The 143,764-nt window shown below is 44.4% G+C and overlaps 2 protein-coding genes across 4 annotated transcripts; both read right to left on the bottom strand.

The window, feature by feature from the left end:
* Positions 1 to 40,929: 40,929 nt before the first annotated feature.
* Positions 40,930 to 51,853, bottom strand: KLHL38 (kelch like family member 38). 2 transcript variants are annotated; one of them, XM_082363084.1, is made up of 4 exons: positions 50,916 to 51,853; positions 48,861 to 50,453; positions 43,405 to 43,510; positions 40,930 to 42,064 (listed from the first exon to the last, which is right to left on the bottom strand). In XM_082363084.1, exons 2-4 carry the CDS (start codon positions 50,211 to 50,213, stop codon positions 41,775 to 41,777), a joined length of 1,749 nt encoding a protein of 582 aa, XP_082219210.1. In that variant the 5' UTR covers positions 50,214 to 50,453; positions 50,916 to 51,853; the 3' UTR covers positions 40,930 to 41,774. The 2 variants fall into 2 exon arrangements, with proteins under 2 accessions (XP_082219210.1, XP_082219211.1); XM_082363085.1 differs by lacking the exon at positions 50,916 to 51,853 and having other exon boundaries at positions 48,861 to 50,897.
* Positions 51,854 to 81,242: 29,389 nt separating this feature from the next.
* ANXA13 (annexin A13) lies at positions 81,243 to 142,799 on the bottom strand. Of its 2 annotated transcripts, XM_082363100.1 has the most exons (12): positions 135,575 to 142,799; positions 134,105 to 134,227; positions 113,343 to 113,418; positions 101,331 to 101,425; positions 98,068 to 98,238; positions 95,314 to 95,347; positions 95,136 to 95,215; positions 93,441 to 93,509; positions 92,941 to 93,042; positions 88,456 to 88,531; positions 84,641 to 84,753; positions 81,243 to 81,692 (listed from the first exon to the last, which is right to left on the bottom strand). In XM_082363100.1, the coding sequence occupies exons 1-12, from the start codon at positions 135,623 to 135,625 to the stop codon at positions 81,573 to 81,575; spliced, it is 1,110 nt and encodes a 369-aa protein (XP_082219226.1). In that variant the 5' UTR covers positions 135,626 to 142,799; the 3' UTR covers positions 81,243 to 81,572. The 2 variants fall into 2 exon arrangements, with proteins under 2 accessions (XP_082219226.1, XP_082219227.1); XM_082363101.1 differs by lacking the exon at positions 134,105 to 134,227 and having other exon boundaries at positions 135,575 to 142,796.
* Between the last annotated feature and the right edge of the window lie 965 nt (positions 142,800 to 143,764).

Below are 143,764 nucleotides of genomic sequence, written 5' to 3'. Positions count from 1 at the left end.
CAGTCTCCTTCTCTCCTCTGCAGCAGACGCTCTGCTCTATAGCAAAACCTCATCAATCACAGTAAAAAACCTGCTTCCTGCCTCTGGGATAACAGCGTCATAATGCGGCAAGTATCTGGGGAGGTCCTGACAGAAGATGGCAAAACCGGTGGGCTGTGAAGCTGCCTTCGTAACCTCCTATGTTGGATTCCTTTTGGCTGCATTCATATCAATTTATCTCTCTCCATAGCCCCACAGTACGTGGTGTCCCAGTTCTGGAACTACTGGTATTTATTGCTGTGCCAAGGAGGCTCATTGCATAAGTCCTCCTGAAAGAGGACATTGTCCTGATCATTTTGACATCCCTGCCCTGGGGAGCTGCAGCCTGAGAAATGGGCCCCAACTTTCTCCTCTGCTACTTGTCAGACTCCCAGCATCTTAAAACTGGAAAAGAGTTTGGGGGGTGTATTAGTCAGGGTTCTGTAGAGAAACAGAACCAACAGGATGTATACACATACACACATATACATATATATAATATATACACACACATATATACATGTATACTTTTTTTTAAAAAAAGGAATTGGCTCTTACAATTATGGAGGCTTGGAAAGAATCTAAAATAAATCTGCAGGGTAAGCTGGGAGGCTGGAGACCCGGGGAAGAGACGAGTTCGAGTCCTAAGGCCATTTGCTGGCAGAATTCCCTCTTGTTCAGGGGAAGTCAATCTTCGTTTCATTCAGGCCTTCAAATGATTGGATGAGCCCCACCCTCCCAACTACATTACAGAGGGCAATCTGCTTTACTCAAAGTCCACAGATTCAATGTCAATCTCCTCCCAAAACACCCTCACAGAAACATCCAGAATAATGTTTGACCACATACCTGGGCACCATGGCCCAGCCAAGTTGACACATGAAATTAACCATCACAGGAGTCATTGAGTTCAGCCCCTTCACTTGGCAAGTGGGAAGATGGGGGTCCAGGGAGGCTTGGTGATCCGCCTGTAGTTGTGCAGCGATTTAGTGGTGGGGGGGAGGGTGGTTTGCAGGTGGAGATACAGGTGTCCTGGCTGCAGTCCTGCTCCCTTTGCACTAACACCACTCACTGGGGTATTTCCCCACTGGGGCTGGGTGGCGACACAGGGCACGAGGAGATTGCTTATTGCTTTGGCACCAAATAAAGGGGAGTCCCACCACATCATCATTTAGTTGCCTTGGATTGGCTTGTTTATAGAGCTGCAGTGTACATTTCAGAGGAGAGCTCTTTGGGAAGCTTGGTGTGTATCTTTGGGGATCTTCCAGCTTGGTACCTCAGTTAGAATTCTGGGAAAGTGGGACTTCCCTGGTGGTGCAGTGGTTAAGAATCCGCCTGCCAATGCAGGGGACACGGGTTCGAGCCCTGGTCCGGGAAGATCCCACATGCCACGTAGCAACAAAGCCCATGTGCCACAACTACTGAGCCTGCGCTCTAGAACCCACGAGCCACAACTACTGAGCCCGCGTGCCACAGCTACTGAAGCCCACACGCCTAGAGCCTGTGCTCCACAACAAGAGAAGCCACCGTAATGAGAAGCCCACGCACCACAACAAAGAGTAGCCCCTGCTCGCTGCAACTAGAGAGAGCCCACGCCAGCCAAAAATAAATTTTAAAAAACCCAAAAAAAACAAAAAAAAGAATTCCAGGAAAGTGAATGGCTGAAACCTGAGGATGTTTTACCGGAATGAATGCCTTTAATCAAGCCATAAATCCCCTCTGCAGTATATATCTTACTGTCTCCCTTGTTTTCCAGGGGAATTTTATAGTACAATTTTGAGCACTTGCCATGTACCTCAATAAATACTTGTTGGGTATTTATGAATAATATAAAATTCATCCTGACTTTCAGTCCAGGTTGGGAAGATAGGGTGTGATTCTTTACCATGGCCCTGACTCATCTCCTGAATGGTCAGTCTAAGTCCTGCCTCTTTCTTCATGTAACCTATCAGGCAGCTGCACACTTACCAGCACCTGGTATTCCCCCCAGCACTAGGAACATACCGTGTCAGAAGGAATCCTGATCTCTAAGTCACAGAGGGTGGGTGGACTCAGAAGTATAGGGCTTGTCTATCCCTTTGTGGAAGAGCTGAATTTAGAAGGGACAGCAACCGTGCTATATAGTGATAATGGTCATGATCATGGTAATAACAGTGGCCTTTCATTGAGAGACGACTAGGTACCAGCCACTGTGCTAAGTAAGTACTGTGTTAAGTTTCTGTGCATTTGATCACATGTTCAGATCTGTCTGCCCTTATGGGCAATTGTGAAACCTGGTTCTCAGAATTTTTTCCGTTGGAGCAGAGTGGAATGCCCAGGACATGACCCAGAATAGTGTTACTATAACATGTGAGACACATGAAGCATGGGATTGGTCAAGGCGGGGGGGTGTGCAAATATGGTGTCATATGGGAGGAATCTCTGAGAAGCATTTTTGAGCCATATGGGGCTAAGGGCTGCTCATTTGCTGATTGTGCTGGGATCCTGTGTAGACGAGGACTTTATGCAAAATAATAGAGGGGCTCAACTTTACTGTGGATGACCTGGTCCAAAGTACTGCCTCTCATAGCCAAAGTACTTGGCTCCCTGCTCCAAGTCAAAGAAGGAACAATGATGGGAGCTTGGAGTAAATGATAATAGACAATATCATTGAATCAATTAGGGATGCTTTAGGCTGTGAGTGACAACTGATTAGTAGTGGCTTAAATACTCAAGCATTTATTATCTCACTTAAGAACTCTGGAGGAAGGCATTCAGAGGTTGGTTCATCAGCTCTAGGGTCTAGGGTCATTCTTCATTTCAGTTTCTCTGTCCTTAGATTTTTAACTATTGCCTTCATGTTTACCGCTTCATGGTCACAAAATAGCTACCACAGCTCCAAGCTTTGCATCTGAATTCAAGGAAGAAAGATGAAAGAAAATTGTGTGTGTGTGTGTGTGCGTGTGCACATGTGCATGCATGTGCATGCAGGTTGGGGACACTTATGTGTATTATCTCATGCCTGCCTCCTTTATAGGAAAGCAAAAAAATTTCCAGAAGCCTCTCAGATGACTTCTCTTAACTTTCATAGGCCAGAACAAGGTCAAATAGACATTCCCAGGCACAACGGAAACTGGGAAAGTCAGTATCTAACAGAGAAATAGGATTATTATGACCATATCATATCAATTTTAATTCAGAGTCTGGGGCAGGCACAGTGCTTTCTTGAACAAAATTGGGGTTCTGAAAACAAGGAAGAAGGGTGTCTGTGTGTGAGTATCTTCCATAATAACAGCTAGCATCATGTCACTAAATTCTCACAATAACTCTTGCATTGGGAGTTATTACTATCCCTGTTTCACACTGAGGAAACTGAAGGTTACAATGGTGAAGTGATTTGTCTGAGGTCACGTAAGCTATTGGGTGTCTTTAATCGTGTGTCCTTAGGTCCTTAAGGTCCAGACCTCATATTTCCTTTGCACTCCCCTTAGTGCCTATGTAGCTTGGCAAGCATGCCCTTAAAGCTGGCTGGTTGAATGATGGAATGATGGCACATGCACGTAAGGCAGAGGGTCATGTATGGGGATCTTATACTGGGAATATGGGATGAGCAGCCTCTTGTTTCACTGGATGGAGAAGTTGCTTCCCCTGAGGAAGATTCTCTGGACTTCATGGAAACGACTTTAGATGAGAGACCTCCCTTGGGAAGAGGTTTCCAGCAGTAAGTAGAGGCTCTGAGAGGGACTCAGTGGATCCGGAGGCTGAGTTCCCCAACAGCCTCCCGGTGTGATCAACAGCTCTGCAGAATTTGGAGCTCAATTTGGAGGTAACTGTCACATAGAAGAGAAGTTGACTTCCTCGGGGTCCTTCCTGCTAGCAGAATTAGAACAAATCAGAATCAGAACATATTAGAGTTAGAACAGACTATCAGAAAGAAGTGTTTCATTGGGCCAAAAGTATAGCTTTTGTCAGCAGAAAGATCTGGTTTTGAATCCTGTTGTTGTGCCAGTTAAGTGAAATAATATATATAAGCTGAGAGAACGTAAATGCTTCCTGTCTTGAATCAAATTAAGGTTGTCCAATTATAGACTAGGATGCCAGTGAGACTGAGACTTCCTTGTCACCCAGGTATTCAAGCATTTAACCCATTATTCGGGGTTAAATAAGTTAACAGCAATAGCACCACCACCAACAGCCCCAAACAGTCAACGTTTATTGAGAAGTTACTTTAAGAGACTATAATTACCTGTTACTGAATGTTTAGTATGTGCCAGGCACCTTGCTGAGCACTTTACATGGATTTTCTCACTTAATCCTCATGCAATTCTAGGAGGTAGATGCTACTGTTATCCCTATTATATGACTGAGAAGACTAGAGTGAAAAAAGGAAAAGAAACCTGGCCAGAGTCAGCTGGTGATGGAGAGGGGGTTGGAGGCCAGATCCACCTCTTGCTGTGGCCCGAGTTGTTAATCAGCAGAGCACGTGGTTCCTGTGAAATGGACCCTTACTTGGGTGAAGATTGCAGGAGATAGTGGTTCCCAGGCTTTCCTATGTCTTATCAGGATTCTGTCAAAAAACCGGAGCCTGTCATGACAGATTCAAAAAGCCCAGTTTTCCCAAGGACTTTCATATCTTTATAGATATTAAAAAATAAGTTTTAAAAGCAGATAACTCTGTCTTGTAGTAAATTCTATTGCTATAGCTTTAAAACACAAATGAAAGTAACAACTGCTCTGGCAGTTGAAGATGGTGGTGATAGTGAACGTGAAGCGTGCTACCGTCTGCATGTCCTTCCTTGCCCAGCCTAGAGCCCCTGGTTGCCGTGTCAACCAGGCCCTTGCCCTCTCTCCCTCTGTTAGATTCAGCTGACAAAATTCCACCTCTCCTCCTATTCTTGATCTGTACCAAGTAGCTGCATAAGGCTGGAGAAAATCACTCAGTGATGTTGACTAACCTCACTTTAAGTTGAGGACCATCGTTTTTAAGAAGGCTCTCAGGCACACACAGGCTTTCTACTGCATTTTTCTGGTCAATTTCTCTGGTCCCATTCTCCCAGAGGGCTATTTCACTACCTTTCTCCTCCAGTCTCTCACATCTCCTCTCTCATCCTCACTCTCATGGAGAAAATAGAAATAATTGGAAGAGAACTTCCTCTTCCTTCCACTACCAGATCTACAGACCTCCCAGCAATCATCCCCTACTGCTCCTCCCCCTGTGGTCCTTGCTCCTTGTCAAGGCCCAGCCTTGTACTCACACTCTGAATCCAGCTCCCATCACCTTCTCTAGCACGTAGCCTGTCTAATTATTCTCTCTTCCTTCTGCATCATCACGTTTCCCGCTTCCTTCTGGATGATTCCCTTCATTGCACAGATCCATCGTCATATACATTGATACGTACCATCTTAAAAAAAGAAGAGGAAAAGGATCTCCCTTGGCTCCTTGTCCATCTCCTGCTACATTTCTATTCTCCTCGGAAAAAAAAATTATGGAAGTAGTTGTTTATCTTCTCTGTATCCACTTCTTCAGTTCCCATTCCCCTTTTTTCCTCCATGGAGGAGATAGACTATTACCAAGTAAGACGTGAATCATCACGATGCTTTTGTGTGGTGAGAAGTGCTATGAAGAAATGAAAGTGTTGAGGTTGGGCTAGTGTAGTCTGAGTGGTCCCGAAGGCCTTGTAAGGAAGTGACTTCTGAGCGGGGTCCATCCAGGGATGGCACAGGATGTGGCCAACCATAATCATGCTTAAGAGAAGTTTTTGTTGAATAGCTCTTTCTCATTCTTTTTTTTAAAATGGTAAGATATAGCACATAAGTCCTTAAAAACAAATACATCCTTTGAACAGTATAGCTTAGCTTTTCCTGTTTCTAAATTTTATATGAGTTGAATAATAGTGTATGCATTCTTTTGTGTCTTATTTCTTTTAAAAGCTCAGCATTATGTTTGTGGTATTTATCCGTGTTGTTGTCTCTGAGAGTTTACTTCCATTGATGCCATATTATTCCATTACATCAGTATACCCAATTCATGATCTATTCTATTATTGATAGACATTGGGTTGTTTCAATGTCACTAGGAGCACTTTTTTTTTCTTTAAAGTACAAAGATAATTTTCTTTGAAGTATAATTGATTTACAATGATGTGTTAGTTTCTGGTGTACTGCAAAGTTATTCAGTGATACATATACATATATTCTTTTTCAGATTATTTTCCATTATAGGTTATTATAAGATATTGAATACAGTTCCCATTTTTTTTCTTTTTTCCTTTAACATCTTTATTGGAGTATAATTGCTTTACAATATTGTGTTAGTTTCTGCTGTGTAACAAAGTGAACCAGCTATATGCATACGTATATCCCCATATCCCCTCCCTCTTGCGTCTCCCTCCCACCCTCCTTACCCCACCCCTCTAGGTGGTCACAAAGCACCGAGCTGATCTCCCTGTGCTATGCAGCTGCTTCCCACTAGCTATCTATTTTACATTTGGTAGTGTATATATGTCAATGTTACTCTCACTTCGTCCCAGCTTACTCTTCCCCCTCCCTGTGTCCTCAAGTCCATTCTCTACATCTGTGTCTTTATTCCTGTCCCACCCCTAGGTTTGTCAGAACCATTTTTTTTTAGATTCCATATATATGTTTTAGCATACGTTATTTGTTTTTCTCTTTCTGACTTACTTCACTCTGTATGACTGACTCTAGGTCCATCCACCTCACTACAAATAACTCAATTTCGTTTCTCTTTATGGCTGAGTAATATTCCATTGTATATATGTGCCACATCTTCTTTATCCATTCATCTGTCGATGGACACTTAGGTTGCTTCCATGTCCTGGCTACTGTAAATAGAGCTGCAATGAACATTGTGGTACATGACTCCTTTGGAATTATGGTTTTCTCAGGGTATATGCCCAGTAGTGGGATTGTTGGGTCGTATGGTAGTTCTATTTTTAGTTTTTTAAGGAACCTCCATACTGTTCTCCATAGTGGCTCTATCAATTTGCATTCCCACCAACAGTGCAAGATGGTTCCCTTTTCTCCACACCCTCTCCAGCATTTATTGTTTGTAGATATTTTGATGATGGTCATTCTGACCGGAGTGAGGTGATACCTCATTGTAGTTTTGATTTGCATTTCTCTAGTAATTAGTGATGTTGAGCATCTTTTCATGTGTTTGTTGGCAATCTGTATATCTTCTCTGGAGAAATATCTATTTAGGTTGTCTGCCCATTTTTGAATTGGGTTGTTTGTTTCTTTGATATTGAGCTGCATGAGCTGCTTGTATATTTTGGAGATTAATCCTTTGTCAGTTGCTTCGTTTGCAAATATTTTCTCCCATTCTGAGGGTTGTCTTTTCGTCTTGTTTATGGTTTCCTTTGCTGTGCAAAAGCTTTTAAGTTTCATTAGGTCCCATTTGTTTATTTTTGTTTTTATTTCCATGTCTCTAGGAGGTGGGCCAGAAAGGATCTTGCTGTGATTTATGTCAATGAGTGTTCTGCCTTTGTTTTCCTCTAAGAGTTTTATAGTGTCTGGCCTTACATTTAGGTCTTTAATCCATTTTCAGTTTATTTTTGTGTATGGTGTTAGGAAGTGTTCTAATTTCATTCTTTTACATGTAGCTGTCCAGTTTTCCCAGCACCACTTATTGAAGAGGAAGTCTTTCCTCCATTATATACTCTTGCCTCCTTTATCAAAGATAAGGTGACCATATGTGCGTGGGTATATCTCTGGGCTTTCTATCCTGTTCCATTGATCTATATTTCTGTTTTTGTGCCAGTACCATACTGACTTGATTACTGTAGCTTTGTAGTATAGTCTGAAGTCTGGAAGTCTGATTCCTCCAGCTCTGTTTTTCTCTCTCAAGATTGCTTTGGCTATTCAGGGTCTTTTGTGTTTCCATATAAATTGTGCAATTTTTTGTTCTAGTTCTGTAAAAAATGCCATTGGTAGTTTGATAGGGATTGCACTGAATCTGTAGATTGCTTTGGGTAGTAGAGTCATTTTCACAATGTTGATTCTTCCAATCCAGGAACATGGTATATCTCTCCATCTGTTGGTATCATCTTTAATTTCTTTCATCAGTGTCTTATAGTTTTCTGCATACAGGTCTTTTGTCTCCTTAGGTAGGTTTATTCCTAGTTATTTTATTCTTTTTGTTACAGTGGTAAATGGGAGTGTTTCCTTAATTTCTCTTTCAGATTTTTCATCATTAGTGTATAGGAATGCAAGAGATTTCTGTGCGTTAATTTTGTATCTTGCTACTCTACCAGATTCATTGATGAGCTCTAGTAGTTTTCTGGTAGCATCTTTAGGATTATCTATGTGTAGTATCATGTCATCTGCAAACAGTGACAGTTTTACTATTTCTTTTCCAGTTTGGATTCCTTTTATTTCTTTTTCTTCTCTGACTGCTGTGGCTAAAACTTCCAAAATTATGTTGAATAATAGTGGTGAGAATGGGCAACCTTGTCTTATTCCTGATCTTAGAGGAAATAGCTTCAGTTTCTCACCATTGAGAACGATGTTGGCTGTGGGTTTGTCATATATGGCCTTTATTATGTTGAGGTAGGTTCCCTCTGTGCCTACTTTCTGGAGAGTTTTTATCATAAATGGGTGTTGAATTTTGTCAGAAGCTTTTTCTGCATCTATTGAGATCATCATATGGTTTTTATCCTTCATTTTGTTAATATGGTGTATCACATTGATTTGCGTATATTGAAGAATCCTTGCATTCCTGGGATAAACCCCACTTGATCATGGTATATGATCCTTTTAATGTGCTGTTGGATTCTGTTTGCTAGTATTTTGTTGAGGATTTTTGCATCTATGTTCATCAGTGATATTGGCCTGTAGTTTTCTTTTTTTGTGATATCGTTGTCTGGTTTTGGTATCAGGATGATGGTGGCCTTATAGAATGAGTTTGGGAGTGTTCCTCACTGTGCTATATTTTGGAAGAGCTTGAGAAGGATAGATGTTAGCTCTTCTCTAAATGTTTGATACAATTTGCCTGTGAAGCCATCTGGTCCTGGGCTTTTGTTTGTTGGAAGATTTTTAATCACAGTTTCAATTACAGTGCTTGTGATTGGTCTGTTTATATTTTCTATTTCTTCCTGGTTAAGTCTCGGAAGGTTGTGCTTTTCTAAGAATTTTTCCATTTCTTCCTGGTTGTCCATTTTATTGGCATATAGTTGGTTGTAGTAATCTCTCATGATCCTTTGTATTTCTGCAGTGTCAGTTGTTAGTTCTCCTTTTTCATTTCTAATTCTATTGATTTGAGTCTTCTCTCTTTTTTTCTTGATGAGTGTGGCTAATGGTTTATCAATTTGTTTATCTTCTCAAAGAACCAGCTTTTAGTTTTATTTATCTTTGCTATTGTTTCCTTCATTTCTTTTTCATTTATTCCTTTTTTTAAAAAATAATAAATTTATTTACTTATTTATTTATTATTTTTGGCTGTGTTGGGTCTTTGTTGCTGCATGTGGGCTTTCTCTAGTTGTGGTGAGCAGGGGCTACTCTTCGTTGTGGTGCGTGGGCTTCTCATTGCGGTGGCTTCTCTTGTTGCGGAGCACAGGCTCTAGGCGCTCAGGCTTCAGTAGTTGTGGCACTTGGGCTCAGTAGTTGTGGCTCACAGGCTCTAGAGTGCAGGCTCAGTAGTTGTGGCACATGGGTTTAGTTGCTCCGTGGCATGTGGGATCTTCCCGGACCAGGGATCTAACCCATGTCCCCTGCATTGGCAGGCAGATTCTTAACCACTGCACCACCAGGGAAGTCCCTTTTCATTTATTTCTGATCTGATCTTTATGATTTCTTTCCTTCTGCTAACTTTGGAGTTTTTTTGTTCTTCTTTCTCTAATTGCTTTAGGTGTAAGGTTAGGTTGTTTATTTGAGATTTTTCTTGTTTCTTGAGGTAGGATTGTATTGCTATAAAGTTCCCTCTTAGAACTGCTTTTGCTGCATCCCATAGGTTTTGGGTTGTTGTGTTTTCATTGTCATTTGTTTCTAGGTATTTTTTGATTTCCTCCTTGATTTCTTCAGTGATCTCTTTGTTATATAGTAGTGTATTGTTTAGCCTCCATTTGTTTGTATTTTTTACAGTTTTTTTCCTGTAATTGATATCTAGTCTCATAGCGTTGTGGTCGGAAAAGATACTTGATACGATTTCAATTTTCTTATATTTTCCAAGGCTTGATTTGTGACCCAAAATATGGTCTATCCTGGAGAATGTTGTATGAGCACTTGAGAAGAAAGTGTATTCTGTTGTGTTTGGATAGAATGTCTTATAAATATCAATTAAGTCTATCTTGTTTAATATGTCATTTAAAGCTTGTGTTTCCTTATTTATTTTCATTTTGGATGATCTGTCCATTGGTGAAAGTGGGGTGTTAAAGTCCCCTAATATTATTGTGTTACTGTCGATTTCCCCTTTTATGGCTGGTAGCATTTGCCTTATGTGTTGTGGTGCTCCTGTGTTGGGTGCATAAATATTTACAATTGTTATATCTTCTTCTTGGATTGATCCCTTGATCATTATGTAGTGTCCTTCTTTGTCTCTTGTAACAGTCTTTGTTTTAAAGTCTATTTTGTCTGATATGAGGATTGCTACTCCAGCTTTCTTTTGATTTCTATTTTCATGGAATATCTTTTTCCATCCCCTCACTTCCAGTCTGTATGTGTCCCTAGGTCTGAAATGGGTCTCTTGTAGACAGCATATGTATGAGTCTTGTTTTCGTATCCATTCAGCCAGTCTATGTCTTTTGGTTGGAGCATTTAATCCATTTACATTTAAGGTAATTATCGATATGTATATTCCTATTACCATTTTCTTAATTGTTTTGGGTTTGTTTTTGTAGGTCTTTTCCTTCTCTTGCATTCCCTGCCTAGAGAAGTTCCTTTAGCATTTGTTGTAAAGCCGGTTTGGTGGTGCTGAATTCTCTTAACTTTTGCTTATCTGTAAAGGTTTTAATTTCTCCATCGAATCTGAATGAGATCCTTGCTGGGTAGAGTAACCTTGGTTGTAGGTTTTTCCCTTTGATCACTTTAAATATGTCCTGCTACTCCCTTCTGGCTTGCAGAGTTTCTGCTGAAAAATCAGCTGTTAACCTTATGGGGGGGACTTCCCTGGCAGACCAGTGGTTAAGACTCTGCACTTCCAATGCAGAGGGCGCCGGTTCTATCCCTGGTGGGGGGAACTGAGATCCCACATGCCATGGGTGCGGCCAAAAAACTTAAAAAAAACAAAAACATAAACCTTATGGGGATTCCCTTGTATGTTATTTGTTGCTTTTCTCTTGTTGCTTTTAATATTTTTTCGTTGTTTTTAATCTTTGATCATTTTATTAATATGTGTCTTGGCATGTTTCTCTTTGGGTTTATCCTGTATGGGACTCTCTGTGCTTCCTGGACTTGATTGACTATTTCCTTTCCCATGTTAGGGAAGTTTTTGGCTATAATCTCTTCATATATTTTCTCAGTCCTTTTCTTTTTCTCTTCTTCTTCTGGGACCCCTATAATTCGAATGTTGGTGTGTTTAATGTTGTCCCAGAGGTCTCTGAGACTGTCCTCAATTCTTTCCATTCTTTTTTCTTTATTCTGCTCTCTGGCAGTTATTTCCACCATTTTACCTTCCAGCTCACTTATCCGTTCTTCTGCCTCAGTTATTCTGCTATTGATTCCTTGTAGAGTATTTTTAATTTCAGTAATTGTGTTGTTCATCACTGTTTGTTTGCTCTTTAGTTCTTCTAGCTCCTTGATAAATGTTTCTTGTATTTCCTCCATTCTGTTTCCGAGATTTTGGATCATCTTTACTATCATTACTCTGAATTCTTTTTCAGGTAGCTTGCCTATTTCATCTTCATTTATTTGGTTTTAGGTTTTTACCTTGCTCCTTCGTCTGTAATGTAATTTTTTGTTGTTTCATTTTTTTTTCCCTCTCTTTTTGATGTGTGGTGCTGTATTTCTGTCTTACTGGTTGTTTGGCCTGAGACGTCCAGCACTGGAGTTTGCAGGCAGTTGGATAGAGCTGGGTCTTGGTGCTTAGATGAGGACCTCTGGGAGGCCTCACTCCAATTAATATTCCCTGGGGTCTGAGGTTCTCTGTTAGTCCAGCGGTTTGGACTCAGAGTTCCCACTACAGGAGCTCGGGCCCGATCTCCAGCCTGGGAACCAAGATCTCGCAAGCTTTGTGGCATGTTAAAAAAAAAAAAAAAAAAAAAAGGAAAAAAGTTACAATATCAAAGAATAAAAAACAAAATAAAAATAGATAGATAAAAAATATATTAGGAAAAATAAAATTATAATTGAAACAACTGCAACAAGGTAAAATAAAACCACAACAGAAAAAAAGAAAAAAAAAAAGGGGGGGGGGTGGGGAACAAGCCAAAAGGAGAGAACAATAACAAAGTATAAAGAATAAAATAAAATTAGAAAAATAAATGATTTATTAGGAAAAATAAAAATATAAAAGCATCAACAACAATGAATCAACAAGGTAAAACAGAACCCAAATCTGAAAGAGGGAAAAAAAAAGGAAAAAAAAAAAGTCAGCTATGGGGGCGGGGTTTAGGCGGGGGTGGAACTTAGGCAGGGGCGGGACCTAGATGGCTGGGGGCATGACGTTCAAACGTGGGGCGGGGCCTCTGCCTAGGACCTGCGCAGAAGGGGAGCGGCACTACGTGGAAAGGAGGGCCTGGAGTGTGGAGTTCTGGAGTTTGGAGGTAGGGCCCTGAGTGAGGGTGTGTGGGCGGGGCTTAGGCCCAGTGCGTTGGAGGGGGTCTCGGAGGGCATCTCCGAGTGCAGAGGTAGGGCCCTGGGTGGGGGTGTAGGGGCGCGGCTTGGGTTCTGCACGGCAGGAGGGAGGCTCTGAGGGCAGGGGATTAGGCCCGTGAGCCCAACAGGCTCCCCGGTGCCTCAGTAGACAGGGAAAGCGCTAGTCCGTTCCCTTCCATTCCTTCGCGCCCCTCCCCCACCGTCTCCCCCGTCTCCGCTGGACCCCTAACCGTGGGTGGATCCCGCTGGGTGTAGGAACTCCTCCCCTCCCCCAGCTGCCCCTCAGGGGTGCCGTCGCGGAGGTCCGGCCTTTACCTTTGCTCTTCCTTCCCTCCCTCCCACTCCCTCAGGACCCATGCGGCTGGAGGGGGCCTCGGTGGGCAGAGGATCAGGCTGGGGATCTTAGCAGGCTCCCGGGGGCCCATGTGGGCAGGGGAGACCTGGCCACGCTCCCTTTTGATCCTCTGCCCTCCCAGCGGTTCCCCAATTTCCCCCTTCCGGCGTGGGATCCCGTGCCCTCCCCCAGCCGCCCCTCAGGGGCGTGGTAGGTGCCTTAGTTGTGAGGAGACGCGAGTTCCGCGTCCTCCTCGTACCTAGGAGCGTTCTTGTGTGTTTTATGGTGCGAGTGTGCTGGAGTTCCTGCATGGTAGGTACACGAAATAGAATTGCTGGGTTGTGGGTTATGTGAGTCTACAATTTGCTAGTAATGCAGATTTTTTCCACTTTTTCTGACTTGAAACTGCTCCAGTATTTTAAGAGTATATTTGATCTTAAAACACTCTCTTCAAGGTCACCAGCTGCCTCCATGTTGCCAAATCCCGTGGTCTTCATCTTGACCTATTAGCAGCTTTTGACACAACTGTTCCCTCTCTCCTTCACCTGGATTCTGGCTGATATTTTTGTCTGTTTCCTGGACTGGCTTCCTCTTCCCATCCTATAAATTCCCATGTGGGAATGCCAGGCATTTGACCCTCATAATAATCCTGTGAGATGGGTATTATTACTCTTATTTTACAAATGAGGAAACTAAGACTCACAGATTAGGTAACTGATTCAAACTTATAATGAATATGTCTGACGTCAGAAGCCACATTCCTTCCCGACCCCCTTAGTGTTTTCTGTCTTGATTACCGTACAAGATCAACGTTTCTTCAGGAATGGTCTGAACTACCTGCCCCAGAATCACCTGGACTGTTGTTTGGAAGTCTCACAGAGTCCATACCTGTGGAATCAGAGTTTCTGGCAGTGGAGCCCACCCCTTGTCTATGCAGCAAGTTCTGCATGTGATTCTGACGTCATTCGTGCTTAAGACCCTCTCCCCCAGCCCCGCTCCCCATGGCTGATGGGCATCTCTGAGACTGGTCCGATTTCCAGGATTGATCTCAACATTTCTGCCACATGCTCTGTACTCCGTTATAGGGGAAGAATGAAACAGACGAGCCATGGATTGACACTTTCTGGGTGGCTCTTTTAAACTGAGTATAGTCTGAACAGGAGCTGCACGGTCACCCAGACAGGACATTGGCACATCAGTAAGGTGATGGGTCCTGTACCATCTGGAGACCACTTTTGCTAACCATTGTCACTGCTTAGAGAAGATATTACATAGTTCAGGTTGGACTTTGAGGATCATTTCAGAGCAAACTTTGGTCCGTAGATGTGGCTATTGAAATCATTCACTGAAACATTCACTGAGTGTTTTCTATTTGCCAGACACTATGTAGTTGCAAAGTGCTTTGCGTGTAGTATTATCTAACAGCGCTATGAGGTGGATAGTAATATTATCATCATTTGGTTGCTACAGAAGCTGAGGCTTGGAGAAAAGGGTGAGTCGGTTGCTCAAGGTCACAGAGTTCCTAAGTGTTGGAGCCAAAACTCAAATCCAGGCCATGGTATGGAATATTCAGTAGCTGTCTGACTGAGCTTCAAGATGCCAAGTCTTGGGCTCAGTGAGGTGAATTGTCTTCTGATAGTTCTCGCTGAATGGATCAACTGACCCTTCAGCCATTCAGCACTTATACGTTATTGAGACCCATCTAGCGGAACCCCAGGGTGAGAAGAGATACTTGCTTCCAGAAACTCACAGCATAATTAAGGAAACAACTCACATGCAAGAAACTGTAATAACACACAGAATTGCTGGGAATTTCACTCTGTGGGTTCGTGTGTGAGAGTATGTGTTAGTGTGAGTGTTTATGGGTGTGTGTGTGTGTGTGTGTGTGTAACAGGAGCAGGGGTGTGGGAAGAGAAGGCAGTGCTTAAGGGGGTGGGGGTAAGAGAAGTGATATGGCTCCAGAACCTGGTTCAGGGTGCCTGGGGACTCAGGGTCCTCCCTGACTGGTGAGACAAGAGGATTCTACGTGGAGGTGACACTCGAAGTCAAGTGACAGCACCTTAGAGTATCTGGGGAGACTTTAAAAATACCAGTGCCTGGGCCCTACCCACAAAAATTCATTTCATTGGGCCAAGCAGGGGATAGGAGAGAGAGACAAGTTATTTTTAGAAGCCCCCTTCATAAGTCTGAAGATCTGGACTGAAAACTGCACAAGGGCATGCCTTCCCAGCCTGTTCCAGGCCCCCCTGTTTGGAATCCAAGCCACAGACCTTTCAACAGACTTCTTGGTGCAGGACCTTCTTGTTCTCTCTTTCCTGTGACTGAGAGGTTGGATGACCATGTACACGCCTGCTAGGAGAGGCCACCACCTGTTGCTGTAAATCTGGTGCAGTTTCATCATCGCTTTGCCCGACGTATTCTCGGTATCTTATATCTACATCTGGATGGATGGTCTGTTGTTTTCTGCCTTGTAGAGCTTGTGCAGTCACAAGGGGATGTGTGCTGTGTGCTGTGATGCAGCTGGGGTTTTTGCCCTGTAAATATAGGCTGGGTGAGTTTATTTATAGGAAATGAGGATGGTTACCTTTGATTGTTATTACCTGGAGCAGGTTTTCACGTGTCTCATCTTTCTTTAATTCATTGATGGGGGAAGATTTTCAAATAAGTCACTCTTGTGAAGTGAATTCTAAGCACTTCAGGGAAATTCCCCCTATGTGGGAGCTTCGTTGAGGTTTGAGCAAATGATCGGAAATCTCCCCAGAGTAATTAGAAAGATGGGAAACCTGGGGGAGAAGAGCTTTGTAGATGTACTTGACAATGCCTTAGACAGTGGTTCTCAATTTTGGCTGCAACGTTAGAATCTTCCAGGGAACTTAAAAATCAAAACAAACACAACAAAACTCCCTAATCCCAGGCTGCACCTTGGAACAATTGAATAAGAGTCTCTGGGACACGGGACCCGGCATCAGTACTTTTTAAAGCTCCTTAGATGATTCCATCATGTAGCCAAGGTTAGGAGCCATTGGGTGAAGGGATAAGAGAGGCTTAATAAAGAAGAGGGAGCCCCAGTAATTTGCAAGAAAGAAAAGGAGGAAGGCAAGATTAGGGAAGAGTCATATACAGCAGCTTTGGAATGTAATAGTTAAGTCCTGCCAGTTCCAAGAATTCAGCTTAGCCTTAAGAAACTGATGGCCAATCTCCAAACATCCTTGCAATCTTCAGTTCACGAGCCATTTGCATCACGAGGCCCAGGGTACATGTGAGGGCTGATAATGAGAGGAGCATCCTGCTTCTTCTGTGCCCCTTGGCCCAGGGAAGAAGGGAGAAGGGACTTCGAGATCACTCTGATTCTCTACGCAGCCAGCGATCCAAAAAGATCACTGCCAAAGAGGGTTAGGAAAGTGTGAGTGTGGGGAATGTGTGATCGCTCTTCAGGGGTCGGATCGAGAGAGCCCTGGCTTCTGCCTTTGTGGTTCTGCAAGGGGAGCAGGTGGATAAAGTGACACAGACAAGACACGAGTCCATCATCTGAGATCTTAGCTGAACAGGTGTGGTCTGTCTGGTCAGGATGTAAGCAGTCAGCTGGGGACACTTTATTTTTTTATTTTATTTTTTGGGGGGGACACTTTAAAAAAACGTTTTATTTGGAGATAATTTCAAACTTACAAAAGAGTTGCAAGATGAGTACAAAGAACTTTCTCACCATTCGCCCAGATTCACTAATGGTTACTTGTAACTTGTAACCACATTTGCTTTATCACTCCCTCTCTCTCTCTCTAGATGTATATATATTTTTCTGAACCACTAATGTTCAGAAAACCCTTTACTCCTAAACACTTCAGCGCATATTTCCCGTGAACAAGGACATTCTCTCACATAACCGCAGAACTGTGGAAATAAACAAAGAGCCACCAAATGAAAAAAGCAAAGGTTATTTATTCTGAGCTTGCTATAGCAAGGGAGTCGGTCACCATCACTTGAATTTTGAAAGAGATGCAAAGAAAGGCAGAGGAGTTGGGAAAGCTTTATAGTGGAGAAAAGGGAAGGCTTTAGGTATGCACTGGTTGGAGGCTGTTGGCATGGGGATGCTGGAGGCGGGCTAACTAGAAGCGGGGGATCCACGTGATTGGTTAGGGGTGCATGATTGACTTTCTCTGGTTGGTCCTAAGTTGGAAACAGGAACAAAATTTAGGGAAGATGTCAGTTATTAATCAAGTCCTGGCCATTTGGGGCCAGTTGTCACAGAACTATTGTTTAGCTTCTCACATTGTCACTAGAGAGAGCAATCTGACTTCCTGCAAATCTGACTTATAGCAGGCTGGGTACCTGAGCTGTTTATTGTAGATAAGGGGTTGGTTTCCTGGGCAGGTGGCTACAGGTTGTGGGTCAAAGTTTTTTTAAGATATGGTCTGGCCATTGTCCATTTGCATTTCGCCAGCATAACCATCAAGTTCAGATTTAACTTTAGGGTAAAACACTGTTAGCTAACTCCATATTCAAATTTTGCCAGTTGTCCCAATTATATCCTTTGTGGCAATATTCCCCCCCAGTCCAAAATGCAGTGGAGGATCATTCATTGCATTTAGTCATCATGCCTCTTTAATCTCCTCTAATCTGGAACAGTTCCTCAGCTTTTTTTTTTTTTTTTTGTCTTTCATGACACCGACTTTTCTGAAGCATACAGACTAGTTGTTTGTGGTGGGAAAACTCTTGAAGACACACGTATCTCAGCTGACAGTGAACGTGTGTCAACAGCCAGTGCCCCTCCAGGCCTTGCTCCTTGACTCCTCTCCTAGAGACTCCGGGAATTGTTTGGGTTTACGCAGCTCAGGTAAGGAGATAATTTGCCCTTCAGCGAGGACACGGAAAGTCACGTCTCCATGCAGCATGGAGGAGAAGCTTGTAAACAGAGAGTGGTACCCATGGTCATGTCCTTTAGCAGCTAATCCTTTGTAAGGCCGAGAGAGTTTGTGAGACATATTTGGTTCCATTTGTGGAAATATGTTCTTTCATTAGCTCAGCTTCCCTCTGCATTTTACGTATGTGGACACTGGTTTTTGTTTTGCTTTTTCCACACTTTACCTCTCCTCCCTTTCTCCTCCTCACTCCGGTTTCCCACCTTTGCAAAGATGCCAGAACCATTTTCCAGGAGAGGGTCAGGGTGCTGTTCCGCAGGCTGTGGTACGGTGGCAGCCATTTGTCCGGGACTGTTGAAATTGGCCTGTGTTCTTTAAGAACATCAGGGACACAGAGAAGGTTTTGTTTGGGGCCTGAATAGCTTTGGGGGCAGGGCTGTCACTCTGAAAACATTCACCCCTCAGTCACTCCAAGCTGCTGTCAAAGAGCGATTTCTGGATCTGTCAACAGCTTGGATCCTAGTTCAAATCCCCTCTATCTTCATCCTTCTTAATACACTGAGCAGTAACACGTTTTTATTTATGGGGGGGTTGGACTGAGATAAGTTTGCTCTGTGCAGTGGTTAAGATTACGGTCTTTGGTGTCCAGTTGTCTGGCTTCAATCTTTGCTATCTAACCATGTGTCCTTGGGCAAATTGCTTCACCTCGGGTTCCACAGCAGTGAAATGGGCAAATATTAGCCATTTTATCGGGTCAGAGTGAGGATTAAATGTCATGATAAATGATGGCATTTAGCACAGTGGTTGGCAAATAATGGGCCCTCACTGGATGTTAATCATTAGTACTACTTTGCTTATCACTTAAGTGGAAAGTTAAAACTCACTTGCTAAAACTCATTGTCCGTGGTCATTGTAGAAAGAGTAGAGGTTTTGGTGTCACCCAGGTGTGGGTTTAAATCCTGGCTGTGCCCATCACAGCTGGGTGATGTTGGGCAAGGGGACCTCTTCTGAGCCTCAGTGGCCCCTGTGTGTAGAATGGGAATGATAAATCTCGTCTCGACAGATTTGTCACGTCCAGCGAGAGACCCTAGCACGGCGCCTAGTGCAGAGCGGATGCTTGATAAAGGCAACTGCTGGTTATTTTCTTCTTTTCTCCCCCTCCTAACCCCTGCTGACCGCACATCAGCTGAGTCTCATTTCTCGAAAAGGAGAGAAAGCACTTATTTTGACTTGGGTCAGGGCAGTGATGGGACTAGCATTCCTGAGGATCATTATTTCTGGAGTTATTTGCCATTTAATAAGCATCCACAAGGGTCTAAAACACTTTCACTATGATGGACTTTTTGCAGTTTTTCTTTAGCCCCAAACAAGGGAAAAAATGTGAAATGGACAAAATTCGTTCTGTTGTGCCTTGTCCACGGCCTCCCTTTCCTTCCTCCACAATGGGGGTCCAGAGCCTTATGCTTTCCCCTGCTCCAGCAGGGTCTCCCACCACATTCCTCTCCTCCCTTGAGAAGCCTCCATATTCTAGAACTTTCCCGTCTCATCATCCTATTTAAATTACTCATCTTCTGTGGCTTCCTTTAGGACCTGTGAGAAGATGAATAAGCTAAGCTGGGAAGCTCTTTTGAGCTAAGGGGCAGTGGGTAGTAGATGATTAATGTGTCACTCTTTTCAGGGAGTTAATGTGTATTTTAAACAAAGACCTTCAATCTTGGAATCCTAGATTTTTTTAGGGTGAAGAGAATTTCCCAGGTTGTACTCTTCATTTTTCTCTTAAGTTCAAGACCCCATGTTTAGCAGCAGAACCTGGGTTACAAGTCAGGTCTTCTGATTTCTAGTCTGGATTTTTTTTCATGTGAAAATAGAGTTATAATGGATATCTTGGGATCCAAGGTAGACAAGCTGGGAAATTAGCTTTGGTCAGACAGACTGATCAGTGCCCCCTTCTCCATGCTGAGCCAGGGCCGAGGGCTGTGACATGCCTTGAATGTAAACTGCCCACAAAAATGTGCCACAGAGTCAGCCAGTAGAACCTTGGGAGGGTGAGTTTCAGATTTCCATTTTTTTTTAATTTAATTTTTGAGTTGGTTTTATTTTCCAGATTTTAAAAATAAGCTTTGTTAATTTGCACAGGGAAGAATAAATAGATTCTAAGTTACAGGAGAGGTCATTTTTATTCCAAAAATCCAAACGTATTCAATTAAACCCTCATTTAAGAATGAACTCTTTTTTCCTCAGTACCCAGGACCCTGCAACTCCCCTGAGCCTCTGAGTTTGCCTGGTACAAAGAAGGAGCCATGCACTGCTTTTTTTTTCTCCTTCAGTGCTTTTTTAAAGAAATTGACTTATACGCTGCTCATTATGTCTGAGATTCACCTACATTGTAGCCTGGAGCAGTTGTTTGTTTCTTCCTTAATGTGGCTAGAACTTAATGATATATGTATATTGTCCTTTATCCATTCTGTTGATGAACATTTGGGTTATTTCTAGTTTTAGGCAACTATGAATAAAGCTGCTATAAACATTTTAAAAAGTGATAATATAGTTGCTGTAAAATATTATGTAAGTATTTATATACTAGATATAATATAATGATTTACAGTTTTAAAAGTTATACCCCATTTATAGTTTTATAAAATATTGGTCCTCTTCCCAGTGTTGTACAATGTATCCTTGTAACTTATTTTATACCTAGTAGTTTGTACCTTTTATTCCCCTACCCCTATCTTGCCCCTTCCCCCTCTCCTTTACCCACTTGTAACTACTGGTCTGTTCTCTGTATCTGTGAGTCTGCTTCCTTTTTGTTATATTCACTAGTTACATTTTTTAGATTCCACAGATAAGTGATATCATGCAGTATTTGTCTTTCTCTGTTTGATTTATTTCACTTAGCATAAGGCCCTCCAAGTCTATCCATGTTGCTGCAAATGGCAAAATTTCGTTATTTTTAATGACTGAGTAGTATTCCAGTGTGTGTGTGTGTGTGTGTGTGTGTGTGTGTGTGCGCGCACGCACACGCATATCATATCTTCTTTAGCCATGCATTGCTTTAAACCCTATCATTCTCACTGCTATGAGCCTGAAGCTTTAACTACTAGTTACCCCAAGGGATTGCTTCTTCCAGTTTCCTATAAATTGCAAAACTGAAACGTGAAGGATAATAATAAAAATTCTCCCCTACTTAGTGCTGCCAGAAGGATGACTCATCAGGTTGATGAGGTGTGAGGAGGGTCCAGAGGGCATGGATATTGGGAAAGGTGTGTTTTGATGGAGGGGTGGGCAGATTGAAGAAAGAGGAGGAAAACACTTCTGGAGCTTAAGTTACTTCCTAAAGAAGCTACTTTTAGTTGGGGAACCTTAGTGTGGGGAAGACTGAGGAACAGAAGGGCAATATGAAGACAGAGGGTAAAGCAAGGAGAGGTATTATGAAACACAGAGTTGGGAGAAGTTTGCTGAAGTAAATGTCACCTGCTTTCCAAGTTTGCTAGCATTGACCCCATATTTGAAAACTCCAGGCTTGTCTCCAGGCTTGTCACTCTGAGTCTTATCAAATACTCATTTACATAGTATTTGCCTCTTTGGACAGGCTATGGGAAAAAGTGAATAGTCCACCAACTTAAACAAAGATTTTTTTTTCTCTCTTTTTCTTGTTCCCAAATAAACCTTCAAGCAGCAAAGAACGCACAGACCTTGACCCGATTCATGTCTAACTAGAGCAGGACTGTGGGAGTCCAGTGCCTGTAAATCAGCTTTCCTATCTGAGCTCCTCAAAGGAAATCTTCCCCCAAAGCAATCGCCTCACCAGAGTTCACACATACTGACCAGCCCTTTGAAATTCTGTCTGCAGATATTGGCAGTCACAGCCAGCTTGTCTTACTGAGAGAATCCTGTTGTCTGTGATATAATCCAGAAGAATCCCCAAGGTGGCTGATGAGATTTGCCTTTTGGAGAAAAAAATATAGCAAGGACCAGAACACATTTCACATTGCAGTTTAAAGAGGTCTTTAATCTCGCAATCCTAGATGTTTCAGGATTCTAAAATTAGGAAGATGATTAAGTCTTCAAGTTCAATTTAGAGAGAACTGTGGGTTCATGAGGATTCAAGCACCACCTTTCCTCTACTGAGTTTTTTTATTGATGTGGGCTTTTCTTAACCTTGAGATCCAACCAGTTTTTAGGCTACAAATAGCTAACACTGGATTGCCAGGGGCTCAAGTCAAGGCCAGTTTGGCAACACAGGGGGAGGGAAAATCTAAGTGGATGTGTGTGTGTTGTTCCTCTAAGTTGTGTGTCCAAATCATGGTTTCAGTCCATGACGTCAGAAGCACCTGGGATGCTTATGTACAATGTTTGCTGAAAATATCCCTAAGCTCTACCCAGTCTGACTGGATCAGAACTTTAGGGGAAGGGTTGTAGCCCAGAACTTTACATTTGACACAGTTTCTCCATGTGATTCTAATGCACACCAAGGGTTGCTTTTAATGAGACTCAGCTCCTAAAATTTCCGATATTTTGTTTATCTCCAACCGAAATTTCAAATTGTTGGGAGAGAAAGACTGTGGTTGGCTCATGTTCCAATGATCTGTTGCTGAGTAACAAAGTACCTCAAAACTTAGTGACTTCAAACAATGATTTTATTTCATCTCATGATTTACGAGTCAGGAATTTGGGCAGGGCTCAGCGACGTAGCTCATGCAGCATCAGCTGGTGCTGCTGAAAGATCCACTTCCAAGATGGCATATTCACATGATTATTAGGTGGTTCCTGGTTGTCAGCTGGAATCTCAGCCAGACCATCAATGGGGAGACCTCAGTTTCTCGCCATATGAGCCTCTTCATGGGGCTGCTTGACTTCCTCACGGCATAGCAGCTGAGTTCCAAGGGCAAATGTTACAAAGGACTAAGGACTAGGTCTTCTGACCTAGCCTTTGATGTCAGACAACATCACTTCTGCTATTACCTTTGGTCAAAAAATTCACTAAGATCAACCCAGATTCAAGCATAGGTGAAATAGACTTCCCTTCTGGGTGTGAGGAGTAGCATGTGCACAGAAGGAGGAAAGGAATCAATGGTGGCCAGCTTTGGAGACTTTCTACTGTACCCTGCTTGGGTCAGTTGTCAACCCCTGGATCAGTCAGTCATGAACGCAGGCATCAGAACATAGTATAGATTCAGCCACTGGGAGCTCAACATGACGTATTGAGGAGGACACCCACTGAAGGGGGAATTGTTATAAATCTTGCGGGCACTCCAAGGGATATCTGGTGATTATAGAATCTTACAGAGCTATACAGTCTGAGATTTACCCCACATTAGGAATTGGCCTTGGGCATTGGTTATCCCGAAAAGCTGGAGTTCTTCTGACCTGTCCATGAGGCACCCTGTTCCATTTTCAGTCAGTTACAGCTCTTCAAACCTGATTCCAGTTCTCTGTAACACCCATCCATTATCCACTAGAGTAACACTCAACAACTATGGATTATTTTTCTAGACTGTAATTTCTCCACCAGGCTTAAACTCTTTAAGGCCTGGGCCTGTGTATTTTGTGTATCTAGCCTCAGTCCCTGGCACATAATAGGTGCTCAGTAAATGCATGTTGAATGTTCTTGAACGAATAAACACATCTGCTTGTCCCCATGTACATGGATAGCGAAGTTGATTTTGAGGTGGATATTGAGTCCCTACCAAACAGTTCATTATTGCTCTCATGTTTTCTCCAAGCCAAAATCACCTGAAGTAATTTATAGTTAAAATGCGGGTGATAAATCAAGTGAACACTGTCCTAAATATTGGCATCTGAAGGTAAATTCTTTAAAACCACAGGAGAAATGTTACTGTTTTGGAGCCAGCATTAAAATAACCACAAACAGAAGCATTTATGCATTTTGTTGTTGTTTGGTTTAAAGACAAAGTCAGGAAAGTATCCCCCCTCCCCAAGACTAAATCCTGCTTGCCACCTGTTTTTGTCAGTAAAGTTTTGTTGGAATACAACCAGGTCCATTTGTTTCCTTATTGTCTCTGAGTACGTTTGTGCTACAACAGCAGAGTTGGGTAGTTGTGGTAGAGAATGTTATCCCCTCTAACCTTAAAATATTTACTGTCTGGTTCTTTACAGAAAATGTTTGCCAACCCCTGGTAAAGGGCTTATCTCAATTTAACAAAATACCATAAACTGGGTGACTAATAAACAATTGAAATTTACTTCTCACAGCTCTGGAGGCTGGAAGTCCAAGATTAGGGTGCCAGCATGGTCAGGTGACGGCCCTCTTCTAGATTGCAAACTTCTCGTCACATCAATTTTCATGTGATGGAAATTGGGCTGGGAAGCAATCTGGGGTCTCTTTTATAAAACCATTAATCCCATTCATGAGGGCTCCACTCTCAGTATTTAATCACCTCCCAAAGGCCCCACTTTCTAATACCATCACATAGGGCATTGAGATTTCAACATATGAATTTGGGCGGGGTGGGGGGGGCACAAACATTCAGACCAGAGCAGGTCTAATCCCTTTGTTCTTGGTTATTTTACTTGGCAAAGTTGAAGGCGTCGTATCTCCACATTTCTACGTTTTTAGACTTTTCTCCCAACCAAAGAGAACTCTTCCCTGGCTTGTCCATGGTGGGGACTCCAATGATGCTCAACTTCTTAGGTTAAAAACAAAGTAAAGTTATTTTACTTGACCAATGAATAAAAATAGACAGTGAACCAGCATAAGGAGCAGAGAATTTTTAACTTAACAGCATGGATTTGGGAGCCATCAAGTTGAACCCTGTAGTAGACATTTATTGCTCTTTAGCTGTAAAGGATCCATTCCTTCTTTGGGTAATAGCAATTTACCTACTTCTGGGTAATTACCTCTCCCCCACTAAGTGCTTGAATCTCTAAGTCTTGGTTGAATCAAGGCACCTTGCCTTGCCCTACCCAAGGTGAGATACATGATTCAGGCTTGAGCTCTTTGACCCAAGGATGGATAGAATGTTGAAATTGACTCATTCCAGTGATTGTGGCCTTTAAGGCCATCCATCCCTTCCTGTTGCCTAGAGCCCTCGGCATGCTCTGGTCTCCTTTTCTTTACAAGCCATATTTTCCAACCTTCCTTTTAATTCCATGAGCTACCTGTATTCTTTCGATACAAAAAACTTTAAATTAGTCAAATTCTATTGCTTACAACCAAAACTCCTAAATGTGCAGATAAATAGTAATAATAACTATATGAAGAAATGCAAATCAGTGTAAGTATTTATAGCCTATAAAATTAACAGATTTAAACAATGATGATATTCAGTTGTATCAAGGATGTAGTGAGACAGGCATTCACAGGAACTTTCACTGAGTTTGTTAATTGGTGTTTCCTTTCTGGAGATTATTTTTTGTAGTATATGTCAAGAGGATTAAAAAAGTTCATACCTTTTGACTTGGCAATTTTGCCTCTAGGCATTTGTCCTAACAAAAGAACAGGAGCTGGAGATATGGATTTATGTGGAAAGTGTTCAGTATGATTTATAGTAACAAGAAATCGGAATTTACTTATATGTCCAATATATTAGAGGACAGTCAAGTAAATTGAAGGAGGTATTATCATGTCACAGTTAAAAGTATGGACTCTGGAACTGGTCAGCCTGGCTTCAAGTCCTATTCTGCATCTGATGAGCTATGCAACCTTGGACCAGTTGCTTAGACTTTATCTGTAAAACATAAACAAAATATTATATAATTGTGGTGGCATTTATGTCCTTATGTAGTTCTTCCTCATATTTGAAAGGCTGACCTTTGTAACCAGTTGAATATTATGAAAATGATGGAATGTGACTTCTGAGTCTAGGTCATAAGAGACATTGTGGCTTTCATCCTGCTCTGTTTTGGGTTACTTGCTCTGGGGGAATCCGGTTGCCATATTGGGAGGGTACTGAAGCAGACTTAGGGAAAGATTCATGTTACAAGAAACCAAAGCCTCCTGCCAACAGCCATATGAGTGAGCCGTCTTGGAAGTGGATCCTTCAGCCTCAGTCAAACCTTCAGATAAAACACGCTGGATAACTGGTCAACATCTTGACTACAATTTCATGAGAGGCCCGTAACCAGAACCACTCAACTAAGCCACTCTCAAATACCTGATCCACGGAAACTGTGTGAAGCAATAAATGTTTATTTTTGTTTTAAACCACTAAGTGTTGGAGTAATTTGTTATTCAGTGATAGATAACAGGTCATATAACTTCTCTGAGCGTCCGTTTATTCATTTGTTAAATGAGGACAATACTGTCTGCCTAGTTTTTTGTGCAGAACAAATAAGTGAAGAATTACAGGTCTGCCATGCTTACCTGAAATCTTAGGAGCAAGATGTGTTTTGGTATTAAGAATTTTTCAGTTTTCATTAAAGTAATAAGATGTACAATATACTGTATATTCTGATCACTCCATTGGGGTCTGACTCAGCACCTCAAAATCAAACGGTAATATTTCTACATCAAAATGTATGAGTATGCACCCAAAGTAGGATAAATAAAGGCTAAAAATAGTCTCATGTCAGTTTTCGCTCTCAGGATTTGCTGCCAGATGAATTTGCTGCAAATATACAAAACAAAACAATCAAGCAAAAAACCCAGTTTTCAGGGACTTCCCTGGTGGTGCAGTGGTTAAGAATCCACCTGCCAAGGCAGGGGACACAGGTTCGAGGCCTGGTCCGGGAAGATCCCACATCCCGCGGAGCAACTAAGCCCGTGCGCCACAACTACTGAGCGTGTGTGCCACAACTACTGAAACCTGTGCGCCTAGAGCCTGTGCTCTGCAACAAGAGAAGCCACCGCAATGAGAAGCCAGCGCACCGCAACAAAGAGTAGCCACAACTAGAGAAAGCCCGCGTGCCGCAACGAAGACCCAATGCAGCCAAAAATAAATAAATAAATTTATTAAAAAAAGAAAAAAAACCCAGTTTTCAGAGGTTTTTGGATTTTGGAATTGTGATAGGAGGTTGTGGTTTTGTATTTGTTTTTTAAATCATTCCAGGTTGATTTCTTCCCAAACGGTAGCTCCCTATCTTATCTAGTTGGTCTCTGGTTATCTTCCATTTATTTGGATTGATGAGGAAGAGACCAACATGGCCTCCGTCACTGCTTGGAAACCCAAGGAGCAGTAGGTTGAAGCACTGGAAAAACCAGAGTTCCAACTAGTGGATCTTTCCCTTTATGAATTTAGTTCTCATTCCTGGGTCAGCACCTGATAGTCATGACCCCAGAGGAGACCAGTGAATCATCCAGTCATGGGGTTTGGAGTTGATTCAGCAAGATTGAAGTGGTGTCAGGAGTGTTTTTGGCTGAAGTTCTTGAAGGTACTGATTACATATCCAATTATGCAACTGGCCCTGAGGCTCGCGTTGTGGTACAACCTGATTCTCACCCAAACTAAGCATGTGAGACAGGGCCCTCACCCGGTAGGCCATGATCTCCTGGTAGGGCATGATCTCCTGGTAGATCGCAGGCCCTTGGAGCCCAGGGAAATTATTCCTGCCAAGATGGTTCACTCTCCTTTCTTGAGAGAATGGGAGGTAGACTCAGAGCCACCCTCGTCCATATTTACCCTCTCAGTGTCATCCTCTTCCTCTGAACCAAGGTCAGAGATGATTTGGGGGAAAACCAGAAGTGATTCCTGTGTCATATTCTCTTGATGTGTTGTCTACCTTCATGGTATGAGACGGGACTTCTCCAGGTTGAATCAGTTCCTAATGTCCAGTATTCAATAATTAGAGACTCATTCAAATGGGATTAGACTTTGTCCCCTGTTCCTGTAGGCAGAATAGTATACTAGAACTAGAAATCATGAGCTTGGATTCAAACTCCATTTCTGCTGCTGACTTGACCAATCCACTTTATCTTTCTGAGCTTCATTTTTATCAGTCAAGTGGGATGGGGGCGGGGAGGGAGTAAGATAGAAAAACATAGAAGGGGCTCCATTAGCTTTAATATTCTATGGTTATCTTTGAGAAGGCTATGTGAATTCCTTCCCTTTCATTCTCTGTTCATCCCATAAATATTTATTGTATAGTTACTGTGTGCACTGTTCTAGTTGAAGATACACTGACTGTCTCTGCTCTTAGTTTATATCCTAGTGTGATAAGGCAGAAATCTTAAAAGAGGAAATGGGAGGTAGTGATAAGTACTAAACGGAAAATAAAGCAAGATAAGGGGCTAGAGAGTGAACGTGGGGTGGTGGTAGTGGTGGTGGAGTAATCTTGACTACATTTGATGGTAATGAGGGAAGGATCCTTGGAGGGAGGTGATATTTGAGAAGGAACCTGATAATCACTCAGTAGTATTTGTTGAATGTGTGAGTGAGCCAGAAGTAGTCATTCATGGGATGATCTGGAGGAAAACTTCCTAGACAGAAGAAACAGCAAATATAAAGAACCTGAGTTGGGAATGACCTTGGCATATCTGAAGATTGGAAAGGTAGTGGAGTGGAGGAATAGTGAGTAGAGTGAGTGGTCAGAGAGAAGGTCAGAGGTAACCAAGGCCTTATAGGTCAGGTTGAAGAGTTGGGTTTTATTCTGCTTGCAGAAAGAAACCATTGGCAGAGAAACATAATCTGGTTTACACTTTAAAAATATCATTCTGCAATGTGATGCCACTTCCAACCCACCAGAATAGCTAAAATGAAAAAGACAGACAGTATCAAGTATTGTTGAGATGTGGAGCAACTGGAACTCTCATACACTGCTGGTGGGAGTAGAGGTTGGTACAACAGGTTTGGGGAACTGATTGGCTGTATCAATTTTTTATAAAGCTGAACTTATGCACACCCCGTGACCCAGCGATTTCATTAGTAGATATACAGTTAACAGATAGGCACACAAATGTTCACCAAAAGACATGCACATGGGTGTTCATAATAGCCCCAAATGGGAAACTACACAAATGTTCATCAAGAGTAAAACAGATACATGAATTGTGATATTGTCATGTAGTTAAATACTATAGGCAACAAGTATGAACAAGTTATAATTACACATAACAAGGTGAATGAATTTCACAAACTTAATGTTGAGCAGAAGTCATGTAGACGAGTTCAACCTATCTAGTTCCATTTACATGAAATTCATAAATAGGTACAACTAATATGAGGTTTTGGAAGTCAGGATAGTGGTTCCCCCTGGAAAGTATAATGATGGAACAAAGTGTGAAGGGGCCTTCTGGGGTGCTATAATATCCTTTTTCTTAATCCAGATGCTGGTTACACGTGTGTGTTCCATGGCTTTCTCTAATTATCCCTTTACTCTTGCTTCCCCAGGCCAAATGGGCCTTGAGTCCAGAGAGGTAGAGTGAAGAGTGTGGGAGAATATTTATCCCTGGTCACTATAGAGCACTGTCAGCTTTTCCATTTACTATCACGATTTTCTCAAGCATGCTGGGCAGATGAGATTCATCCGTTTTACAGGCCAAGACTTGGTTGTTTAGTGACCTGCCCAAGGTCCTGTGCCTAGTGCAGGGAGAACTGAACCTCAAATCCAGGTCCTTGGATGCTTCTCATGGGACCCGCCATTGTTTCCATTTCTCCATGTTGCCTCCCTGGATTGGACCAGCTGGTCTGTCAGGTCTACTTCTGGGTCCATGACTCGGAAATGTTACATTTGCATTTGAGAATTTGAATCTTGAAACTAATCTAAGAAAATACAGTGCTTTGATCATTGTCTTTATTTATAGAGCCTTGTATCTAATGATTTTTTTAAAGCAATGTTTTTAAGGGAATAAAATATTATAAGAAAAAAAAAAAAAAGAGGCTGGAGGCCCTTAAACTCTAGGGGAAGAAACGGTGGTTTTCACTGTCAGATTTTCTCAGCCCCACTGCATGGACATATGGAATCATGTGTGACGTTTTTGCTCTAACCACAAAATTTCATGAATTTTCAGTCACTGAATAACAAAATAAATCATCATTCTAGATAAAAAGAAGGAGGCAATTTTGAGGGCAAAAATATTTCCTTGAAAACTTCTTGAGAATCTAAGGCTTTGACCACATTCACTGGGACTGAGCCCTTGTAGGAAGCATGTCCTGTGCCTTTGGCATAAAAGAGCAGGTCACTGTGTCCCTATAGGATGGGGAGCCAGTGGCCAAGAATCTGAGATCTATTTAGTCTCTGTTTCTATGTATCTGCAGCTACAGCTAATAGCTAAGCATTGTTTGTTAATAGGAAATAAGAGAGTTCTCTTTCTGGCCAGTTGAAGAGAGCAGGGAGTGTGGAGGCAGCAAGGAAATTAGCATTCACTGAGTACCTTTTGGGTGGGACCTCCGCTACCATGTTACTTGTTACCTAATCAAGCGGAGGCTGTTTATTTTTCTTTTTTTTTAATTAACTTATTTTATTTTATTTATTTTTGGCTGTGTTGGGTCTTCGTTGCTGCGCGCGGACTTTCTCTAGTTGCGGCGAGCAGGGGCTACTCTTCGTTGCGGTGCACTGGCTTCTCACTGCAGTGGCTTCTCTTGTTGCGGAGCACGGGCTCTAGGCGCGCGGGCTTCAGGAGCTGTGGCTCGCGGGCTCTAGAGCATAGGCTCAGTAGTTGTGGTGCACAGGCTTAGTTGCTCCACGGCATGTGGGATCTTCCCGGACCAGGGCTCGAACCTGTGTCCCCTGCCTTGGCAGGCGGATTCTTAACCACTGCACCACCAGGGAAGCCCTGAGGCTGTTTATTCTTACACATACAAAGGACCTCATGGGTATGGAAGTGGAGTTTGAATTCCTCGAAGGGACTTAAGAAAGGGAGGGATCTGGCCAGATTTATTTTTTAGAAAGATAAATGGATCTATTGCTCCTGCACTTCGGCTAGGAGTGTCCTTCCAATCCTGACTTTGAGTGGCAGGGCAAGAGTGAGAAGAGGAGAGAATGGAGCCAGGGAGAGTAGTTAAGGGGCCTCTTTGCATAGTCTGGTGAGAGGTCCCCATCCAGTACACCCATGAAGCATCGCCATCTCCTTCTTTCCATCCTTTCTGCTATCGTTGTCATTTACAATGTCATTGTAAATTTAAATTTTAAACATCACTGACATTCTTAATGTCATTGCACATTTTACTTTTATGTCTGTTAGCACTCCCACCATTCGTGGTTACTATTTTTGCTTTAGACATTGATATGGTCATCTTAAGTGCTTCCTCCTCATCAAGCCCTGAGAAGGAGGAGAATATTATAATTCCTAAAATATACTCTGGGCAGTCATGTCCTAGTGGGGTTGAGTGACTTGCCCAGGATCTTCTTTCATGTTGGAAGATTTGGAGGGTGACTGCTCAGGATTCTGTGGTCTCATCATCACGTCCAGTTTGAAGATGAGGATAAGTGCCCACCATCCTCCGTGATGGACACAGAGATGTAAAGACCTGTCATTTGGGGACATTGTCTGTCATGGATCCCTGGAATGAGAGACAGAAGGGAGAAGAAGGGAGACGAGAAATTAACATGGTCCCAACCTCCCTTGTGAGGGAGTTGAGGGGTGAAGGAGGCGGCACAAGGTAGCAAAAAGTTGGACATTTTTATCCCATCTAAATTCTGATTTTACAGGTGGGGAGATGAAGGTCCAGAGAAAGGAGGTAAATTATAGCAATAATTGTTGTGAATTGTTGATTGCCAGCTACGTTATGGATGTTACCTCTTTTAATTCTTGCAGCAATCCTATGAGGGAGTGTATTAGTTTCCTCTGGTTGCTGAAACAACTTGATGGCCTAAAACAACAGAAGTGTATTCTCTCAAGTTCTGGAGGCCAGAAGTCCAAAATCAAGTTGTTGCCAGGGCTGCCCTCCCTCCGGAGGCTCTGGTGAGGACTCTTCCTTGTCTCCTCCAGTTTCTGATGGCTTCAGGCATCCTTGGCTTGTGGGCTGTGCAGCTCCAGTCTCTGCCTTCGTCTTCATGCAGCCTTCTCCTCTGTGTCTAAAATCTCCCTCAGCCTTTCTCGTATAAGGACATTTGCCATTGGATTTACAATTCACCCAGTTAATCCAGGATTATCTCATCCTGAGATGCTTTATGTAACTACATTTGCAAAGACCCTTTTTCCAAATAAGGTTTTATCTTTTGGGGCCATGATTCAACCCACTACAGAGCGATAGCATCATCATCTCCATTTTGCCAAAGGGGATACAGATGCTCAGAGAGGTTAAGAGACGTCCCCAAGGCCACATAGCTACAGATGGCTCTTTGCAGTGCATTATATTTAAGGACAGAAATGGTAATAATGGCTAACCTACAGACAGCACTTATGTATATTAATTCAGTTAATCCTCTCAAAAACTCTTATGAGGAGGCAGGTGTATTATCATAATACCCAATTTAGAGATGAGGAAACTGAGAAACAGAGAGGTTGGTTAATTTTCTCAGGGCCACGCAGCCAGGCACGTTGGCTCCATCTGTGCTCTCGTCCACTCAGAAACTGCCTTATAGGCTCCTCTGCAGATGTGAAAGGTCACCACACAAGCCATTGTCAGAGGTGTTTTCAGTGGTGACTGGGTAGTTTCAAAAGGGGTTCTGAAAGATAGGCCCCTAAGATCTAGTGGGGGAGACAGACTATAGGCAAGATTACAGATCCATGGAGCTTGTGCAAACCCCTGGGCAGGGGACACTGCTCTGGACATGGGATGCCTCTGTACCTGTCTCGGGGCTTTCACCTCCTGGCTGGCAGCCCCATGGCATACTTCCCCTTGCTTTTGTCCTGCACTTCTCTGCTGATGGCACAGGCATCCTGTGGGTCAGCCAGGCTAGCAACTGTGCACTCTCTCCTCCTTGCTTCCCACCTCTTCCCCTTTCTGCATCCAGTTAGTGTCCAGTTCCCCGTGGATTCTGCCATCTTGTTTCACATGTCCTCCCCTCCCTTTATTCCTCACTGTCATGTTAGTGACCAGAATTCATCATCCCTCCCAGGGACTGGGAATAGCAGCCCATCTAAACTCTCTGGGGACTTCCCTGGTGGTGCAGTGGTTGAGAATCCACCTGCCAGTGCAGGGGACACGGGTTCGAGCCCTGGTCCGGGAAGATCCCACATGCCGCGGAGCAACTAAGCCCGTGCGCCACAACTATTGAGCCTGCACTCTAGAGCCCACGAGCCACAGCTACTGAGCCTGCGTGCCACAACTACTGAAGCCCGCGTGCCTAGAGCCAGTGCCCCACAACAAGAGAAGCCACCGCAATGAGAAGCCTGCGCACCGCAAGGAAGTGTAGCCCCTGCTCGCTGCAGCTAGAGAAAGCCCACGTGCAGCAACAAAGACCCAACACAGCCAAAAATAAATATATAAAATAAATAAATAAACTCTCTGGATTTCTCCATCCTTCCACTGGCTGCCTGCAGAGTGATCTTCCTATAGCCCTCACCTGGACAAAGAACATGCCTTCCCCAGGGCCAGTTAACTCCTTCCTCATATTGGGTTCCCCCCCACCATGCTCTTCTAAAAATTTACCTTCTCTCTCCTTTGTGCTGCATCCTAATGCCCAGCTGCCATTCGTTCATTCATTCATTCGTTCAGCAAACCTGTTTGGATTGCTCTGTGTCAGGAACCAGGGAAACAGATGTGACCAAGGCAGCCCTGTTCTCCGTCCTCATGGAACTTCCATTTGGGTGAGGGCGTCAACTAAGTAAACTCAGGAAAGCAAATAAAACAAATAATTATGATAAAAGGTATGAAGGGAAGATACAAGGTGTGAGCAAGAATAATGCAGTGGGTGGGGTGGAGGCTGTTTTGGATAGGGTTGCAGGAAGGGTGCTGAGGGGATGCTGGAAGATTCTTGTGATACCTGAGCCAGGTAATGTGGGTACGGTGCTTAGCAACTGGGCAATAAACATTAGTCATCATCACTCATGGATTCCTTCACTCGGCAAAAATGTTCTGAGGGCTAATCGTTGCACCCATGGGCACAAACCCCAGTGGTCTCAGTCTCAAGTGGAGAATTATCTGGGCTCTTTCAAATCCATTAGCATTCTTAGTTTTGCCCTTCAGATAAGTTAAGTCAAATAAATCTATAGCCAAAGTGGGGATTAATTCTGTTTTCTTCTCCAATACTCCACAAAAGAGAAGTGTCTCAGAGGCTCTGCTAATGAAAAATTCTACCATTTTTCTCCTCGGCCTTATCTTGAGTATAGATGTCTCCACATTGCCTCCCTTCCAGCCCCTTTCAGAGGGTTTTGATTTTGCAGTTGCCGTGAGGTGGCCTCTTGTCTCTGAATGTGAGTAGAGCCAGTGGGTCCTTTGGGGAAACTGCAGAGATAGCCTCTGATTTCAAATAGGACCTACCTCTGTGCTTGTGTCTTTCAGACCCCTGGAATTCTTGAATCTCTGTCCTCAAAGCACCATTTTCTGGACCATCAGCTTCTCCTGGGAGTGTTACTGGAGATTTCTGGACCGCAGGGCCTGAAATCTTAATTAAACAAGTGAAATGAAGAGGAAAAGAGACTTGTGCCTATCTTTAGGGAAAACAAAACCCCAATTCCCCACATGAAGAGAATGACGTGGTGTTTGAATGGGAGCCTAGAATTCCTGTAAGACTGCATGAGAGCTGACATTTCAGAAACCAGACCCCTCCCTCCAGCACCCTCAGCATTGGCTTCTGCTTTAAGGTGCAGCCTCTCACGACGTCACCCCAAAGGCTTATGTTGGCAAGACCGAGAATAAGACATTGTGGTAACATTATGCTAACAGATTAGTTCTCTTAGATCATTTCTCATGCCTGACCCCGGACTTCTCCTTATGGACCCTAGCTCCTTCTTGATTGGCATTTGGCAAACGTTGCTCACCTTGGACTTCTGGGAAGCTACTCGGAAGCTGTTTCTCATATACGTTGACCTTGGAATCCATTAAAGAGTTGCTAGTTCCTGTGATATGGTTTAGTTCAGCTCGGTACACATTTACTGAGTATCTTCTCATCCCTGCCACGAGATGCCCCTGATGAAATGGGGAGATGAGGAGGAGTCGGCGTCATGGTGGCCCAGCCTGGGACAGAGGGCGATGAGGGCTCATCAGGATGCCTTCTTGGGGGAGATGTTATCTATAGTGGGCTGGATAGTGCCTCCTCCCCAAATTCATGTCAACTCAGAACCTCAGAATGGGACCTTATTAGGAAACAGGGTCTTTGCAGATGTGATAAGGTAAGGATCAAGATGAGATCATACTAGATTAGGGTGGGCCCAAAGTCCAATAAGAGACAAGAAGGACACACAGAGAAGAAGGTCCTGTGATGACAGAGGCAGAGATTGGAGCGATGCAGCCACCAGCCAAGGAATGGCAACGTTTTCCAGGAGCCAGCAGAAGCTGTAAGAGATGAGGAAAGATACTTCCTTAGAGCCTTCAGAGGGAGCCCAGCCCTGCCGATACCTTGATTTTGAATTTCTAGCCTCCAGAACTGTGGGAGAACAAATTTCTGTTGTTTGAAGCCACCAGGTTTGTGGTAGTTTGTTATGGCAGCCTTGGGAACCAACACAGTGTCTGAGCTGAGTCCTAAAGGAAGTGTCAGAGTGTTGCCCTCATTCTCCCATCCTTTCCCTGTTTGAGCACATCTGGTTGGGAAAACTCCATCAGTCTGTGATGTTGGTGACAGCAGGAGCCTCATTCACCCCCTTGTTCACTCCATGACCCCCATATTTACCACCGTGCCTGGCATGTAGGGGTCTCTGGTCAGTATTTGTTGCATGCATAACAGTCTATGAGTGAATGAATGAAGAAGACAAGAGTGCTCTCAGAGGAGGACCAGTTAGCAAGATGCAGGAATCAGATCCTCAGGTGTGAGAAGCCGTGGCAGCCAGAGGGGAGAGGCTGTTCAGGGTTGTCTGAGTTATTTGCTCTTCCTTGGTCAAAGTGGGCTCTCAGGGAAGTTTTTCATCGGGGACGTGCAGACTAGCCAGTAATGAGGACAGGGAGAAGGACCAAATAGGGAAGAAGAGAAAGGAACTTGGCCGTGTTCACTGCCCACTCAATGTCAGACACTGTACTGTTAACTGTCATCATCTTTCTTGTCATTCTCCAAATAATCCCTCAGGTAGATAAAAATGCACCCATTTTCCAGATGTGGAAACTGAAGCTCAGAGAGGTGAAGTAACCTGTCAAAAGTTGCACTGCCAGTGAGTGGCAGAACCCGAATCCAAGCCCAGGTCTCATTTGCTCCCACGTTTGTGTTCTCTGCAGCACAACATGCTGCTTCCACTAATAAACAATTGTTGGCAAGGGAAGGTCATCGGGGGTCCCTGAAGCTGGGAAAGGATTTAATGCCTTCCAAGTCCAGATGACTGGAGAGGGGGGATTCTCTGAAAAATGATCCAGGAGGACAGAAGGCATGCAGAGAGTTCTGGGGACCTGGATCATCGGAAGGCCGTCAGCTGTGCTCTTTTGAATAGTGTTCTTGGGGTAAAAATCAGTGTAATTTTCTTCCCCACCATATTACATACTACTCTAGTCTATGCTTTTCATTCTGCAATAATAATTTTTAAAGCTTACACACCATCGGGGGTCCTCCGTGACTTAAAGCCCAGTGCGTCTGATAATTAAGCCCTTGTTCTCACCCAGAGCAGCATGGACACCCCAGTGGTGTTTAGGACCCGTTCGTTTGTGCAGCCGCTCATTCATTCCACAAATATGTCAGCGTTGTCTGTGTGCCAAGTGCTGATTGAATTTGGCCCGGGGTTTCTAGGGCACTGAGAGTCTGTCTTTGCCTCCATGAAGAGCTCCCCTTTCATTTCCATTTGCCAGGTCTCTGTGGTGCTGCAATGTGAAAGGAGCTGGAATAAAGTGGGGAAGGGAGGTGGGTAGAAAAGTTGGAAAGGGCTCCATGGAGGAGATGAAGGCCAAGTAAGAGTTCAGTAGGTGGCGCTGGGGGAGGCCTCATAGCAGGAGAAGTAGCATGTGCAAAGGCACGGGGGCATGTTGGAGCTGGGTGGGGAGGGTGGTGTCAGACATCCTGAGAACGTGTTTGAATAAAGCTAGTTACAGCCCTTGCCTCTGGGACGTTACAGATTTTTGTTGTAGGTGGCAAAGGTAAATTCAGTCTACCTCGGGACTTTGGTTTTAAGATGTGGATACTTGGGACTTGCTCTTGTTCGCCAGACAGCATGGATGCAGAAGAGGATGAAGCAGGATCATAAGGAGACCACCTGGAGGGGAGACTGGAGGCTCCAGGTCGGCTTTCACCTTCGAAGCCACCACTGCTCATGGGGCGAGAGTCAGGGAGGGTTTGCATGGGGCCAGGATGCCAGCAACTCTCTCCCGCTGGGGCCATGTAGCTCTGCCAGGGGACAGCCAGTGCAGCGTCTGCTGGCCCTGTCCTGGTCAGTGCATGGCCTGATGCACTGTGGCCTCAGCACAGCAGACCTTCTTCCAAGATGCCTGCTGGGAGTTGGGGCTGGGAGGGGCATGTTTCAATGCTGAAGCTAGCAGCCCCTCCAGCGCCCCCACTTACCACTCCCCTGCTGCAGTTCCTTTCCTCTGATGCTGTTTTCTCTGCTGGCCCCCCTCCTGCTCACTGGTATGTGTTGGGACAGGGTGTTTGATATTTTTGTTAATGTTTTCTTGCTTAGCACTCACTCTGCTTCATTTTCCCCCCTTCCCTTGTTGCCTGTTGAGATGATTAGTCAGGCTAGTTGACATTTTTCTACTTAAAATGTTTCAGTTTAACTGCTGCTGGCTAAATATATTTTGACCTCAGCTCTGGACTGTGGCTCTCCCCTCAGCCAGCGAGACCGAGGAAGCTTTGTGCCAAAACCTTCTCTGTCTTTCGTTGGACTGAGGTTATCCTCAGCAGATTGGAAAGGATCCCTTGTGTCCTGAGGGTCGTTTTGCAGCCCAGTTCAGATACGGGGTTTGGCCCTCAGGATGCCCAGGTGTGTGAATGCATCTGTCACAGATGCATCTGATTCGATGCACGAGCTGGCCTGCGATGTGTGTCCGAACGTGTTTGGCTCTGGTGCCATCTTTCTTTCTAAATCCCAGCAGACAATTTACATAGTTCTTCTGTGCCCCAGGGAGACTTGGACAAGTTCTGAGTAGCCACAAACTCTGGCAGCTTATTAAATATTGGACTGAGACGAAGGGAAAAGAAAGTCAGGGCATTAGCAAGTCTCTGACAGAAGGACTGTTGGAGGCCACAGAAGGAGTTTATAGATGGCAAGACTCCCAGGCAAATAGTGCCCTCTGGACAAAGCCCTTTACCCTGCAGGCTTGACCGAGGTAGGCCGTGCCAACCAGACTCGCCAGACTCAGTTCAAGAGGGGAAAAGGGAGGGAAAGAGGGAAGGACAGACTGTCCCCCTTAGCAGAGGGCCTGACGGGGCATAAACTAGTGCCTACACAGACTTACCTCTGAGTTTGAGATGGAGATCCCAGAGCCAGTGTTGATTCAGCTTCCATGTTCATATACTAATTCTTTCATCCACTTATCATATGTTTATTGAGGATCTGCGATCCATGTGTCTGACACTGAGCCCAGCTCCGACTCTGGGAATGCAGAGGAAAACAGGACAGATGTAAGACTCTAGAGGGGAAAACGATGATCAAGTCATCACAAATAGGGTGAGGGTCTCAAAGGGGACATATAGGAGAGCTGACCCAGGCTGGGGCGGCAGGGGGCATGGAGGGCCTCCTTGATGCAGTGACTTTTTAAATCTGGAGTGTCAGGTATAAATTGAAATTACATTAGGTGAAGAGGTGAGAGAGGTGTGTATCAGGCAGGGGCAAGAGCAAGTGCAAAGGCCCTGTGGCAAGAGAGAGGAGGGGGGCTAATAAAGGATGACTGAAGCAGAGATGACTGCGGGGGTGGGGGGTGGGGAAGAGGAGTAGCAACAGATGAGGGTAGAGAGATAGGCAGGTGCTGGGTCATGGAAGGCCCTAGAGGCTAGTTGGAGGATTGGGGGCTTTGGGCAAATGTCTCTGGAAGACTCAACATCATTTTAAGCAGGAAAGTAACACGATCAGGTCCGTGTTTTAAAAAGAATACCTGTTATTTGAGGAAGGATCAGAGGGACAGGGGTGGAAGCAGCGAGTCTGTTAGGAGGCTGGTAACAGGTGAGGACGGCTGCACTCAGAGAAGCCGCACTGAAGACAGAGGGGCTGGAGGTATTTGTGGTCTATTTCAGGGGTGTCGTGGACAGGACCTGTTGATGGATCAGATGAGGGCCGTCAGGGAAGCCATCTCTGAGCGGGACGTTAGGGAGCGAACCACGTGGTTATGAACTGGGGCCAGCGTTTTCAGGTGGAGGGCACAGCAAGGGTGGAAACAGAAAGTGGAGACTTGCTGGGAATGTGTGAGCTGGAGGCTAACGCTGAGGGAGAGGGGTACATGGTGGGAGATGAGGCCAGGAGCCGAGAACAGAGAGGTGGCAGGGCCGGTGGGTGAGCAAGCTTGCAGTTCCCAGCAGGTGGTCTGAGACAGCTGGGAAGGCTTTGGAGGGAACAGGGGAATGACCTATTCTGACTTACTTTTTATATGTGTGAAAGATCACACAGGCTGCCGTGTTGAGAAGAGGTTCAGGGGCAAAGGTGGCAGCGGAGAGACCAGTGAAGAAATGATGGTGATGGTCCAGCTGAGTCAAGGTGGCAGCTGGGACCAGAGACAGAGCTATGGGTGGTGAGACGCGGTCAGTCTCTGCATATTCTTGGAACAAACGGAGTGAAGTGTGAGAGAAAGAGCCAAGAGTAGTGTCCGAGGCTTTGGGCCTGAGAAACTGGGAGAAGGTATTGTTCTGTCCCAGAGTGGAGGAGCCTATGGGAGGAGTTGTCTTGGAGAGGAAAGAGTGACCTTGAACATGTTTAGTTTGAGGTGTCTACTTAACACTGATGTGGAGACGTAGGGCAAGCAGTGGAGTCCGGAGTCAGAGAAAGCTGGAAAGTCAGCAGCGTTGGGACAGTGTGGAAAGCCATGCGCTGGGAGAGCTCATGCACCCCGGGAGTGAGAGTAGATACAAAAACGTTCTCAGGGCTGAGCACGGGGGTGAGTCAGCCACCACGTATTTGCCAGGGAAACAAGGAGACGAGAGTGAACTGCAGGGAGAAGAAAGAGAAGCAGGAGCAAGGTGGTGTCCCAGAGGCTGAGAGGAAGGTATTTCAGGATGGAGAGAGGGTCAGTGGGTCATATGCTGCCGACTGGTCAAGTCCGACAAGAAGTGAAAATGGGCTGCCGTGTAGGCACTGTCGGAGTCACTGGTCACTTTCACAAGTACAGTTTCAGGGAGAGGGGGGATCGAGAGCCTGAACAAAGAGGTTCAAAGAGAAGAGGCTGAAATCAGGCCAGCCAACAGCTCAGGCGACAGCGTCCAGGGTGATCATCTGGGGAGGGTGTCTGGACCACAACCAAGTGGTCTGGGGAGCAGGGCAGAGCTTCAGACCCCAGCAGGAGAAAGAGCGCAAAAAATACAAACTAGGAAGAAAGGAAAAGTCCAGAACGTGGACGTGGAGAGCTGGACGGGGAGGAAGGCGTCAGCTTGGGGGCACCGTGGTGCCAGGCTCAGGGCGGCAACACTCATCCCAGGTGGGGAGAGGACTTCGCCTCCCTTGCTGGGCTGCGGGTGGTGGGGGGCCAGGCCAGGATGGGGTTGGGACCAGCAGGTGAAGGTCTTCTGTGCCCGCAGCTGGGCGGGGGGCGGTTCTCGACCTCACTGCACGTACATTGCAATGATCTGGGATGCTTTTCAAAAACACATAGCTCTGGTCCCACCTCTGAGAATCCCTGTCTGTGCATCCTGAATGGGGCGTGGCCCCATTTTCAAACATCTTCCTAGGTGATTGTAATGTGCTAGCAGCTTCAGTTAATTCCCGAGTTTGGGACTGAGCCAGTGTGGGAGGCTCTTTGAGACAAAGAGGGCCGTAGGGAAAGTCAGCCCAGGCATTGGAAGGGCCGTAATTGCTGTAATCTCTGAAGGAATTTGTTGACTTTCCTCAGAACAGCAATTCTCATAACATTTACCAAATTGAAAATCTTGCTTAATTCTGTAGGTTTACAGCTCCACAGAGGCTAGAGGAAAACATCATTTGGCACCAGAAACACACTTTATTCTGCTGGTGCAGATAATTTTGCAAACACTGGATACTGAGTTTCACATACTCTTCTGGAATTCCAATGCACTACATCCTAGAATGCAGAGAAACACAGTCATGGCAATTGCTCTTGCTGCCACCTGGACCAAGTGCTTCCAGAAACCCTCTTGGGTGTCTTTGCCCTCTCATTCTGAATTTCTGTGATGTTCTGGGAAGATGTGGTTTTTAATCAGCTCAGCATTTATTTCTTGCTTTGGGGAACCATTTCTATCCCATTATACGCAGTTCAGATAGGTTGTCAATGACAACCATTAACCCCACCTCTGCCCGTAGAGACATGACCCAGGACAAGCCAACTCTAGTAGCACAATCTGGAAACAGTGATTGGCTCAAGAGGGAGGCATGGAGTTCAAAAAGGGCCAATCAGCATCGTTTTGGGAGGCAGTTATTATATGGATAATGGTAAAGTTCTTTCCCGAAGATGCCAAGCTAGAGAGTGTGGGTCTGGATTTATCAGTTGCCATTGTTCTCACACTGTGTGGATAAAGAAGCTTATTTGTAGAGTAGAGCCTAACAGAGATGAGGTAGAGAAGGAGGGAGGGAGAAAGGGAAAGGGAGAGAGAAAAGATAAAGAGTCAGAGACAGAGATAGAGACAGAGACAGAGAGACAGTGTTCTGTCAACAGTGTGCTTGGTCCCAGGCCTCCAGGCTCTGGAACTTTCCGTTCTGTGAGCTCTCCCTGCACCCTTCCAGGGTTAAGCTTTTTGGAGTTGGGTTCTGTCTCTTGCAACAAGAGCATCTTGACTAGGACAGATGACTTCTCAGTTTCTCATGGGCCTCAGGGGATGGTGGAGGGGTGAGGGATGCACCGGAGGGTGAGGCAGGCATGGTCAAAGAGCTTATGAGGCAGCTGCCCCTGGGTCGTCCAGGTGTCGGTCTCAGGGTCGTAGCAGTCGAAGGAGGCCGAGTCCTCGATGCTACAGTCTGTGGTCAGATGCCGCCCACCAGTCACGTAGAGCTTGTTCCCCATCACCGTGGCCCCGTGGTGCATCCTCCGGTCTTTCATGTCTGCGCATTTGACAAATTTGTTGGACTGAGGGTCATAAGAAAGGATCCTCCTTGTGTAACCTGAAAACCAAATGGCATATCGACAAGGTCAGTGATGCTTATTTGGGACTGGAGGTCAGCAGTCCGGGGACCTGTCTGATCTCTGTCATCGCCTAACCCTGAGGCTGGCCTCTGAGCTAAAGCGTGGAATGTTTCCGTAACCTGCCCAATGTCTTGTGTGTGGCAGAGCTGGGATTTGGACCCAGATCCATCTGACTTCAGTCTCTGCATCTTAACTCGAAGTGAGGGCAACACTTATGTCGTTCGTTCTTAGATTGAGAGCAGAGATTCCAGTGGCCTTCTCAGCCTCGTTAGCTTTTTCATCTTTCTCATATGCTCATCCAAGAGCTTTAACAATCCCAAGACGGAGCCTTTGGGAACTCAGAAGTGGGTCCCCATGACAGCCCTATCTGGTGGGTACTCTTCTGATCCCCATTTTACAGATCAGCACACTGAGGCACAAAGAGATGAATAACTTGCCTAAGAGTGTACAGCCAGTTAGTGACAGAGTCAGGATTTGAACCCAGGTCTATCTGACCCCCAAACCAGCCCTCTTAACCATAGTATTATACTACAATTACAGAGAAATTATCCCTTAGCAGCTAATCTTATTTACAACAGTAAATGTTTTTTTGAGTATTTGCCCCGGGTCTGGGATAGCGCTAAGTGGTTTAGATAGATGAGCACATTTTATGATCACAACTCTGTGAAATAGGTTCATTATTTCATTCCTTGTTTGACAGGGAGAAACTTCTGGATGAGAAAAGAGCTTTGTCAAGTCATCCACACTCCCCTAGTTGGATGGGTGTACTTTTATTATTTTTTTTAAATTTATTTTTTGTTTTATATTGGGGAATTGTTGATTTACAATGTGTTAGTTTCAGGTGTAGAGCAAAGTGGTTCAGTTATGCGCTTTTAAAAAGACTGTCTTGGGACATCCCTGGTGGTGCAGTGGTTAAGAATCCACCTGCCAATGCAGGGGACATGGGTTCGATCCCCGGTCCAAGAAGATCCCACATGCCACGGAGCAGCTAAGCCCGTGCGCCACAACTATTGAGCCTGCGCTTCAGAGCCCGTGAGCCACAACTAGTGAAGCCCGTGTGCCTAGAGACCGTGCTCCGCAACAAGAGAAGCCACCGCAATGAGAAGCCCGTGCACCGCAACGAAGAGCAGCCCCCGCTCGCCACAACTAGAGAAAACCCACGTGCAGCAACGAAGACCCAACGCAGCCAAAAATAAATAAATAAATAAATAAATAAATTTATAAAAAAAGACTGTCTCGTAGAAAAACATCAGTGACCGTTTTCCCACGGGAGTTGCCAAGTTCATGTCCAGCCTCTCGATCTTCTGTTAAAACTCACCTCCCACGATGACAATCCGCTCCCCAAGTACCACGGCAGGCGCACATACATTCTTGATCATTCTCGTCTCCATTTTGAACCACGTGTTTCTGGAAATGTGATAAACCTGACAGAGAAGTATAATCACGGCACTGCATTTTAAAGTGATAACGTTTTTAAAAGATAGAAATAGTAATTAAGAGGGTGAAAGAGCGGTGATTTCTCTTTCTTTTCACTTTTTTTCCCAGTTCTTAAAATGTAGTTATCTTACTGTCAGTAAACAAAATGTAATTAAATAACAGAAAGAAGAATGTTCCCAGAAATTGGTCTTTATGTGGCCCTGTGAGCTCAGTGGCTGTGTGTCTATGGAATGGACCGAGAGTTAAGTGTTTGTAGTATGTGTTTGCTTACCTTGCTTGGGACATTTCTTTCCTTTCAATGAGAAATGGAGCAACTTGGACATGCGTAAAACCAGTGATTTTTCAATCATTTTTATTTCTGGCTCATGTTTAAATTTCTAAATGTTCCAGTGTATCCGAGAGGCTCTTAGGGCCAAGAATAAATTTGGGGTTAAAGGAGGAAGGCTTTTGAACAGCAGGTCATGCCTTAAAGTCATTAGAATCCTAGAAAAAAGTAAGCATGAGAAAAGGAAGAAAGAGCAAAGAGGTGGAGGCAGGATTCCTTGGCCTTGGTCTGAAATAGAGTAGCAAATCATGATTCCCAGAACACGTGCTCCTGTTAGATCCCTCAGTTTAAAGTTTAAATGTCAAATGCCAATTAGTTCATTACTGGCAGAATTTAGCACAAGAGATATAGGATGGACTTCATATAAGAAACGAAGGAACAAAATATTCCAATATTCTTGACTGGAAATTCTTTCTGTACAAAATATTTTTGCCACCATATTAAAGGCCTTATATTTTATCATTTTACCAAATTGGATCTTCACAACCATCCTATGATGTAGATACCATTACTTCCCTCTATTTTCCAGATTAGACCATTGAGGCTGAGAGAGGTGAAATGACATGCTCAAGGTCACACAGCTAGAGTAGTAGAAGAGCTGGTCTGATTGAACCCAGAATCCATGCCTTTATCCACCACACTCATGGCTCTGCTTGAGGCCATGGAGATGTGGCTTTTCTTTATTTTATTTTTTAATAGATTAAAAAAAAGCATTTACTATTTTAATTTGCTTTTATTTCAGTATTAGTAGTGTTTAAAGATATTTGGTGATGGTTTGTATTTTTGGCTGTGCCCCGCAGCATGTGGGATCTTAATTCCCTGACCAGGGATCAAAACCGTGTCCCCTGCAGTGGAAGCGAGGAGTCTTAACCACTGGACCGCCAGGGAAGTCCCTTTTATAGATTTTTAAAATCAAAGTATAGTTGATTTACAATGTGTTAGTTTCAGGTGAACAGCACAGTGATACAGTTCTATATATATATATATATATGTATATATATAACTGAATTCAGATTCTTTTCCCTTATAGATTATTACAAAATATTGAGTATAGTTCCCTGTGCTATACAGTAGGTCCTGGTTAGTTACCTATTTTATATATGTGTGTATATGTTAATCCCAATCTCCTAATTTATCCCCCTGCCACCCCAGCTTTCCCCTTTGATAACTATAAGTTTGTTTTCTATATCTGTGGGTCTGTTTTTGTTTTGTAAGTCAGTTCATTTGTATCTTTTTTTTTGGTTTTTTTTTTTTAGATTCCACAGATAAGCAATGTCATATGATATTTGTCTTTTTCTCTGTCTGGCTTACTTCACTTAGTATGATAATCTCTATGTCCATCCATGTTGTGTGAATGACATTAGTTTATTCTTTTTTATGGCTGAATAATATTCCATTGTATATATATACCACATCTTCTTTATTCATTCATCTATTGATGGACATTTAGGTTGCTTCCATGTCTTGGCTAGTGTTAAGTAGTGCTGCAATGAGCGCTGGGGTCATGTATCTTTCTGAATTATGGTTTTCTCCAGATATATGCCCAGGAGTGGGATTGCTGGATCATTTGGTAACTCTATTTTAAATTTTTTAAGGAACCTCCATACTGTTCTCCATAATGGCTGTACCAGTTTACATTCCCACCAACAGTGTAGGACGGTTCCTTTTTCTTCAGTGTGGCTTTCTTGATGGACACTTTCAAGACTGAAGCCCTCTTGAAGTCTCTGTCAGTCCTTAAAGTTGGTGAAGCATAGAGGAGGCCACAGCTAGAGACAGGGGCAACCACAATGGCTGTCAAGCCTCATGGTTTCATCTGCAAATATGTAGTGAACACTCTTGGGAAACATGAGATCCTTGGAGGAAAAGCAAATACCATAACTTCCCTCTATTTTCCAGATTAGACCATTGAGGCTGAGAGAGGTGAAATGACATGCTCAAGGTCACACAGCTAGAGTAGTAGAAGAGCTGGTCTGATTGAACCCAGAATCCATGCCTTTATCCACCACACACTGAGTAATTGGCTCCTGGCTTTCTGTTCTCTATTAGCTTTGGGGATGGTTTCAAAAATAGATTAAACATTTGTTTACAATCCTCACCATACCGCCAGAGAGGATGAGGCAAGGACAACAAAGGATGGTCTTTGACCCATGGAGGAAGTGATACTTTGTTATGGTAAAGGATTTGCTTAACGCCATCCAGCAATAGGGGTAGAAAGAAGGCCAGGGAGAAAGGTACAGTACACACACAATTTGCACAGTAACGCCATGGCAGTCTAGTCCTTAAAAAGAATGCTTGCGTGCAGATAAACCATCCGATGGGGCTTCCCTGGTGGCGCAGTGGTTGAGAATCTGCCTGCCAATGCAGGGGACACGGGTTCGAGCCCTGGTCTGGGAGGATCCCACATGCCACGGAGCAACTGGGCCCGTGAGCCACAATTACTGAGCCTGCGCGTCTGGAGCCTGTGCTCCGCAACAGGAGAGGCCGTGATGGTGAGAGGCCCGCGCACCACGATGAAGAGTGGTCCCCACTTGCCACAACTAGAGAAAGCCCGCGTGCAGAAGCGAAGACCCAACACAGTCATAAATAAATAAATAAATAAATAAATAAAAAAGAACGTGAATTTCTAAAAAAAAAAAAGTGCATTTGTGCAATAACAGACTAACTAGAGATTTTGTTAAAAAAAAAAAAAAAAAAAAAAAAACATCCGATGAAGAAATCTTTGAACCTATACTTGAAAATCCAACCTACCCCATCAGGTAACCCCAAGCATTCATCTTAAACGATATCTGAATGAGTATAATTTCCGTTACAAAGCTAATGCTAAGTAGATAAGAAGAGCTTCCAAATTAATACTTTCCCCATTTTCCCCTTCTCATGACTGCAGTGTAAAAGAATCACTCACATGTTAGTGTTTTGGTTTTTGGTTTTTGGCTATTTAAGCTTGTTTAATTGTCCTAAGCACTTCTTGATGAGGTAGCTTAAAAGCTTTTGTGAGCTTTGTATTTATTCTTAGGAATAGGTAACAATTTTGTAATGTGAAATCATCAACATAGTTGTTGACTTTATTTTGAAAAATAGTTTTAAAAAATGTAGGAGGGGCTCTAGCTTTACACAGAAGCTCTTTATTATACCTGTGTTGTGTGGCCAGAGCTTGGAGGGGGAACAGAACATGTCTCCCTTGGCTCAAGTAAATGAGTGGGATTTGGAACAGACTTAGAATCTGCCTAGATGGTCAGGGAAGAGTTGACAATATGGGCTGGAGAAGTGAAGGAAAGAGAAAAACAAGAAAAGGATTGCATTGAAATTATCACTTTTCTCTGTTTCCACTGGCACCAACTTAGTCTGAGCCACCATCATCCCTTGCCTGGACTTCTAGAAGAATCTCCCAACTCTCCTTCCTTTGTCCACTCAGGCCTCTTCCAGTGCCTTCTCCACACAGCGTCCAGAAGGAAATTCTAAAAATGCAAATTTGACTACTTCACCTACCCTGCTACTCTTAGGCTTGAACCCCAATTCCTTGACAAGGCCTGGAAAGCCCTGCCAGATCAGCCTCATCTCCACACTCATCCCCCCAGGAATGTTCTGGAATTTCTGTACGAGGGTCTCAGGGGCAGCAGTCTGGTGGAGGGGGTTGCTTACGTGGCTTGGGAAGGGGGCTGAGAGAGATTATGGGGGGACTGACCATCCCCAGCTCCGCCTTGGTGCACAGACTTGCTGCGACCTGGTCATGCTTTCGGCTCCTCCAGGTGAAGGGCCGCGCACCTTTCTGCTTCAGGGCCTTCGTGCCAGCTGTTCCCTTACCAGGGAACGCCACCCCTCCCTCAGCAGATGAGTGTGACTCCTGCTCCAGACGCAGGCTCACCTGCTCAGGGAAGCTGCCCGCCCACCTCTGTCCACGTCAGAGCCCTCTGTCCGCCCTGTACATCCTCCTCCTCTTTCACTCTTCATCCTCACCTGCCTTCTCTCTTCCTCTGCCTCTCTGCTCAAGTCAGCTTAAACCAACCTCACAGAGTTCCCTCCTAAGTTCCCTGAACCCTCACACCCTCCCCGATTCCCTCGAGACTGGTTTAGGGCACCCCTTATGCTCTTAGAGCACCCCTCTATTCAGCATCTGAATTGCAGTTGTCTCGTAAGCTCCTGGAGGGTAAGTGGGATTTACTGCTCATGTCCATGTCCCCAGGGCCTTCTCTGTGGTTAGCACCCAATATAACTCCTCTAAATGAACAGAGCAGATCTCAGGGGCCTCCATGATTATCTTTATATATCACGTAGAGGCTTGAAGTTTTTCATATCTAGGTGAACTGCAGAGATTAGAACTTGTGTCAAGGTGGAAAACACCCAATATTCTGACATTTTGATCTTTATTAATCACACTTCTCAGAGAGCTTGTCAGTGACATTAGCATCCACCTGTCATTTAAGGCAGGGGTTCCACAACCTGACTGTGCCTTAGAATCCCCTGTAAACGCTTGTAAACAGTAAATGTCAAAACCCCATACATAGAGGTTTTGATTCAGCAGATCTGAGGTCAGGTTCCAGGGGATTTGGTTAACAGACTATGGACCAGTGCTTGGGAGTCTTCTTTTAAAGCCTTACTGATTTTGGTTAGAAGCATCTGCGATATTCCTATAGGACTTCACTATCTGGCATTCGATGTGTTCTAGGTAGAACCTTTAGATGTATTTGATGTACCTCTGTATGTATTAACCTTACACAAAAAGAATTCATAAATGGATAAAATCTGGCTGAAATTAAACTAACTTCCTTCCTTCCTTCTCTCCCTCTCTCCTTTTTCCTTCCCCTGCAACTGACAAGCATATATGTATGTATTATATGTATGTGTGTGTATGTGTATGTATGTATGTATATATATGTATGTGCTTGTGTATGCAGTGTACATGTACATATGTGTATATGTATGTGTGTATGTGTATATGCATGTATTTGTGTATGTATATATGTGTGTGTGTGCGTGTGTGTGTATGTGTAGCCATGGTGGGAGGGACCATTTACCTGGATAAGGCGCACAGGGTTCTGCATGATGTCCTCTCCCCCAAAAAGGTAGAGTCTTTGGTCTTTCACAGCGACTGCAGGGTGGAGGACCCCCAGTGGCATGCTGGCCATCCTCTCCCAGACGTTGCAGATGCTGTCATATCTCTCCATGGAGCCCATGACCTCGTGTCCTTCTCCAATCCCCCCGATGGAGAAGATGAAGTTCTTGTGGGCGGTGCTTCTGTGGGAGTAGCGGGCTGCCAGCATGGGCTGCCCCAGCCTCCACTGATTGAACTTCAGGGAGAAGATGTAGACCTTGGGACTGGGCACACTGTTCCCCGTGCCCACCGCCATGCCTCCCAGCAGGTAGATGCTGCGGTGCAAGGTGACAGCCGAGGCCTTATACAGCCGGGCTGGGAGTTTGGCAAGGCTCTGCCATTGGCCAGTCTGTCCGTCGTACAGCAGGACGTCCCTGGTGGTCTGCTGGTTGTCCTTCCTTCCACCCAAGAGGATGAGGAAGTCTTGGTAAGAGTTTCTTGGGGGGACATGCCACAGAGGCTGGAGGTCCGGGGCACTGGTGGTGCTGTACAAAGAAAACATCTGCCTCTTGGCTGTCTCCAAGATGGTCTGGCAGGGGGGCGAGGACTGCAGGAGGGCGTCGTTGGCGATGAAGTGGTAGAAGAAGGCTGGGTGGACGTACTGCAGCCTGACCTGCTTGAACAGTTCCTGCATGTATTGCTTCCGGGTCTGGAGGTCATGCTTGATCCAAACCATGAGGGCCTCGAACACCTTCTCCTCCTCCGCACAGAGCCCGTCATCTCCCAGGTAGTCTCTCAGTTCCAAGGCACGGAGCTCCTTCAGATCAGCTGATGCGGCCACCTCTGGGAAGTACGTCAGGGCCACCTCCCTGGCTTTCTTCCTGAGGGTCTCACAGCTGAAGATTTCAGAGAGTCTGATCACGCCCAGGCAGTTGCTGGGGGCCAGCTGGCTCTGTAGGAAGGAGGAGCAGGCCTCAAGCAGCCTGGGGTACTGCAGCATGGAGGCGGCCTCCATCAAGGGCAGGACGGTTTCCGCTGTGATGTGCGCCTCGCCCGTGTACACATACAGGATGATCCGCTCCAGAGTTGCAGAGTCGAGGCCTTTCAGCTGGACTTTGGGCTCGCTGCTCTCCCGGAAGTTGCTGCAGAACATGGCCCTGAAGTAGGGGCTGCTGGAGGCCAGCACGTTGCGGTGGCAGGGGACCTCCCAGGCCCCAGCGCAGATGCTCACATCAGTCAGGATCCTGCTTTGCCTCAAGCCATTGAGCTGCCTCAACAAGTCAGAGGAGAAGTCATGGTCTTTGAAGAGCAGCCCATCTGGCGATTCCTCGTCCATCCTACAAAGATGGGGAGAAGTCCCAAGAGGGAGCACGTGCTGGAGGGTTTAGCTGTGGCGGCTCCAAGACTTAGAGCACCTATGTCCATTCACCAAGACGCCTGTGGGTATTGCCAAGAATATGGCTCAGGGAAGATCAGAAAGGGAGACCACCTGTGGCGTGGGCCTCACAGCTGACACCTCTTTTTTTTGGTTACGATTACTCTAAAAGGTAACAGGCAAATAGCATCTGCGGACAATCTGAGAAAAACAAAACAAAACAAAAGAAAAACAAAAAAAAAGAGAAGGTGGTTGGATAAGTTGGGCAAGTTGAAGGCGGCAAATGGTCACATGGTCTGAAATGTTAACCTGAAGCAAGATGACAGTCTGTGCATTTGACCAGCAGAAGTCTGTGAACCTTTCTCCAGATTCTCAGCATGTCTGTTATTTAGTAAACTCATCTAAACATCTTTCTGGGTGTTAGTCATTCCCCATGTCATTCTGGGGGTGTGGCCTCTGTAACAAGATAGAAATGAGGGATGAAAGTGGACGTTTGAGATTTTTTTTTCTTTTTTAAAGCATGACTTCACAGAGTCTTGTGGGTTTTGTTTTTAAAATGAGATAAATAGAAAGCAGAGACCAAACAATACCCTGGACAGGTTTATTGGATGACATCTGGCTGTCCGTCTACCTGCAGAAGAATTAAACATTCGAGCTATTTACCTTGTTTTGCTGCAGTGACATCCACCGATACCTGCTCCGGCTGGTCCCTCCGGAGAGTTTCCACCTCTCGCTCCAAATGAAACCATAAACCCAGGCCTTTCCTTCAGTTGGCAAATAATTTGTCCTGGGAGAATTCTGGACTTGTTTATGCTGAAGGTACTTTCACAGTTTTCTAGACCTTTGTGAAAGAACTGCTGGGCAGGGAGACAGTGTATACATTCCAGGGCTAAGAATAGTTGCATATGTACTTTCCACTGTTATGACATGTGACTTTCCAGTTGCCTTTTGCAGCAACCCGAGGGCCTGCGGTGCCGGCGCATGCCCACATGCCTTGTTTCTTTGGCAAGTGTTTACATCGGCAGAAATAGATCTGGAGGAACGGCTTCTCTTAGAGAAGACTTTGCTGCCCACTTGGACACATCCCGAGTCCCTTGTCCTAAAAGTGCCTGGGAATTCTAGATGTCTGTAAACAGGTTGCCGTGACCTGGGGAAAGTCACTGAAGATAGTCCTGGGCAAGTTGAAGGTGGCAGATGGTCACAGGGAAGCCAGAACATGGGCCCAAGGGTGTTGTTTAGTGGGTCTCTATTTCCTACTGTCTGCTGGCAGGATCGTTGCAGAGGGCTGAGAGTTCCTCCTCCAGGCTCCAAGGTGATGGTGTCTGTGATGAAAGTTGTTTTAAATATTTGTGGAGCATCCCAGAGTTTCTAGACTTGGGAAAGACCAAACCTTTATTGATCCTCCTTATCACAGGGGCTTCTGTTTTAAAGTGGCAAGGGCAGTAGTCTTGTGGGTCATACCTGCTTCTCACAAGACCCCTGCTGACTATTCTTCAGTTAGTTTTTTATAGTTCAGATTTGCTTTTCTGTTTTATTTTTCCATTTTCTCCCTTCAGGGAGGCTTGTGCTAGAGAAAGGAGGCAAAATATGTTGCTCCAGGAGAGGGGGGTGGGTGGGAGAGAGAGAGAGAGAATGAAAGGAAGAAGAAGGAGAAGGAAGAGGAGGAGGGGGAGTGGAGGAGGAGGAGGGGGAGAAGAGGGGGAGGAAGAAGAGGAGGGAGAGGAGGGGGAGGAGGAGGGGGAGAGGGAGGAGGAAGAGGAGGAGGAGGGGGAGGAGGGAGAGGAAGAGGAGGGGAGGAAGAGGAGGGGAAGGAGGGGGAGGAGGAGGCAGAGGGAGAGGAGGAGGAGGGGGAGGAGGGAGAGGAAGAGGAGGGGGGAGGAAGAGGAGGGGAAGGAGGAGGGGGAGGAGGAGGGGAGAGGGAGGAGGAAGGGGAGGGGAAGGAGGAGGGGGAGGAGGAGGGGAGAGGGAGGAGGAGGAGGGGGAGGAGGGAGAGGAAGAGGAGGGGAGAGGAGGAGGAGGAGGGGGAGGAGGAGGAGGAGGGGAAGAAGGAGAGGAGAACAATGATGGTGATGGAGTAGGATGCAGCCTTCAAATGTAAGAGTTAGAACCATGATGGAGGGTTATAGAACAACCAGGATGAGTTAAAGGGACCCCAGGTCTGTCCTGCCCTTGCCTCCGGGGAGGTCCCGATTGAGGGTACCAGCAGTGAATGGCAGGGAAGCCCAGCTTTCTCTCCTGCTCAAGTCTTGCTTGGACTATTGCAACAGCCTCCTGCGCTGATTTTCCCCTTGCTCCTGTCTCTCCCTCCAGTACATCCACCCCGTCACCACCAGAGTCACCCTGAAGAAGACAAATCAGAATCTGCCAGTCTCCACGCTCCCCCCACCACTGCATCATGCCCTTCAGTGGCTCCCCCGTCTGTAGGATCAAGTCCATACTCTTTAGCAGGAACCATATTGGTCTCCTGCCACTTCCTTGTCCCACTTATATTTTTCACTCTAGCTCCTTCAGACAACTTGCAGATCCTTGTATGTGTCTGGTCCCTGTTGGGAAGGCTGGGCTGGGCTGGCCTTTAGGGCACCACAGAGCATGGTGGGAGGGGGAGTGTCTCTCATAGTGGCAGATCACAGAGTAGATCACGCCCAGAAGAAAATCAAGGTCAGGAAAACATAGCCATCCCATGTCACTGGGGCCAGGCGCCTGGAGGCCAGAATTAGGAGCAAAAGATCTGAGCCAAGTGGGTCAGAGACCCTTGGAGGTGCAAGCAAGGAGCTGGAGAGAGCAGCTGTTTGTACAGCTCTCAGAGCTGGTGGCTGTTCTTGCGCTCCTGAGCCGCGCTGGGGATGTACGAGCATGCAGCCAAATTCCTGAAAGGGCCTGAGGTTCCTCTGTTGGCGTTTCTGGGCCTTTGTATGTGCCCTTCCCTTTGCTGTCCTTTCCATTTTCACGTCTGAACTACTATTCATCCTTCCAAATGTTGTTTGTATATCAGCATCTCTGAAAGTCTTCCTCGACCCTCTCAGTACTCAGTACTCCTCTGTACTGTTTCCACACCCTCTGCACACTTCCAATCGTACATGCCTCATACCCTCATTGCAATTATGTTTGCCTGTTTGTGTCCCTCTTGTTAGAATGGAAGTGTCTGGACAGCAAAAACTGTCTTAATTGTCTCTCTATCCCCAGCACCTAGCACAGTGCCTGACACATAGAGGGTGAATTATATATAGTTCCTGAACTGAGCATAACAGAATGGAGACTAGGGAAAGAGAGGGAGCTCTGCTGGGTGGCCTTCATGCCCCACCTGCTGTATAAGTTTAGCAGGGCCGCCATGTACAGCTTGGTGCATGTCCATTCGACTGCAATGCAAACTGCGCTCTGGAGCAGCCCTGGATGTCCCTCATTTTGATCCAATAACATGATGAAGTGAAAAGTAAAATAATTGCTTTATACCACAGAGCAAGAGTTAAGTTCAAGGTTGGGAACTGAACTGAGGTCTTCTCAACTCCAAAGCTAGTGCTTTAGTCCTTGGCCTCGGAGTCAGCACAAGGAAAAAATAACTTCCTTATTGTTCTGAAATGACTATATTATTTCTCTTCCAGCCAGTGGGCAAGCCAGGAGTTTGTTGTGAGGGCAGCTAACATGGCGCCACCCATTGGCAGGAATCTTGAAGTTTCCCCTACGTTTTCTAACTAATTAGACCTTCTGGAATCCAGCCCTGTCAAGTCTTCAGACGAGCCCTGGTGTGCAGCCTCGATGTCTGACCAACTTTAATAAATCCTTTGGATTCTAAAGTTTAAAGAAGACAGGCCCCATTCCATTGGCCTGGCCTACTAGGAGAATTCTGGCTCTACATTAAACATCAGGAAAAGACACAAATAATCTTGGTGTTTACCTCCTAGCAAACACACAAGTGTAACACTAAGCCCAATCCAAAAAACGTATCTATCACCCATAGCATGTAACCCCAGCCGGCTACTTTCAATTCATGAATCTATTTGTCTCCCAAAGTTTTATGTTCTTTGTCTTAACTTTATGTCCTGACCTTCTCTGGGAGATGTCTTAGTTTAGGGTCTGAACATATGGGAACTTAAGATAAATGAGGACATTCAGCTCCTTGCCTCTCCTTGTGATGAAAGTTGGTGTCATAAGGAGTCAAGAGTCAGGCTTCGAGGGCATGAAGACTCGGGAGAATCTTGACACTTCCTCTCAGCATCTATGTGGTCTTGGGCAGGTAGCTTACTTTTTTTATTGAAGTATAATTGGTTTACAATGTCATATTAGTTTACCGCATAGTGATTCAGTGTTTTTACAGATTATACTCCGTTTAAAGTTATTACAAGATAATGGCTATAATTCCTTGTTCCGTACAATATATCCTTGTTGCTGATCTATTTTATAATATTAGTTTGTATCTCTTAATCCCATACGCCAAATCTGTCCCTCTCCCCTTCCCCTTTGGTAACCACTTTTGCAGCCTCAGTTTCTCCATCTATTAAATGGGGATAACCTTGTCACAGAGAAATAATGTATGAGAAACATCTAGTAAAGTGCTGGCACAGTGTAGGTTCACAGGAAACTGTGGTTAGTATTATACCATTACTCTGAAAATAACCTCATGAGATTCCAGTAGGTCCTGGTGCCCAGTTGTCAGCATCTAATTTAGTCTCCTACTCACTCTACCTGTTTCCTTTGCCCTGAGCAATTGCTATGTTCCTCATTATCTATTCAGCTTTCAGGAGTCCTGGATTCCAGTCCAGACTCTGTCATGGACAGGCTGTGTGTCTTTAGACCAGTCCCCTAACGTTTCTGTACTTTCTCACCTGGCCACGAAGGTATGGGCAGGTGACTTCTGAGCCGTGCCTCTCTCAGCTCACCCTGTGGTTTGTGCCCTGAAAAGGCCAGAGAAGGGAATGCTAGGGGCTGAGCCTCAGCAAAGGGGCCTCATCAGAGCTTCTGCACATCTCTGGCCCGAAGCCAGAGGCTCTGGTCTGAACACCAGTCAAGCTGCCAGCTGGTACTCTTTATTATTTTGCCCTTTTAAGTAAATTCAGAAAGCCTTCAGTTTCCCCATAGAGTTTTGCATTGATATTACAGGCCGCTTGGACTCGGGAGGCCTCGGTTTCTTTCCTGTCTGGGTGAGCTAGGCCTGGATTCCCATGGAAGGCCAGTGCTGCTGGCTCAGGTCAGCCTCACGTCTGACAACTACAGACAAGGAAGCCACAAAATGTGCTATATCACACATGTCCAGTCCTCCTAAGACCCTTCGAGGCAAGGTGTTACTTTCACACTAACCATTGAACCATGGCTGGGACAGTTCCCAGGACCTGTGTTTCAAGAAGGGACATATGTACACTTAAAGGCTTTGGGACAGCTCCTTGAGACCTGGAAGACTGTTCTCTGATGACATCAGAGTATCTCCACTTCCCACAGTCTGCAGGTGCAGGAGAAAGCTGAGGAGCAGACAAATACCGTTTCAGTGATCTGGATCATCAAAAGCTGTAGGAAGGAACTTGCCCCTTGCTATGTGATTTTAAAACTTTTCTGTGTCTGTGAGTGCCTGTCTATCGGCGTCTGTACCTATCTGTCTGAGTATGTTTTTTTTAACCAGCTTGTGGAAAGCTGAATAAGGACTTTGTGCTCCAGACAATGGCCAAAAGGCGTCCTGCTCCTTGATTCTGGGGTTGCCATGACGACTGTCCTCTGAGAGCTAAAAGCCTAGCTAATTTTACTAGGCCAGTAGTGCAAATGACTGCATTCCCAACTCTTCCTCCATCCTGTCCCACTGCCAGAAAATATCTTCATATTTTCTTTCCCCCAGGGAGGGCAAGGGGAAAAAAGGCCGACAGAGATGATGTCAGGACTGCTAGGAGATGGTTGGTACATAACCCGGCTGTCTGGTCCCACTTCTCCCCACAAACTAAAGTCTGACTTCATACATCATTTATGCCACAAATCAGCTTTCTGGGCTCTAAATCAAATCAGGAATAAAGAAATAATATGATCAAGGATACATTCTTATTCTCCTGTTTTAGCACTGTGAGTCACAAAGAATAATACACTGCCTTGGCGTCTCTGCTCCCCCGGGCAGGCACTCCCTGATGGGGAGATAGGAATTTAAACAGGAACATGACTCTCTCTAGGCCACTGAGGCATAGTTTGGCAATCTGCTGCTGTGGTATAGAAAGTGGATGACCTACAGAGGAAGGTCTGTTGGGAGGATGAACTTTAATCCTTTAGAAGTAGGATTAATTAGAATCCCTAGGGGAAATGTGAATTGAGCAAGACCAATTGAATTGGTCTGATTAACTAAGGGTCCATCCATCTGTCTGTCCAAACATCCATCTTCCATTTATCCATTCATCCATTCATCATCCATCCATCTATCCATTCATCCATTGAGTAGGACAAGGTCCCTGCTCTTGCGGTGCTCACAATCTGGTAGACAGACAAGTTAATAATTTAAGTGTTCTGAAGAGAAGCCTTCCTCAACCTTTCTCCTTCCCACCTCACTCCCCTCCCACCATGAATTCTGGGTCACCCCCAAAGGGGAATTTTATACACACATCTTTGAAAAGCTCTCACATCAGGCTGAATTTTAATAACGTGTTTTCACCTCTCTTCTGTATTGTAGCTCCTTGAGGGCAGGGATAAGTCTTATTCCCCTGCCCTTATCAGGAAAAGCAGAGAAGAAGAATAATGGAATTTCCTGACAGAGACTGACACTGGAGACTGTTTGCCTTTTCCAGACTGTTTATTTCATTTTATTTTTTTTAACTGGGAGAAAAGAATGTTATCTTTTTTTTTTTATACAGCAGGTTCTTATTAGTCATCAATTTTATACACATCAGTGTATACATGTCAATCCCAATCGCCCAATTCATCCCACCACCACCACCCCCCCCACCACTTTCCCCCCTTGGTGTCCATACGTTTGTTCTCTACATCTGTGCCTCAATTTCTGCCCTGAAAACCGGTTCATCTGTACCATTTTTCTAGGTTCCACATATATGCGTTAATATACGATATTTGTTTTTATCTTTCTGACTTACTTCACTCTGTATGACAGTCTCTAGATCCATCCACGGCTCAACAAATGACCCAGTTTCGTTCCTTTTTATGGCTGAGTAATATTCCATTGTATATATGTACCACATCTTCTTTATCCATTCATCTGTCGATAGGCATTTAGGTTGCTTCCATGACCTGGCTATTGTAAATAGTGCTGCAATGAACATTGGGGTGCATGTGTCTTTTTGAATTGTGGTTTTCTCTGGTTATATGCCCAGTAGTGGGATTGCTGGATCATATGGCAATTCTATTTTTAATTTTTTAAGGAACCTCCATACTGTTCTCCATAGTGACTGTATCAGTTTACATTCCCACCAACAGTGCAAGAGGGTTCCCTTTTCTCCACACCCTCTCCAGCATTTGTTGTTTGTAGATTTTCTGATGAAGCCCGTTCTAACTGGTGTGAGGTGATACCTCATTGTAGTTTTGATGTGCATTTCTCTAATAATTAGTGATGTTGAGCACCTTTTCATGTGCTTCTTGGCCATCTGTATGTCTTCTTTGGAGAAATGTCTATTTAGGTCTTCTGCCCATTTTTGGATTGGGTTGTTTGTTTTTTTTAATATCGAGCTGCATGAGCTGTTTATATATTTTGGAGATTAATCCTTTGTCCATTGATTCATTTGCAAATATTTTCTCCCATTCTGAGGGTTGTCTTTTCGTCTTGTTTATGGTTTCCTTTGCTGTGCAAAAGCTTTGAAGTTTCATTAGGTCCCATTTGTTTATTTTTGTTTTTATTTCCATTACTCTAAGAGGTGGATCAAAAAGATCTTGCTGTGATTTATGTCAAAGAGTGTTCTTCCTATGTTTTCCTCTATGAGTTTTATAGTGTCCAGTCTTACATTTAGGTCTCTAATCCATTTTGAGTTTATTTTTGTGTATAGTGTTAGGGAGTGTTCTAATTTCATTCTTTTACATGTAGCTGTCCAGTTTTCCCAGCACCACTTATTGAAGAGACTGTCTTTTCTCCATTGGATATCCTTGCCTCCTTTGTCATAGATTAGTTGACCATAGGTGCGTGGGTTTATCTCTGGGCTTTCTATCTTGTTCCATTGATCTATGTTTCTGTTTTTGTGCCAGTACCATATTGTCTTGATTACTGTAGCTTTGTAGTATAGTCTGAAGTCAGGGAGTCTGATTCCTCCAGCTCCATTTTTTTCCCTCAAGACTGCTTTGGCTATTCGGGGTCTTTTGTGTCTCCATACAAATTTTAAGATTTTTTTGTTCTAGTTCCGTAAAAAATGCCATTGGTAATTTGATAGGGATTGCAATGAATCTGTAGATTGCTTTGGGTAGTATAGTCATTTTCACAATATTGATTCTTCCAATCCAAGAACATGGTATATCTCTCCGTCTGTTGGTATCATCTTTAATTTCTTTCATCAGTGTCTTATAGTTTTCAGCATACAGGTCTTTTGTCTTCTTAGGTAGGTTTATTCCTAGGTATTTTATTCTTTTTGTTGCAATGGTAAATGGGAGTGTTTCTCTAATTTCTCTTTCAGATATTTCATCATTAGTGTATAGGAATGCAAGAGATTTCTGTGCATTAATTTTGTATCCTGCAGCTTTACCAAATTCATTGATCAGCTCTAGTAGTTTTCTGGTGGCATCTTTAGGATTCTCTATGTATAGTATCATGTCATCTGCAAACAGTGACAGTTTTACTTCTTCTCTTCCAATTTGTATTCCTTTTATTTCTTTTTCTTCTCTAATTGCCGAGGCTAGGACTTCCAAAACTATGTCGAATAATAGCAGTGAGAGTGGACATCCTTGTCTTGTTCCTGATCTTAGAGGAAATGCTTTCAGTTTTTCACCATTGAGAATGATGTTTGCTGTGGGTTTGTCATATATGGCCTTTATTATGTTGAGGTAGGTTCCCTCTATGCCCACTTTCTGGAGAGTTTTTATCATAAATCGGTATTGAATTTTGTCAGAAGCTTTTTCTGCATCTATTGAGATGATCATATGGTTTTTATTCTTCAATTTGTTAATATGGTGTATCACATTGATTGACTTGCATATATTGAAGAATCCTTGCATCCCTGGGATAAATCCCACTTGATCATGGTGTATGATCCTTTTAATGTGTTGTTGGATTCTGTTTGCTAGTATTTTGTTGAGGATTTTTGCATCTATATTCATCAGTGATATTGGTCTGTAATTTTCTTTTTTTGTAGTATCTTTGTCTGGTTTTGGTATCAGGGTGATGGTGACCTCCTAGAATGAGTTTGGGAATGTTCCTTCCTCCGCAGTTTTTTGGAAGAGTTTGGGAAGGATGGGTGTTAGCTCTTCTTTAAATGTTTGATAGAATTCGCCTGTGAAGCCATCTGGTCCTGGACTTTTGTTTGTTGGAAGATTTTTAATCACAGTTTCAATTTCATTACTTGTGATTGGTCTGTTCATGTTTTCTATTTCTTCCTGGTTCAGTCTTGGAAGGTTATACCTTTCTAAGAATTTGTCCATTTCTTCCAGCTTGTCCATTTTATTGGCATAGAGTTGCTTGTAGTAGTCTCTTAGGATGCTTTGTATTTCTGCGGTGTCAGTTGTTACTTCTCCTTTTTCATTTCTAATTTTATTGATTTGAGTCCTCTCCCTCTTTTTCTTGATGAGTCTGGCTAATGGTTTATCAATTTTGTTTATCTTCTCAAAGAACCAGCTTTTAGTTTTATTGATCTTTGCTATTGTTTTCTTTGTTTCTATTTCATTTATTTCTGCTCTGATCTTTATGATTTCTTTCCTTCTGCTAACTTTGGGTTTCGTTTGTTCTTCTTTCTCTAGTTTTTTTAGGTGTAAAGTTAGATTATTTATTTGAGATTTTTCTTGTTTCTTGAGGTAGGCTTGTATAGCTATAAACTTCCCTCTTAGAACTGCTTTTGCTGCATCCCATAGGTTTTGGGTCGTCGTGTTTTCATTGTCATTTGTCTCTAGGTATTTCTTGATTTCCTCTTTGATTTCTTCAGTGATCTCTTGGTTATTTAGTAATGTAGTGTTTAGCCTCCATGTGTTTGTGTTTTTTACGTTTTTTCCCCTATAATTCATTTCTAATGTCATAGCGTTGTGGTCAGAAAAGATGCTTGATATGATTTCAATTTTCTTAAATTTACTGAGGCTTGGTTTGTGACCCAAGATGTGATTGTGCTGGAGAATGTTCTGTGCGCACTTGAGAAGAAAGTGCAATCTGCTGTTTTTGGATGGAATGTCCTATAAATATCAATTAAATATATTTGGTCTATTGTGTCATTTAAAGCTTCTGTTTCCTTATTTATTTTCATTTTGGATGATCTGTCCATTGGTGTAAGTGAGGTGTTAAAGTCCCCCACTATTATTGTGTTACTGTCAATTTCCTCTTTTACAGCTGTTGACAGTTGCCTTATGTATTGAGGTGCTCCTATGTTGGGTGCATATATATTTATAATTGTTATATCTTCTTCTTGGATTGATCTCTTGATCATTATGTAGTGTCTTTCCTTGTCTCTTGTAACATTCTTTATTTTAAAGTCTATTTTATCTGATATGAGTATTGCTACTCCAGCTTTCTTTTGATTTCCATTTGCATGGAATATCTTTTTCCATCCCCTCACTTTCAGTCTGTATGTGTACCTAGGTCTGAAGTGGGTCTCTTGTAGACAGCATATATATGGGTCTTGTTTTTGTATCCATTCAGCAAGCCCGTGTCTTTTGGTTGGAGCATTTAATCCATTCATGTTTAAGGTAATTATCGATATGTATGTTCCTATGACCATTTTCTTAATTGTTTTGGGTTTGTTTTTGTAGTTCCTTTTCTTCTCTTCTGTTTCCCACTTAGAGAAGTTCCTTTAGCATTTGTTGCAGAGCTGGTTTGGTGGTGGTGAATTCTCTTAGCTTTTGCTTGTCTGTAAAGCTTTTGATTTCTCCATCAAATCTGAATGAGATCCTTGCTGGGTAGAGTAATCTTGGTTGTAGGTTCTTCCCTTTCATCACTTAAAGTATATCATGCCACTCCCTTGTGGCTTGTAGAGTTTCTGCTGAGAAATCAGTTGTTAACCTTATGGGAGTTCCCTTGTATGTTATTTGTCGTTTTTCCCTTGCTGCTTTCAATAATTTTTCTTTGTCTTTAATTTTTGCCAATTTGATTACTATGTGTCTCGATGTGTTTCTCCTTGTGTTTATCCTGTATGGGACTCGCTGCACTTCCTGGACTTGGGTGGCTATTTCCTTTCCCATGTTAGGGAAGTTTTCGACTATAATCTCTACAAATATTTTCTCGGTTCCTTTCTCTCTCTCTCTTCTCCTTCTGGGACCTCTATAACGTGAATGTTGTTGTGTTTAATGTTGTCCCAGAGGTCTCTTAGGCTGTCTTATCTCTTTTCATTCTTTTTTCTTTATTCTGTTCTGCAGCAGTGAATTCCACCATTCTGTCTTCCAGGTCACTTATCCGTTCTTCTGCCTCAGTTATTCTGCTATTGATTCCTTCTAGTGTAGTTTTCATTTCAGTTATTATATTGTTCATCTCTGTTTGTTTGTTCTTTAATTCTTTAGGTCTTTGTTAAACATTTCTTGCATCTTCTCGATCTTTGCCTCCATTGTTTTTCCAAGGTCCTGGATCATCTTCACTATCATTATTCTGAATTCTTTTTCTGGAAGGTTGCCTATCTCCACTTCATTTAGTTGTTTTTCTGGGATTTTATCTTGTTCCTTCATCTGGTACATAGCCCTCTGCCTTCTCATCTTGTCTGTCTTTCTGTGAATGTGGTTTTTGTTCCACAGGCTGCAGGATTGTAGTTCTTCTTGCTTCTGCTGTCTGTCCTCTGGTGGATGAGGCTATCTAAGAGGCTTGTGCAGGTTTCCTGATGGGAGGGACTGGTGGTGGGTAGAGCTGGGTGTTGCTCTGGTGGGCAGAGCTCAGTAAAACTTTAATCTGCTTGACTGCTGGTGGGTGGGGCTGGGTTCCCTCCCTGTTGGTTGTTTGGCCTGAGGCAACCCAACACTGGAGCCTACCTGGGCTCTTTGGTGGGGCTAATGGCAGACTCTGGGAAGGCTGACTCCAAGGAGTACTTCCCAGAGCTTCTGCTGCCAGTGTCCCCATCCCCACAGTGAGCCACAGCCACAGCCACCCCCCGCCTCTGCAGGAGACCCTCCAACACTAGCAGGTAGGTCTGGTTCAGTCTCCCCTGGGTTCACTGCTCCTTCCCCTGGGTCCCAATGCACACACTACTTTGTGTGTGCCCTCCAAGAGTGGAGTCTCTGTTTCCCCCAATCCTGTCAAAGTCCTGCCATCAAATACCACTAGGCTTCAAAGTCTGATTCTCTAGGAATTCCTCCTCCCAGGTTGGGAAGCCTGACGTGGGGCTCAGAACCTTCACTCCAGTGGGTGGACTTCTGTGGTATAAGTGTTCTCCAGTCTGTGAGTCACCCACCCAGCAGTTATGGGATTTGATTTTGCTGTGATTGCACCCCTCCAACTGTCTCATTGTGGCTTCTCCTTTGTCTTTGGATGTGGGGTATCTTATTTGGTGAGTTCCAGTGTCTTCCTGTCGATGATTGTTGTGAATCACCTAGTTGTGATTCTGGTGTTCTCACAAGAGGGAGTGAAAGCATGTCCTTCTACTCCGCCATCTTGGTTCAGCAAAGCCCAGACTGTTTATATTTTTACTGGTGGCTTTCTTTTAAGTTTTCCAAAACATTTTTTAATCTGTGTTTTTCTAATGATCAAAAATAAAAGAATATTTTTGACTCCCTGCTAGATAAGAAAAAGAATTGGAAACATTTTACTTATATCTCCCTGGTTTTTGTAAAGGTAACCTGGAATTTAAGGCCCAGATTATTGTCATCAAATTATTTCATATACTATAGCTTGTCTTTTAAGAATGGCTTTATTATTTGCTTTTAAATCATATTTACAACAATTATTTAGACTTAGCTCCATACTTAGCTGATTTACATTTTCACCGCCAGTTCTTTTATGGCACAACTTCCCCATTCTCAAATGCTTAATTCTGACTTATCCTTCTATTAACTGGGGTTCATTGATATGAATTTTTTTAGGGAGAATATGGGAGAGGTGCATTTTTCTGAATCCTTCCTTATCTAAGATTCTCTTTTTGTTTCCTACCATCTACGGACAACATTCTGGCTAGGTATAATAGTTTAGGTCAAGAATTTTTTTCTTCATAACAAACTTCCAGTTATAAAATAAATGTCATGGGGATGTAATGTACAGCATGATGACTATAGTTAGTAATACTGTAATGCATATTTGAAAGTTGCTAAAAGAATAGATCTTAAAAGTTCTCATCACAAGAAAAAAATTTGTGACTATGTATGGTGACGGATGTTAACTGGACTTATTGTGGTTATCATTTCACAATACATACAAATATCAGATCATTATTTTGTACACCTGAAACTAATATAAAGTTATATGTCAATTATATATTAACTAAAAATAAATAAATAAAAAATTATTTTCATCAAAACTTTCTGAAAACCACCCATTTTATCCTGGAAAAAGTGCAGTGCTGCAGAGTAGAAGTTTGAGAATTGACTGATTTATATCCTTTTTTGTTTGTTAAAATTTTTTCTCTATTCTTTTAATTAAAAGCATTGCCAGGATATGTCCAAGTGTATGTTCTTTTTATAAATTTTGCCTATAAAACATGGCTGTTGATTTGTATATTCCAGACTTTATTCAGCCCAGGAAATTTTTCTTCAATTATATCTTTATTACTTTTATTGCAGTTTTGTTCCTTCATGAACAACACAGATATATTCTTTTAACTTGGCCTCCTTATTTAAATTATTATCTCTTTTAAAATATTTACTTGCTTGTCCCTGCATTCTATGATATTCACCCAAATTTACCCTTTATACCACTGGTGTACTTTTCCATATGGTTAGTTTTCCTCTTTGCTGCTTCTAATGCAGAATTGAAATATGTTATTGCATTTTTATCCCTCCAAAATAATCCCATAGCTCTTCTAGCTCTCTTTCTGTCTCAGTATGATCATAATGGATTTCTGCCAGTTTTACAGAAGGAATGTCATTTTTCTTTCTATTGACGCTGAAGTTTTTGAAAAAATTTCTTCTGGACATACTCTTGAGTCTTCAGAATGGTGTTCTCTTTTCATGTCCTGCAGTATACTTTCAGTCTGTCTCTTTTCTTTATGTATTCATCTTTGAATGAGAAGATTAATCCAGACCCAGGGATGGGCAAATAACAGACTATACAGCTTGCCTTTGGAATGGTTAACTATCCCCTTGGGTGCTACTTGAATATCCTTCTTACATCTATAGTTGGAGGGATGGCTGATTATTCTTCCCACTTCCTAGCTCCATTCCCAGGGTTAGTGACATACACAAAGTTTGGCCCTGTTGGGTTGAGGTGTGATTTTCTTCTATCTGCAATGCAAAAAAACCTATAACCCCCAACTGTCCAAAAAATGCCCCAACAGGCTCTTCTTGTCTTCCCCACATCTTTCAAAACTTGATTTATAGCAACTCTATTCCACCTTCAGGATGCAAAGGGTCCCTGGCAGGGACTCTCCCCACCGTCTTCCACATCTTGTACTATTGGTTGCTTGAAAGTTGTAGTCTCTAAAAGGATACAGAAAGATTTTGGGGGGGTGCATGTGTGTGTGTATAAAGCTGTACTCTGGCTGCCTCAAAAGATGTCACTTGTGTAATAGAGGACAGCTGGTCAGTTTTAAGATTAGTCTAGTCTCTGAGTCAAGGAGCAGGAGTGTAGAAGAAAAGAACTCTCTCTTTATTGACTTTCAAAGAATTGAATCTCCTCTCTTTCATGAGATAAAGCATGAATAGATGACTCACTGTTCCTGACAAGCCAATCGTGTCTGCTTCTGATATTGAGTTGATTCTGATATTGGGTTGTAATCAGTCCTATCTTTCTGAGATTGTGGTGAGTGTTCACCATTCCTTGTAAATCATTTTTGATGGGAAATAGATGCTACCAGAGAGACACTGTTTTGTATTAGCTTCACACATAGTTCTTGAGGTTCAGTCCTCAGAACCTACCAGGGATTCCAGGAGCCCTTTGGATAAAGGCTTCCCTTGTCAGCACTTTACTTTCTCCTACACCTAAATAATCAAAAGATAGAAAAAAAGAGTGAGCAAAGACAGCACAGTTGATCTGGTAACCCCCATTGCTAGGAAAGCTTGCCCAACTCCCCAGGGCTTTGGGTAAGGAAGTAGGAAGTATCTTCTTGTGTTTCCCATTCCAATGGGCAGGCCAGAACAGGCCATGGAGTTTCAGACCTGACCTGGAGGTCGGGGAGTCTGCTATTTAAACTTTTCATAACACCTAGTGCATTGTCGGTCGCCCAAAGGCATTGCAAAATATTGGTGGTAATAATAGCAATCAGAAACCTGCCATTCTACCTGGAAGATGTGCACATCATTCCCACTGTCATCTCCAGAACTTTCTTCAACACAAGTGCCTGAAGGGAAACTTTCTGTGTTCCAAAGTAGAACATTATAGAGATGGGGGATGGGCAACTGATGACACGACTGAGATTCCCAATTGTTAGTGGATCTCCCTCCAGAAATGATTGCATAAGAACAGTAATGAGGATGATCTTTTCTGAAATTAGGAGAGTCACCAGCGCACACTAATTGATTAAATCATCCCAACACAAAATTATTGAACACCTACTGCACACCTACTGTCTTCCCTGCTCATGGAATGTATTTGGAGAGACACACAAAGATCTCATTTTTACCAGGCTGCACGGTAACCCTCTCTTCTCCCTAAAAAGCACTCCTTCCGCCAATTAGAGCAGGTAATGAATTAGACAACAATGAGGAGGAAAGTGCAGGGGAGAAGGGAAAAAGATCATTCTAGAAGATGTTACCAAATGTGAATTATCCCTAGAAAGAATGTTCCAGCCCTGTGGTTAGTTTGTCACATAAGGGTTGGGGTCTGAGAAGGAGCACTTCGGACAAGTAAACAGAACAGCGCCGAACCTGGGAGGGCGTGGGGGATGAAGGTGGTGCTTTTCTTAGAACAGTGTTTCTGAGATGTGAGGGGATCACTGGGCAGAGGGGTGGCCAGACCTGGAGTTACTGCTGAAAGGGCGGAGGAAAGGGTGTTGAAGACAAACTCGTTTGCCTCGCAGCTGTGCCTGAGGTTGTCTGAGGACCTTTGAGAAACGTTCCCATCCTCCCCATGCCTCATACAAGGTGCCCAGATGTTCTGATTTAGGCGCAACAGGCCTTTCCCACTTGACATTCTCCCACAAATTTTCTTCATGTGTTCTCCCCAGGCCCTGTTCCCCACCTACACCCCTCCCCCTTCCATCTCCCCACCTCATTTTCTCCTCTTGCTTAGCTATTTCTGTTTGCAAAACTGCTAACCCTTTATCTCTTCTATTATTGTTTCTCATGAGGAACTTTTCTGGACTTACCAGGTTTGGCCACTGGATTCTACCCTTTCACCCTGTTTTCCCTGGGAGCAAAGACAGAGCAAGAAAGCCTCACCTACTGAAAGGAGCAGTGTCTTCTCCAGGTGAATTTGCTTATTAAACTGTGAGTCGATAATCCATGGTGGCCATTTTTCTGTTTTACATGAGGGTCCAGGGCAGGGTGTGTTGCCAGCTGTTATATAAAGGACAAAAAGCAGTCTTTGAACAGACCTAGTGCTGCCCCTTCGCCATAGTCAGGTACCTATGAGCGCTTTATGTCCTGTGTGTTCTTTAATCCTCACCATAATCCTGGGAGGCAGGTTTCGTTAAGTAGGGTTTTCAGTGTAAGTATGTCCCAAATGTTGAGCAAGACATACTTATGCTAAAATATGTTCTCACTGCCTGAAATGCAAATTTAAGTGTGTATCCTGTCTTTTCATTTGCTAACTCTGGCAACCGTTCATTAAGCCCAAACTGCAGATGAGGTCATGTGACTTGCTCGGGGTGCTGGATAATGTTAGCTTCTTACTCCTGTCCTTCCCCATCTCCACCATTCCAGCAGTCCAAACAGAGGAAAAAAAGAAAGAAAATATTATTTAAAGTGAATGAATATTCTCTGGCCCTCTGCCCACGGACCATTTCATTATTTCATCTATTGTCAGCAGCAACCTGACAGCACTGAAATTCAGTAGAGGGCACAGTGATGATCTGATACTTCGGCTGAATCCCAACCAGAATTTTGACTTTTCTGAAGGGATGTGGCAAAGCAGAAGCCCAGAGGCCTTGGCATCCACAGCCATGAATAACTGCCCTGGCTTTGGCACCAACTCAATCTATGAACCAGGCTACCTCTATTAATTCTTTTATGAGTTTTAGTTTCTTTGTTGAAAAGTTGAGACTGGGACTACTGACCTGCGTTCTTCTCAGGACCATGTCATGCAGTGTGGTCCAGCATCTGGTACCAGATAGACCTGGGTTTGAATCCCAGCTCTGCCACTTACCAACTGTGTGACCTGGGGCAAGTTACTAATCTCTCTGTGCCTTGGCTTTCTCACCTATAAAATGGAGATAATGCTACTACAAAAGAGAATGAAGGTTGTGGTTTGGAGGCAAGGCTTACTAATTAATACTTTTACTCAAACAAGCACTGAATTGCCAACCTAGTCAAATCCTCCTACAAAGAGCTCTGGGCAGGGGCTATGAGTGAATGCCTAGCTCTGTTTGGGGAGCAACTAGGAATACCAAAGGAGCAGAAAACCTGACTTATGCCCAGAAGGACCAACGATCCCATGGAAGGAGACCAGTTGTACCCAGGTGAAACAACAAGACCACAAAATCAAGGGTGTGATGATTCAACACAAATCAGGCAGGAGGCTAAGGAGGTATGAATAGTAATAATCAAGTCTTATGCTTTTATACCCATTGTGATTTATCAAAGGCATCTCCAGGCATTTCAGGTGAGGTAATGAGCGGTCAGAATGAGGAAGGGACTGGATCTGGGAAGCTTCTAGAGGGGAGGGGATTCTTTGAGCAGTCATAGATTTGGATTGGAAGATGGCACTTCTGGTAGGACAAGGCCAAAATGCAAAGGTGGGGGAGTTGGTGACACCCAGTGGGACAGCAGAGGAATTGAAGTGGGCCTACAAGAAGACTGAAGCTGGGCCTTTGCACTTGCTTTTCCCTCAGGTAGTCGTACGGCTGGCTTCTCAATGTTCAGGACTTGGCTTATGTTACACCATCACAAGTACCTTTCCTGGCCACCTGAAGTGGCTTGTGTCCCCCCACCTGTCTCTCTATGTCATATCACCCTGTTTTATTTTTTATTACACTTTTTTGTTTAATGAAATTATTCTATTTGTAACATCTTATTGTTTATTCTGTCTCCCCTAATGGAATGAAATCTTCATGCAAGCATTGAGTCCATAGCAGATGCTCAAAGAGTATTTGTTGGAGGAATGCATGAGCAGGTAGATAGATGGCTCAGAATTCTAGTTTTAAGGAATTAGGATTTTAGAGGAAATTATGAGGACTTCAATATAGCCTGTATAGAGGTACACTGTATGTCCCCAGAAGGGCCCTTTTGTGACAGGAGTCAGTGAGTGGTCCTTCCCTTTCCTCTTTGGTTAAAATGAGTCCGGAGGGTGATGGGAGTTTGGGGGAGTGTCCATGGGTAAAGGCAGGGGCTGGGTTTCAGAGCCTCTCAATCTGCAGCTGTGTTAGGGCAGTGGTTCTCATCCTGGCTTCCCATTCAAGCCCTGGGGAAATTAAAAAATTCCCAATTCCCAGGCTGCACCCCTAAGGCCAATAAAATCCAAATCTTTGGGGTGAGGCCCAGGCTCAGCATTCTGTAAGCTTCCCTGGCGATTCCACTGTGCAGCCAAGGGTGGAAAGCACTGTGCTAGATACCACTCACATCTCTTACAAACTTCAGGAATGACTAACTGGCCTATCTTATTCATAATAAGACATAAAGTAGAAACCAGTAACTCTTCTTTTGATCTTCCTTACAGATACCCTGCCCAGAGGTGAAGTGCAGCCAGCTAGGTTCCTGGGTACATTTCTATGTTTGATAACGTGTTTGGAATTAGCCATACATTTCCGTCCACTGGGGTAGACCAGTTCTAGCCAGGTCTCACATGTCATCCTGACCAAACATTATTTTGGGGGCTGGTGGCTGGCAGTCCTGAGCTGGCTTCTCTTCTGCTGGCCCCATCTGCTGGCTCAGCTCCAGCCTCCACTTTCGCTGCCCTTGTGGTGGCCGCATGGCCCAACTTCTGTTTATTGCATCTTCAGCAATGCTGGGGACCTAGAGTGACTTAATATGGTTGATATTCGTTACATGTCACATGGAAGATGCCAAGCCGACATCACCAGCAAATCTCATGTCCCTACTCCCCAGCTGGCCCAGGTTGAGGGGCCTGGAGAAGGCAGGTGACCTGAGGTCTCCCTCTTGGAAAGGGGCTGTTGAAACTCCCTTAAGTCTTCTTAGAACTTGCCTTTGAGACCTGTTTTGCTGAGTGTCATCCCTTCCTCCATCCTCTGTGTGCCAAGATCTATGTTAATCTTCTTGGGCTGCGTATGCCATGTGGCCTCTGATGAAATCAAACATCTGGGCAATTAATCTATAGACCTGCTTCTAATTGGACTAATTGGCATAGAATTAATAGAGCTGCAGAGAGACCTGCTGCTCCTGTCTCAATGCCAAACAAAAGAAGCAACCAGTCCGTCATTCAGGCAGCAGATGCCCTGGAGCGGTTCGAGACCCATGTTGCTCATTAGCCAAATGTCTCCTTGCCCCGTTCCCCTCTCCTCCCCCCTCTCCTCACAAACATTTGCTTCACAATGTGATTTTCATGAATCATGTCCATGTGTCTTGTTTTGGAAACCATGAGTAACTGCTGTAAACATAGCATCGAATCTCCCTGTTCTTTGGGTGTCCCGAGATTTATAGTGGTCATGGTGGCTAATCGATTAATTAGTCCTTCATTTAACAAACACATTGAATGAGCCCTTTGTAAACGGATCTTTATTGAGCACCTACTATGTGTCAGTCACTGTTCTAGTCACTAGGGATACAGTTTGGAAGGCAGGCAATAGATAAGCAGAACAAATAAATGAATAACTAGAGATGAGATGACTTGGGGTGATGATAAGTGCTATAAAGGCAGCACTGTGATAGAGAAGAGGATGGAGGAAAAGATTAGATATGAAATAATCTAGCGGTCAGGGCTGGCAGGGTGGTGAGAGATACAGAGAATTGCAGTGTGTGTTGGGGCTGGAAGGCTGAGGAAGATGTGGTCCTTCATCTCACAGAGCTCCTGGTCTAGTTGGGGATATGGACAAAGAATGATGAAGAATAATACACTAAGTGCTCTGATGGAACTGTGTAAAAGGGAGTGCTTAGAGGGGGAGACTAGCTACGTGAGGGTGGGGCAGGCAAGGCAAGATTGTGATGCTGCAACAGAAAGGAAACTTGGAAGTCAAAGGATAAAGTTGGCTGGAAAAGGGGAAGAAGAAAATGGTGTGTTAGGTGTTCGTTTGTTCAACCACATTTTATTGAGCACCTACAATGTGCCAGACCTTATTCTAGGTGCTGGGGTTACAGTGGTGAATAATAGAGAAAAAGTCCCTGCCCTCCTTGAACTTATGTTCTAATGGAGGGTGTAGACAATGAATATGTAAACAAATAAGATAACTATGGATGGTGACAACGGTTATGAAGACAATACAAGACAATGTTAAAGGGAAAGTTTGGGTGTGTTTTGAGGGCAGTGATGGGAATGGGACTAGTTAGAATGGCTGGCGTAAGCCTCTGGAGGGGGAGACATACACTGCGATCAGATCACGGGGCGGTCTGGGAGAAGGGGAGTCCTAGGTGGAGAGAACTACAGGTACAGAAGTCCTGAGGCAGGAAGAAGCATGACAAGTTTGAGGAGCAGATAAAAGGCCAGTGTGACTGGTGCCTGGTGAATGAGGGGGGAGAGTGGAGGTTCCAGAAGGAGTCAGAGATGAAGCAACCAGGGAAGCAGGAAACCCAGATATGAAGCCATTGTAGGGATTCAGGATAGAGAGGCTGGAGGCTTGACTTGGAGTGAGAACTTTGGAGGTGGTAAAACATGGAAAGTCGAAGATATTTTGAGTAATAGAACTAATAGGACTCTGCTACATGGTCCTTGAGGATTGAGGGATGAAAGGAAACAAAGAGACTTTGGTTTGAGCAACTTGGTAGCGGGGAGTGGTTACTGAGATCAGGAAGACCAGGAAGGGAACTGGTCTTGTGGAAGAAATCAAGATTTTTCTTTGGATGCATTTAGTATGAGATGCTAGTTCGACATCCCCGTGGAGAGGAAGCATAAAGGCTTGAGGTATGAGAGTGGCAAACCCTTCTGGGAGCCTGGGGACAGTGTGGGAGAGAGCAGTGAGGAGAACTGCAATGCTGGCTGTGGGGTGGGAAGTAGCCTGGAGAAGGGACGTGACTGGAGGTGGGGAGACCACCCCGATCTGTCTTGTTAGTCCAGGTGGGAAAATGTGGGGTTCCTGAATCCATCTGGCATTTGCAACTTAGATTTGCTTCCTCATGCAATAGACTGCTTTGAGATTCCATTTCAGGGATCATGGCCATCTAGCACAGAGAATCGGGGACTTGGCTAGACAAAAACTTATCCAGTATATAGGGAGCTCTTGGCATGGGTTCATCTCTGTGCTAAGGGCTTCTGATACGTAATCTCATTTAACCCTCACCAAGATCCTACTAGGTAGGTTTGGCTCCTCCGCTTATACGTGAACAAGGTTGTTGCTGTTGTTTTTGGTAAACTCCAAATGGCACTGAGTAAGTGATCTCTAAAGACATCTCTTATTAGCAGGCAGTCACCTTGTTTGTCCTGGAGGTGTATTGTTCTCATCTATGAAGGCTCTTTTGCTTCTGGTCCTTAAGTAGGGAAGCTTCTGGACTGTTATCACCCCCATTTTACAGATGAGGAAACTGAGTCTCAGGAGAGCAAGGTGGCTTCCCAAAACAGCACAGCCTGTGAATGGAGCCACCTGGAGCCTCTCCCTGGTCTTTCTCTCTCCTCAGCCCCTCCCTGCTCTTAATCACTGCACAGAGGGTTAGGTATCCAGAGACAGAGGAGGCAGTGGTGGTGCCTTGGAAGTCTCTGACCAGAAGAAAAGCCTGTGTGATCATCACAGACAAATTAGTGTTTCAGAAGGAAGAAAAGATACGTACAGAATGGAAACCCGCTTATCTGCCACACTGGATAAGGGCAATTGGACATTTTATTTAAGCCAAAAGTAGAGAATCCTTACAATAAAACATACATAATTTTATTTTTCATATAAAGCATTCAAATGTACACTGATTTACTGAAAACTTTTTCTTTGCAGATGAGCCACTGATGGGCATCACAGTGTTGTCGTTCAGTCTTTTTATTTTAAATGCAACACACCTTTATCTAGTCTTTCCAAAGCATTTGATTTAGCTTTCATAGAAACAAGAAGTCTTTCCTTTTGTACTTATAGTTGATCGACTTATTTAATATTGAATTAAATTGTGTAATTACAATAGTGAGTACAATAGGTATAGACAGGTTAGGGAACAAATACAATGCACTCTTGCAAAATGCACGATCCACCAGAAGGGAGGGCTTCCTACCCAGCACCCCACAAGCCACCAGCCTTTAGAGCATCCAGGACCTCCACCAATAGACTTTATAGAGAGTATGGGGCATGTTACTTAATCTGGCAAATAGGTTAAGTGAGATTCATCTAAAAGAGCTCCTACTGATAGAAATACATATACAGGGCATATTTGTATGTGCCAGACACTTGAATGAAATACTTGTATGGAAATGATTTTGCTTTTCTAATTCTTTTTTTCTTCTGGCTCTACCATTTCCAAAGACTGGTTCTAATTTGAACTGGTTTGGTAGGATTTTAAAAACAACAACTTTGATTTTGTTTTCAGTGTAGTTAAAAAAAAATTAATACTTGGGTTGGGTTCAGAGTTCAGCCAATTAGTGTGTCCATTTTGGTTTGTGAGTCATATTATCCTGGTCCACATTACTCACAGTGAGGAATGATTCAAAACCAGTGCTTCTTTTCTTCTAGCCCAGAGTCTAAAAATACTTCAGGCCTCTTTTGTTCTGAGACATCCTTGTTCTAAGGAATCCTAAAGTTATACTTATAGGGGGAAAAAAATCATTTTCAGGAAGAGACTGACATAAGAACCCACTGTCTCTTCATTCTAACGCTGAAGATGGTCTTTATTTCCCTTTCCTTTGCATGGTATCAGTGTTGGCTGAACACATTTTGAACTCATTGGAAGTTGGTTACCTTAGGAACAGAAGACTTCAGTATTTCTGGTTTGGTCACAAAGGAGCCATGGAGCATTCTCTTCAGAACCTAAGGATATTTCCTTGGGTACCTGGTAGTGGAGGACCATTCAGACATGGACTACCCTTTCTCCCCAGATCTGGGCACAAACTCTGCCATTCAAAATGGAAATACAGTCAATCAGTGGCACATGCAGGGCACTGTGTAGTTTTCTTTGCTTCTTCCCCCATGGCTCCTTTTTCTAGGAGCTTCCCTCCCACTCTCTTGTCTCATTGTGATGTTTTCAAGATGTCAAATATCCTACTAGCATGAACCGTGTGGTACTGAATGAAAGCTGAAGACATTGTATGAACTCATGTCTAACTTAATATAGATACAGGTGGATTTATGTCTATGTCTACATCTACATCTATACCTATACAGCTATATCTGTATCATCTACCTACATATATGTATAAATATAGGTACGTGTGTATACATGGGTTAGTATATGCACTTATATTTCCTAGCTCTGTCCACCGAGTGGGCCTAGAAGCAATGAGCACACCCAGTGCCCAGATTTTGTTTGCTAATATCATTCTCCCATAAAAGGACCAGGGCTTCTTGGAGAAATGGCAGATTCTAGGGCTGGGGAAGGGAATATGCAAAATGAGCCTGGAGCATCTTATAGTGCCAGAAATAAAAGAAGTACTCAAGAAGCAAAGCGAGGGGGTATGTCAGAGGGACACAGGAGCCAACTGAGAAAGCTCCCAATAGACAAAGCTGGAACAATTTGAGCAACAAAATGAATAGTATAGTCTTGGATTATAACCCAAAGTACAAAATAAGTATTCATAAGTCTATAGTGATATAAATGAATTATTGAATAAATAAATAAATGGGGGAGAACAGACAAACCTGAACAGAAGAATCCCAAATAATGTAGCTACTGCCCCCTCCAGGAGGTAGAACATAACTCTCTGCCCCTGAAGTATGGGACATGCACAGTGACTTCCTTTTTTTTTTTTTTTTTATTATTATTATTTATTTATTTTTAACATCTTTATTGAAGTATAATTGATTTACAATGGTGTGTTAGTTTCTGCTTTATAACCAAGTGAATCAGTTATACATATACATATGTTGCCATATCTCTTCCCTCTTGCATCTCCCTCCCTCCCACCCTCCCTATCCCACCCCTCTAGGTGGTCACAAAGCACAGAGCTGATCTCCCTGTGCTATGCGGTTGCTTCCCACTAGCTATCTATTTTACGTTTGGTAGTGTATATATGTCCATGCCACTCTCTCACTTTGTCACATCTTACCCTTCCCCCTCCCCATATCCTCAAGTCCATTCTGTAGTAGGTCTGTGTCTTTATTCCCGTCTTGCCACAGTGACTTCCTTTTAATGAGTACAGTGGAGAAACCTGACAGTCAGTACCTGAGCCAGAAGATCAACGTCAGCAGTGTTAAGTCACCTTGATGGCATGTACCCTTGTGCCCTTGTATCCTTGATAATGCTGTGATGGGAATAGCACCTTACGTTTGTGATCTTCCAGAGAAACCCATCACCCCAGTCTAGCCATGAGAAAAATATCAGACAAACCCAAATGGAAGGACATTCTACCAAATACCTGCCCAGTACTCCTCAACATTGTCAAGGTCAACAGAAACAAGGAAAGTTTGAGGAACTGTCACAGTCTAGAGGAGCCTGAAGACACATAACAACTAAATGTAATGTGGTATTCTCATGGGACCCTGGCACAGAGAAATGACATTAGGTAAAAACTAAGGAAATGTGAATAAAGTATTGACTTCACTCAGTTATAATGTATCCATATTAGTTCATAAGTTGTGACAAATGTACAATATTAGTGCTGCATTTGGGAAACTGGGCGTGGGATATATGGGAACTCTCTGTAATATAATTACAACTTTTCTGTAAACCTAAAATTTACAGAAAGAAATAAAATAAAAAGTTTCTTTTGAAACCCTCTCTCCCTGCCCCCACCCCACACACTTTTCTTTCTCTTGACCCTCTCTTAACATAGTGGTCATTGCTCTATGCCCTGGTCATGCAAGAAATTGTAGTGGCACAAGCAGGCAGCCCTGACATCTCTCTGAATACAATGTGGCAGTTCTTGCTTGTTGGTGTGGAGAGCCGAATACCACTTCTGGTTTCGTGGCACCCTTATTTCTTGACTTATCTAGTTTCTGGGGGCTTATCTGAGGCATTTTTATGGGCTGTAGTGTGCTCTGAGAAATAGCTAGTTTGCAGCCTGGAGGAGTCCTGTGCATCGGTCTTTTGCTGCTGCAGGAGCCAGACTCTGCACTGCTGGGGCAGGGACCCAGTGCCCTCTGGGTGAGGATGGTGGCGTGTTCTGGGGGCTGACACATCTAACTCTGATTGGGCTGACGTCTTCCTGAAGGCAGCTGGGTATCCCTCTTCTGCTCCACCATCTATCTCCGTATGTGTGATATAACCTCTGTCTCCTCTTCTGGACCGTTTTTCTCGTCTCCTTTTTCTTTTTAATCTTAACTTTTAAACACTCTCCTTAGATTTACAGGGATCAATTATATGGCTATATTGATTATATGCCAAGAGGGGCAGAATCTAAATATTTTTTAGAATAAGAAGCTGGTAACGGGCATTTTGTCCAGGGAAGAGTCTCTTGAATGGCCTCTCACAGGTAAAATAGATTACTTACAGCTCCAGGACCAGTCCGTACGGTACCTCGGTGAAAATTAGTGGAAGGCGCCCTCTCTAGGCAGCTGTAGTCCTGCAGGCAAAATCTGATGGAGGGACTAGGGCTGGGTTTCAGGTCCCAAACGTCCCCTCCACCAGGCAGCCTTGTGCAGTAGACAACATACACAGCCATTCATTGTGCCCCTGAAATGTATGGTAGGTAGCAACACTTTGTCCTGGGTGAACAGTGTTCAGTGTTCACTTCTTATGCAGGTACCTGGGGACAGGGTACACATCGTCTCGGGAGTCCCCTGGAAGAAATGGGATGGAAACTCACACCAAATAGAGCGCTGGCATCAGCTCCTATGGGTTCATGAGAGCCAGTTGTTAATTTTTCATGAATTTGACGAGCTGGTGTTAATCAGTCATTACTAAAAATTAAATTATGTAAACCTACAATTAAATTATATTGATAAAAATGTAATAGATACTCAAAATTTATTACTTTCTAATTATTTACTACATTTTACTATCATCTGTGCTCTTGAAGTTATTTACGTCTTTTGTATATGTATGGTGGAAAGACTGTATACGGGTGTGCTACTCTCATCTTTTCTGAACCCTGTGTTCGGTGACATCATATCAGTAGCTTGAAATTGGCTGTGGTGGGAGTATTTACACCATGGAAATCAGCAAATGCTACAGATCAGCTACCCCTCCCCCAAGAGAGCTAATTTTTAAACATTTACCAACATACCACAACCTCTCAATGTGACCCAGTGGAATCCAGTGTTTCTAGAAACTCTCTGATATGTCACATGGTTCTGATGAAGTCACCTTGTGGGAAAGGACACCAAAATCCTCTTAGAAAAGCTCAACCGGGAGAAGAGAGAGGTTGGGCTGATCTGGGACTGTGCATGGGTGATACCACCGCTCCACCACTCCATCCCAGTCATACTGGGAACCATGAGGATAAGAAGAGGTGAAACCTTGGAGCCTGCATGTGGGGCTCCCGCATGGGAAAGGCACTTGGAATGAGACCCAGACACCTTACCATGTGAGGCCGTGCTCCATTTAGGCCCTAACTGCCTTGCTGACCTCCCCTCACTCTGCCTTCGTTCACGCTGACCATCCAGGGGTTCCGAGACCACCCCTGCTCTTTCCCACGTCGTCCAAGTTGTCCTGATCTGTCCTCTAGGCCTGAAATCCCCTCCACCTAATATATGGGTGCGTCCCTGTTATTCCTTAGGCCTTAATGCTCAATTCTCCCTCCCCTGAGAGGCGGGCCCTGGCTGCTACATTTAACGTGGTTCCCTTCTCCCTCCTTCCCACCCAGCCCCCATCACCCTCCATCACAGCACCCACTTCACTCCTTTAATGGTTGGTATTGTAACCTGTGATTCTTTTCTTTTCTTTTCTTTTTACTGCAAAAACTCTTGAGCTTTATTAAGTTAGAAAATTTACGACCAATAGCATAATCAATCAAACATTAACAAACATGTCATGTCAACCTGTGATGATTTTCTAGCTCGGTATGTTTACTTGGTAAATGTCTGTCTCCCCCTGGGCAGGAAGCTCTGTGAGGGCAGGACCAGGTGTGACCGGCTCACCTTTGGGTCCTCAACGCCCAGCCCTGCGCCCGGCAGATTCTCAGTTCATGCTCATTGAGTGATTGGAATAGGAATGAGACAGCTGCCCTCCAGCCCCTTGGCTTTGGCGATCCTGAGTCCGGGTGAGGGAAGAGCCTAGAATAAAAAAGAGAAAAATGACAAAGTGCAGTTTGCCTCAAGGCTGAGGCCCCAGAAGTCTGGTTAGGCGGTGTCACCATGCAGCAGAAGGCAGTCTGTGGGCGGTGGTGGAGGCGGGTATTTTGCCCCTTTGATGTGCTTAAGGCCCATGCAGGGTGCCAGCAGCCTGAGCCGGCACTGATCTCCTGAAAGGAGAAGAAATAGGAGGCCATGGAAGAGTAAGAAGGAAAGTGACGAGTGCCACTCAAAATGGCACGTGGAAAGGGCTCCCTGCCCTGGGCCCCTCTCTCGGGGCTGATGCCATGTCCTCCGCCGGCCGCAGTCCTCCATGTGGCAGGGGCGTGGGGGAGGGGTGTTCCACGGGGCCGAAGAGACACACCGACTTGCAGCTTGAACCCCCTTCTCTAGACCTTGCCCTTGTCAGGGCCCTGAGCTGGCTTCCAGGCAGGACCCGGCCTCTCCTGAGGGTCCATGACAGGGTTGTGGACAGCACTTGGACGTGTGGGCTGCACTGTCCCCATGGGCCCCTCACAGTTCAGGACAGGGCTAGGAAAGGGAAAGACAGGGAGGCGGGCTGGGACCCACAAATACTGGGGGGGGGGGCCTGCATGAGGGGAACCACATGGGGCTCCCAGAGCTGCTGGGAGGAGTGAGTAGGGGGCTGGAACGCCCATGACTGGTCGAGGGACTCCTTTTGCTCCTCAAGGGGAACCTCAGCTTCTGCTGTGGTTCCCACAGGCAAGCGTCCCTAAGTCTGCTTTACCTGCCATGGCCAGGTGAGTCACTGGGGGTGAGCCAGTCAGGGTCCGGAACAGAATTTCATGGGGAAGTGGATGGCGAGTTACCACGTGCACCCGCAGGACCTGCTCTCCCCATGCAGCCCTGGAGGAGGGATTCAGACCCCCTCCCCACCTACCCAAACACCCGGGTGGCAGGAGCTAGGATTTCCCCAGTGGCCCTGGGGGAAGCGGGTGGGTGGGCTGGGGGACAGGGCTGTGCAGCGGGAGGGTGACAGGGCAGGGTTGCTCTCCCCGCTTCCTTCCACCTTTGTCCTCTCCTCCTTCCCCATCCCCAGGCAGGCCCTGCCCTCTGAGAGTAGGGGCCTGGGGAGAGGGGAGGGGGAGCCTGGGCCGGGCAGGGGTGTATGGAAGGGAAAAGGAGGAAATTCCTGACCATGAGGACGGGGAGGGTGGGACACTCTGGGGACAGACCAGACGGGGGAGTCCTCTTGTGAGGCAGCCCCCAGGTCAAGCGCGGAAACTGGCTTCTGCCTGTCAGTGGTGAGCAACAGAGAGGTGCCTGGAGCAGCAAGGTCTGGAGAAAGCACGCATGCACGTGAGCTAACTGGCCAAGAGCTCAGGCATCAGGGTCAGAAGGACTTGCGTTTGAATTCTGGCTCTGATTCTTCCTGGGTGTGACCTTGAGCAAATGACTTTGCTTCTCCATCTTACTCAGCCTGTTTCCTCCCCTGTGAAATCCCTTTCCTCTCTTCGCCATGTCAATCATGGCCTTCAACACTCTCAAAGGATGGCTGTTTTTAATAGATCTCTTTTCAGTCCACTGGTTTGTTTTTCTGTCCTTACTACAAGCTCAGATCCCAAGAACTGGTTGTTTTTGTTTGTTTTTTAAAAGCACGAGGCCAGCTTTGACAACAAGTGAACATGAGTGTGTTTTGTCACTGAACCATTTTACGTGTTAAAGCTCGTAATGACAGCAGTGTCTGTTGTTAGGTAGATAAACCGGTATGTTGAGGATGCAGATGTTAACATAACTTCTTAATTTGTTGATCACGCTTTTACAGCTACTAGAAAGACACAGCACAGCGTGCTTGGGCTGGTATGCTCTGTGTTGATTACACCACCAAAGTGATTTCCCAAGGCCCAAATCTGATCATGTTCTCACTCATTTAAACGTCTCCAATGACCACCATTGCCCAGAGGACCAAGCTCACACTTTGAAGGCAGAACCACGGCTGATGTGACCCAAACATACTCTTCTGCAGCTTCATCACCCGCCTCCCGGGCCCTCTCCTCCCTTTCACCACATCTATGCCCCAGGAGAATGGATTTCAACGCCTCCTGAACACATCCTGCTCCCTCATGTTTCCAAGCCTCTACACATGTGCTTCTTTCTTTGTTTTTCTTGAAAGTTTCTATGTATTCAAAACCCAGCACAACTGCATCTCTGTAAAGCATTCCCCAGTTCCGCCAGGCAGAGCTCTGTGTTCCCTCTTCTTACTCATGGGTAGAGAGCTTTACATGCCTGTATCAATGCACTTACAGCATCTGATGAATATTGGAGGCATCCGTCTACACTACTGGCCTGGGAATGAACTGCCCAAGGTGTGGCCAGTGTTCTCTTTATCTTTGTATCCTCAGAGCCCAGCACAGTGATTGGCAAATAGTAGGAACTTAAGCAGGTGAATGAATACAGACCCATTTCCATGTACTTTGTGTTATTTTTCCAAGAAAAGCGGTTACTAGGATGGATTCTGGAGTCTACCAGCCCTGAATTCAAATCTCGGTTCTGTCATTTGTGAATGAATTTAGCCAGGTTACTTAATGTCTCAGTTGCTTCAGCTCATAAATGGGAGTAATAGTAACCTCATAGGGATGTTGGGAAAATTAAGTATGAAAGTAAGCTACTTAGCAGTGCCAGGCACAAATAATCATCCAATGAACGATAACTATAATTATTGGACCAAAGTGTCTATGTTCTCATGACAGACCCCTTTATGTGTAGCAGCACATGGCTATGAGACAAACACCTTGGAACAGAGATGCTTTTGGTACAGAATCAATCCATTTGAGAGTCAGACCATTAACCTTGATCCTGTTGGCACTGTGCCCAGCCTAATTGTATTTGAAGGTCAGAGGGAAGACTCAAGTGGCTCAAATGTCTAGAGAAGCAAGAAAAACCATTTAAACCAGGTAGCAGATCAGGGAATTTTACCTCTCGTTACGTTTCATATAGGCAAGTCAGTTGTTTCCTTGCCACTGGCCTTGGTGACTGTCCTTGGTGATTATTAATAAATGTAACTGTTTGCATTTTCCAAATATGTTCAAATTTCACAAGTCATTTATTTACAGGACAAACACCAAAGCAAATCAACCCAGTCTTTGGAAAAGCAGCTGATGTAGGTGTAATCCACATCTTCAATTAACATGGAGGATTTGAAATTGAGCACACAGAAGGAAAATGAATGAATTTCTTACTTTGGTCTTTCTTGTACTTTAACCATTTGCTCTTTACCCAGAACATACATATCCCTGCGTGATACATATTCTTTTAAATGTTTTATTACGAATGCATAGTTTTTCATCAACTGCGGATTTCATCTGTGCTCGGAAAGCATTCAGTGACTACCCTCAAGGAAAATTAAGAGGCAGCCCAGATACTCACTAAACCAGCATTCAGGGTGATCTAGTCAAGCGTCTTGAGGCTGCTGCCCTTAACTTAAACAGTTTGCCCTGGCCGCATGGCTCAAGCTGCCAAGGAAATAAACCAGGACCCTTGAGGGTGTTTCGTGCTGGAGTGGCATTTGCAAATCTGGTTTGGGAGGGGCTCTTGACAAAGGTGGTTCCTCCCTGTGCTCCTGCTGTGCTGGCTCGGTTCAGTGCAAGAGGGCCACCAGCAGTTTCTGGAAGTCCCCAGAGGTGTCTGAGCGAACCATGTCAGAGAGAGACTTCTGATACTTCTCTTGGAACTTGGCTTTTATTCCCTGAAGGTTCACCTGTAGGAAAAATGACAACAGCAACTGGGACATTTATAGCGTTTTCACCATAAACAAAGGCAGCCACTGTTCCGAGCACATCATTCTCACTTGCTCATTAATGCCTCAAAGCAACCCTTAGAGTTGGAGTTATTATTCTTCCTATTTCGTGGCTGAGAATAGGAAAGCTGAGTTCAGTGTCTGTGTGTCTGTTCCAGTAAAACCTTGTTTATGGACACTGAAACTTGAATTTCATATGACTTTATGTGTTACAAAAATATTATTTTTCCTTTGAGTTTTTTACAGTTACTCTAAAATAATCATTTTCAGGTAACAGGACTGTACAAAAACAGGTGGTGGGCCTGATTTGGCTTGCAGGCCACAGTTTGCTGACTCTTAGTATAAGGTTAAGAAAATTGTGAACACAGTTTGTAATGATACCTTTTTTTTTTTCTCTTGTACCCTGATCAGCAAGGATATTAGTGCCAAACAACAAGATTCAATTCATTATCAATTTTTAGGACTTATTTTGAATCTACGGTTGACCCTTGAGCAATAAAGGAATTAGGAACGCAGACCCCCCCGTGCAGTCTAGAATCTGTGTATTGCTATCTCTGCCTCAAAAACAAAGGAATTTGATCAATGACTCACCCAAGGGCAGGAAGCTGAAACAGTTTGGATAGAATCAGGCCTCAAACCCTAGTTCTTTTGATTCTACATATTGTGATCTCTAATGGAGCACAAACTTTTCCCCACACTTAGTTAATTTAAAGATCCATAAAATGAAAATACAGGTACTGTTATTTACTGAAAAAATCTGCATATGGGTGCACCCACACCATTCAAATCTGTGTTGTTCAGGGATCAACTGTAATTCATTGAAAAGCTTGAAAGACCTAGGTGCTGGAGGTGGGGAAAGGACTCAGAAGAAACAAATGAAAAGATTGTTCTGCTCTGAAGATTCTGACTGCCTAGTAAAGGAGGTAACACTTGCACCATGGAAGATATAATTCCAGAAAGAACACAGTAAGTCTCATAAAAGAAGCACAGAGCTCTCTTTAACCAGGAGTTTTTTGTTTGTTTTTTGTTTTTAGCTTTGTTGTTATCGTTGTTTTTAATTTAGACTCTATCTTGCTTTCTTGAGAGACTCACAAACCATTGCTCAAGCTTCTGGTTCTTCTCTTCTCCTGCCCCAATTAGAGGGCCCAACAGGAGAGAGAAAGATGAGAGCAGGAGAGGGTAGGAGAGGGAGGGATTGTTGGAAGTGGATGCTGTACAAGAGAGAGACTGCATCAGGCAGGTGGGCTATGATCCCTGCTCTCCTGGCTGGTAGGCTGCTCAGCTGGGGGAGGGGCAGGAAGTGGGGGGGGTGGGTCAGTGCAGGGATGGGGTGGGGCTCACGGGGCTCTGTTCTAGTACCAGGTGGCTTTGGGGGATTAGGGGATCTGGCCAATATATCTGGCTGGGCCGGAAGCATTCCGAGGGAATGGTCCCCATGTGGAGATGACCCAGGACAGTACTGAGACCCAGTACTGATGACCCAGGACAGTACTGGTCAGTACTGAGATAGGACAGAGCATCTTGGAATAAACACGCTACAGCTCATGCATGCTGGAGTGAATATGGCACCCTGAGGAGCCCTCGGAGTGGTCCAGCCCCCTGGGGTCTTTAGAATCCTTGCTGGGCTTTGTCACCAACCTGCTCCTTGGAGTGTCTTAGGATCTCCAGAGACTCTGGCTGGGGGCGGGGTGAGTTACTAAGAGACAGAGAGACAGAGAAGGCTGAGACCTGGAGAGATAAGGGAAAGAGAGAATCAGAGCAACCAAAATAAAACAAAGAGAGTGGCAGAGAGACTGGGGGAGGGAGAGGGGAGGAGAAAAAAGAAAGGGGCTTTAAGAGAGAGAGGAAAATATGAATTGTGGAGGAGGAGGAGGAGGAGAAAGAGGGGGAGGAGAAATTCCAGGAATAGAAAGAAAAACGAAAGAATGGTTGTGTTGCTAAGTTATATTTCAAAACAGTGTCAGATGTTAAGTATTATTTGTCAAAAAGCTGGGGGCCAGAATTTGGGTTGGTATCTTTTCCCCCTCATTTAACAGGTTTTTGAGGGAAGATGTCTGTGGTTTTCAAGTGCCCAGTTCCACTTCACTCTCCAAGGCCTCTCTGCTGTGGATGAAATGCCATTTCCCATTTATTCTGTAATTCCTCCTCTCTGTGGCCCTGTATTCTGAATATGAGTCTTGACAGCTGCTCCCAAGCTTCTGGCCACTCCTCTCCCTGTGCCTTTGTTATACTCATGCATTCTCAAAGGGGGGCGATATTGCTCCCAACGGGGGCAAAAACTGGTTCTTAGAGGGTGAAAAAAAATCTTAATCTTTTTGTGTAAAATTAACTACGTATGTACATAGGGAACATAAACAGATATACAGTGTATGCCGTCTTAACATTTCTTGGAAGGGAGTGACAGGAAAAAACTGAGTCTAAGAAGGCTCCCTGGAGGTGAGGGTAGGCGATCGCTAATTTAAAAAAGGTTGAGAAACATTGTCTTGTACTGATGTGTTTTTTTGTGCAAAATTGTGCTTCTGGGGTGTGTTTAAGGAAATAAAGGCTTAGCTCAGGAGTCGGGAAATTACTTGCTCGGGTGATCTAGTCCATTGTTCACCTTTCAGAGTGTCTGTTTTACCGTCCTTAAAATGGAGCTGCCCTATCCGGAACGGCCCCTCCAGGTTCCCTCCACACACTACCCCAAGCTCTCCAGAGCCACAGATGACAGTAATAGAAGCCGCTATCGTTACTGTATTTTTATAAAAAGAAACAGACTGAAGCACAGCACACTGTCCTCTGCAAAGTCTGGGAAGGCAAGGGCTCTCTCTGTTTTACTCTTTCTGTAAATAGGCTCTTACTAGAAACGACCTGTAGATGACATCAGTGGTGGCAAAACAAGAAGGTGGAGCCCAAGGAGTGCGTCTTACCTCCGCCTGGGTCACGATGATGTCAATGAGGGTCTCCTCGTCGGTCCCTGCACCCTTCATGGCCTTGTACAGACAGTCAGCAAAGTAGCCGTGGAGGTCCCGGGTACTCCTCACTGGGCAGGACAAAGGGAGAGAGAACGTGAGGTGTTCACATTTTGTGGAATGACCCAGAGACCCTCGGAAGGAACAGAGCTGGCTCAGAGTGTCAGCTGGCTGCCCTTGGAGCTGGTGGAATTGTGAGGCGGGTGTTTGAAAGGAGCAGACTTCACACTGTTGCTAATGGGATCTGGAAGATTCCCCTGGGGTCAGGGCATCTGGACTTTTCAACCAAAACCCCTTCAGACACATAAGAACCTCTCCTGTTCCCTGAAGACCCTTGGGAGGAAGAGGAGCGCTGTGACCATCCTCAGGCCCTCCCTGTAAAGTACATGATTCCCACCAGCAGAAATGCCTTCTCATCTCTAAGAGGAATCTCATGTCGGAGTTGGGTTTGGAGGGGAAACACGCACTGGCTGGCAACCTTGCCATGATAAAGCTTTGTAATCTTGAAGATACGCTCAGTTGGACCGTGGCCCTCCTGCCCATGCTAAACAACCTTCCTTTCTTTTGTTTTTCCTCACTAGGTTTTATTTTTTATTTAAAAAAAATATTTATTTATTTATTTTGGCTGCCCCGGGTCTTAGTTGTGGCACATGGGATCTTAGTTGAGGCATGCATGCGGGATCTAGTTCCCCGAGCGGGGATGGAACCCAGGCCCCCTGCATTGGGAACACATAGTCTTACCCACTGGACCACCAGGGAAGTTCCTCACTGGGTTTTGTTTGTGAGCCTCATCTCTGAATCTTTTCCAAGGTCCCCACAATCATCTTAGTTTTCCATCTGGGATGTGGGCTTGATGCAATGTTTGATCCTGTCTACAGAGCACCTTCCTGCGATGCTGCTAGTTGCTCTTTTCTGGCCCTGCCCCAGCCAGAAATGAATAAAGTATGATCTAATCCACAGATTAACAAAGTATGGTTTCTATTCACCAATCAGGGGATGGGGTGCATCTCTGCTCCTGGGGATAGATCATGATTGCTCTCCCCTCCTCCAAGGCTCATATGGGTCCATCAGGACTAACACTTTGGGGGAATGAACCCTTTACTGTTTATGTTGCTGACATTTACCTAGAACACTTAACATTTTTGATGTTAGTGATAAATAATAAGTAATACATTCAGCATAAGTGTGGAATGCACATCCTTAGTATGTCCTGCAGCGAGAACTCTTGTCTTCTAGATAATTGCCGATAGAATGCTGACAAGGAAGGGGGAGGAACAGAATTAGGAAAGCAGAGTCTAGGTTGGGGGAGGGTCTGTCTCCTTATTTTATAGGACATGTGGCAGCCACCAGAGTGTCAGCGGAGAAGCCCAGACCCAGGAGTCTGAATCCACAAGCTGCTGGATTGGTGGTGGTAGTGATGGGGGGGGGGGGTGAACCTGGCAATTTGGGGAGCAGCATGTTTGAGACTCACTGTGACGCACACCCCCAGACGTTCTGAGCTAGTGGCCTCACAAGGTTTTGCCGGGGACCCCGTCCTGTGCACTCGTACTAACTGGCGCTGCAGTGATCGTCTGCCTAACTTCAGTGCGTTCCGTCCCTACACCAGTGACTTCCCCCCGACATTCCTTCTTCCTGATATTTTGGGGAGAAAAATCTCAACTTTTCTACCATATACAGTCTATGCCTGGTGAACAACCTTTGTTGTTCGCAGCGGCAGGAATACCCCGAAAGTTTGGATGGGGCCAGCTTGGGAGGATGTGGGAGTAAAGATCTTCGTGCGTGTGAGAGGAAGGGCAGCCAGCAGTGTCTCTTGCTCCTCCCTGGCCTGCAGAACCGGGGTTCGCAAACTCCAGGGAGCATAAGGTGATCACGGGAGGAACTTGTCAATGTGTGGCTTTGGGCTGCATTCCAGGAAGTTCTAAGTGGGTAACCTGGCGTGGGCCTCCAGAAACCACACTTTCACATGCCTCCCCACGTGAGTCTGATGCAGGGGGTCCACGGACCCCACTTTGAGAAGTGCTGCTCCAGAGGCTGCAAGCGGTGGGAACCGTTTGGTCTCATAACACCTCCTCCTCAATTTTAGTGGCAAACTGGCATCTTTGTGAGTTAGGTGGGAGTAGGGTAGGGAGTGTGTAGAGAATTTAGTCATGAAGTCATGTCCCACTCTTTGTGTGGTTCCTTTTCAAGGTCTTTTCTAATCTGTTTTATATTTGCTACCAGTGGAGTCCACCCAACTCCTGCATTTCATGGTCCCCCAACTGCAAGGATGGGTCCTTTCCTTCCTCTGTACCTGCCTTGCTCTGATTGTTTTTGGTTTTATCTTTACTGTAGCTCAGTCTGTTGATCTGTGTGTATCTGCCATGAGTTTGAAGCTTCTTAAGAACAGGAACTGGACCTATTTACCTCTGATCCCCACGCCTGGCACAACTGCTGGCCCAGGCAGGTGCTAAGTAAATGTTAAAGTGTTGAATCGTTTTATTACCATTAATACTTAATACTAATAAGAATTAGTATTAATCTTCTGACTGAACTCTGGCGTTGTCCTGCTTCTTTACACTGCAGGTACAGAAAGGGTTTGGAGCCTTGTAGCTGGGCCATGAGTAGATCTCTCCGTTTACTTAAGACACTCATCCTTAAAGCCCTAAGGACAGTCATCTGTGTGTATCCATCGTGGGACAGGAGTGACATTAAGGATGTTCAGGCCTCTATAACAATAGCAGACCTGCTAATCTGAATGCAAAATGAGGGTGGAAAAAAAAAAATCAATTGCTGACATTGCCCCCAAAATCCCATCAAAAAAAACAAAACAAAAGAGTTTGGCAGCGTGAGCACATTTTTTAGCTTCCAGGGGCTGCTTTTTTGGTTCTTCCTCTTCTTCTGGGGATATTCTCTCCATTTCTCGTGCCATTTGGGTTGCTGCCCTGGCCTCCTCGCCACCGGCGTGTGGACAATGGACAATGCCTTCATTCCGGGGCTTGCAAAAATGAGAAAGGAGCCTGCCAGCCACAGCCCGGTACCCATCTCTCTGCTATTTCCTGTCTACGGGCAACACCTGGAGAGAAATGCCTAGCGTTTGCTTGGCACGGCCTTGATCTAGTCTCCCCCGCCTTGCTTTCTACACAGACCTCATTCATTCCAATGTTGAAGGGAACCAAATGGAAAAGGTCACCCTTGGGCCATCAGGCACCCGCAGAAACTTGTTCCTGGATCCGAACCTGGGTGCTTTTGAGTGTGTGTCACATGAACCGCATGCTGCCCCACGAGACTAGACAGTGGTCCCAGGCTGTTGATGGATGCTCTCGGGGCCCCATGATCTTAGTGGGACTGTTGTGGATGCTGTGGTAGGTCCCCCAGCTGCTGTCTTCAGGACAGCAGGCAGTCATGCCAAGTGTTACCTGCTGGCTGCTCAGGGCTGAGTCCCTTCTCAGGAGGGAGGGACTGACTGGGGTCATATCCATTAGGAGTCAAAAGAGGGAGCTATCTTCCCCAAGGTTGCAAATGCTCCCTGGGTGCAGCCAGATGGCTGCTTGATGTGGGGTGTGAAGGGCTGCTCCCCTTGCCTCCACTTTGGACATCCTGACTTCAGGCCTCCTTGGGGGACCAGCACAGCTCCTGTTGCAGCTGCATCACATTCATTCTCTCCCATCCCAATGCTGCTTAGATGTGTGGTTCCCAAGCTATTCCCTGAAAGCTTCCTGCACACAAACCTCTGTCTCCAAGTCTGGTTCCAGGGAGCCCAACCTAAGTCAGGGGCTTTCCTAGCTTTACTTTACCGAGAGTTAAGTAGGCCTTCTGCAGATCTCCTGACGTTTCTGCTTCGATGGCCTCTTCGATGTCTTTGCCAATGAGCTGGAGAAAGAAAGTGCAGCTGTTAGTCCAGGTTTTGCTTTTGGCCTTGGTGCACTTGAGGCTTGTTCTTCTACAAAAAGCAATAGAAAAAAAAAAAAATTTGGTCACGCAAGGACCAGATTTGGTCACGCAAGGACCAGAGGAACTCTGGGATTCCTCTCTGGCCTCAGCCCTTGCAGGGCTGGGGATGGCTGCCCGCCATTCGAGTGCGGACTCTCATGGCCTAGGAGTTAGTCCCGATTTGACCCCTAATGGATGTGACCCCCATCAGGACCACTCCCTCAGCCTCAGTTTCCTCCTCTGTGAAATCAGGGAGTGGAAAAACAATGAATAAGTACTGCAACAATATTCTTTACGTTTCTATCGTACTTGAGTTTCCTATGTGTTTATAAAAATTCTTTCCGTTTCCAGTTTTCCAGGAGGCTGTGGTTATAATCATCTCCCACACCTTCCTCCGTTGTGGACCGAGACTGGGAGCTCGGGCACCTACACTTTGGGCGACATGAAGAGAGGTGGTGAAGTTCACGGTAAGGACTTGGTCTAATGTGTCTGATACTGTGGGGCTACTTGGGCTGGGAGCCAGGGGCTGACCACGTCAAATGCTGCTTTCTTTCCCTCTGGGGAGACTCCAGATGATCTTATATTCACCGCCAGCTCGTTCTGCACAGCATTACACATTAGGTTTCCTTCCAAATATTTATAGAAGCTGAAGTTCAGAGTAAATTGTGGCCACGCTTAACACAAGTACCGCGTGGGCCAAGCTCAGGGCAGGCATATAAAGAGAAAGGAGAACTTTTGGTTGGGGTTGGGAAATGCAATTAAGCATTAGAAATACTGAAACTTCTTTCTTAGAAATTATCTCTTGAGGATATGACACAATTGTGAGTCTATAAATAATTGGGGCCTTTGAGGACATGCCAGTGGAGTTTATGTAGTTTATTCTGAAAACACTGGTAAACAACATATTCTTTGTGATACGAGCACAATAGATGTGGGGGGAAGGAGGGTCCAGATTTAATGAAACCCGTCGCTTGATCTCCTCATCGTAGTTGGCCCATCTAGAGGTCTGGTGTGGAATCGACCTAGATAAGCAGGGGATTGGACTGGGGGGGCTTTCAGTCCCTTTCTTAGCTGTTCTCAGGTGTTGGGGGCTGGATGTGAGAGCTGGTGTTTCAGAAGAAACTGCTCTCACTTTTCCCGTGAACAGGGTTCTTGCTGTGTAGACTGAGATTGTGTTTCAAGAGGACATTTTCCCCACACAGGTCTGTGTTTAGTAAAAAAAAAAAAAATCCTCACATTAAACCACTTTCCATTTTTATTGTTAGTACTGGGCTGGAACAGTGGTTTTAAATTTTCTGTAGCATCTCAGCCTACACAACAGATAAAAGCAGGAAAGCAGAGCTGTTCTGGGGAGGCGGGAGATGGGCTCCTTAGCGCAGCCCCAGACGGTAATGCCAGGTTCCCGCCCTCTCAGAGTCTCTTCGCTGCCCAACTCTGGGGGGCACTATTCATGAGATACAGTGAGACGGCATTGCCCTTTCTTCTCCACCTACCTCATCCCCCCATTCCCTCCTGGTAGCTACCAAGGCACCTCCAGGGACTCCATTGAACACAAACGGAAAACAATCCACTGGCCCAAGCTGCTGAGATGCTCCTTTGCAAATGGAAAGCTTCTCACTTATCGGAACACTTAATTCCTAGGGGGGCTCTTTGGACAAAACCAGGTTTTCTGATCTCGGTACAAAAACCAATTGCCAGGGTGGATTCCAGACAAGCCTCAAAGGCTTCTAGTTTACCAGGTAACATTGCCTGTGGGGAGATTATTAGAAGAATAGGAGACACATTTCTTTCTTTTAAAACCAATGCCCCAAACTGACAGCGTGCCCACGGCAGAACCCTGTGCACTCTGACTTTGGTTATAGCAGTTAAAGGGAAAGGGCTAAAGGTTCTGGAATGGGCTTAGGAACTCTTTAAGGGGAGGGGAGAAGTGGTGAGGGGTGTGGTGGTGAGGCAGTGACCTGGGGCTATGGGTATGTGTACCTACAATTTATGCTGAGCTATGTTTGGGGAACTTCATAACTCTACAAGCCTTTCGTATTTGGTAGATTTGGGGACGGTAATAATCTTTCATGATGCTGCAGAGTTGGGGAAGCTTTGTTGCTTGGGCTGGGATCTCTGAGAGTGTCAACAGTTAAGACTCAGGTTTAGAGCGCAGATTAAGAGCAAAAACCTGAGTTTTTGCGCCAAAAATTAAAATTCGACTCTATGCCAGGACAACCTATGCCGTATGATACACGTCACTGATCTGACCCTAGCATCTTAGTGCTTTTAGCCAGAGACCATGAGAAAATTTATAGAGCTAGGTTCCGAAGATCAGGATGAACTCAGAAGATCAATGATAAAGATCAAGATGAACAATGTTCCAACAAGGCTTTTGGAATGATGAATAGGTAGCATTTTAGAGCTGGTTTCATGTAAAGAATTATCAGATCAATTGATTATCTTACTGACCATTTGAGTTTTAGCTCTGTTTTTTGACACTATCGGTTCACATAAGGCGACTCGTAACAACTGCTAATGTTAACTGAGCACCTACTGCATGCCAGGCAATAAATGCTTTAAATCTGTTAATTCATTTAATCCTTACTAACCCTGTGAAGTAGGTACTATTATTATCCCTATTATACGGTTGGGGGGAACTGAGGCACAGAACCCTTAATAACCTGCCCAGGGTCATACAGCTAGTAGCCTAGAGCAGACTTGTTAAACTTTAACATGTATCAGAATCTGGAAGATTTGTTAAAACACAGACTATAGGACCCTAACTCCAAGGAAGCTGATTCAGTAGGTCCAGGGCAGGCACTAAGAATTCTCATTTTAAACATTGTCTCAAGTGATACGGATTCTGCTGTTTTGGGATTAATTTTGAGAACAATCGGCCTAGGGAGTATCCTTAGATAGTCAGTAGTTCATGTACACACACACACACACACACACACCCTCACACATATGTGTGTTTCTATAGTGATCCCAAATGACAGCCACCCCAGAAACTCCATCCATGGCCCCAGTCTTATGGGAAGAGGGTCTAGGTCATGGAGAAGGCTTCCAGCTCAGTCTACATAGCTCCAGGCCCAGGGGCCAGGGGAGTACAGGGTCAGCTGCCTTTGATCACGACTCTGGGCAGGATTTGAAAGCAGAGGGCCCTAAGGGCTTATATACAGTAATGATAAAATTCCAAAGCTTTGTTGTCTTTTCATCTGCTGGCAACACATAGGAAGTGCTATTTTGAGTGAGGAGCAGCCAGCTGTAGCTGAGGTAGGAGCTCAGGCTGGGGAATCTTGGAGTTCTCATCCACTTTCTGCTACTGACTTGCTGTGTGGTCCTGATAAGTTACAGATGGTTCCTTACTTGTAACAAATTTTCCTCCTCCAGCAGTTGTGGGTTACAATGGCTCTTCAGCCTACATTTGAGTTACAGTATTCTTGTGAAATTGAAATGAGACACAGGGCACAGATGTACTTTGAATAGTTAAAAGCATTCCACAAATATAAAATAGGAGACCAAAAAAAAATCTGATATTCCACAAAAGTCTTCTTGCAATTAAAGACTGATTTTCAGGGAAGGACTAACCACTAAGTGCCTTGAAATAGCTAACTCACCTCGTTGACTTAAAATTATCATTAGATTAAAAAAGATAATTGTATAAAAGTAACTGATACACATCTTTCCAAGAGTGTATCTCTGAGGTATTATCGTATCTGTTTTGGGAGCAGTAGATATTGTTAGCCCAACTGTCAATTGGAATAATAGTAACAGCAAACATTTGTAAGCTTACCACATGCCAGATACTGTCCTGAGCCTTTTATATTCATCTTATTTAACACCTAAAATAACCCCGTGAGGGTGGGATGTTGATGTTCAGGGTCTCTGTTTATACAAATGAGGATGGTGATATCAGGATACTTGTTGGTGGTAGAACCAGGATTTGAACCTGGACCCTCTGACTCTAGGGCTTTGCTCCTAAACTTGACACTCCCCTGCTTCCCTAGCCTCTGTTGCAAAGTGGCGTTTCCCAGCCTCAGCGCTGCACGGGGGGCTAAATGACTGTTTGTTGTGGGAGGTGCCCTGTGCACTGTGGGATGTTCAGCAGCGTCCCTGGCCTTGACGCTCTAGATGCCAACTGTGCTGCTCCCCGCAACGCACCTTGTTGTGACAACCCCACGTGTTTCCAGACATTATCAAATATCCCTTGGGGGTGCAAAATCACCCCTGATTGAGAACCACTATTGTAAAAGACACCCCGCCCCCTGCCGCCCAGTTCCATATCCCAGATCTCGGCTTCTTTTGGAAATAACTTGAGACTCAGTTTCCGTGTGAACTCCTTGCCTTAGTACTGGATCACTTACAACTTGGTAGGCTTGAAAGGTGGCTCGTAACTGTTTGTGATTCCTCTTGGCCAGGACTTCATTGAAGGTAGACTCGTCCGTGCCCCAGCGGCCTTCCCCTGCCTAGAGGGCCGAGTGCAAACATTTTGAAAAAGCCTTTTGCAAAAAGACTGAATAAACAGAGCTGTGACCAGGCCTCCCTTACAGGAAACAATAAAATATGCACTGAATCTAAGCCACATTGATCGATCTAGCACTTTAAACTTCTAACCCACAAGTATACCTCACATATTTATATGATTTGTTCCAGAATGGATCTGAGGTGGTTAACCCCAGAATATAAGAATAGAAAAAGCAATTCTTTTTGGTTCATGAAGACTGTATATATGAAAAATATTTTAAAGATCATTCTTATTTCCCAAGTAATTCCAATTCGCGTAAAATAAAGTAACAGTTGTTGAAAATAACGTTAATTAAAAAAAAAAAAGAATTTGCAGAGACTGGCACATCTGCATACTTACGTCATACAGATCTTTGGCATCCTGACCAGCTAGATCTTTGTCTACATTATCTCCTTCATCGCGATTAGCCTAGAAAAATCAACACATTGTTATTAACTTGAGTTCCTGCTTGACCACAGAAAACAAAAAGGGAAAGTCCTAGAAAAGGGGGTGATTTCAGAGGGGTGGGCTGAATCTAGACAAAACCTGGCCAAGTGGCAATGCTGCTCTTTGCTGCCATCTCTTGGGCACAACTGATAAACAGAGTAGCTTCTGTGACAACACAGTTTTCCTTTTTTTTTGGTAGAAACCAGGGTCACTCACAAACCCCACTGACCTCTAAGAAACCTCATGATGTCCCCTAGAATGAGTCTGTTGGGAAACTATTAGTCTTCCTTCCAAAATATCAAATTTCACTTCTCAGGGTCCCAGTCCTGAAGAGCCCTGAATGTTGGTCATGGAAAGTTTTGGAGGTCTTAACCTAAGCCCTTAGTGGCAGGTGGAATTCTAAGATGACCTAAGTGGACCACAGTCTTGTATAATCCCCTTCTTTTGAGTGTGGGTAAGACCTGTGAATATGGTGAGATACCACTCCTGTGATCATATTATGTTTATATGGCAAAGGGGATGTTTGTAGATGTAATTAAAATCCCTAATCAGCTATCCTGGGTAGGTCTGACCCAATCAGGTGAGCTCTTTAAGGTCAGAGATGGAAGAAGTCAGAGACATGAACTCCTGCTGGCCTGGAAGAAACCAAATAGCCATGCTCTGAACTGTCTATGGGGCCACAACAGGGAACTGCAGATGGCCTCTAGGAGCTGAGTGGTCTCTGGTTGGCAGCTACCAGGAAAACAGGGACATCAGTCGTACAACCACAGGGAACCAAAATCTACCAACAGCCAGTGAGCTTGGAAGAGGACCCCAGGCCTCAGATGAGATGGCAGCCCTGGCCGACACCTTGATTTCAGCCTGGCGAGACCCTGGCTAACCCGTAACAGGACCCCTGCCCCATGGAAACCGCTAGATCATGGGTCTGCATAGTTTAGGTTGCTGAGTTTGCGGCAATTTGTTATACAGCAGGAGAACACTCATATACTCTTCGTGCTACAGGTGAAGCCTACTCTGTGTATTCTCTGCTATCAGTCTCTCCACATCGAGAGTAATGAAGCAGAGGAAACACACAAAGCTCACAAAGATGGGTGTGTCAATGAGAGTGCAGATGCCATCTGGCTGGGGGCCGCGGGGGCTGTGTCCTAGCAGGGCCAATTCTTAAAGCCCTGCTTTCCAGGCCAAGCTCCCTGCAGCAGTTCTTACAGGCCTAGACTTGGGGTGAATCCTGGAAGTAAGTTGTGTCATGAAAAGGGCCCTACTTGGGGTCAGATGGGCTGGTTCTTGCTCCTAAGCTGTGTCTTACTGTGTGTACACCTAGAGGTTCCTCACTGGCAAAGTGAGGTGGTGATGCTTAATGAGATAACTCACGAACAAAAAGGGATTGTAAACTGCAAATGACTAGGCGGATTGTTATGATGGGAAAAATCCCCACTGAATGATTTCACAAGAGCTGGGCTGACAGAACACAGGTTGATGATCCCTCAGTAACATTTTTAATAAAAGAAGGAAATGTTTATCATCTAAATTGCCTTTTTCATCATGGTCCCATGCTACCAAGGGCTGTTTCCCAAGATCATAAAGCAGGTTAGACCTTTTTACTTTTACCTGTAGCAGGGAGACCAGAATTTTTTTTAGGCTTCCACTTGTATCACCTTTGACATCTGATTCAAGGCTCCTGTCAAATACTTTTGGGGAAGAAGAAAGGAGGAGAGAAAGCAGATTTAGTCTCCCAGAGGTATTTTGGAAGGAACATTCTTTAAAGTCAGAACAAACGGTCACTTACACCTTTGGTAGGCCTCTTTAATGGCGATGATTTCCTAGGAGAGGTAATAAAAAAAAATCAATACTCCAAGGTGGGGTTAATCAATAATATAGGCAGAGACAAGCAAAGGGAAGAGGCAGGAGCTTGTCTCTGGATACAGGATGCCTTTATGACTTCCTACAAAGGGGGTTGTCCCTACAAGTCAAGGTCTAGGCCTAGAGCAAGTCCCTAGCTGTGTGGAATCCTTTAGCATATGCATGTCATCCTTAGTTAAAAGTGAAAACATTACAGCTAAGCTAACATCTTCTTTCACTACCGCCTCACCCCATCTCACTCCCCCTTCCCCACCCAGGTAGCCAGTGTTAGAAGTTCAGTGCATATTTTCCCTTTACATTCGTATACATATGTTTGTGCTAGTGCAAATATATAGAACTGTTTTGTGTATGTGTTTAAAAAGTGGAATACTGTTCATATTGTTTGTTTTTTGCCTTATTTTTTCACTCAGTAATAGGTTTTGGAGGTCCAGCTATGCTTGTACATTAGTTAGTCACCTAGTGTTTTTTTTTAAATGGATACAAAATATTCCATCTTACAGTAAGCCCCTGTTTATTTAGCCAGCCTCTGATTGATGGACATTTAGGCTGTTTTCAATTTTTCTCTACTTCAGACAAGACTGCACTCGGTAAACAATTTGCTGTGTACAGGAGTGCAAGTCTCTCTCTAGGGTGTGTGCCAGGAAGAACTGCTTTACAGGCACACCTTGGAGATATTGTGGGTTTGGTTCCAGACCACCCCTATAAAATGAGTATCATAATAAAGTGAGTCACATGAATCTTTTGGTTTCCCAGTACATACAAAAGTTATGATTATACTCTACTGTGGTCTGTTAAGTGTGCAATAGCATTATATCTAAAAAAACAATGCACATACCTTAATTTAAAAATACTTTATTGCTAAAAAATTCTGACCATCACCTGAGCCTTCAACAAGTCGTCATCTTTCTGCCAGTGTAGGGTCTGAAATATTGTGAGAATTACCAAAATATGACACAGAGACAGGAAGTGAGCAAATGCTTTTGGAAAAATGGTGCTGAGAGGCTTGCTCGATGAAGGGTTGCCACAAACATGCTATTTGTAAAATCGCGATAAAGCGAAGCGCAATAAAACAAGGTATGGCTGTATATTGCAATGGCTTGACCCACTTGGGAGCTGCCTCAGTTTACACTTGAACCAGCAGCGTATAAGAGCAGGCATTTCCCTACAGCATCTCTCATAAACTGCTTAAAATGAGAGTCATCGGGCAGTGATGGGGAGAAGGGAGTGGGAGTGATAGAAGATGAGGACCAGGCCGATGTTGCTTTGGTGGGTGGGAGAGAGGAGGAAGCAGGTGGGGGCCGAACACCTGTGACTCTGCAGCCCCCTCCCCTTTCTCCTCCCTCCAGCCCACTCTCAGGATCTGCCTGAACGCAGGGCCTGCTCTCTCCCTGCTTTTCTTCTTTTTACTGTCAGATCTATTTGATTGAAAAAAAAAAAAAGATCTTGCTCATTGTTTGAGACCAGGACCTGAAAGAAATTAGGTTGAGGGTGAACCTCGTGTAGGCAAGTGTGATTAGAAATGTAACAACCGAATTAACCTTCTTGCCAAGGCAGGCTGCCCAGATATTGGCTTCCTGGTCGCTAGGACTTTGGTGCTTCTGGAAAGGATAGGAATATTGAGTAAGGAGAGTTATGTGGTTATTGGACTGAATTGATGCCGCCCTCCTGTGCTAACCCTCCCTTAAGGCACAATCCTAACCGGAAACTCCCCAAATGGAGGGGTTTTATTATCCTTTGGGAAGAAGTCCGGGGATGTTCAGGAAAGGGGTTTGCAGCTGTAGCGTGGAGGCTGCTGGTGCTTCAGGAAACGTGGATGGACGGCACAGGCTGAGCAGGAGGAAGCAGCCCAGGTGGTAGGCACTCGGGGGCTTAAATGGCACTTCAGTGTCCCAGCACTGTGGCGGTTTTCCTCGCCGTCTGCTCCAAGTGCTGTTTCTGTTTCCTACCCGGAGGCCTCAAGAATGTTGGATTTTCCTGGCATTTCCTCGCTGGACCTCCCCATTCTATGTGATGGGTGTTGTGGAAGAGGGAGGGGGTCTCCAAATAATGACCTGTGGGCCCTCTTTTCTCCTGATGAAGTCCTTGGCCCTTATGGGTTCTGGAACCAAAGATGAATGGGATTCTGCGAGGGCCTTAACAAATGTCCTTTTCAGCTCCTGAAATGGTGGCATGTGCCCAAGGGACCAGGGGAGGACAGGATAGAGGACATGGAAACCTCTGGGGAAGTGGTGGCGGCCCCAGGGGTGTTCACTGGGACCCCCCTGACACCACCCACCCCCCTGCCTGTTCTTGTGCTCTCCGCTAGATGCAGCCATGCTTGGACTGTTATTGTATTACTTGTGCCAGGAGACCCACAAAGTCAGGCTGGGAGGGTAAAGTAGAACGTTCCTCCTTCATGTAAAACTGTGCATCTCTTTACAAAAATGAAAGCTGGATTGACACTGTACTTCTGGAAGGATCTATCCTGTCAAGCCAGGAGCAGCAACACCAAGACTGACCATCAGAAGATTGGAAGAGGGATCTCTCCAGTGTGAACCAAGTGGACGCATTTCTGCCCAGACACTTGCTCACCCCGTGGGCGGAATGCAGGGAGGACTTTCCCTTCTGGCTGCTGTAACCATCTCTGATGGGCATATGGACGCTCCCTTGGGAGCTGGTCCTGGGCTCGGCTGGGACTCACCTTATTGGTTCTCGTGCACAGGACCTCGATGAGCACCGCCTCGTTCGTGCCCAGGCCCTTCATGGCCTTCTTCAGCTGCCGGGCGGCATACTCGCTGGGGTGGTCCAGAAGGGCCAAGGCTGTCTTCTCGAAGTTTCCACTCAGCTCACTCTTGAGCACCTCCTCCAGGTCCTGTGGGAAGACAGAGAGAGTCTTGTCTGGGAACGTCCTGAGAGCAGAGGGACAGGTGTCTGCTCTCCCCACCGCAGGACACCGGCTGTGGACACACGGGGCACAATCTAGACTGGAGCTCTGCAGGCATGAGTGATCTGCTCTGGAGGACAGTCGTCACCCAGGTGCCCATCCATCTTCTGCCAAGGCTGGCAGAGAGGCAGAGGGAAGATCCCCTGCTCAGGGCTGGGGACCCCAAAGATGAATCATAATAACAACCAGCATTTGCAGAATATTTTAGGGTTCAGAGAGCTTCCTCACTGATCCCTGCAACAGCCCTGGCAGGAGAGGTATTGCATTATCCCCATGGACTGAACCTCAATAAGATAAAGGACTCATCTCCAAGTACTTGGCTAGAGAAGACTGAAATACAGGTTTGTCATCTCTAGGAGACCAGATCATTCATTGTCCAAGTTGGGATGCTTTTGACAGTGAAAGGGGGGGGGCACTATTAATAATTGCAGGGGGACAACAGGAATAAAGAGGGACTGTCCTGGGCAAACCTGATACACAGTCACTTTGGCATTTTGTTAAATTCTGAAAGGGACACACGTGGGAAAGAACTCAGGTGGGGGAAGGGAAGTACATGAAATTCTCACTGGCATCCTGTTTTGGGCACGCCCCCTCTAATCACAGGTGAACTGCCTACTCCTACCTGTCTCCCTCCGACCTGATGGTTTAATGAGAAAAGCGTCAAGAATGGGCGTTCAGTCCAACTAGAGTCATCAATGTCCCAAGTTAAATGAAGGACCTCAAAGCAGGACCTTCACACAGAGACAGCCCTGTGTGGGTCAGACTGGAAGCCGATAGACCAAATTACAGCATGGGGTGGGCCTGGCTACTCAGCACCATGGCGTGATGTCTAACAACACAGTCATGTAGCTCTGTGACCTAGGAAGTGTGCTTAATTTCACCGGCTGTCAGTTTCCTTCTCTGAAAAATGGGAAGAATAATAAGACTTACTTCTTAAGGTTGTTGGGAGAATTCAATAAGACAATCCTTGTAAACACTGAACACGGTGCCTGGCACATTTTCAATGTTCAATAAGTGATTATTATTATTATTATTATTTCATGTTGAAAGGAACTTTCAGAGAGAAGGCAAATCAACTATTTCTCAAATGAACCTCTGAGCTCCGGGCCTGGGAGGAAAATCCCAGAAGATTTTTGTCCAAGGCCCTGGGATCTGCAGTCTTAATAGCAGGTTGTGATATTACTGGCTCCATCCCATGGCAGTTGCTGCATCTAACCCTGATCTTGTGAAGACAGGCCTTTGGTCAGTCCTCTGGTGTGGATCCACCTGAAGACTGGAAATATTTTTTCAAGTCAGATGGGCATTATATAGAACTGTAGAGAAGAGAAATCCCAGCTGCCTGCTCTCGTACGTCACAAGGATGAAAACAAATCCTTGTGTGTTTACATTCTGTTTGGACCTAGGAGCCAGCTCAGGATTCTTCGGCTCTAATCCTGGTTTCCTGCTAACTAGCTGTGTCAACTTGGGATACTTATTCTCTTTGGAGCTCAGCTGACTTTAGATTTGATTGTCTCTAATGTCTTCTAGCTTTGTGGTATGATTCTCGATCACCTCTTTGGCAGTCTCAGCTGTTTGAAACACAGCTGAGAATTGGAAAGTAAGCAAATGATTGGCAGATGTAGGTATTGCAGAGTTTTGTGCTAGAGCATGCCCACTTTAACAGAGCCCCTGAGTCCTCTCTTTGAACCCATTTACACTTATTTTACACCAAAGCTTAAGATGCCTGTATCTGACTTTCCATATTGGTAGGATATGAGTAGACACAGCACTTGAGAGGATGCTATAGTCAGGCACGCTGACAAGGATGAAAGTTCAATGTCATTCAATTCAATCATATGCAGCTGAATTGAAGCTTCTCTTATTTTCACCAATGTCATCAATGAGTGACATTGACAAGCCTGATTGTGAAGAGGGAAGCAGAAAAACTACAAAAGCACAGCTGTCTGGACTGTTTAATGTATAAATAAATAGCTCCTCTCATGGCAATGGATTCTTCAGGAGTGGAGGCTGGCCCTGGGGATGGAAGACTTAGATTTGAGTGCTGGTTCTTTTTCTTACTAAGTGTGTGGTTTTGCATGAGTCATTTAAACAGGTGAGCTCCACTTTTTCTCTCTGTAAGGTGGAAACAATCATACCTATCACAGCCCCCCTTTACTGGTAGGTGCCAGCATTACCCTGCTTGATTCTCACAGCAACCTGAGAAGGGAGGCAAATTACCATTTTCATTTTATTTGTGAGGAGACCAAGGCCTAGAGAGATTGTTGCTTCCCCAGTGACAAATAAGTAAGAAAATCCACCTCTATCTCTATATCTATTTATACATAGAGTTATTGAAACTGTAAAGGAAGTATAAATTTGGATTAGAATGCAGCATGATAATTCACATTTATTTGGCAAACTGATAATTCTAATGACATTAAGAAAATATTAAATCGTGTTCATGCTATATTAATAAAGAAAACAGAAAGCCTAATGCATTCTTAACGATTTCTAAATGTAACACCATCAACAAGAAGAATGAAAGAAAAGATATGCAGAGAAAGAAAAAGGCGTTGATGCTTAACGAAATAGAGGGTTTTTTGGTTTTGGTTTTTGGTTTTTTAGTTTTTGTAACAATCACTTATGAAGAATATATCATTCTTGAAGACACCTGAATAAATGAAGAATTCTTACATAAAGACCCACCTGTGAAAACTGGTTTTCAAATCCCTGGCCTATCTATAAGTTAATATGTGGAATTAATCCAAATGAGTGGGAAAAAAAGACTGAGGAATCAATTTAAAAAGAAGTCAATTGGAAAAATAATGAGTTAACCAATATTGATTTTACAGGCTGTTAACAAGGCCATTTCAGTTTTTCTGAAGTCAATTAAAGTTTTAAATAGTTGTTTCATTTTGTTTCTCTGGGCTAACTCAATAAAGCTTTAAGGATAGTCCTCACTGTCTTGGGAAGATCAAAGAAGCAGAAGAGACAGTCAAGACCAAGGCCGTGTGCACATGGCCGAGGACCCGCTGCATCACCTTGCCATACGTTATCTTGTACTTTTGTTTTATTTGTTGCCTCTCATTTGATGTCCTGCTTGATAGGATTTCAATGATGGTGGCTTCATCAGTACCTGAAGTGCAGGAGAAAGAGACAAAATCACAATGAGCAAGAAACAAGATGGACGTTTATTTTAGTCAATCTGGGGAAGCCAGGGTGGTGGTCACAGGCTTTGGTGGAACCTAGGTGGACCCTTTGGCTTTAATATCTTATGCTGAGAACTGTATTCTTTTCACTCACTTGACAAATATCCACTGAGGCCTCACACTGCATGAAGCACAATGCTAGGCATTGTAGTGGAAAGAGGAACGAATATGGTCTATTCCTTAATTTCACTCCTTGGCATAAACGCAAGAGAAATGAAAACTTATGTCTACACAAAACTTGTATTCAAATGTTCATAGCAGCATCATTCATAATAGTCAAAATGTGCAAACCACCTGAATGTCCATCAGTGGACAATGGATAATTGAAAGGTGCTATATCCATACAGTGGAATATTACTTGGCCAGAAAAAGGAATGAAGTACTGACGCATTCTACAGTATGAATGGGACGGACCTTAAACACATTATGCTAAGTGAAAGAAGCCAATCACAGAAGACCACATATTATGATTCCATTCATATGGAAGTCCGGAATAGGGAAATCTATAGAGACAGAAAGTAGAATAGTGGCTGGGGAGGGGGTGGGCAGAGGTGTGATAGCTGATGTGTAGGAGGTTTCTTTTTAAAGTGATGAAAATGTTCTAAATTGTGGTGATGCTTTCATATTTCTGTGAATACATTAAAAACAACTGAATTGAACACTTTAAATGGGTGAATTGTATGGTGTGTGACTTATACCTCAAAAAAACTGTAAAAAAAAAAAAATGGTATGTTCCTTGGTCTGCGGGTACTTAAAATGGAGTGGAAGAGATTAAGATATAGACCCAAATTGCTATAGTATCAAGCCCATCCATAAACTTGTTAATCTCAGGAGAAAAGTCCTAATTGGGAGCATAAGGGGCAGTTACCCTTTAAACTCTTTTGAATCACACTCTTTCTAAAACGATTTTTTCCCTGATGCTCATAGTAATACTTGTTCATTGTAGGTATTTGATCAGCACTGAAACGATAATGACTAAGAAAGAAGGGGAGCGTATCATTTTTTGAACCTGGAGACAGGATTGGAAAGATGACCCAGGTGTTGCAGGTGTGAGAGTGAGAAAGACTATTTGATCAGCGAACCCTGAGTTCAGTTTCTTCGGACTGGATTCAAATCCCTTAAACCGTATGACATCAGGCAAATAATTAGCCTCACCAAGCCTCAGTTTTCCCACCTATAAGATGGGGTGATAATAGACAAGGCTACTGTGAGAATGAAATCCAAGTAGGGGTCCATGGTTGCCCTGAGGTCCACATGGGTCCTGGGACACCGGGGAGCATAAATGACCAAGTGCCCCAGGGCTGCCTCAGATCCAGGCAAGGCTTGTGCTGAGGCCACTGTCTCTGGGCTGTCACCCCAGTGACTGAGCTGGAAGGAGCATCAGAAGCCTTCTGGCTCAAACTCGTATTTACAGAGGAGGAAACTGAGGCACAGCTCAGACCCTCTTCTTAGTTCCCGCATGTACCTTGCTGTTCGGCAGTATTGGAAGTTGTTGACTGTTCTCTGCTTGAGGGCTTTAGCTCTGTCCTCCATTCCTCCCTTCAGCCCCTCCACCATCTCCCTCTCAGCATCCTCCATCAGCCCTTCTTCTTCTACCTGCTCTCTACACTCAGCTGCCAGTTCTCCTTGCTAATTGCCATCACTCCCCCCACCCCAACCCGTGACCATTGCCCGTTGGCTGATGAATCCTAAACTAGCACCTCTAGCCCTTACCCTTCCTGAGTTTAGATCTTATTTCCAGCTGCCTGTGGCCAGCTTCCCATGGAGATCCCAAGGCCTTTCAATTCCCCATGTAGCTAAAGCTGAGCTCATCCTGTCTATCCTTGAATCCACTCCCCACCCTGTTAATTTCATCTCAGTGTGTGGCATCACCTGAGTTAGAAAATCCAAAGTCACTTTTGAGGGCCCACCTTACGTTTCTTTTATTTTCCGACACCGCCAAGTCCCATCTGTCTCACCTACGAGATGACTCTTCCCTCTTCATTCCTCCTGCCACTGCCTATCAGGCCCTGCTTGTTTTCAGTCTCCCTGACACCAGGCTCTGGTCTCTGCAGCCTGCCCTCCACACTGTCATCAGAATCATCATTTGGAAGTACGCGTGTGCTCATTTCACTCCCTAATTTTAAAACCTCTAGTGATTCTTCATGATTTCCAGAATTAAATCATTGTTCTTTAATGTGGCATTGAGACTTCCTGCAGTACGGTCTCAAACTGCTCTTCTAGACCCATCTCTGTACACACAAACCCCCAGGCTCACTCACCTTACCTGAACCACGTTTGTCAGTAGGTCAGGCACTTTCCGAAATCCTGAAACATTAAGTTTCTGCTCCCGCTGTTCCTCTAAAGAACATTGCTTATATACCTCTAGAGTCATTGCATGTCATATAAGATTTTATCCAATTATATATATATAATATATACATAAGATTGCATGTATGTGACATTCTAAGCCTGGTACCTAGGCCATAGGGAGTGGTCACTGAAAGGTAGTGTGTACTATTAGGTGCCACTTACTGCCGTCTTCCTTGGGTGAGTGGGGCTGTTGGGTCCGTCTTGCCTGTCAGATCTGCTCTTCTAGGGTGTGGTACTATGCATACCACTGAAGGAATGAAAGATCATTTTAGGACCGTTTAAGGTTTTAATAGTTATGTGTTTTTGTGAAATGCATACTGGATTTCAAAGACTTGGTGTAAGGAAAGAGTGTAGAATATCTCAATTTTTTTTTAATTTTAAAAAAATTTGTTTTATTGATTTATTTTTGGCTGCGTTGGATCTTCGTTGTGGTGCACGGGCTTCTCATTGCGGTGGCTTCTCTTGTAGAGCACGGGCTCTAGGCACGTGGGTTTCAGTAGTTGTGGCTGGCGGGCTCTAGAGTGCAGGCTCAGTAGTTGTGGCGCACGGGCTTAGTGGCTCTGCGGCATGTGGGATCTTCCCGGACCAGGGCTTGAACCCATGTCCCCTGCATTGGCAGGTGGATTCTTAACCACTGTGCCACCAGGGAAGCACTATCTCAATAATTTTTATATTGATTACCTGTTAGAGTGTTAATGTCTTTAGTTAAACAAAATATATTATTAAAATTAATTTCACTTGTTTCTTTTTACTTTTTAAAAAATGTGGCTTCTGGAAATTTGGAAATTCCATGTGTGGCTTGCATTATGTTTCCATTGGGCAGTGCTGCCCCGAGTCTCACTTTTACTCTCTGGGAGAAGGAAGTTATGACAATCTGATCGCATAGGGGCTGTAAGAGGATGAGACAGAGACTCTGAAAATTCGTATCTAGACAATAATAAAGCTCTGTTCGAATATTATCACTTTGTCCATCCTGGCACTGGCAGACCTCCCATCTGACTCCTCTCTTGTAACCTGGCTGTTGCGGGACACCTACTATTATGTGTTAAATTGTGTCTCCCCCAAATACATTGAAGTCCTAACCCCCAGTACCTTAGAATGTGACCTTATTTGGAAATAGGGTCATTACAGAAGTAATCGAGTGAAAATGAAATCATTAGGGTGGGACCTAATCCAATATAACTGGTGTCTTTATAAAAAGTGGAAATTTGGGCACAGAGAGAGACTCACACAGAGGGAAGATGGTGTGAAGGGACACAGGAGAGCTCCTTGTGAGTTCGGAGGATTGGAGTGATGCATCTACAAGCCAAGGAACGCCTGCGGCTACCAGAAGCTAGAAGAGAGGCATAGAACGGTCCTTCCCTAGCACCTTGCGGGAGGATGGCCTGCTGACTTCTTGGTTTCAGACTCCTGGCCTCCAGAATTGAGAGATAATAAATGTCTGTTTAAAGCCACCCAGTGTGTGGTGCTCTGTTATGGCAGCCCTAGGAAGCCAGTCCATCCACTGTCCTCAGCAGTATCTCAAGACTTCAAGAAAGGAATAAAAAAACCCCCCTTCACAGCCCAGAGTCTGGAGATTTCCTGCATTAGCCTGTTCCTAGCCCTCCTCTCAATGTCTGCTGCCTGTAAATAGCATGCTTGGCAATTTTTCAGTGGAACTGAATTAGTTGGACTTGTACGATGGCTCCTGTTCCGCTGAGAGATCAGGATCCTGAAGGAACAAAATACGGGGCAGATGCATTTTGATAGACGGGTTGGGAACAGGAAAAATCTGGGTCAAGGGTGCGGGAAGGGATGAAGGGGGAGCTGGCTGGAGACGGGGAAGGGAAGAAAAAGGGGTGTTGGCAAAGACTTCAAGTGTTTGACTCTGGCCCCGACTCTGGCCCCAGCCCTCAATGCCACGTTTGGAAAGCCAATGCTGGGACTTAGAAAGACTGCTCTGACCCAGGGGTGAGAGAGCTGTGCGCTGCTCCTAGGACAGACACCAGCTCTGTGTCCGTGGACTGTTCACCTGGTCTCAAGGACTAGTTCCACCTTTACGGTTCCGGGAAGATCTAGCTCTCTGATTCCAGTTGGAGAAACAGAAAATTCTAGGATGAGTTCACTTGCAAAAATAGCGTTCGTTGCCTGCCTCATTCCGGCTCACTTCCAGCACTTATTTCTGTCCTTCCTCTTCATTTCCTCCTGTAGCCTCACCTGCGTACTGTGTATCCAGTTACTTCCTCTGTGACATTGTTTCTTTTTAACCATGGAGTGCCAGAAATCTCACCTCAAGAGAGATTTCTTTTTCTCATAAAAAATCTCTGAATCCAGCCCCCCAACTTTTTTTTTTCACATGGGCTGCTCCAGCCCAGGTCTAGGGCCTCCGCATCTCAGACCTTTATCCTTACAGTTATCATCTCTGGAAGGAGCCTTCCTGCCTCCCAGGTGGCCCATTCACTGTATTGTGCCAGCCAGGAGGGGTGTGGGTGCTCACCCCTGGCTCTCTCTTTCCCCTCGCCCCACATCTAACTTGTCACCACGAAGACCTCACCATTCACCTCCTTGGTAGCCCTCAGACCCACCCATCTCTCTCCATCCTCACCTCTGTCGTATCATTCGCCAGCGCTGATCCCCAGATGGCGTTCCTGTCTTACTCTCACCTTTTCCAATCAGCATTCACAGTCTCCAGAGTGACCTTTCTGTGGAGCAGATCAGCCTGCTCACTCTTCTGCTTCAAACCTTTCCATCTAGGCCCCTTCAAATCCAGAATAATAGCCTGGGCTCTTCCCTCTGCCTGCAAGACCTTTAGCTTTGTTCCTCACCGTTATTCCCATTCTTCTTTCAGGACTCAACTCGCTGGGCTTTTCTGGGACACCTGCTGGTGTCCCTCACATTACCTGTCCTCCTCCTCTGTCCTGTCTCTGCCACCCCACACTGCAAGTTCCACGGGAGCAGGGGGCTTTGCTCATTGCAGTATCCACAGAGAAGGCTCTCAGTCTTCATCAGACTTGACTTGCTGAGTGAACGAATGTGTAAATGCATGCATAGAGAGGTTTGCACTGCATTATGATGGAGCTGGTCTCTGCATGCGTGTAAGCTGTGTGTGCTACTCAGGTGGCCTGTGTGTAGCAGGGACCAATAGGAAATCCTCTACTCTGTTGCTATAGTCAACCCATATCTGCATAATTCAGGAAAATTGAGTTAAAATTTTAAAAATAAGGTTTTTTAGACTTTCCTTCCTGAATGTTCTTTTAAAAGGAGAGCAGAGAGCAAAGCAGTCTGGGGGTGTCCCAGCAGCAGCCTGGAGGTGGGGGAGAGCCTGGAACTGACTGGATTTCTCTTGAGCCCTTTGAGTCCGGGTGTCAGGTTCATCCAGGGAGCTGTTCCCACTACCCGGCCGAGAAGCGATTTACTGGATGGTGACCTCACTTTACATTTCACAGTATGTGTGTCATATAAGCAGTCTGTGCAGTGGAACAATTTCCTGTAAACATTTACAGTGATTTGAGGCACTGGGGCCAGTCCCCAGTGGTTCTGGGAAAGACTTTTTTAAAAAATGAGAAAAGAAGGAACCTCAGCTCTGACTGTTCATCTGACGCAGTAATTACACAGTAGAGGTCAGAACTGGGTGACCGTCAGCCCCGGGAGTGCCGGAGGGCCCCCTGGCTTTGGCTCTTCCAGCCATTTTCTGGGAACACACAGAACTGAGTTTCAGCAGGGTGGGGACCTCTGGGTTTGAAGTCCCCTCCCCGTTACCCCTGGGACTCTGGTGCCTAGTGAGTGAGCCGCTTCCCAGCAGGCCCCAAAGCCAGCCACAGCCGTCTCACCCCATAGCAGCTCCATAGAAGCTCTTCCCTCTAAGCCCCTGTTTCTGTGCTTCTCGGAGGGAGAATGACAAACATCCTCTTACATTTCAGAGAGAATAATGAATGTTGGGGTCCAGACACTATCGGATTAAGACGTCATCTTCAGAAGGGCCTTGCTGGGATGGGGGCAACAGGGTGGGCGTGGAGCCCTGAGAGGAAGGCCTGCCAGTGTCAGCGTCCGGGGTTCTGGGTTAACCAAGACCCAGACCAAGCAGGTACTTAAGAGCCAGGAAAGCAGGGGTACCAAAGAAACCGCAAACAAGGAAATTTGTCAGTTTTATGTTATTTGTAAGAATCAAATATTATTTTATGGTACAGCATTCTTATTACCTTGACTTGCATAGGTGGGTGAACGGGTGAGGAGCGCACGTAATCTTTTTGATGCCTAGGGCCTCTGACCTCACTCTACCTGATACAGTGCGTGCATGTGGCTATTGAGGACTCAAGCGTGGCTGGTCAAGTTGAAATATTCTGTAAGTGTAGAATACATACGGTCTTTTGAAGACTTAATTCAAAAAACGGGACGTCAAGTATCTCATGAATAACTTTGATATTGACTATCTGTTGAAATGATATTTTTGATACAGTATTGAGTTAGCTAAAGTATAATTAAAATTAATTTCACCTGCATTTTAAAAAAATTTGGCTTCTCAAAAATTAAAAATGGGGACTTCCCTGGTAGTCCAGTGGTTAAGACTCAGCTTCCAATGCAGGGGGTGTGGGTATGATCCCTGGTCGGGGAACAAAGATCCCACGTGCCTCGCGGCCAAAAAAAACAAAAAACAAAAAAAGCGGTTTGAGAGAAAAATATTAAAATTATTAAAATATTAAATATTAAAATATTAAAATATTTAATTAATATTTAATATGAATATTAAAATATTAAAAATATTAAAATATTAAAAATATTAAAAGTGACCTGTATGCCTCACCTTGGTGGCTATTGGACAGCATGGCCCCAGACATTTAAATCCAGACCTCGCAGCCTTGGGCTGGTATAGCAACAAGATAGGTGCACGATCTTGCAGACGAATTTTGCCAATGGTACGATTTTGCTTGGGCTTGCTCTTATTAGTAGCGGTGGGAATTCTAGACCTTCATCCAAATGATATCTTTTCGAGATGGCCCTCGGTTGCAATCACCCTACCCTCATCTCATATCTTGTTGACCCTGAGCAAGTATTTAACCTCTGAGCCTCGGCATTCTGTTGTCATTATAGTACAACTTTACAGGGTCGTTGGTAGGGTTACACAAGGTGACGTGCGTGTGGTACCCAGCATAGAGCTTGGCACCTAGAAGGGGCTCTCCAACAGTCACCGGCACAAGAATGGCCTCACCTTGTGGCCACACCCAAAGGAGGGGGAGGAGAACACTGCATGACTTTGGCGTTCAGTAGGTGCTCCATCTGTGCTTAGTGAACTAAACTTGTGTGGTGGCTAAGAGCTTGGGGATTTATCATAAACCACAGCTGACTCATTCCCACACCCACTTCAGCTCCTGTCTCCAACCCACATCCAGATGCCAGGCCCTCACTTGAGAGGCAGCAGGGAAACACCTGTGAGGCTGGCTCAGCCGCTCAGCACAGCTCAGAACTATAAACATCCTGACACTTGCAGGCAAACATACCTCCCAACAGCTGTTGCCCGAATACAGGATTAGCCAGGATGTGAGCAAGGACCAGCTCCCCTCTGCTGAGCTTTCCTCTGATGCCCCCAAACCAAGCAACCTGCTTGTCATCCTTCATTTCCAGCCCCACCCCACCCATTTATTCAAAAATACTTACTACGTAGAAATCCCTTCTACCACTTTCCTACCAGATTGTCTCCCACCCCAGCTCCTTTGGGACTTCAGCATTTCTTGGGCAAGGCAGACTGTTCTATAGTTAGATAGTTCCTTATACAGAAGCAAAAGATGTCTTCCTAGAACTTCCACTGTGGATCCCAGTTCTTCTCTCTGGAGTCACACAAGAGTTTATGGCCATCTTTATTCTACCACAGTACCCATTCCTAGGAAAGTAAATCTGCTAATTTACCTCTAAGTAAATTATTTTATTTTCCTAGGAAAGTAAATCTACTAATTTACCTCTAAGTAAAAATCTGGCACTTGTCTTCATAAAACATTACGCCAAGTGAAAGAAGCCAGACACAAAAGGCCACCTATTGTATAACTCCAGGTGCATGAAACGCCCAGAATAGGCAAATTCATAGAGACAGAAAGTGGACCAGTGGTTGACTGGACCTGAAGGGAGGATAAAGTGGGAGTGGCTGTGAATCTATGTGGGGTTTCTTTTAGGTGATGAAAATGTTCTGGAATTAGAGGTGATGATTACACAATCCTGTGAATATACCAAATGCCACTAAACTATACACTGTCAAAGGGTGGATTTTATGATATGTGAATTATAGCACAATAAGAAAAAGGAAAATTTAATAAAACAGCCTGTGGACTGAGATGGCTCCTACCAGCCACGTCTTCTCAGCCCTATCCCCACCCACTGCCTCTGTGTGGCCGAGGCGGCTTAGCTGTGGTGTCTAAATTGGTGGCATTTCAGGCAATGATAGGAATTGGTTCGATCCCAGTGTTCACCACTTACAGGGTTGTGGCTTTGGGTATGTTACTTAACTTGTCACAGCCTCTTTCCTCATCTGAAAAGTGGATTTTTGTGAGAATAACTTAATGAGATTTTATATATAAAGTGCTTGGCTCAACGCCTAGAATATTAAAAGTTCCCCAGTAGATGTAAGAAAATAAAGTTGAGGAAATTAATCAACCTTGCCCCTTGGTCCCTCTATCTTTTTTCTCCCAAGCTACTGCCCCCTCAAATGCCCTCACTTTCTTGTTCTTCTGGAATCCCTGGATCAGCAAACCCGGGGTCAACCTAACATCCATTTCCCCTGTCCTGCCTTCAGGCTGCAGGAGAAAATCACAGAGCCGTGTGGGCTGAGCCAATGTGAAATCGTGGTCTCTCTAGTCAACGGAGACCTCACGGGGGATCAGCAGTCATTTCCTGGTCATCTCTACTCAACGTCTATTCCAAAGCACCACTCAAACCTCATACTGCATCGTCAGACCCAACACTTTGAGCAGATAACCTCGCCTCCCACCTTACTAAGCAATGTCACGTTGCCAGGCCAGAGCTCCTTCAACGTTCTGCCCCTGTTACCCGCATGAATGTATCAATTCCAGCTCTCAGTCGCACCTCCTCTTCCCATTCAAGGTCAATCCTGCTATCTGTGTTTTGGATTTCCCCCTCCTCCAGGCTTTCTAAAATCTTGTTTTTGTCAGCAACCCCCTTTCCCTCCTGTATTTACAAGCTCTCCCCTTCAGTGGACTCCTTCTTTATGTGTCTAGTCTCCCCTCACCTCAACATTCCGTCAGCTGTGAGCCTCTCTCTTCTCTTATGGGATAGAACCTCACCCCCATTCTCACCCCCGTGAAGGGCAATGAGGCTTCTGCGTCCAGCTGTACGCTGAGAACCACTCTGGCAGAGATGGTCAGTTTATTCTTAGCTGCAAAATCCAACTCTCACTCCTCATCTTACTTGACTCAGGGTGGATAGGGTTTTATACTGTTTCCCACTCCTTTCTTCTGGGAACTCTCTTTTCCCTTTACTTCTGGAGACACATTCTCTCCTGTTTCCCATCTTGTCTCTTTGGCCACTCCTTCCCAGTCTTACTTTTACATTTGCTTTAAATGCTGGGATTTCCTGCATCTCTCCTCTCTTTACACAGACATCCTGGGTGAGCGTATCCTCACCCATAGCTTCAACCACCACCCACGTGTTGCTGTCTCCCAAGTCTACCGTCTCTGTCCACATCTCTCTCCCAGGTTCTAGACATATTTCTACTAATGTGGATCATTCCATTGGATTTTCTCAGACACTTGAATTCAACATGTCTGAAGTAAGACCTACACTTTCACCAGAACACTGGAGGCTCCTTTTATATTCCTTTTCTTGATGAATGATAACACCTATCTCGTTCCCTGAGACAGAAACCTGGGGGTTCTTTCTGACTTCTCACTTTACCTCACACGCCGACTGGTCTGTGACCAACCCCTGTGGTGTCTGCCCATTAATGCCTCAAATCTTTTCCTTCTTGTCTGTACTCACTGCCCAGCAGCCTCATCATCTGTCCCCTGGTCACCTCCTAACTTGTCCCCCTATCTCCCTTCCCACTGTCCTCCAGTCAACTCTCTATGTTGCTTTCCAGATGAATTCTTGCTTGATTCCACCTTGTTTCAGAATAAAGTGCAGGTCCCTAAACATGTCACACCTGACCCTCCAGAGAAGGTGCTTAATAAGTGTTTGTTGGTTTGTTGAGTGAATGGAGATGTGTGTTAAAGAGCCCTGAAGGCCCCCATGGAGATGAAAGCTGCCCTAAGCTAGGAAGGTCATCAGCTGGTGGTCAAGAGCAGGAAATTAATTCCTGCCTGGGCTTAATGCTGGCTTGACCACTTACTCACTAGATGTGTGAGTCTGAACAAGTCATTTAGCCCCTCTGAGCCTCACTTTAACCATTTGGAAAATTAGGATTAAATGAGGTTTGCTATTGTCAAATGAAGTAATGCATGCAAAATGTATGGCAAAAGAGTTCAATAAACATTACCTATTATTGTAAAGCTGCTTTTTCTATACAGTTCCAGAACTTAAGATACCATTGAAGGCAGGTAAGTTTGTTCCTTGACCTCCTCCTCCGCCTCCTCCTTTTTCTTCTCTTATTCAGTAGTGCTCTCAGCATGAGAAGTCGATACTGGCCACCTCTGCCTTCTTTTCTACTCAAGAGCTAGTATTCCAAATTATCACCCAAACTCCATACTCCATTGTCAAACCCATGTCTTTAGCAGATATCTTTGCCTCACATTCACGGAGCCATGTCCCATTACTAGGCATGACCACCTTCAGCCTTCTCCTCTTACAACACCCATGAATGTATCTATTTCCGCTCTCAGTCTTCCCTCCCTCCCCTCCCCCCTCCCACTCAAGGTAAATCCTTCTATCTGAGTTTCGAATTCCACCTTCTTCCAAGCTTCTGGGACTAGAACCTTGTTTTATCAGTGACTTCCTTGGGTTCCAGAGCCTCTTTTCATGGCCCTAGCCCTAGATGCTCCCTCGCTCATCTCCCCTTGTTCCCGGGTCTACCTTACTCCTCATCTCTTAGTTAGCCTCCCATCCTTGGCCATGCACTTAGGCCTGGATGTAAATAGTTGCTCCAGTGTTGCCCCTTGATTCTCACCCTTGGCCACAGTTTTATCTCCACTTGCTCTGCTCGTAGATACAGCTTCCAGGTCCCTAATCCAGTTCTCAGCAGCCCTGATTCCCTACCATCTCCCATAAAAGGCATCAGAGGGTTTAGATGACATTAGAATCATATGAACGACACTTCTCATGAAGTTTCCCCCATCTCAAGTTCAAATTAAATGTCATAATATTAAATTTCTAGCTATTATGTTGAATCCTGACAAGTAATAGAATCTGCTTATAACTTTGAGAACTTTTATAAAGGGAACCTTAAAAGTGATCAACTTAGCTTGGAAGATACGAGATAAGTGGGAGGTCATCTTCCTAAGATCGTGGGAAAGTTGGACATGAGATCAAGTTTAATCAAGTTCAGTAGTAAATTAGCAAACAAAATATCTTTCATACCCATTCCTTTGCAGGCTTTGTTCAGCTTTTTGGCATCTCGATCAACATCAAAACCCTGATGACTTCTCTCTTTGGCCTAGAAAAAAATAATTGAAAAGGTTGAGTGGACAATACAGGCATTTAATAATTATCTCTGGCTGAAGTTGGCAGCTAACGGGAAGACCAAGCAGACATCCAAACGAGGGACCAGCTGCCGCTTTACACATGGGTACATGTGGAAATCAGCTTGGGGAAACTCTGGCCCCAGAGAGATGGCTGGTACTCCCTGGAGCCAGCTGGACTTGGATGGCCACGGAGAATGGCCCCCTCTGTTCTCAAGGACAATCAGCCCAGCCAGCTCTGGGAGAAGTGATTTTCATATCAACCCCACCTTTGTGTGTCTGTCTCTGAAACAGAGAGTAATACAGTGGGCCAATGTCCTGGAATGCTGGTTTTCAACCTTCGCCCTGAGACACAGTATGTCTAGAGAATAGGTGTTGTCGGCCAGAAGCTGAGGATTCTAGGATCTTATTACAGATCCATTTGACAATCTGGGCTAAAAGCTTTACCATTCACACAATGAGAGACATAATATTTAGTTTGTCAGAGATAACCCTATGGACCAGCAATATCAGAGTTATTGGTTTTTCCCGCTCCTTGGGGAGAAAAAGTTCTGTATATATATTAATGTTTCCCATACTTCAGTCATTGGCATAATACATGCACTGAATGTCCACAGCTATCTACGTCTACATTATTATTATTTGCTTATTATATTTTTCTTTCAATTGACCTACTTTGTTTTTGCTTAAAGTTATTTTTCAAAAAGAAACTTTCTATTAGCACTGAAGTGGAAAACCAGTGTTGCTTGCCTAAACAAAAGGTAAGCATAAAAATCAATGCATGGCTATTAAAAATTTAAAGATGTGAGGTTAGTTGCAGTCATGCAACGAGTAGCTTTGAACACACCCTGTGTTTTCTCAGTTCTTTGTCTTTCCTCACAGAGATGGTCTTTGATGACGTATGTCACTTATTTCCCATCCTTCAGTGAAGGCTGGTCTAAGTGCTACTGTCTACACTCCCCAATTTCCCTGTCCCTCCTTTCATTTCTTTGGGTACCTATTGGGAATGAGCAGTAAACCACATAAAGCAAAGAGGACGAGTTGCATTTATCTGCCTGGTATCCCTATGTCCTTTGGGGGACTTCCCCTCCCCCATTTCATGTGGTCTCACGGGAGATGTCAGTCACGAAGCTTGAGCCCCATCGTCCTGCCCTTGGGTGGACACACACCCTGTCACTCTGGCACTAGTGACTGGTTCAGGAGTGGGGATGTAATCCAAGCAGGGTCAATTAGAGTTTTCCCTGGGTTGATATATAGATACTGAGAGAGAGATGTCTCTCCCTGCTGGGTTTGCTAAGCCAACAGAGTGTGAGTCTAGGGCTGTTGGCAGCCATCTTGTCCACTACATGAAGGAAGCATGGGTTCAGAATGAAGCAAAGCAAAGACAAGAAGGGTGGAGATATGGAGAGAGAGAGAGAGAGAGACAGAAAGAGAGAGGGAAAGATTGAGGTTGAATAACTATGGACTGGAGGAAGGCTAGCTTCTAGGTTTTGGTTAATGGAGAATCATATAATCTTAAGAGCCAAAGGGATCTCAGGGCCCCCTATCACCCCACTGCCTTTTGGAATGTAGTCCATTGGCCCATCTTGAAGTATCTATTCCCGAAACAAGTTGGGAGAGGGACTCATATTTGTTGAGCGCCCGCCATGTGCTAGACAACTTCTTCATTGACAGACCTTTCTTCATGATTCACAGGGAAGAGTAGGCATTTGTCGTCTGCTTTACAGAGGAGGAAGCCTGGATTCAGGCAGGTGAGGGAATTTGTCTGTGGTCTTGCAGGATGCAGGTTTGCACCCGCTCAATCTGCCTCCTAAAGCTCATGCTCTTGGGTCCCGTGCACCATCCTGCCTCACACTCTAATTATGACTGGGGCCTTCATGTTCGGCAGAGCAATGGCGTGTCCCATGTTCCTTTCCCAATCTTTTGTGGGCTGTAAGAAGGCTATCTGGTGCTTCTGAAGGCTTGTTGGGAGGACCAGAGACGTAATTTGTGGGGCTCAGTGGAAAATGAAAGTGTAGGGCTCCTTGTTCAAAAATGATTAAGAATTTCAGGATGGTGACATCAGAGCATTAAACGAAGAGCAGGGGCTTTCTGAGCGTGGGGCCCTGTGCAGCTGCACAGGCTGCACACTGACCAAGCCCACCCTGCCTTTTGATCACATTCTAAAAGGGCTGGTTCTCTGGGTGTGGGAGTGTGGGAAGTAGCAATCTCAAAGAAGTAAATTGTGTCTTTGCTTTTCATCAGGAGTATTAGGTGCGACTCAGGAAGTGAGGTAGAGTTAAACCGGAGCAGCAGAAATCTCGTGACAGGCTTCATAAACTATTCTGTGTGTCATTTTAGCCTCATCGGTGCAAGAGTTTGGTGGACTTATTATCTATCCCACTTCACAACTGACGAGTTGGAACAGAGGATGGCTGTGAACTTGTGAATGGCTGTTCAGGTTATGCCTGGCTTGAGGGCAGTGGGAGCTGGGTCCTGCTGCGGATACACTTGCCAAGCTCTGTGCTGGCAGGGCTGCTTCTCCCCCAGAGGAATACTTTTTCCTTGTTTGCACAAAGATGCTGTCAGGGCTTGCAGAAGCTATGAGGAGACTTGGTTAAGATCACCTGGCCAGGTAACAGCTGAATCAGAGCCAGGGCTCGAACCAGGACTGTCTGACTGACAGGTATGAAATGACATTCCCTCTCTGTTTTAGCAAGATGGTTCCATGATACAAATATCATAGAGTTGTAAGAGTGGAGGGATGGGAAAAGGACCCTCCGAACATGTCCAGTTTGTTTATCCAAGGCCCAAAAATGAGTAAAAATAAATGTCTTTTAGTCCAAAATAATAGTAATGTCTGGTGGGGTGGCGTGGGGTGCAGTGGGAGAGTGTTGAAGCCCATGTTAGGAATAAAGATGATATTGAGACTTAATTTTTTCCTTTTTTGCTTTACAAATAATGCAGCGTAAAAGTCTATATCAGATGCATGACCCTCAGCAGGGCAGGTTGAAGTCACCGTCCCCTTCTAGGAATGAATGACTCTTAGCCATGTTGGTTAGCTTTCCTTATCAGAAGAGAATTCCATCTTGTTCCTAGTAACAGCAGGATATTTGATGTCAGAGGGAAGGAATCATGTGATGTGATTTAAAAAGGAAAGAGAGAAAAAGAAGACAGTCTGTGTGGAAGGAATCTTCCCCTCGGCATGGCTGGGACTGTGTCTACAATGGATGCATTCATCAGCAATGGCCAGTGTTGATGCAAGGGGTGTCCTTGGCTTGTTCCGATGATCTGGGTAACGAATTTCTCGGGAATATACACGTAGAGGACATTCCACCTCCATTGTTCATTGTTAGTGGGCCAGGCAGCTGACTTCGGGGCCTCTGGCCTGTTTGCCCATCAGGAGATTTTGTGTTTGAAACCTGAGGCCACTGAGCAGAACTTCCATATAAAGCAGGTCTGCGGGAATGTGAGTCAGACACAAAATGGGGGTGCAGGGGACTCCAGGATGGGGACAGAGGGTTGAGTTTGTGAGGGTTGAGGCAAATACATGGATAGTCCACCCGATTTCAACTACAAGGTGTAAAAGAGGTGGGGCAACATTCCTTTTTTTGGTTTGGTTTTGTTTTTTTTTTAAACAGCATTTGCATTGACACTCAGAAGACACATTAAAAAAGACATGATGTTAGATGTTAATAAAAATGATTACAGACTCTGGGTTTGAGCCCATGTGGATCTAAGTTTGAATGTGGTCCTGCCCCTCAGCAGTCATGTAAAGTTGGGCCATTTAAACTCTAAGCCACCATTTCCTCATCTGTAAAATGGGGGCAGTGTCTGCCTTCTGAGATCTGAGGCTTGCATGAGATAACATTTCCAGTGCCAGATATTTAGAGGAACCACAGGCATGCTAGTCCTGCCTCTGCTGCTTTGGGCCAACTCTTGGGTTTTGTCTTGTAGTGATATTTAGGTTTTTGATTCTGCATATTTTGATTTGACACATTTGGAAGGTATACATATAGAAATATACAGATATCTTCCAAACTTGATATTGTGAGATTCTATCATCTATCTATATATCATCTATCTAGTTATCTATCTATCTATCCATCTATCCATCTGTTACCTATCTCGCAATGCCCCAGACATCATGTTTATAATAGGTAGCCACAGAGGATATAATAGTCAACTTTAAGAACATAGGTTTCTAGTCAGACTAGACTTGAATCCCAGCGGTACTGCTTATTACTTCTGTGACCTTGAGCAAGTTTGGGAATCTTTCTGTGCTGTGGTTGCCTCATGGCAAAATGCAGATAATAATATCCCCGATCTCATAGGTCTCTTGTGAGAGTTTCAGTGAAGTCATTCATGCAAAACATCTAAAATGAAGCCTAGAAGAGGGCACGTGCTCAATAAATGTAAACAATATTTGTTGAAGGCAGATCAGTAATGACCTTTCCAGAATATTGCTTGAGGGGTTTTCAGCCTGTAAATGGCACTCTGAGGATTAGTTTTTCATTCATCACCTGCAGTTGGGATCCACGCATGCATTTCACCCAGGGCAGTAAAATGGTTAAAAATTCAGGCTCTGTGGAGTCCAGGTGATCTGGGCTGACACCGCAACACCACATTCTGGCCAGTGTGCTAATTCGCACCCCAGGGTGTGAGGGTCCCATTGAGATACAAGGCGGGTGCAGTGCTGGCCATCGTGCTGGTGTGTCAGGCTCAAGATGAAACGAATACTCCTGACTCTGCAAAGGGCACTGCCTGGTGCACGACTACGCTGGGAGCTTTGCTGTTTTCTTCTTCCTTCTAGTGCGTCTACATGTCACTTTTCTGTGTTTTCGTGTTCTTGCATTTAAAACAAGGAAATGAATGAACCATTTTTTTCTGGAGGGAGGATGCAGAGAAAATAAACTGAAATTTTAGGAGCCTAGGAAGCAGTGTCACCTGGGCAGAAAGAATGTTGAAAACACCCACTCCGAAATGACTCAGGGGTGTGCCAGCTTCAGCCCATCAACGGCCCAGGAAGCAGCGTGGCTTTGTATCTGATGCCCCCAGGCAGAAGGGCCAGTGTGCAGCAACAGACACCTGCTCAAAGGCTTCTGACCCAGTACAGTTGAAGGAAGGCTTAACTCTTATGATCGGAAGGGGGTTTCAAGAAATCTGCCTCCAACTCACAGCAGACTCTGGGGATGGGGTGTGTGAAAAAGTTAGCTGAGGGATGTGTTTGCAGACTCGTGGCTCTATACATTATGTAGTAACCAAAATTCTCCAGGTGGGTCACCCAGCCTGAGGACACCCGTATTTAAATACACTCCTGCTCATCAGTAGCTAGGACCTGATCAGGTGACCTGATCTTCTACTTGGATAACATCAAGACTGGAAAATAAGAATATACAGTCTCACAAGAGACATGTGAATTCATTAAAAAGCAATACACAGCAGGCAAATTAGACCATCCTCTGAACAGTTCCTCCCTTTTCCCCTGCTTCCTCTCCTCCCTTCTCTTTTTCCTTTTCCTTCTTCCCTTTTCTCCTTCCACCTCCTTTTTTTCTTCCCTCCTCTTCCTTCAACAAACAAGTACTGAACATCTCTTGCGTGGCAGGCACTACCCCAGGTGGGGGGGGGGGACTCAATGTCTATGAATCGTAGTCCTCAGAGAAATTAACATGGAAATAGATCAATGACAATTGCGTTATGGTATGGTAAGCACTTTGGCTGCCAGTAGCTGAGAGGAGAAAGAGGAATTTTTATGGAGAAGTTGACATGTGTGCTGGTTCTTGAAAGATGAGTAGGAGTTAGGCAAGCAGAAAAAAAAGGGGAAGAGGAGGGGCGGAGGTGGGAGAAAGGATATTCCAGGGAGAGACTACGGCATGATGCTTTCTGGGTCTGTGTACATGTGTGCTTACTATGACCTGTCACAGCGCTGCTGCAGAACAAACATGATTGATCTAAATGTGACGTAAAGATACAATGTGGTCTTGGGAGTCAGACCTACTGTGTTCAATTACGCTTTGCCTCTTGCTGGTCGTAGGACCTCGGGCAAGCTGACCCATCTCTCCGAGCCTTTGTTGTCTCCTCTTCACAGTGGAGGTGCACCAGCTCATGGGTAGCATGAAGTTTGGATGCAGTCGTGTCCGGGGTGCAGTAGCACAGTGCCGGATTACAGTAAGCACACGGTGGGTGGCACGTAGGAGGTGGGATGCTGGGTGACATAAGGATGTAAGGGTCATTTGTAAACTCTGAAATAATATCAAATTGTAATGGGAGTGGCATTTGGATTGTTTGTTCCCCAGAAGGCTTGTCTGGCTGCAGTCTCCTCGGTAGATATTTAAAAGTGGTTGCTTAGTATCCAGACTCTGAGACAGGAAGTCTCCGAGGAAATGCTGGGGAGCAGAGGGCAGAGGGCTCGCTGTACACTGATCTAAAGAGGGCTACTGTTTGAGCTGACGTGGAATCGGGAGGGGGGCTGGGGAGACTAGAAGGAGGGCCAGGATTAGAACTAGGCGATGGCCTGGTCTTATTAAACAGGAGCAAAATGAAGGCCGTGCTGGGGAGAGGCTCAGACATGCCTGTATTCTCCTCAGCGTTAGCAATGACCATCCCCATGCTAGTTAATGGTACTTGACTTAACATTGGCCGTTTGGGCTAAACTTGCCTTGTATGGAGTTGGGGATACTGAGGTTCATTTTGGGAGAGAGACTTCTTTCTGATCACATAGATAACCCCCCTGTTCCAAGATATCTACCCTTGAATCTGGCGTGCTGCTATTTCTCTCCTTCTCGTTTCTAAGTCTCTGTTTTCCCATCTGAAAGATGGTAATAATAGTATCTATCTCTTGTGGGTTGTTATAAGGATATTGATCAAAAGTGCTTAGCAGGATGCTGGCATGTGGTGAGGGCTCAGCGTTATTTTTATTACTTCCTTCCCTCTTGACCTGATTCCTGCTGAGTGTTGAATGAACGCCTGACATGGTGCCTTGTGTGGCAACTTTAAAATAGCTGATTACATAATTCTGTCCTAAATCAGAAACGATTTTGTACTTGTAGAGAAGTAGTAGCAGGAGCTCAGAGTTTAAGAGAAATTTATGGGGGAAACACTTCAAATTGAGAATGACAGCTGAATATAATGCACTTACTAAGTGCCAGACGCTGGTCCAAACAATTTACGTATAGTCACTCAGTCCTCACAACAACCCTATGAAGTAGGTATTATTACCTCCTATTTTGCAGATGAGGACATCAAAGCACAGAGAGGTTAATTAATTGTCTGAGGTCACACAGCTAGTAAGTAATGGAATTCAAACCTACACAGTCTGGATACAGAAACTCTACTATTGACTTCTCATCAACCATTTTTTTGTTCCTGTCAAAATTATTTATTAAAAAAAATTTAATGGTAGAAAGCTCATTTCAACTATTAGAATGCTGTTTTTTTAGTAGAAACACCAGTCGAGACCTGTGACTTGTCTGCTGACCAGGGAAGCTGAGGACCACTTGCATGACCATAGGGTCAATAAATGTTCTTGATGATGAGAAAATAGGAAGTGAAATGAAAAATGAAAGCCAGTTATCACTATTTGCAAGGCAAAAGGGACAGCCTCTCTCAGGGCAAAGTGTGTGTGCAGGAGAGGCGTTACTGTCAAACTCTGCTCCCAATATTCCTTCTGAGTCAAATAGAATCATGTTTTCTGCTTCTTTTCTGTAAACTGGGACTAATACCTGCTGTACCCAGCAGAATCTCAGGAAGATAAAATAAGACAATGTGATTCACTGCAGCATCATTCACAATAGCCAAGATATGGAAACAACATATGTGTCTGTCAATGGATGAATATATAAAGAGGATGTGGTAGAAGGAAGGAAGGAAAGAAAGAAAGAAAGAAAGGAAGGAAGGAAGGAAGAAAGAAAGAAAGAAAGAAAGAAAGAGAGAGAGAGGGAGAGGGAGGGAGGGAGGAAGGAAGGAAGGAAGGAAGGGAGAAAGGGAATATATTATATGTAATGGAATATTACTCAGCCACGAGAAAGAAGAAAATCCTGTTATTTGTGACAACATGGATGGACCTTGAGGACATTCTGCTAGGTGAAATAAGTCAGAGAAAGACAAATACTGTATGATACCACTTATATGTGGAAGCTGAACTCATAGAGACAGAGACTAGGATGGTGGTTACCAGGGACTAGGGGAAAGGGGGAGAGGTTGGCCAGAGAGTACGAACTTGCAGTTATAAAATGAATAAGTTCTGGTGATCTAATGTACAGCATAGTGATGATAGTTAAATAATACGGTATTATGTGCTTGAAAGTTGCTAAGAAAGCATCTTAAATGTTCTCACCACAAAAAAGAAATGGTGACTAAGTGCCATGCTGCAGGTGTTAGCTAATGCTATGCTGGTAATCATTTTGCAATATGTGCAATATGTGCATTTTGCAATAAGTGTATCAAATCGACACATTATACACCTTAAACTTGCATAATGTTATGTGTCAATTGTAGTTCAATAAAGCTGGGGAAAAAAAGACGAGAGTACTGGGCAGAGAGATCTCATAATGGTGATCAGAGCTGGCCAGTGAGGGATTGGCTTTTCTGACCTTCTCCAACAGGCTCTCAGGACTCTTCCTCCTTCTCTCCCCATCTCATCCCAAATCTTCCAGTTCCCCCTTTCCTAAAGCATCTTGCCCTTAGTTCATAGGGATCATCGTTCGAGGACCAGAGTGTGCCAGGGAGTTGCATTTTAGTGGAGGCATTTTGAAGACTGAAGAGGCATGAGGCCAGCAGGATGGCCAGTTTCTGATGTTTGCTCCTTTTGGGTGACTGCTTTCCAGCCTGATAAACTGTCAAACATTTTCACAGGTAAAAGGTCACTTCTCCCTACCTGACAGAATCTATGCAAAATGACTGCCGGTTTGTCTTATTAGCAAGGGGCCTATCAGTGTGAGGTAGGGGAGGCAGAGGACAGAGGCTGTGCTGGATTCCTCACTGTCCTACCTGAGTCCTCAGAGGGCCAAAGAAGCTTGGGGACTGACAGCACGGAGCCTCGTGCCTGTCCATTTTTTAAACACCTGGTTGCCCACCATTGATTCTGGGGGCAACAGTGGAGAATGGATCTACTTAAGGAAATTTGCTGACGCCGCATCTCCTCTCTGAAACTGTTCTTGACCCTCTTGGAGAGAGTCGAGGACTTTCTGCCAGTGGTGGGCTGGCACTAAGGTGAACAACTGTCTGACTGCCAAAGGTTGAGGATTTCCCAGGAAATCCTGGATTTTCAGTGCTAACACTGGGCCAGTTCCAGGGAAACCGGGAGAGTTGGTCACCCTGGCTGGGACTGACTTTGCAACTTTGCCACAGCCAATTGTGAGCATACACAAATGACTGAGTCACATCCTGGGCCTATTAGATCAGAATCATTAAGATATAGGTATATACTAGGTATAGGAATTTTTAAAACTCTCCAGATAATTCTAATGTGCAACCAGGGTTGAGAACCATTGGTCTGATAAAAATAAGGAACTTTCCCATTGACATCCCAGTGAATGAGAAAGACAACTTAAAAAATATATACACTGAGAGCTGTACAAGTAAGAAATCCTAGACTTTATCCAAGGAGCAAAAGATAAAGGGAAGAGGTTTATCATAGATTCTTAGGGTAGAAATTCAACCAAGCGTTTTTCAAAGTGAGTGACATGGAACACTGAAGGTATTAAAGCCCATTAGATTCCAACTGGGAAAGGAGTTCCTTTTAATGGATAAAGAAGATGTGGCACATATATACATTGGAATATTACTCAGCCATAAAAAGAAACGAAATTGAGTTATTTGTAGTGAGGTGGATGGACCTAGAGTCTGTCATACAGCATGAAGTAAGTCAGAAGGAGAAAAACAAATACCGTATGCTTACACATATATATGGAATCTAAAAAAAAAAAAAAAAAAAAAAAGATGGTTCTGAAGAACCTAGGGGCAGGACAGGAATAAAGACACAGATGTAGAGAATGGACTTGAGGACACGGGGAGAGAGAAGGGTAAGCTGGGACGAAGTGAGAGAGTGGCATGGACATACATACACTACCAAACGTAAAATAGATAGCTAGTGGGAAGCAGCTGCATAGCACAGGGAGATCAGCTAGGTGCTTTGTGACCACCTAGAGGGGTGGGATAGGGAGGGTGGGAGGGAGACGCAAGAGGGAGGAGATATGGGGATATATGTATATGTATAGCTGATTCACTTTGTTATAAAGCAGAAACTAACACACCATTGTAAAGCAATTATACTCCAATAAAGATGTTAAAAAAATAAAATAAAATAAAATTCTCTCTAGATTCTTCTGAGTAGTCAGTCTTTGCCAGGTAATAGTATGTCTTTCATACTCCTCCAATCTAGGGGTTGACAAACTGTAGGCTGAGGCCAAATCCAGCCCATCACCTGTTTTTGTAAATAAAGTTTTATTGGAACATAGCCAACCCACTCATATACATTTGGTCAGTGGTTGCTTCCACACTACAATGGCAGAATTGAGTAGTTGCAACAAAGGCTGTGTGGTCCAGAAAGCCTCAAATAGTTACTTTGCAAACACCTTCTCTATTTCATGCAAAAGGTCTTTTTATCAGAAAACAGGTGACAGGATCTGAGCCTTTGGCTGGCGATAGTATTTAGTTCGAACGTAATACACTCACTTTCTGTATTAACATCGAATGATATTGGTTTTCTATTTATGGTACTAATACAAAGTTTCTTTTTAAGCTAAATTTGTGTCAAAAAGATGAGTGGATTTAAAGAAAATAGTTACTAGAACTATTAGTACAACATGTGGCACATGTATCTGGCAACGTTCAAGAAGGTCACACTTAAGTCTGAAGTCTGGGAAACATTATTCAATGTATCCAATTCCCTCATTTTACAGATAAACTGAGGCTTGGTGGTTAAGTCATCTGCCCAGGGTCACTTACTTACTTATGGAAAAAACTGGACTCCTCTCTCTCAGGACAATGTTCTTTCACCTCTAACTGGTCACTCATTTGTACTTTGAAACCAGTTAGCACGAATGCAAAGTATTGTACTATTTAATGTCAATGAACTGAATTCAGCCAGAAAATATCCTGGTGACATTTCCACAGATACGTTTAGTAGACACTGATGGGCAATTTGAAACACAATAGAGGGGTCATTCACATCTTTAAACATGAATCTTGGGTAATTAGTGGCATATTGTTTAATTAAGTTGATTGCTTCTTGGGCATGGTTTCCTTGAAACAATAAATTTGATTAAAAGTCTTGTTTTTTTTTGTTTTAAATCAAAATCTACGTAAATACTGGTCAGAGCAAAATGTTAATGGTCACCATGGTCTCACTGATAACAAAGCTGATTCCTCCGTTCTTAGATCCTATTCTCACTTGGATCAGCTTTTGAAGTCTGTTAGCCAAGGATGTAGACAAGATAGCTAGGAAAGTGTGTTAGGAAACCTTTGAAGGGTGCTGAGAACACAGGGAGCTCTTTGCTGCTGTTTATTCACCCTTTCAGAGATGCAGTTATAAAGTGACAGGTATGACTATTAATAGTTTGGCCATCATTCTAAATGGGTACAAATATTTGCATCATTCGTCAACTAAGGCTGAAAATAGAAAAAACATCCCCTTGGATCAGATCTCAATATGATATATGCTTACATATGCTGTGTGTTCTGAAAAATAAGTGAAACTTTTTAGATTAAAAAAGTGATCTTTTTCCTAAATTTGGGGTTATTTTTATGTTGGCATTTTAAGAACACCTTTTAATGAAGATTGGTATAGTTAGGTCATTTTCCAGAAAGACAAGCTTCCTTAGGCTATGTTGTCTGGGTTATACATGTCAATGTGATATTTACCATCAAAGGTGACTATGGGGTTGAGACCTGACCTTAACGAGATGTGAACTTAAGACTCTTCGAGGTGGTGGGTACCATTGTTTCCAAAGTTACTGGCAGTATACTCAGAAACGCAAACCATGTGATGGGCCTACCATGCCCTGAGCTCTGGTAGAGGAAGATTTATTGGGGCAGCCCTTTTGGGGGCTACACCCAGAGGAGAGGTGAGCAAATTGACTCCTGATTATTTCACTCATGATTATGTCTTTCCAGATGAGCACTGTTCATCTAGGCAGGAAAACCAGTAGCTTAGCAGCCTTGTTACTGGGTATTTCTGCAGGGAGGCCCTTTGCATTCTGGCCATCAGAACTTAACTTATGAGCTAACAGCCTTTTGGGGGAAAACCACCACCTCTCAGCTGCCATTGTCATCAACAGGAGGACAAGGGTCAAGCTTCAAGATGAGTTGGCTTTTACCCTGTGATAAGAGAGACAAATCAGTGTGAGGGAGAGCCTAGACCAGAGGGGCAGGAATGCATCATTGCTGGTGGAAATTCAGCCAGATAAAGACATTATGGGGACATCTGCCCACTAGCCCAGCTTTCCCATTTAAGGTCTGTGTCTCATGAAGTGGTTCTCAACCAACCAGGAGTTATTTGCCTCCCTGAGGACATTTGGCAATGTCCAGAGACATTTTTGCTTGTCACAAATAGGGGAGTGTCAGTGGTGTCTAGTCATAGAGGCCAGGGGTTCTGCTAAACAACCCACAGGGCACAGGACAGCCCCTCACAGCAAAGAATTATCTGGTTGCAAGTGCCAATAGTGCTAAAATCTGATATGTGGAGGGTCTACAGCCCTGATCTAATGGCTGTAACAATTCTGTCAACATGTTACTTTAAGGTGTTGAGAAGGCTGAGCTTCTAGTGGTAAATGGTACATAGGTACTGGCTAAAGCAAGGTCCGCAGTCACAAAGAATGCATTGCTGTGGTTACCTAAAAGGGAGGATTAGAAGTGGACCATGGTAACTTTCTCTCTTTGATTTGATTTCAAAGGAACCCAGATGACAAATCTGAAAGACGAGTACTGGGATAAGGTAACTAGGAGGAAGAATTTGAGTTAAAGTAGGTCCAAAGGGAGAAGTCTGTCATCACCCCCTGCCTCTTTGTCTGCATCACATCCTCACTGGCAGCCCCAGTTGGCTCATTCTTGGGGACCCTTCAGTACTGCGTTGGGCTGGACAACTCAGAGTTTCTTCTAGAGGCAGAATAACATGCATTGTCTTGAAACCAGATTTTGTGTCCTGGGGAAAATGTCTGCTTTGAGGTTGTCCACTGATTGTTTGGGGCGTTAGAGACCTCTGAAGAGGGTTACACCTCTAGATATCCAATGACTGCTGTACTGCCTCAACAAAAGTTGAGGGAAAGGTGGTGATGGGGAGGTGACGACTATTTCTCAACTGTGAAAGGAACCATGCCTTCAAGTGTTATGAAAAATGAAGCACTTTTCTCATTGGAAAAGAATTATCCATCTCCTTCTTCTATTGCCAAAGGCTGTTTTTTTTTTTTTTTTCTTTTGTTTTTTGCCAATTCAGTGAGAGTATGAACTTGGGATTCATTGCTTACAGGAATAAAGGAAGCTAGTGTACTCTGGCATCCTCCAGAGTCAATGATAACTGGGCAGATGGAATTGAAAAGTGAAAATATTGGGGGCTGAGCTGAGCCATTACAGCATGGAATAGTGCTGTGTAGTAGGGCATAACCAACAGTATGTGAACAAGTTCAGATTTGCTGAAAAGGAAACAAGGTGAAAGAGCTAAATTTGCTTTGAGCAAGTTTTTGTCTCCTCCAGAATCAAAACAATGAATGTTATTCTTCCCCCTGGTAAGAGAGTTGCAATATGCATTGGATCCAAACTTATTAATTATTTCTTTAAAATTCTTCTTAACATTTTTATCTTCCTTTTCATTCCCACCACAATCCAAACCTTCATCACTGACAGGGTGAATTATTTTACTGCCTTCCCATCTGATCTTCAAATCTTCATTCTCTTTCTATTTCAGTCTATCCAATAGTAGTCATAGTCGTTGAAGTAGTAGTAGTAATATTAATAAAAACAATAGTTATAAGAAAGCAATACTGATAAAGCAATGTTGCCCATCCCTAACGATAGGTAAGGCCAACCTTGGCCACAGTGATATTCAAAGAGGTAGGCACATACCTCAGCCAATCAGAATTTTCCCTGGCATTGTATGTATAAATGCTTAGAGAAAACTCTTTTCCTTGGGGTAGTTAATCTGGGGTTATGTGAGGCCATGGAACTCTCTGTGGTGCCTGAACTATCTGTGGCCAGGCCTCCCTCTCATCAACTCCTTTTGCCTCCCCCATCATCGAAAAGAAAAAGCTCATTTTCAGTAGGAGAGAATGAGGCTAGGACATGGAAAGAAAAAAAGTGTGTGAGAGAGAGAGAAAGAGAGGGAAAGAACACTAGCTGACAAGATGATTTCCCCAGCCCTGGGGATGAATCATGATCCATCACTATCCTCTTCACCTTTGCCAGTGATTGGTCTAGGATGGGCTTTTGACCAATTCTGGCCAATGAGATAGAAAGGGATGTCTGCCTGGGCATTCCCAAAAGATTTTCCTCACTGATAGGGGACTGGTACAAGAGGAGAAAGACATTTTTTTTTCTCCATCCCCTTCCTTCCTGCTTGTGACCCTATCGTGTGAGATTACTAAGTTGAACACAAACATGGCCATCGTCTTGCATCCAGGAGGGGAGATGTTGCCAGTACCTCAAGGGTGGCAGAATGGAAAGGCAGACATAGCCTGAGTCCTTAATGACGTGACTGAACTGCTGAACCAGCCCTAGAGTCCTCTCCTTTCAGACTTCCTGTTAGGGTTAATCATTAAAGGTCTTTGTTATTTAAGCCACTGTGAGTCCAGTAGTCTGTGAACAAATACATACTGACTTAAAAACAAAACAAACAGACAAAAAAACAGAATTTATCCACACAAATTACCTCAATCCCAGACTTCTTTCTTGAGTTCCAGATCCAGCTACCTGCCAGGCATTAAACCCAGGTGGAACACAGAAATCTCAAACTCAACAGATCCCCAAACCAAACTCATCCTCTCACCTTGCAGACTTTGCCTCATCCCCCGGGTGCATCACCATCATCCACTTGCGTGCACAAGCCAGTTACCTTGGAGTCCCTCTGTAGTCTTTCTTGTCCCTCACCTCCCATATCCTGTCAGTCAGCAAGTTATGTCGATTTGACCCTCCAATCTGTCCTCGTCTCTCCAATTCCATCGTCACTGTTTTAGTTGGGGGCAGGGGTTCATCATCTTTCTCCAGGATTTCAAGTGCTTTACTTGGAAGTGCTGACTTTCAAGTGCTTTACTTGCCTTTGGTCAAGTCTCTCTCCAGACCTTTCTCCACCAGCTTCCAGCATGGTCCATCCAAAGGGCAGTGCTTACCTTGTCCTTCCCTTGTCTGAGATCGATTAGGGCTTCTCTACTGCCTAAGGTAGTGGTTCTCAAAGTGTGGTGCCTACACCGGCAGCATCAGCATCACCACGGAACTTGTCATAAATACAGATTCCCAGGCCCCACCATAGAGTGTCTACTGAATCAGACGCTCTGCTGATGGGGCCCAGCTCTCTGTTTAAACAAGCCTTTCAAAGGAATCTGTTGTGCAAAGTTTAAAAACCACTACTAGCTTAAGGCAATAAAGCGCAATTTCCTTGGTGTAATGGGTTGAATAGTGTCCCCCCAGTTCATGTCTACTCAGAACCTCAGAATGTGACCTTATTTGGAAATAGAGCCTTTGCAGATGTAATTAGTTAAGGATCTCAAGATGAGCTCAGGACTTCCCTGGTGGCACAGTGGTTAAGAATCCACCTGCCAATGCAGGGGTCACGGGTTCGAGCCCTGGTCCAGGAAGATCTCACATGCCGCAGAGCAACTAAGCCCATGCACCACAACTGCTGAGCCTCCGAGCCACAACTGTTGAGCCCACGTGCCACAGCTAGTGAAGCCCGCACGCCTAGAGCCTGTGCTCCACAACAAGAGAAGCCACTGCAATGAGAAGCCCATGCACTGCAATGAAGAGTAGCCCCCGCTAGAGGCAACTAGAGAAAGCCCACGCACAGCAACAAAGACCCAATGCGGCCAAAGATAAACAAACAAATAAATAAATAAATAAGGAAAGACCTCTATAGGTGGTTTAAAAAAAAAAGAAAGATGAGCTCATTCTGGACTTAGGGAGGGTCCTAATTCCAATGACTGGTGTCCTTAGAAGAAGAGGAGAAAGCATAGAGACACATAGGGAAGAAGGCCCTGTGAAGATGGAGGCAGAAATTAGGATTATCCTGCCAGGAGTCAAGGAATGCAGTGCCCCAGGGCCACCAGAGTCTGAAAGAGGCAAGAAAGGATTCTTCCCTAGAGCCTTCGGAGGGAGTGTGGCCCTGCTAACATGCTGATTTCAAAGTCCCTAGACTCTAGAACTTTGAGAGAATTTCCATTGTTTGAAGCCCCCCAGTTTGTGGTAGTTTGCACAGCGGCCCTAGGAAACCAATACACACTGCCTGGCATGCAAGGGACTTCGGGTCTCAACCCTGTGCGCCTGTCCAGTCTCGCCTCCTGTCTCTGTCCCTGCTCATCGATCTTTCTATCAAAAATACGTATGGAACGCCTGTTATGTGTCAAGCCCCAGAGCTACAGCAGTGAGTAAGACACAGCGTCTGCCCTCAGAAGCTCACAGCCTGGGGGACAGGGTAGCAGCTGCCCAGGCAATTGCTGTGGGATGTGCTGAGTGCTTTGGCAGGGCTCGAGCTCAACTCACCAGCAGCACCGGCCTTCCTGGACCCCTCTGTGCTCCTGCATTACAAAGAATGCCTTTCTCCATTCCAGAAACCCTATTCTACTCTCACTTCTCCCACAGGGCATCATTCCCTCCTCTGTCCAACTTTTTTTTTTTTTTTTAATTTCTGAGATATACATTTTAAAGTAATAACTAGGAGATACGCTCTCTGAGGGAAGGGCCTGGGAGGTACCATCTGTCCAACTTTTGAACCTTGTTACTATGGACACGTTTCTATTAGTGTATCCACCACACGTCATTATAATTATTTATTTGTTTGCCTCCTGACCAGACTGTGAGCTATTTTGAGGGCATGGACTGTGGTCGTTTATCTTATTCCTCTTTTTATCTCCAGAGCCTCAAACAGTACCTGGATTCTGGTAGTTTCTCTAAAAGAATATGTTGAGCTGGCTGAGAGGATGGAGAGTGGCTTCCTGCCTTTCTGCCGCCAGTTCACTGTGCAGCTCTAAGCTGGGAGGCAGGAGAGTGCGAGGCCTGGTTCGGGGTGGAGGAAGGCACAGAAGGGGGTAGTTCTCTGGGTTGCATTTGGCGTGAGAAGCCCAGGAGGAGGGCATGGGGCTAAGAAGGCTTGAAATGCCATGGTCAGGGCACCTGGGCAGGCTGAGTGGTGGGGATGGTTTGTGGTCAGAGCAAGGGCACAGCTCTAGTGAGGCCCGTGAGAGGCTTTTGCTTCAACACTGGTTCTCCAACATGAACGAACATCAGAATCTCCTGGAGGGCTTTTTCAGCGGCAATTGCTGGGCTCTACCCCCAGGGTTTCTGATTCAGTAGATCTGGGGGTAGGCAGCTGATCATTTGCATTCCTAACAAGAGCCTGGGTGATACTACTGATGCTGGTCTGGGGGCCACATGTGGAACTATTGCACTGAGGAATACCTGATAGTAGACCCATGCGTCTACATTAGGACCCCAGCTCTCAGAACTGCTCACAGTCCAGCAAGCACTTGAAAAATGTCTCTTATTATCATCATCCTCATCATGTCAGAAGGCCCCTTTAAACCTTCAGCGATGCCCATCATTGCTGGGCGTTTGGATTCATGTCGCCGTGCTGGAGAGCAGAGTTGCCCAGGTGCGCTGGGATACGCTGGAGTCCATCCCCTACACGAAGTGAGCCTGGGTTCCTATAACTTTAGAGTTCTTGGGTCAAGTTTTCAGTTTGCATGTTCTTCCTTCTGTCAGTGGTTTTGTCCTTGCCAGCCTTTTCCCCCCACCTCTTTAAAATGACTGCTTTTAATCTATTATAGCCAAGAAACCTCCACAGCCCAGATTGTGTAATTGTGCCAAAAATGTAGCTAGACTTTAAGTGGGTGAGTTGTCATTAAATAGAGAAGGTATGCTTCTCTATTTCATATTTCTTTATTTCAAAGAATATTTCATATTCTTTATTTCAAAGAATATTTCATATTTCTTTATTTCATGTCATAAAGGTATGACATGCTTTAGTGCATGTCATGTTTTCGCATCAGAAGCCATTTTTGTTTCCTCTTATGGAAGGACTAACTTTCTGGGACAAAAGGTTTCCTGATAGGAGAGATACTACTGCATGGTCTAGGCTGGTTTCTGCTTGGGGTTCACTGCGATTCTTTGAGGATCACAGTTGAATGTACACTCTTGGTTAAAGCCGTGCTTACTTTTGTCTCAAATTCCCAAACACATTCTCACCTATCTCTAGAGCCTCCCTTCTTTTCTCAGGGATCTGGACCTAGTCCCCATCTGTCAAGTAGCTCCCAGGTGTTCCCGATCCACCTGCGTCTGAACTTGCTGGTTCGGAACTCCTGCTACGAGTCCCAAACTAGTCTCCGTTTCAGACAATATTTGTGTTGGCTAAATATTAGCACAAGTGAGTCATAAACGTGGCATTTTGACAAACACTGTGGCAGATCGCTGAGCAGACGTCCTAACATTTACAAGTTGGTTTTCATTTACCGACACTCAGAATGACACTTCGTTCATCAGCGGTGTGCTGAGCTAGTCTTGTCAGGATCGTGGTGTGCAGTTCACTGTTTCTCAAACTCTGTGCCCATTAGCATCACCTGGGGAACATTTAGAAATCCCAACGCCCAGGCCAACCACCAGACTAATTAATTCAGACTCTCTGGGGGTGGGACTCAGGCATCAGTGGTTTTTAGAACTCCCCAGGTGACTCCAACACCCAGCCAAGTTTAAGAACTTGTTCCCCAGTCCATTGCTTCTCAGACTTTAATGTGCATGGGAATCACTTGAGGATCTTGTTAAAATGTAGATTCTGATTCAGTAGGTCTGAGTGGGCCTGAGATTCTGCATTTCTAAAAGTACCCAGGCCATGTGGATGTTGCTGCTAGCCCAGGGTCCATACTATGAGTAAGTAACCAGGCAGCAGTCCTTTCTAGTGCCTGTTCATTAGTCTGGAAAAAGAATTCCAGAAATCAATAGTCCTCTTGAGTTTGTGATTATTTCCACATTTATCCATGGCACCCCTAGATCTTGCTCCCTGTCTATGACTCTGCCACCTATAGCCACACTCTTATGGCAAAGTCATCTCACTCTTTGTGTCAATATTCTATTTTCCTCTAGATGGTGATTTTCTTGAAAACATTCACACAGTAGAATAGAAGAGTCATCTGGCTGAACCCAAGCTTTTTCCTGTGGATCTATTTTTCTGTCTCTGCACAGAGCTCACTGAGCACAGGGACATGGCCTCCAGGCTAAGCAACTCTGAACACTGTGTTTCAGCAAATGATAATATCCAAGTATCCGTTATTACTGCTCCAAATAGGTTAGGCACAAAGACTATGTCTTGAGTTCAAAAAATGATGGCAAAAGGATTGGAGGAAAGCACAAAGCAAAAAAAAGTAATTTTTCAGTTTTCAGAATTGGCTAGGATTCCATATCAGAGTACCTTGGAAAATGTAATTTCCTGGCCAACATTCTATTGGCTTTAGAGCAATATTTGTCAAACAGATATCTGTGGACTCTGGTTTGTGGACATATTTTTGGGAATTCAACCTTCCTAGTAGGCTTTTTATATAGTGTCTTTAGTGCTGATAATAACTAATATATAAAAACAAATATAAAGCATACTGGATCATCAGGGTGAGCAGGGGCTAGCACATGATTTCAATGTCTGCATTTGTGTTTCTGTTTAAAAAGCATGCCAAATGACCATACTTTAATTGTTACAAGCTCATGGTAAAAGAACAGAGAACAGAGGGAGGTTTAATATAAAAAGCCTGCATTTTAGCCACGAGAAGGCCCAATTGTCTTACAGGGAGTCTTACAAACAAAAGTTTCTCAGTAGTTTGGATAGAGAAACGTGACAGGAGAACTAAGAAGTCACACACTGCATCATATTTTAGACATGCTGCAACTCAGAAAAACCACATTATAGCAATCTGCGCCATTTTTACATTTAATCTCAGCAAAATAACATTATCTATTACACTAAATCAATAACATACTTTTGCACATCATGGACTTGAATTTTACTAGCATTTAGTTTGCAAATTTGTTTTGGTTGCGTAGTTGCTTTAAAACTATAAGCATCGTAGTTTTAAGTTTGTACATATTCAAATCATTGTCTAATGCAGTAATTTGTCCTTTAAAAAGGTTTTGCATTTACTCATCTAGAAACACAGTCTTAGAACATATTCATTCCTTATGCACATGTTAAATTCCACTAATATTTTCTACAGCGTCACAGGGGCATAGTGTAGGATCATGTACTCTGTTCCAGGACACCATTAAGGGGACACTGTTGGGAAGGGAAGCTGAGTCCCTAAATTACATTTTTACCTTAGCTACAAATATTATAACAAACATTTTCTAGGGAAAAATTTCCCTGCTTGGAAGTAATGCCTGATGGTGACATTTTCAGACCAGAGGATTGTAGAGGGTCCAGTATAACAAGTCACTGGTGAGTAATATGGGCCCATGAGAAAGCCTGGTCATACCTATGATTTGGAGGGAAAATAAAGTGCTTACAGGCTGATGGAACTCTGGCTCTCCACTCCCTGATGGCTGGCTGAGAGGCTGCACGACTGCCGAGGGTTGGGCCTGCCCTTCATACAACTGTTGACTGCCTTCTGACAGGGAGTAAGATTGGCTCTGGGGATTCAAAAAAGAAATACATAAAATGCTAGACCACTCACACAAGCCAGCTGCCCCTTTCAAGGGGTGACTTTCAAGGGGTGCAAACATCCTCTTAAGCTGCTAAAGCAGGAGCCAATGATTTTTCCTGAGGTCCTCTGCATGGTTCACAAGTATTTTATTTTATTTATTAAAAAAATTTTTTTTTTGGCTGCGCTGCACGGCTTGTGGAATCTTAGTTCCCTGACCTGGGATCAAACCCATGACCCCTGCACTGGAAGCTTGGAGTCCAAACCACTGGACCACCAGGGAGCCTGGGATCAGAAGTATTTTATTTTATTATTTTAAAAATTTTTTCCAGGATCAGAAGTATTTTAAAAGTCGGTTTCAGTTTCTCTGAAAGATAATCTAAATGGAAGCTCCATAACCTTGGCTAGTATGAAAATGCTACTTACAGATGATTTTAAAAATAATGCCTCTTCGAAGAAAACGCTTATAGGTTTGCAACCATCTGAGCACAAGTTTGATTTAGAGCAAAGGAGAAAATCTTATTAACAAAGTTCCAGTTTGCAGAAAATTTTGGAGTTTTATTCTCTTCGCTCCTAGTGTACACACAATAAATCCGTCTTCCTGTGGGAAACCACATTAGGTGCAGCAAAACCTTATTAAAATTCTTATTGCCATAGCTTTAAGTATACCTTTTTCACTGTAAAAAAATCCCAAAATCAAAACTTAACTCCGACCTGCCTTGTGCATAGTTAGCTCCAAATGGTAGTATTTTTGTCAGTTTTTAGCCATTAATAGTTTACAGACATGCTAGTCACATGAGCCTAGACATTTCAGAAAAAGTAAAATATTAAATCCATTCCGTGAGTATTTGCAAATATCTGGTCATTTGGTGCTGTTTAGAAAAAATACTGGGATATTTTCACCTTTCAATCCAAGTTGTATAGGTTTGTGAGAGTACTTGTATCTTTATCTACTGATATTTGCAACATGAGCCTGTATTCCCAAAACACCCGATGGGCACAGTCTATGAAGCTTTGTGCAGCTTTGCTGCAAACTAACATCTTTAGTCATACATTCCTTAAATACTATTTTAACTGCTTGCTCTCTGCAAGGCGCTGTTTACCACCTTGTTTTGAACACTTCTCTTTCACGCCTCCAGAGATTTCTGACTAATGGAGAAAAAATATTTTCCAAATGCATTTTGAAAGCATGGTTTGCTGTTGTGAAAACCAACAATTAGGAGTGATCACAATGATAAAGTATAAAAGTATCAATCATGATTTCATAGTTTAAATTTCTCCACATGCTAACCAAAATTAGAACTTGGTTTGATTCCCGAAAGCAATAAATACTTACATGGCGATTGCCCATTTTCTTTTTTTCAGAGATAGTTGTTCTGTATTTCATTAAGAGATCAGTTCTCCTACAGGCCAAGTTTATAATGGTTTTCCCAGGGCATAATATCTCTTGAGTTTAATAAGTAACCGTTGGCATTGCATTTGAATACATTGTTGGGGATGGGTAGGGAGTGGCAGCAGCTACAAATGATCTTAACCTGCCCACGCTGCCTTGGTTAGCCATCTTTTAAAACTAAAATATTTATTAATAAATCGAGTGTTGGCTTTTCAAGTTGAATATCTTATTCACAACTAAAGGGCTAAAACTTTCACACTCCTGGATTATTGAAAGAGTTACTCTTTTTTATTTTAGGTGTTCATTTAAAATTTTATACCTTTAGGAGCTTCCCTGGTGGTCCAGTGGTTAAGACTCCGTACTCCCAAAGCAGGGGATATGGGTTCGATCCCTGGTCGGGGAACTAAGATCCCACAAGCCGCATGGTGTGGCCAAAAAAAAAAAAAAAAAAAAGCGTACATTTTCACTAAGATTTTATACCTTGGAGTGATAAAAGCATTAACCAAACAAGACTGAAAAATCTTCTTATTTTACTAACATCACCCTTACTATTACAAAGGATCTTTTTGAAGGCTACATTGAGTTATGCTAACATCATTTTTATAATTTAGCTAGTTTCTAAATTTAAAAAGTAATATGTGCAGATGGTACATTTTTCCCCCTAATAATATGAAGAGGTACCATGAAAAGTAAGCTTGCTGACCACTCAGTTCCTGCCCTCTGAGGTTTGAGTCCTTCCAGAAATGGTATGCATACACAGCCATGTTTATCTGTCTGTTTATCTGCCTAGCTATCTTTGGTATGCTTTTTTTCAACAAATGGGTTGGTACATTGCCTTCTGTTCCATGCCTTCTGGACTTCATATACTAAATAGATACAAGACATTGGCACATTTCTTTTTCGGTGGCCGCATGTTCGTCTACTATAGGTATGAACCAAACCTTATTTAATCAGTCCACTATTCAAGGTCATTTAGGTTATTTGGGTCTTTTGAATGACTATCTTCATTTATGCATCTTTGCATATGTGTGCATGTTTATCTGTAGAATAAAATCTAAGAATGCAATAGCTGGCCAAAGTGTATATGCTTTAAAATTCTGAGAGATGTTGCCAAGTTGTCCTATGCACAGACATAAAAATGCTGAACGACTTTCAAAGACCAGCTGACCCACGAGGCTGACTTTCAAAAGACAAAGTGTATACCTTCCTACAGTAATACGCCAGTGCTCCTTTCTCCACATAAGGCCAACACTGAAGATTTTCAAACTTTTTCATTTCTGCCAATTTCAAAGATAAAAAATGGTTATCTCACTGTTTAATTTACATTCCTTTCCTTTGATATTCTTAAAATTATATATCCCGATCCTAAAAAGCTATTTGTATGAATTCTACTGTGGTCTGCTTGTTTATGTCCTTTAGGTTTTTTTGTTTTTTTAAATTAATTTATTTATTTTTATTTATTTATTTTGGCTGTGTTGGGTCTGTGTTGCTGCGCGCGGGCTTTCTCTAGTTGCGGCGAGCGGGGGCCACTCGTCATTGCAGTGCGCGGGCTTCTCGTTGCGGTGGCCTCTCTTGCTGCAGAGCACGGGCTCTAGGCACGTGGGCTTCAGTAGTTGCAGCATGTGGGCTCAGTAGTTGTGGCTCACGGGCTCTAGAGCACAGGCTCAGTAGTTGTGGCGCACGAGCTTAGTTGCTCCGCGGCATGTGGGATCCTCCCGGACCAGGGATCGAACCCGTGTTCCCTGCACTGGCAGGTAGATTCTCAACCACTGCGCCACCAGGGAAGCCCCTGTCCTTTAGTTTTGAGTTATTAGTTTTTTCATTATATACTTGTAATAATATATATAATAAAATCCAGGCCTTTGTCAAGCATAACAGTTATAATTCCCCAATTTATCTTTTGTCTCTGTTGATGTTTTGAGTGCATATATGTGTGTGAAGAAAGTGTTAGTTTTTATGTATTTAAATATATCTATCTTTTCTTCTTTGGCTTGCTTAGAAAAAGTCTCTGCGTTAAGATGATTAAGACTTCTTGTACATTTTCTTAAAGTTTTTTTTTTTTTAACGACTTCATTTTTTAAGGTTTACATCATTGATTCATTTGGAATTGATTTTGATGTAGAATAAGGAAGAAATAGATTCAGCTTTAGTTTTGGTTATTCAATCGATCCTAGATAGTTATTAATTAATCCATCTTTCCTCTTCTGGTCTAAGATGCCATCCTTATTTTACGCTACCTTCCCATGTAACATAGTATGAAAATTCTTATAGGTTTATTACCTTCTGCTTATATATTCATTCTTTTGTTCTTTAACCTTTATCTGTTGCGTCTCTTGGATGGGCTAATTGCTGGGACTACAACAGTGAACAGAAGGGATATGAATTTTCTCTTTCTGGAATGTACAGCCAAGTGGAGGAGATATACAAAGAACAGATCATTACGAATTGTTGTACGGGCTATGGAGAAACCAAACAGGATGCTGTGATGGAAGCTAAAGTGTGTGTGCACGAGCACGCTCGTGTGCATGAGAGTGTGTATAATTTACTTTAAATAGAGATAGAACTCTTCAAGGAGCTAACATTTAGTCTGTGAACCAAGGGATGAGAAGAAGGGCATCATTTGAAAAGAGAAAGTGTTCCAGGTCAGATGTTTTAGTTTGTGCTACACCTCAGAAATAGGACAGGGCTTTGCAAATTACAGGAAATGAAAGATGGCCAAAGAGATTGGAGTCCATTGTGTGGCAGGTGGGATGCTGGGTGCTGGAGATACAGTGGTAAACAAGACACAGCTGTCCTCTGGGTACGGACAGTGGAATGGGGCAGAAGGCAAAAAGATATAAGTTAACAACTAACGCTTTGACCATTCATGATTACTTTGCCTTTAGTGTCTAGTTTGCGTTCTATAGTTCACTACCTCCTTTTTCCCAGCCCCAGACTTCTCAGGGCCAAATCTTCCCTGCCCTACCTCCGTGCTGGCTTTGGAATCTATGTCTGTGTCACTAACCCCTCCTAGAACCCTTGATCAGTGACAGTTTTCCTCCCTCCCTTCCTCTCCCACCCCAGGCTGTTGAAGCTCAAAGTTCAGGAGGAACAAGGGCAATTTGACGTGCAGTGCTCATTGTAGAGATAAGTTCTGCCCAGTTACTGAACACCGGAAATTCATCAAGAAGAGATATGGTTTATGGCTCCAGGGAGGTGAAAGATAGAAAGCTTAGAGGCCAAGGAAGAAGCTGACACACCTTCTTATTTTTCTAGATCACCACCACTACAGCCACCTCTTGATGATTTAAATGTACCCACAGTCAAGTTTGGATTTGACTGAAACAGAACTATTTCTGGTATCATCTCATCCTTTTCTCCTTCCCCATGGGGGTGTGAGGAGGTGGCTGGGATAATTCCAAGCAACAGCAGCAAGGGGGAATTCCTATGACCCCAGGCCATTACTGGAAGGATGTCATAGCTGGAGGTCCCGAGGGCAGAAAAAGAACTGCCTAGGAAAGAAGAGCGAGCAGACTTGATGGGGGAAAAGAGGGCACAAGAGGGGTGATGGGAGGGGTTTGGGGATTTTATTATTTTGGTATTTTTATAAATATGTAGTGATTCTAAATTATTACAGGTGCTGCATCTTTCTTTATTAGACTGGGCCTGTTTATTTACATCTCTTGGATTTTGGTGGTTCTCAAAGTGGTGATGCCAGCCAAAGTTCTAATCTCCTAACTTTATGTGTCTCAATAGCAAGTCAGAAATCAATCTTGCCGGAGAGTCTTTCCTTCTTAGCCCACCAAGGTTAAGTTTCTAACACTTATTAAAAATGTTACTTATATATCTGTTATGGGTTAAATTGTATCTCACCCCCCCCCCAAAAAAAAGACACACTGAGGTCCTAACCCTCAGTACCTCTGAATGTGACTTTATTTGGAAATAGGGTCTTTGCAGATGTAACCAAGCTAAGAGGAGGTACTTAGGATGGGCCAGAACCCACTATAACTGGTGTTTTTATAAGAAGAGGAAAATGCCATATGAAGACTCCATCACACAGGGGAAGGCCTTGCAATGACAGAGACAGAAATTGGAGTGATTTAGCTGCAAGCCAAGGAACACCAGGGACTGATAGCCACCATCGGATTCCAGGAAGAGGCAGGGCAGGATTCTCCCCTACAGATTTCAGAAGGAGAACAGCCCTGCCAACATGTTGATTTTGAACTTCTAGCCTCCAGAACCATGAAAGAATAAATTTCTGTTGTTTCAAGCTGCTCAGTTTGTGGCACTTTGTAATGGCAGCCCTAGGAAACTAATGCAACATCTCAAAAAACAAACAAGAGAATCTCATCAGTTGCTATGATTCTCAGAGCAAATACATTACGCTGGATAATTTGTATTTAATAAAACGTCCATTTAGAAATACCCTGGTGAAAGCTCATATGATAATAATACAAACAAGTATTTCAGATTATATTGTAGCCATACAGTATTAAAAATAACAAAAATACACAGATGCTGATCTTCTAAATATAACCATCAAGTTGAACACTTGCCTAATATCTATTTCTGCAGGGAGAATTAATAGTATTTTCTTTATTTAGTGTAATTTAATTAGAACCCAAAAATTATAGTTGATTTTTGGACTGATTTTTTTTTTTTTTTTTTTTTGGCTGCGTTGGGTCTTCGCTGCTGCGTGAGGGCTTTCTCTAGTTGTGGTAAGTGGGGGCTTCTGTTTGTTGCGGTGTATGGGCTTCTCATTGTGGTGGCTTCTCTTGTTGTGGAGCACGGACTCTAGGTGCGAGGGCTTCAGTAGTTGTGGCTCGCGGGCTCTAGAGCGCAGGCTCAGTAGTTGTGGCGCACGGGCTTAGTTGCTCCGCGGCATGTGGGATCTTCCCAGACCAGGACTGAACCCGTGTCCCCTGCATTGGCAGGAGGATTCTCAACCACTGCGCCACCAGGGAAGTCCCTGGACTGCTATTTTCTTCCACATAAACAAAAGCAAAAAAGTTAATATTTTGTCATGTTCGTTTATACTTTTTTTCTCTACATTAAATAATAAATGTAGACGCTAATAAATCTTGCTTGATTAAGACAAAAAGACTAAAATCTGCAGGAAATGATTATAGTTGCTGAAAACAACTGTATTTTCATACTCCAAATTTTTTTCAGTAGTAAAAACCCGGAAAGTAACACACTTCATCTTGTAAGCATAAAAGCAAAACTCTCACAGATCAAAATACCTTCTTAACTCACTGATTGGTTAACAAGGACTTATTGCATATTTGCCACATGTAAGACATCACGCTAAGCTGCAGGGCATGTGAAAAATTTAGGACACAGCTCCCTCAGCCAGATGCTTATGTTCTGGTTGGAGAAATAAAGCATCTACATAAGAGAAAACACCTTGATTTAATGTAGCATTTTGTGGCAAAAACCCCCCCCCAAAACCAAAAAATAAACCGTAGCTCTGGGAGAGCAAAGACCTGAATTTTAGGCTGGTCTCTGGTACAACTATCAGAGTCACAGTCTCCAGTTCTTAGGTATCAACTAAGTAAATGTAAGAGTTGGACTTCCTCTCTACATTTACTTCCAGACCTAAAATACTACGAACAGTTGGATTTAGGAAGGTATGTTGGGACTCTTTTGGTTGCAAGTGACTGAAACTCTGATTCACAAAAGCTTAAACAAACAAGGAATTTAATGGCTTGTATAACTGGAAAAAGTAGTTAGCTTCAGGCATAGCTGGATCCAGCTACTCAAACTATATCCCCAGGATCCACTGTCTCTCTCCATTTCTCAGTTCTGCTTTCTCCCTGTTTAAAGGGATCCCCCCCTCTCACAGGCAAAATGGCTGCTAGCGGATTCATATTTTTATCCTCACAATTCCAAAGCTATAGAAAAGAACATGAGAGCTTTTCCTTTCCTGTAAGTTTCACTGTATGTCCTGGTCCGATTCTCTGGCCCAAATTGGGACTCAACACGCATCTGTGAACTGACCACCATAGCTGGAGGGAGGTTGTGAGGAGTGGGTTTCACGTCACCTCTGGAGCTGAGAGAGGCGCCAACCCCACCCAAACCACGAGGTCTGAGAGTGGGGGAGGGCTGGTCACCCAGAGAAAATTGGGGTGCTCTTAGTAAAAAGAGGGTGAATGGATGGTAGGCTGGCCAAAGCGAGAGATGTCCACTGCAGAAGGGCAAAAGGGAAGGCATAATGGGAGTAAGAGAAGAGAAAGAAAAGGAAAAAAGGAGAAATTGTGAGAATGGGAGGAGGAGGTGGAAATAGTAGCCCAGAATGTTTTGAACCCTCTCAGAGGCTGAGAATTGACTGGAGCCCCCAAAAGGGGAGCAGAGTGCCCTTCCCTTGGAACCTTCTCTTCCGGTACAGCTTTCTGTGCATCCCCTTGGGTTGATCTGCCTGTGGTTGGCCACTGCCACCGGCACCTTCCACAGCTGCCCAGGTACCCGCGCAGCATGCCTCTTCTGATGGCTCCATCCTGTAGCCTCTGCCCCTGTGAGCTCTGCCTCAGTGCTGACTGGTTGACAGGGCTCCATTGTCAGTGCTTCTCTGAAGAGGAAACACCTTCGGTCTACACTGCAGGACTTCAGAACCCAGCACTCACTCATCAACACATATGTATCAGTCGCTAAGTGAGGAGTGTAATAGTGCTGTGCTGGGCACCACGGGGCAGAAGAAAGGAAGGTAAAAAACAGAGTGGTTGACCTCCTGGAACTGAAAATTTATCTGCAGAAGATAGATATTAAAAAGTACAGTTGGAAGCCAAGATATACTTGAGGTAGTAAGTGACTATCCCAAAGGGATGAGGAAGACTTCCTGGGGGCATGAGCCTTACCCTGGGGGTTGTGACGTGGCAAGGATTTGAAAGGGGTGGGGGAAGGGCACGGGGGACAGCACTGGAGGTGGTGAATGCTCTCTGGGGAATGATCAGGAGGTGACCTGGAGTGTGATATGTGGAGGGGACAGGGGGAGAGTTGAGGCGACCTTGGAAAGCTGATGTGGATGAGAATGGCTGCGCTCGAATAGTAGCAAACGGAAAACTTGAAACCAAGGTTTCAAACGGGAGTGACTGGGACTTGGTGGCGACCTTTAGCAATAGGGCAACCAAGGAAGGAGCTACTCTAGCAGGGAAACGTGGAAGCCAAGGTTCCAGAAGACCCCCAAAGAGAGGAGTTCAGAGGGCAGGTGGAGGAAGAAGAGCTGGGCTTGGCTGAGAAGACAGGGATGGGGCCAGGTCAGGGAGCCATCCACCCAGGGGGTGTTAGCGTCTGGAGATGTGCAGAGGCCGAGCACGGAGAAAGGGAATAGAAGGCTGAAGATGGGGCTCAGAAAGCATATTTGGTGGGTGGTAAAAAGAAAGAGCCCATCAGAGAAGTCAGACGGTTCATCAGAGAAAGTGATAAAAAAGAAACGAGATAAAACAAATGCATGTGTAGTATCGTGGGATGCAGGCTGTCTCCTCCAGGTCAGCCCTCACCCCGCTGGATTGTTTTTATTTGTTTCTCTGTTTGCATGTTCTCGCCCTGGAATAGGGCAGCGAATATCTCCTCTTCAGCCTTCTGTATCCGGAACTTGTATGGCACCTGTCATGTGGAAATAACGGCAGCTGACTTACAACATGTATTTGGTGAGTCAGTGAGTGAGAGGAAGGAATTCCTTAGAAAGCTGTCTGTCACAGACCAGATTTTGTTATGACAAACCCCAAAGGATGGAAAAATTTCTTGAGCAGGAATTTAATTCGTGCAAATATTCCTTTAATAAATGGATGATTTGGCTGGAAATATGTGCGTGTGTGTGCGCGCGCACGCATGTTTTTCTCACTTTAAACCAGTGCAGGTTAGAAAGGCTGGGATTCTCACCTACATACCCACAGATGAAGTATGTGCATGTGAGTGATTCTGTAATTCTTAAATTGTTTCCCATGACCGTTCTTGTAAGTGTGGTGAATTAGCGCATACTAATCCACTACTTAGTTCATGAGTGAAATAGATAATCTATTGAGTATCTACTACATGCCAGTGGCTCTGCCTCACACTGGGGGTTGGTGGTGACGAGACCAAGTCCCGGCCCTGGTGGAATTCACATTCTCTTGGAGAAAACATAAAGACTAGACAGTGACGCAAACAACATAGTTA

Source organism: Balaenoptera borealis (genome assembly GCF_965194805.1).
Source record: "Balaenoptera borealis genome assembly, chromosome: 17".
Classification (NCBI taxonomy): Eukaryota; Metazoa; Chordata; class Mammalia; order Artiodactyla; family Balaenopteridae; genus Balaenoptera; species Balaenoptera borealis.
The sequence above is the reverse complement of the archived record's forward strand: the minus strand, read 5'-3'. Positions and strand labels throughout refer to the sequence as shown.

Excerpts from the sequence above, each read along its gene's own strand:
- KLHL38 (XM_082363084.1), bottom strand. The coding sequence starts at position 50,213 with ATGGACGAGGAATCGCCAGATGGGCTGCTCTTCAAAGACCATGACTTC. Across the intron at positions 43,511-48,860 it reads ACCCTGTGCGCCTTATCCAG|GTTTATCACATTTCCAGAAA; the intron begins GTAAATGGTCCC and ends CTTCTCTGTCAG. Across the intron at positions 42,065-43,404 it reads GCGGATTGTCATCGTGGGAG|GTTACACAAGGAGGATCCTT; the intron begins GTGAGTTTTAAC and ends TTTGGTTTTCAG.
- ANXA13 (XM_082363100.1), bottom strand. The coding sequence starts at position 135,625 with ATGAAATACAGAACAACTATCTCTGAAAAAAAGAAAATGGGCAATCGC. Across the intron at positions 95,216-95,313 it reads TAAAGAGGCCTACCAAAGGT|TATTTGACAGGAGCCTTGAA; the intron begins GTAAGTGACCGT and ends CTTCCCCAAAAG. Across the intron at positions 88,532-92,940 it reads CCTTTCAAGCCTACCAAGTT|CTCATTGGCAAAGACATCGA; the intron begins GTAAGTGATCCA and ends TTCTTTCTCCAG.